The sequence below is a fragment of the Cololabis saira genome, chromosome 21 (assembly GCF_033807715.1).
Source record: "Cololabis saira isolate AMF1-May2022 chromosome 21, fColSai1.1, whole genome shotgun sequence".
Classification (NCBI taxonomy): domain Eukaryota; kingdom Metazoa; phylum Chordata; class Actinopteri; order Beloniformes; family Belonidae; genus Cololabis; species Cololabis saira.
In genome coordinates this window covers 1421567-1565745 of record NC_084607.1, presented here as the reverse complement: position 1 = coordinate 1565745, position 144179 = coordinate 1421567, and the positions used below count along the sequence as shown (strand labels likewise).

Sequence of the window (144179 nt, the reverse complement as noted above, 5' to 3'; positions counted from 1 at the left end):
GAATTATTAATTATCTTTGCATTTTTGCACTTTTTCAGCCGACCAGGTTTCTACGACAAGTATTAGATCCAAACTAAGACAAAAAAAATTGGAAATTACGAGAATAAAGTCGTAATGTTGCGAGAATAAAGTCGTAGTTCCTGACGCTGCTGTTTTCGTCCTCAGTTCCCCCGTCGTTCTCCCACCACTCGGGCCCCATCCATCACCCCCAGCCCTCCAGCACCCCGACGGGGAACCAGCAACCCCTGCAGCACCCGGCTCCCAGTCCGGGTCACGCCCAGGTAGGTTAGCGGCGCGGCGCTAGAGACCCGGAGACCCGGCCGCCGCCGCGCCATGACAATCCAAATGAATGGGGCCATTTGGCCTGGATTTTGACATAAAATGTCTTTAAGTCCCAGCTTCATGAAATTTGAATATGTTGAAGTCCACAGCGTGCCGAGTCTTGGAACATTTGTACGATGTCTCTACAATAACCTGTCGCCTAGCAACAAGCGTCTAAATTTTTTTTAAAAGTGAAAGTTAAATATCGCAAAAACCGTAACAAGTAGCATGATGAGGTTGTACGGTCCTTTAGTGCCAATCGGGCCGAGTCTTTGTAAGTTTGGACAATGTCTCTACGATAAAGTTGGGCCGAGCAATAAGCGTCCGAATTTTTGCCTTTTTTTTTTTTTGCTTTTTGGCATCTAGCGTTGCCACGGTAAAGTAATGCCCATCGAGGCCACGATGGACACGTATCCAACGATGTATGCCATGCATGGGTGCACATTGCGGTCTGGGCAGCATTAACAGATGTTTTATTCACATGCTCCCCCATACAAATGCATAGGTTTTTGTTGCCATGGTAACAAGCTCCATAGGATAGAATGGGACAATTAGGCTTCAATATCTCAAAAGCTGTAAACGACAGCGTAATGAGACCTCAGTATGGTGTAGTCCACAGCAACCCGAGTCTTTTAACGTTGGATCAAAGTCTCTACGATATCGTGTTGCCGAGCAACTAGCGTCCAAATTTCCGTTAGCATCAAAATGAGCAAAGTGGAATATCTCAAAAACCGTAATAGATGAGACTGAAATATGTTGTAGTTCAACGCGTCCCGTGTTTATCAATGTTGTAATGATGTCTGTACGATAAACCGTTGCCTAGTTGCCTAGGTGATGAGGTTGTACGGTCCGTTAGTGTCAATCAGGCCGAGTGTTTGTAAATTTCAACGATGTCTCTACGATAAAGTTCGGCCGAGCAATAAGCCTTTTTTTTTGCTTTTTGGCATCTAGCATTGCCACGGCAACACTTTGACTGAGAAAAGTAATGCCCATCGAGGCACGATAGAGACACATCTAACGATGTCTGACATGCATGGGTGCAACGTTGGGGTTCAGGCCGCATTAACGGACGAAAAAACGTGCGGAATAATAAGAAAATATACTATTATATCGCCTTCATTTTCATGTTTTTTCTCGTTTTTTCGGGCATGTTTTATTTTTTGGGGATTTTCTTTTTCCACATCAGAGCGTGGTCATGCTGTACACCCGCTGGTGCAGTGGGACTTTTGCGACTTTAGCAAAATGCTAGCAACATTGCCCTTTGGGCCGTTGGACGATTATTACGATTATAATATGGTCATTACTACCCGGCCGGGCCTCCGGCCCCCGTGCTGACCCGAGTCTCTCTCCCCCCCAGGTGAACCAGGGGCCCCAGCACCCGTCCCTGCTGGCCCCCACCCCCCCCAGCGGGCCCCAGGTCTCCTACCTGCCCCAGGGCTACAGCCTCCCCCCCCACGGCTTCACCTCCATCAGCCACATGACACAGGTGAGACACACACACACACACACACAGAAACCTCCACCGGGGGCAGCACGCACACACACACACACTAGCACACACACACACACACACACACACACACACCCACACACACCCACACACACACAGAAACCTCCACCGGGGGCAGAACACACATACACACACACTAGCACACACACACACACACACCTTTCTTTATTAAAAACAGCAGATACAAACGTCCATGTTGAGAAAAAAGTCGAAATGTTGAAGAAAAACATTGAAATGTCGAGATTAATGTTGAAGTACAATTTCGAGAAAAAAATTAAAAATGTTGAGGAAAAAAGTCAAAATTTCGTGAATAAAGTTGATACGTTGAGAAAAAAGGCAAAATTTCAACTTTTTTCTCGATATTTCGACTTTTTTCTCAACATTTTGACTTTTTTCTCAACATTTTGACTTTTTTCTCGAAGTGCACCCAGACCTGGTCTCGTCCCGTCACATAAACGTGCACATGAACCGTATTTATGGGACCACCAGTCGTACCGGGTTTTAAGACGCATGATTAAACGTATAAAAAGAAACAAAACTGTCCGGTAACTTTATTCAACTCAGAAAATCGTGCAGTTGTAACTAAAACAGAAAGATACTTTCACATTTTAAATCATTCGTCTTCCACGGATCCACCACTAAAAAGTGAAGGAGGAAAGTGTCGTACGACGTCCTGTTCTCTGATTGGTTCATCGTTTCCAGCGATAGCGGACACTTGAAGTTAGTGTGAGGTTGGAACAACGTTGGATTCCAACTAAAGCTGCTTTCGCCAACGAACCTTTATCATCTGAGGAAAACGACACGAGAGGAAAATGCTGGTCATGTGACGATAACGATAATTAAATATATAATGCAATATTGTAGAGGAATAAAAACCAGACTAAAATGTAGATTACAGAATAAAAACAGGATCGTAATCATGAGAGTTCAACGTAGATCTGAGAATCATCTGCATAAGCTGTGACTCCAATAAGAGTCTCCTGTATCTGGAATGAATGTTTATAATATAACAATTATATAATAATAAGATAAGCTTGTTGGAATTGTAGAATGGGTTTGGATCAATACAATCTTTGACTAAAACTAGACTAAAATGGACAATTCTGACTAAAATAAGACTAAAACGCTCAGACTTTTAGTGACTGAAACTTGACACGACTAAAAGGAGAAAGAACGAGACTAAAACTAATAAAAACTAAAATGATAGCTGGACCCAAAGACTAGACTAGAACTAAAACTGAAACAGGCTGATGAAAACAACATTACTTCCAACATTTGATTATAACTGGATAAACTGGGGTTAATCTAAAAAAAATCTAAATGTTCAGAAAAAAGTCGAAATGTCGAGGAAAAAAATCTAAATGTTCAGAAAAAAGTCGAAATGTCGAGGAAAAAAATCTAAATGTTCAGAAAAAAGTCGAAATGTCGAGAAAAAAAGTCGAAATGTCGAGAAAAAAAGTCGAAATGCCGAGAAAAAAGTCGAAATGTCGAGAAAAAAAGTCGAAATGTCGAGAAAAAAAGTCGAAATGCCGAGAAAAAAAATCTAAATGTTCAGAAAAAAGTTGAAATGTCGAGAAAAAAAGTCGAAATGTCGAGAAAAAAGGTTGAAATGTCAAAAAAATTGTCGAAATGTCGAGGAAAAAGTCGAAATGTCGAGAAAAAAGTCGAAAGGTCGAGATTATTTTGAGAATTTTCTCAACATTTCAACTTCATTCACGAAGTTTTGACTTGATCAGGTCCTGGTCCAGATTCAGATGTTTATATTTAAATGTTCGGGTTAGTTGCATTGTGACTCTAACCTCCGCCCCCTGCAGGTTCCCGGAGCTCTGCCGGGCCCCCCCAGACCCGGGCCCCCCATCTTCCTGCACTACGTCCCCCCCCAGCAGGGCTCGGCCCGCCAGCACGGCCCTCCGGCCCAGCAGGGGGCGCCGCAGCACTTCTACATCGGCCCGCCGCAAGGTAAGCCCTTCACAGTAAAAGCACTGATCTAAGATAGCATCTGGATTTGAAGTAAAGAATATACGGGTGAAACACACCTTGAAAGTCTGGTCGGCAGTCCAAAAGGACATTAGAGGGAATGTGCATGACGTCACAGATGCGACTTCACGGCGGGTTACGCAGAAAGACTGACTGTCAGAAAGACTGAGTGTTCCCATGGACCACTGGTTCTTGGTAACTGTACCAAATATTAATGTCCATGGACCACTGGTTCTTGGGGTAACTGTACCAAATATTAATGTCCATGGACCACTGGTTCTTGGTAACTGTACCAAATATTAATGTCCATGGACCACTGGTTCTTGGTAACTGTACCAAATTTTAATGTCCATGGACCACTGGTTCTTGGTAACTGTACCAAATATTAATGTCCATGGACCACTGGTTCTTGGTAACTGTACCAAATATTAATGTCCATGGACCACTGGTTCTTGGGGTAACTGTACCAAATATTAATGTCCATGGACCACTGGTTCTTGGGGTAACTGTACCAAATATTAATGTCCATGGACCACTGGTTCTTGGGGTAACTGTACCAAATATTAATGTCCATGGACCACTGGTTCTTGGGGTAACTGTACCAAATTTTAATGTCCATGGACTACTGGTTCTTGGTAACTGTACCAAATATTAATGTCCATGGACCACTGGTTCTTGGTAACTGTACCAAATATTAATGTCCATGGACCACTGGTTCTTGGTAACTGTACCAAATATTAATGTCCATGGACCACTGGTTCTTGGTAACTGTACCAAATATTAATGTCCATGGACCACTGGTTCTTGGGGTAACTGTACCAAATATTAATGTCCATGGACCACTGGTTCTTGGGGTAACTGTACCAAATATTAATGTCCATGGACCACTGGTTCTTGGGGTAACTGTACCAAATATTAATGTCCATGGACCACTGGTTCTTGGGGTAACTGTACCAAATTTTAATGTCCATGGACTACTGGTTCTTGGTAACTGTACCAAATATTAATGTCCATGGACCACTGGTTCTTGGTAACTGTACCAAATATTAATGTCCATGGACCACTGGTTCTTGGGGTAACTGTACCAAATATTAATGTCCATGGACCACTGGTTCTTGGGGTAACTGTACCAAATATTAATGTCCATGGACCACTGGTTCTTGGGGTAACTGTACCAAATATTAATGTCCATGGACCACTGGTTCTTGGGGTAACTGTACCAAATTTTAATGTCCATGGACCACTGGTTCTTGGTAACTGTACCAAATATTAATGTCCATGGACCACTGGTTCTTGGTAACTGTACCAAATATTAATGTCCATGGACCACTGGTTCTTGGTAACTGTACCAAATATTAATGTCCATGGACCACTGGTTCTTGGTAACTGTACCAAATATTAATGTCCATGGACCACTGGTTCTTGGTAACTGTACCAAATATTAATGTCCATGGACCACTGGTTCTTGGGGAAACTGTACCAAATATTAATGTCCATGGACCACTGGTTCTTGGTAACTGTACCAAATATTAATGTCCATGGACCACTGGTTCTTGGTAACTGTACCAAATATTAATGTCCATGGACCACTGGTTCTTGGTAACTGTACCAAATATTAATGTCCATGGACCACTGGTTCTTGGTAACTGTACCAAATATTAATGTCCATGGACCACTGGTTCTTGGTAAATGTACCAAATATTAATGTCCATGGACCATTGGTTCTTGGTAACTGTACCAAATATTAATGTCCATGGACCACTGGTTCTTGGTAACTGTACCAAATATTAATGTCCATGGACCACTGGTTCTTGGTAACTGTACCAAATATTAATGTCCATGGACCACTGGTTCTTGGTAAATGTACCAAATATTAATGTCCATGGACCACTGGTTCTTGGTAACTGTACCAAATATTAATGTCCATGGACCACTGGTTCTTGGGGTAACTGTACCAAATATTAATGTCCATGGACCACTGGTTCTTGGTAACTGTACCAAATATTAATGTCCATGGACCACTGGTTCTTGGGGTAACTGTACCAAATATTAATGTCCATGGACCACTGGTTCTTGGTAACTGTACCAAATATTAATGTCCATGGACCACTGGTTCTTGGTAACTGTACCAAATATTAATGTCCATGGACCACTGGTTCTTGGAGTAACTGTACCAAATATTAATGTCCATGGACCACTGGTTCTTGGGGTAACTGTACCAAATATTAATGTCCATGGACCGCTGGTTCTTGGTAACTGTACCAAATATTAATGTCCATGGACCACTGGTTCTTGGGGTAACTGTACCAAATATTAATGTCCATGGACCACTGGTTCTTGGTAACTGTACCAAATATTAATGTCATGGACCACTGGTTCTTGGTAACTGTACCAAATATGAATGTCCATGGACCACTGGTTCTTGGGGTAACTGTACCAAATATTAATGTCCATGGACCACTGGTTCTTGGGGTAACTGTACCAAATATTAATGTCCATGGACCACTGGTTCTTGGTAACTGTACCAAGACTGAGGAGTTCCTGTTCTGACCCGGTGTCTCTCCCAGCTCTGCAGGTCCAGGCGTCCAATCAGCATCAGCAGCTTTCCTTCCACTCGTCTCCCAACTGAGACGCTCCAGCGTTTCCCTCGAACCTTCACAACGATCACCTCCTCCACGCTTTTACCTGGACGGTTCAGAGCTCCAGCTTCAGCTTTTACTACGACAGGAAGTGTCTGAGTTCAGCTTTTACTACGACAGGAAGTGTCTGAGTTCAGCTTTTACTACGACAGGAAGTGTCCGAGTTCAGTTCAGCTTTTACTACGACAGGAAGTGTCCAGTTCAGCTTTTACTACGACAGGAAGTGTCTGAGTCCATCTCCAGCTTTTCCTACATAAGTGCAGACTGTTTTATTTTGAAGCCGGAGACGAAGACGCTGGAACTTCTGGAACTTCTGGACCGACGACGGCGGAGACGCCGGGTTTCCGTCTCCGTGGAAACGAAAACCACGTCTTTAACCACGAAACCACTTGAAGAGACACTCGAACTTTGACTGTTTTTAAACCCGAAACCACAGACGAGCTTCCTGGGAACCTGAACGCACCTGGACGGACGCTCTGCCCCCGTAGGTGTGGCCACGCCCTATCCGGTGTGACCACACCCCCATAGGTGAGGTCACGCCCCCTCAGGTGAGGCCACGCCCCCGTAGGTGAGACCACGCCCCCGCAGGTGAGGCCACGCCCACGGCTTCACCAGGACGTGTTTAGTTAAACAATAAAAGAGTACAGTTGTGCAAGATGTCTTTATGTCTTTATTGTTTCGTACTCTTTTGCATCGTCTTGTAGTTTATTGCAGAAAACAAAAAATAAATGTTCTCAGTCAACAACATGAAGAAAAATGTAAATTAGAAATTTAGTGCAGAAAAGACGGCAGGAAACGCGATCGAACACCTGCAGGAAGTTTTAGAGAAAGTTCTGATCAAACATGACGTCACAAACTCTCTTTTTGTTTATCTTTTTATTGTTGCTCAGAAACATTTGTACATGACACAGCTGGATTCAGGTGTAACCATGGCAACGACACATAAATAGACTGGATTAACTTTCTCAGGAGTTGTCAGTAAAATCAAAGTAAAGCTGAAACGCACCGGCGGATCGTCGCGGAGCAGAGCGCTCGTCTGCGGCTCAAAAGAAAAGAAAATGTATCGGGATATCACGACACGTATCGTGATATCGCAATACATGTATCACGATACGATATATCAGGATACATGTATCATGATACGATACGTTTCCTGATACGTTACATGTATCCCGATACAATACCGTATCACAATACATGTATCGGTATACGATACATGTATCAGGATATCACAATACGTATCGTGATATCGCAATACATGTATCCCGATACGATACCGATGCATGTATCACAATACATGTATTCATGATACAATACATTTCCCGATACGTTACATGTATCACGATACGATACCGTATCACGATACATGTATCGTGATACATGTATGGGGATATCACAATAAGTATCGTGATACGATACGTATCCCGATACGATACCATATCATGATACATGTATCGTGATACATACGATACATGTATCTGGATATCACAATACGTATCGTGATATCCCGATACATGTATCGTATACCGATACACGTATCATGATACGCTACATGAATCCCGATACGATACTGTATCAGGATATATGTATCATTACAATCCCTTTTGTAACATTGTGATATATCCAAGTATTTTACTTTATTAACTTGGTCAAAATGGAAGAAAATAAAAACTTTCCAGATCTGACGCCGGGAGGCGGGAAGAGCCGGAGTCGGAGGGGAAACGGATTCGTCTGGGAACTTAGTGTTCCCAACCGTCCGACTCTGGCGGAGCGTCCTGGACCCGCAGGTTCTACCGGAGAACCGGTCCAGAGCGGGGGGGAGGTCTCAGGTTTGCAGCTCACCTGGACACGGGGATTCCACGGGGACGTCGGAAACATCGGGAACTTTGGGAACGAGCCGCGACGTTTAGGGAACAGAAGAGAGATGTTTCCCGAAGCGAGGCGGCTCTGAGACGCAGAAGCAGCAGCTGGAACCAGGTCCAGGTCCAGGACCAGGTCTAGGATCCTGGCAGAGCGTTCAGGATATCACGATACGTATCACGATACGTTACATGTATCCCGATATGATACCGTATCACGATACATATATCGTATACTATACATGTATCACGATACATGTATCTGGATATCACAATAGGTATCGTGATATCCAGATTCATGTATCACGATACGATACCATATCGTGATACATTACATACATTACATACATACATTCCATGTATCCTGATACGATACCGTAGCATGATACAATACGTAAATGTATCGTATATATGTATATGTATCGTATATGTATCATATATGTATAGAATACTATACATGTATCGGTATATCACAATACGTATCATGATATTCCGATACACGTATCGTATCACGATACGTGTATCGTGATACGATACGTGTATCTTATACCGCTGCAGCGGGTGAGATGATAACAGTTCCTCTAATCCAGGACCTGGTCCAGGATCCAGGACCTGGATGTGGACCTGGACCAGGTCCACATCCAGGTCTGGGATCCAGGTCCAGGTCTGGGACAACATGTCAACGACCTTTACGGAGCGACAAGATGACGATCTGCATTTCCACAGAACTCAAGTTGGATCCCAAACACAGCAGATCCTGGTTCTGGGAGGACCAGGTCCAGACCTGGACCTGGTCCGGGGTCTCTGAGGGGGCGTGGCCAGCTCGCGGGGGGCGGGGCTGGAGGCGGGCGACTCCCATCATGCACCGGGCTAGCTGTGGATCATCTGGAGAGAGGAAGACAACCGGATCAGCGGCGGCACCAACGGGACCAAGTAGTGGCATGACCATATTACAATCGGTCAGAATGGCCCAAAGGGCAATGTTGCTAGCATTTTGCTAACAAGCTAAAGTCACAAAAGTCCCATGTCACACCACTGTATCGTCGGTGTACAGCATGACCCCGCTCTGATGTAGAAAAAAAAATCCCCAAAAAATAAAACACACCTGAGAAAACAAGAAAAAACATGAAAATGAAGGCGATATAATGGTATACAGAAAAGGTTTCCCTTTTCTTCTTCTTATTCTTATACCCAGGGCCGCCGCAAAGGGTGTGCGAACCGTGTGACCGCATGGGGCCTCGCGCTTTGGGCCGTTTTTTTTTTTTTTCCCCCCCGTTTTTTCCCTTATAAATATCAACAGTCACGTTCCATTACAGACCTAAATGTGTACTAGTCTGTGCATATCAATAAATATATGTGCAATGATGCGCGTGTCTGTTGTTCAATACAACTGATCAGACCAAGCGCAGACACAAGCTGCTCTGATCCAGACGGTGGAGTTGGAACAAACTGTCACACAATGTCGAGAGAACGAGACAGATTCAGGAAATTTCCATCAGGGAATGAAAAAAGAAAAAAAACTAAAGAAAATGGAAGAGTTTAATGCCTCTCTGAAAGGCTCGTTTGATAAATTTGTTACAAAAATCACCGATCCGACCGGGTCTCCAGCAGCCGTGGGGCCCCGCGTCGAGGCAAGAGATGATGATGAGGCAGGGGAAGGTATCCAGTATTTTGATAATTGGAGAGTTAAAATTGCGCATATAGACACCCGATCAGACCCCAAAAAACCCCAAAAATTGGCGAGGCCCCTCCCCCCCAACAATTTCGCACAGGGCCTCGCAAATCTCCCAGACGGCTCTGCTTATACCGCACGCTTTTTTCGTCCGTTAATACGGCCCAAACCGCAACGTTGCACCTATACATGTCACCATGTCTCCATCGTGGCCTCGATGGGCATCACTTTTCTCAGTCAAAAGTGTTACCGTGGCAACGCTAGATGCCAAAAAGAAAAAAAAAAAGGCGAAAATTCGGACGCTTAATGCTCGACCGAACTTTATCGTAGAGACATCGTTCAGATTTACAAACACTTGGCCCGATTGGCACTAAAGGACTGGGGTGGCAAAAATTGTTGTTCGTTCAATAGAGTGTTTAAAAAAGAATGTCAGGACACGTCAGCTCTTTCTGGAGTTTTAATAAAAGCATTCATGAATGGAGACCACACAGTGCAGCCGATCAGACGAGCAGTCAGCCATGAGTGAAAATGTTTAGAGACGCCCTATCTCATAGTTCCAGCTAGCTTAAAACAATGAGACGATATATGGCCCCCTGACACTCAACCTGCTCCGCCATATAGTGAGAAATTCCACAGGACTGTGTTAGCATAGCAATGTTCACTTGAAAACAGGATTTGTGCTTTAGTCTTAAAGCAACAAAATGTATGTTATACTAAAATTTCCCATTACAGGACCGTACAACCTCATCATGCTAATTATTACGATTTTTGCGATATTTAACTTTCAATTAAAAAATACATTTCTTTTTATTTTGGACGCTTGTTGCTAGGCAACGGTTTATCGTACAGACATCATTACAACATTGACAAACCCGGGACGCGTTGTACTGCAACATATTTTAGTCTCATCATGCTAGCTAGTACGGTTTTTGAGATATTCAACTATGCTAATTTTGATGCTAACGGAAATTTGGACGCTTGTTGCTCGGCAACACGATATCGTAGAGACTTTGATCCAACGTTAAAAGACTCGGGACGATGTGGACTACGACATACTGAGGTCTCATCACGCTGTCGTTTACAGCTACAGAGAGATTGAAGCCAAATTGTCCCATTCTATCCTGTGGAGCTTGTTACCGTGGCAACAGAAACCCATGCATCTGTATGGGGGACCTACCGGGGGCTGGTTCACGTAGTTGTCGGAGTCGTCGCTGTCGCTGTCGCTGACGTTTGGCGTCGACTCTGCGGGGAGAAAAAGAAGAATCTGACGTGGAACCAGAACCAGGTCCGGGTCATGTGACCAGTAGGGATGGGTGATATTTTACCGTTCACAATAAACCGTCAAAAAAATTCCTCACGGTAAGAATTTGTATCTCACGGTAAAAATGATAAATTCCCGTTGATGATGTTTTTGTGTAAAACTGATTTATGGTTCTGTGTTAAATCCACGCACAACGTACGTGAAGGAAGGAAGGAAGGAAGGAAGGAAGGAAGGAAGGAAGGAAGGAAGGAAGGAAGGAAGGAAGGAAGGAAGGAAGGAAGGAAGGAAGGAAGGAAGGAAGGAAGGAAGGAAGGAAGGAAGGAAGGAAGGAAGGAAGGAAGGAAGGAAGGAAGGAAGGAAGGAAGGAAGGAAGGAAGGAAGGAAGGAAGGAAGGAAGGAAGGAAGGAAGGAAGGAAGGAAGGAAGGAAGGAAGGAAGGAAGGAAGGAAGGAAAATTCCCGTTGATACGTGTTTGTGTAACAAACATGGAGGATCTGAGTCGTTCCAGTTTTGCAGTACAGGTGTAACTCATTTAATTGGTTTTTATTCATTCAATGTAATTGGTGTAGTTTAGTATTTAGTATCTTTTACAGCAGTGTTTTGGCTCCAAAGACTGAATGTGGTGATAGATTTATATTTACAAAGATGGAGTTGAATTGGTATTTTTTTTATCATTATCAGGATAAATGCCAGAAATGATCGTGATAATGTTTTACTCCAAACCGCCCATCCCTAGTGTCAGGAACGTTACTCACCTCGGCAGTCGTCAGGCTTGACGTTGAGGTAGTCCGAACTTCCTGTTGGGGGGACAGGAAGAGAGGATCAGCTGCCATGGCAACGGTGAGAGAACAGGAAGTTACACCTGAGCGAGCTTCTGATTGGCTCTGAGGGCCCCGCCCACTTCTACCTGCTCCACCGATTCACTTACGACCAAGTTACGTCATAACCGCAACTCAGGGGCCCCTGGGGCCACGGGTCGGGAAACAAGTCACATTTCGTGAATAAAGTTGAAATGTTGAAAAAAAGTCGAAATGTCCAGAAAAAAGTCGAAGTGTCGAGCAAAAAGTCAAAACTTCGTGAATAAAGTGGAAATGTTGAGAAAAAAGTCGAAATGTCGAGAAAAAAGTCGAAATGTCGAGATTAATGTTGTAATACAATTTCGAGAAAAAAGTCAAAAGTAAAAATTTCGTGAAAAAAATTGAAATGTTGAGTTAAGTTTTTGACCAAACCGGACCGCTGGTAAGAAACGACTGGGAGGGTGAATGATACGTTTTTGTGGGTCCTGCCGGTTCCGGCTCGGCCCGCATCTCCAGAACAAACTTACCCTGCAGCGACGACGACTCCGACTCCGACTCCGGCTCCGGCTCCGATTCCGGCTCCGGCTCCGGCTCCGGCTCCGGTTTGGCTGAAAAGGGAAAAACAAACGTCACCAAAGACTCAGAACCAGAACCAGTACCAGAACTGAGACGGTGGAAACTGGACTCACGCATGTTCTCGTAGTCGTGCTGTCCTGGAAACAGAAACGGGTCAGAACATAAACGATCAGAACATCAACGATCAGAACATACAGACCAGGGGCCTCATTTATAAAAGAGTGCGTAGGATTCAAACTAAAAGTGCGCGTAAACCCAAAAGCCGAAAATGGCGGGTGCAAAAAAAAATCCGGATTTATAAAACCGCGTGCACGCACACTTGCACGTAATGTTCTCTTTATAAATCACAGTCCAGCTGGAAGGTTGAAGGTGAATTCTCCTCATACCCCGCCCTCTACACGCCCACTTTATACCATAAATGGGTAATGCAAAGTAGTTCATGACTGTATTTGCATATGAATGAGCTGCTGAGCATGCGCAGCGGCTCCTGCAGTCTGTTTGGCGTCAGGATGAATGAGACGTGTCGAGCCACCGTGACACTAAGGCCCCGTTTACACGGAGCAAAAACTGAGGCGTTTTCATGCGTTTTGGCTGTTCGTTCACACGAAAACGGAGCTCAAAGTCTCCAAAAACCATCATTTCTGAAAACTCCGGCCAAAGTGTAGATTTTTAAAACCTCCGTCTTCACGTTTGCTTGTAAACGGAGAGAAACGGACATTTATTCTTCAGAACGTCACATTATGAGACAGAAACGTCACCAGCGTCATGAGTGACACCTGTGGTTACAATTAGTTTGTAACCGTCAATATTTTCTTGTATTTTACCTGTTTTATATTCTAACGTCACACTTAAAAGTAACTCCACTTCTCTGTCACTCCAAACCAAAGACTGAATTATGGTCCCGCGTTAAATCGACGCAGAGCCTACGGCGTAGGCTACGCGGCGATGCGCGCCGTACGGTGTGCGTCGCCGCGTACCCTACGCCGTAGCTCTGCGTTGGTGTAACGCGGAACCATAAATCAGCCTGGAAGTTACACGTGTCATTTGTTGATGTTTTTTCCAGGATTCTGATTGGCTGGCATGACGTTAACAGCGTTTTTATGCGGATTCGTGTAAACAAAGAGATTTTGAAAACTATCTTGTGTAAACGATGGAATTTTTCAAAACGTAGAGGGGGAAATATCCGTTTTTGTAAATACCCGGCTATGTGTAAACGGGGCCTAAATTTCACGGGGCCTGAGATGGAGATGTTGTGGATGAGGTGGAGGCAGGAAAACCACATTATTTGGTGTCACAGTAGTGGCATCACTAACAGAAATAAAGCGAGTGAGTGGCAGCACGTCGTTGCTGCGCTAAACGCCGTGAGTGCCACGGACAGATCTGTGGCAGAAATAAAGAAGAAACAACTTTTCATTAACTGTATTTGACCTTCAATCAATTTTTGGCAGGTGAAAAGACCCATTTTCAGGGAGAAATCAGATTCTGGCAGGAAATCTCTTTTTGGCCCGACAGCCGTGTCCTGACTGACGCTGAGCTTCAAACACGAGGGACACGATCAGCGCTATTATACCGTATTTTCTGGACTACAAGCCGCAGCCGCTCTATTTAAAAAAGAAGATATTTAGCCGCAGATATTTCTGTTGTTAGATTAGGTATTTACTACATGTACAGAAGGATTCTGAACTGTAAATGATGTACATGTTTGTACCTAAATAGATCTTTCCTAACAGTGTCTTTTAACACGGCAGCAACTTTTCTGATTAAAACGGGACAGAACCAAGAGAAAATAACCAGTATTTATTTATCTATTTATCTGTTTGAAATCTGCTTCTACTTCTATCTGCTAAAGAAGAAGTAGCGTATTCTTCTTTGCATTTATTTTGTCTTAGTTTTGATTCTAATTCCAGTTAGCACTCCCGCTAGCAGTGGAAGAAAAATCCACCGAATAGCTGCACCTTTGTATAAACTGCTGGTTCAAAACCTATGAAAAAAGTAGCAGCTTATAGTCCAGAAAATACGGTATTATAAGTGTGATATGTGATGACATTAAGAGTATGACATGAATCTGCTTCATTTCTCCACCTCACCGCCTGCGTCTCCAGTTCCCCAGATCTTCATGTTCCTACGGGAGGGCCAGGGTTGCCGTAAAGATACGCACATATTTCTGTAGTTTTTTTTTTAAATCCCAACCTTTGCGTAAGAGTTTCGTCTCATCTTTCAAGCTGTTTTGTAGCGAGCTAGCTTTAGAAATGAGGCCCCTGATCATCAACGGATCAGAACATCAACATTCTGCTCATGTTGGTTTCATCTCACTCACGCGCACGCACACACACACACACACACACACACACACACACACACACACACACACACACACACACACACACACACACACACACACACACACACACACACACACACACACAGACATATACACACACAAACACACACACACAAACACACACACACACACACACACACACACACACACACACAAAAACACACACACACACACACAAACACACACACACACACACACACACACACACACACACACACACACACACACAGACATATACACACACAAACACACACACACAAACACACACACACACACACACACACACACACAAAAACACACACACACACACACACACACACACACACACACACACACACAAAAACACACACACACACACACAAACACACACACACACACACACACACACACACACACACACACACACACACACACACACACACACACACACACACACACACACACACACACACACATAGCCACACGGACATACACACACACACACACACACACACACACACACACACACACACACACACACACACACACACACACACACACACACACACATATACACACACAAACACACACACACACACACACACACACACACACACACAAAAACACACACACACACACACACACACACACACACACACACACACACACACACACAAAAACACACACACAAACACACACACACACACGGTGTCTCGGTACCAGAACTGGGTGTGGACGTTCGGCTCGGAGTGGTGGGAAAAACGCTGATTTCTGGAAGCACGTCTCTGCAAAAATCAGAGATGAGATCAGAGATCAGAGATCAGAGACGAGATCAGAGACGAGATCAGAGACAAAAGACGAGATCAGAGACGAGATCAGAAATCAGAGATCAGAGACGAGTTCAGAGATCATGGTTCAGACTCTCACACGTATCCGGGGTCGTCAGCGTCGCTCTCCGGGGATTCGGGTCCTGAAACGGAAACACGACTTTGAAAATCGACTGTGAGCAGAACCACAAAGTAGCAGTTCTGGACGGGGAGCGAGGATTGTCAGAACACCGGACCGTTACAGCGGGTCTCCAGGAGCCCCCCCCCCCCGGCTTACCGGTGACCGGGTTCTCGTAGCTCGGGTTGCTCTCTGTGGGACAGAAAACACGGATCAGAGACGGGTCTGGGCTCGGTTCTGGACTAACTCCCGGGTCAGAACCAGGTCTTACCGGTTTCCGTCCGGGTGAAGGACCGGAGTCTCCGATCAGGATCAAAACAATTATTTGGGCTGAATGAAAAAGGAAAAGAACAAAGATGAACATTCCTCTTTCAAAATAATTCAATTCACTCACTCATCTCTCATCTTCTCCCGCATTATCCGTTACCGGGTCGCGGGGGCAGCAGCCTCAGCAGGGATGCCCAGACTTCCCTCACCCCAGACACTTCCTCCAGCTCTTCCGGGGGGAGTCCGAGGCGTTCCCAGGCCAGCCGAGAGACATAGTCTCTCCAGCGTGTCCTGGGTCTTCCCCGGGGTCTCCTCCCGGTGGGACATGCCTGGAACACCTCCCTAGGGAGGAGGGACATGCCTGGAACACCTCCCTAGGGAGGAGGGACATGCCTGGAACACCTCCCTAGGGAGGATCCAGGAGGATCCGGTACAGATGCCCAAGCCACCTCATCTGACTCCTCTCAACGTGAAGGAGCAGCGGCTCGACTCCGAGCTCCTCCCGGGTGACCGAACTCCTCACCCTATCACTAAGGGAGCGTCCAGCCGCCCTGCAGAGGAAACTCATCTCTAAGGGAGCGTCCAGCCGCCCTGCGGAGGAAACTCATCTCTAAGGGAGGAAACTCCTCTCTAAGGGAGGAAACTCATCTCTAAGGGAGGAAACTCATCTCTAAGGGAGCGTCCAGCCACCCTGCGGAGGAAACTCATCTCTAAGGGAGGAAACTCATCTCTAAGGGAGCGTCCAGCCGCCCTGCGGAGGAAACTCATCTCTAAGGGAGGAAACTCATCTCTAAGGGAGGAAACTCATCTCTAAGGGAGCGTCCAGCCACCCTGCGGAGGAAACTCATCTCTAAGGGAGCGTCCAGCCACCCTGCGGAGGAAACTCATCTCTAAGGGAGGAAACTCCTCTCTAAGGGAGGAAACTCCTCTCTAAGGGAGGAAACTCATCTCTAAGGGAGCGTCCAGCCACCCTGCGGAGGAAACTCATCTCTAAGGGAGGAAACTCATCTCTTAGGGAGGAAACTCATCTCTAAGGAGGAAACTCATCTCTAAGGGAGCGTCCAGCCACCCTGCGGAGGAAACTCATCTCTAAGGGAGGAAACTCATCTCTAAGGGAGGAAACTCATCTCTAAGGGAGCGTCCAGCCACCCTGCGGAGGAAACTCATCTCTAAGGGAGGAAACTCATCTCTAAGGGAGCGTCCAGCCGCCCTGGGGAGGAAACTCATCTCTAAGGGAGGAAACTCATCTCTAAGGGAGGAAACTCATCTCTAAGGGAGGAAACTCATCTCTAAGGGAGCGTCCAGCCACCCTGCGGAGGAAACTCATCTCTAAGGGAGCGCCCAGCCACCCTGCGGAGGAAACTCATCTCTAAGGGAGGAAACTCATCTCTAAGGGAGGAAACTCATCTCTAAGGGAGCGTCCAGCCACCCTGCGGAGGAAACTCATCTCTAAGGGAGCGCCCAGCCACCCTGCGGAGGAAACTCATCTCTAAGGGAGGAAACTCATCTCTAAGGGAGGAAACTCATCTCTAAGGGAGCGTCCAGCCGCCCTGCGGAGGAAACTCATCTCTAAGGGAGCGTCCAGCCGCCCTGCGGAGGAAACTCATCTCTAAGGGAGGAAACTCCTCTCTAAGGGAGGAAACTCATCTCTAAGGGAGGAAACTCATCTCTAAGGGAGCGTCCAGCCACCCTGCGGAGGAAACTCATCTCTAAGGGAGCGTCCAGCCGCCCTGGGGAGGAAACTCATCTCTAAGGGAGGAAACTCATCTCTAAGGGAGGAAACTCATCTCTAAGGGAGCGTCCAGCCACCCTGCGGAGGAAACTCATCTCTAAGGGAGCGTCCAGCCACCCTGCGGAGGAAACTCATCTCTAAGGGAGGAAACTCCTCTCTAAGGGAGGAAACTCCTCTCTAAGGGAGGAAACTCATCTCTAAGGGAGCGTCCAGCCACCCTGCGGAGGAAACTCATCTCTAAGGGAGGAAACTCATCTCTTAGGGAGGAAACTCATCTCTAAGGAGGAAACTCATCTCTAAGGGAGCGTCCAGCCACCCTGCGGAGGAAACTCATCTCTAAGGGAGGAAACTCATCTCTAAGGGAGGAAACTCATCTCTAAGGGAGCGTCCAGCCACCCTGCGGAGGAAACTCATCTCTAAGGGAGGAAACTCATCTCTAAGGGAGCGTCCAGCCGCCCTGGGGAGGAAACTCATCTCTAAGGGAGGAAACTCATCTCTAAGGGAGGAAACTCATCTCTAAGGGAGGAAACTCATCTCTAAGGGAGCGTCCAGCCACCCTGCGGAGGAAACTCATCTCTAAGGGAGCGCCCAGCCACCCTGCGGAGGAAACTCATCTCTAAGGGAGGAAACTCATCTCTAAGGGAGGAAACTCATCTCTAAGGGAGCGTCCAGCCACCCTGCGGAGGAAACTCATCTCGGCCGCTTGTATCCGCGATCTTGTCCTTTCGGTCACTACCCAAAGTTCATGACGGTAGGTGAGGGTAGGGGCGTAGATTGACCGGTAAATCGAGAGATTCACCTTTCGACTCAGCTCCCTCTTTACCACGACGGTCCAGTACATCGACCGCATAACTGCGGACGCTGCACCGATCCGTCTGTCAATCTCCCGCTCCATCGTTCCCTCACTCGTGAACAACGAGATACTTGAACTCCTCCACCTGAGGCAGGACTTCTCCACCCACCTGGAGAATTCAATTCAATTCAATTTTATTTATATAGCTTCTATTACAACAAAAGTTTCTCCAGGATCTTTCCAGAACCAGAACATGAACCCCCGAGCAATTATTACATAAACAATGGCAGGTAAAAACTCCCCTAGTGGGAGGGTAGAAACCTGGACCAGGACCAGGCTCATAAGGGGGGGCCCTCCTGCCGAGGGCCAGACTGGTGGGGTCGGGGACGTCAACAGCACAGCAGGCAGGTGGAAGCAGCAGCGGGATGACCGGGGGGGGGGCGGGACCCCAGACCATCACGCAGCTCCCGAAGCTCCGGCCTGCAAACATGCAAAATAAAAGGCCGGCCCGGGAACGTGGAGGTTCAGGTACTCACTACGGAGACAGCGGGCCGGAGAGGAGAGGGGCGGAGCTCTGGTCGGTGGAGGGCTGACCTGGAACAGAGACCTTCATCATCATCACCTTCATCATCATCATTGTCACAAGTTAAAACCTACTACTACTACTACCTCCTGTGCTCCTGGATAGCCACTATTTCTAGCATTACCAAAACTTGTCCTATGCGGCAATTCAAACTCATCTGCCAGTATTGCCGCTTTCTGTAAATGATCCACTTTGTGGTCCTCCAAATGAGTCCTCATCCCTGGGGGCACACTATTTTTAAACTCTTCAGTCAAAATAAGCTGCCTTAGCCTACCATAATCCTCATTCACATTTTGGGCACGGCACCACCTATCAAACGCCATCTCCTTTTGTCTAGCAAACTCCAAATGTGACTCCCCCACTTTCCTCTGCAACCCCCGAAATCTCTGGCGATAGGATTCAGGTACCAACTCATAAGCACCCAACACCACTCTCTTCACCATCTGATAGTCAGCCGACTTCTCCTCATCTAGAGCTGCATACACCTCTTGAGCTCTTCCTGTAAATGCGCTTTGCGCTAGCAGCGACCAATATGCTGAGGGCCACTTTAAACTGTTTGCCTGGACTGGAGGAGCAGGGCCATAAGCTAGATGCGATTCTTGAACAGAATCGCAGGCTAGCAGCGTTGTTCGAGCTCATTGTCAAGATTGATAACACCCTGGAGAAGTTGGAAGCTCGGCTTGGTGGGAAGTGATCACAAATTCACTGAAGCTGCCTGTTTTTCAATATAATTGTTGATCCTATAATCTGCCCTTGACAGAGCGGTCTCAGGCCGATCGCTCCTGGTCACAATCTTCCTGGTGGAATGTAAACAAGATGACTCTGCCCCCACTAATCCCTCTCCCACGAACACCTGTGGATCCCTGTCTCAGAACTGTACGAGCCGCCTGATAGAAGTCTTCTAAAGCCTGGGAAGTATGATTACAGATCAGAAAAAAATACAGTAGTTTTAAGGTACAGAGACTGATATCAAAGATCATTTACAGAAGCATAAGCATAAACTGTTTGCCACCTTTTCAAATGAAAAAAAAAAAAAAAATAAATCCACCTCTTGCTCACAGAATTTAGGCACAAGGCATATATTACGCCTCCTGAGTTCAGGTTCATAAAAGGGTAGGCATAATAAGCCTTGGCTTCAGCCTATATCTTTTCGGTGCCATTTAAAATATTGGACTATTTTTATGTTGTATTATGTTGTATCCAATGGACCGAAATAAAAAATCAAAAAAAAAAGTGTCTGGAATGATCTCCTTCATACTGATTAAAGACATATCTCCAGAACATCGTTAGAATCTGTCCCAAGTGAAGGTAAAATGAGCTTTTAGAGGGTTTAAACTCACATGGGTGGATGACTCTGAACGGGGTCGACCTGGTGGACAGAAACAGAGTTAGTCAGAGTTAGTATGATTAAAAAAAAAAGTATGTGTATAAATGTATTTATATATATGTGTGTGTATATATATATATATATATATATATATATATATATATATATATATATATATATATATATATATATATATATATATGTACACATACATTTTTATGTACATTACGGAAGAGTATTAGGGCCAGGCAGGAGAAAAATAAAAATAATATTTTAGATGGATTCTTTTTTTATTATGCACTTTGAGAAAAAAGTCGAAATATTGAGAAAAAAGTTGAAATGTTGAGAATAATATTCGTCGAGAGCCTTCTTCCGGCTCTCGACGAAGGCGGATGCTTTTTCTGCTCCTCTCCCTCCCTATCTGCCCTGCTACTGCTTGTCTTCAGAGTCTCTTCTTTTCACTCCTCCCAAACTCTACAATCATGGAATTGATTAACTGGTCTCTCAGCACAATTGACCAAATTTTTGCGACGAGAAGTCAGGGGGTAAGGGAGCCCTCCTGCCCCGATGGGACATTTTTTTCTGGATACACAATGGATTCCTTCATAATTGGAATTATGAGAGCAAGATTTCTCCTGATCATCCTCCTGATCGGAGGGGGGGGTATTCCTGGTGTATCGACAAACGCGTAAGTCGCCGACAGCTGTTCTGGCTCTTTGAGAGCTGCCGGACGTGGCTGAAGGATCAAGCAAGGCGACCAATGCTCAGACTCTGACGTTGGAGGAGCAGGGCCATAAGCTAGATGCGATTCTTGAACAGAATCGCAGGCTAGCGGCGTTGTTCGAGCTCATTGTCAAGATTGATAACACCCTGGAGAAGTTGGAAGCTCGGCTTGGTGGGAAGTGATCACAAATTCACTGAAGCTGCCTGTTTTTCAATATAATTGTTGATCCTATAATCTGCCCTTGACAGAGCGGTCTCAGGCCGATCGCTCCTGGTCACAATCTTTCTGGTGGAATGTAAACAAGATGACTCTGCCCCCACTAATCCCTCTCCCACGAACACCTGTGGATCCCTGTCTCAGAACTGTACGAGCCGCCTGATAACATCAAGGACATTGGCTGAGGAGCAGCTCTGGGCGAAGGTTCACGGACTTATCGCGTCACAGACACTTACTGAAAAACACACACACTTCCCTCAACTTCAACGCCTGCCTTGGCTCCTCCCTCTTATCAGCCCCCACCAACAGTCTCCGGGTTTCGAGTGCCAGACGGCGATCACTTGGATGTGCTGTGCAGGGACCCCCCCCACACCCCACACCCCACACCCACATGCAAGTCCTGTGATGTCTGTTGCTCTGTGTGCTGCTGAGGTGTTTTTGCACCTTGATACTGTGTATATAGGTGCAAACCCCCCCCCCCCCCTCTATCCCAGTGTTACCAGGCGCACAACACCATCGTGCCGCCGCGGTGTATCCGAAGTCAAAAACAGTTTTCTAAGCTGACTTAGTAAACCTGATTCTGAAATTTCGACTTTTTTCTCTAAGTGCACAATAAAAAAAAATCTTCCCCTTCCCCTCAAATATTTTTTCTCCTGCATGGCCCTGATACACTTCTGTATATATATGTGTGTATATATATATATATATATATATATATATATATATATATATATATACATATACATATACATATATATAAATAAAATGTGGACTTACGGCACGTAGTCCTCTGAGGCGGCCGACTGCGGGATGGAGACTGGAGGAGGAAACAGAAACGTTAAAACCTCGGCAGCTCGACCCGGGAACCACCGGGGGACGTAGTTTCAGCATAGTTTTAGCATAGTTTTAGCGTAGTTTTAGTGTAGTTTTAGCGTAGTTTCAGCTCACCCAGCGTTCCTTTGTTCCTGCAGTCCAGACACACCAGGACCAGCAGGACGATGGACAAGACGACGGCGGCGGAAACAAGCAGGAGAGACCAGGAGACGTCCATCATCTGGGGAGGACAGGAGGTCGGAGGTTAGACTAAATAAACAGCCTAGTCATAAGACAGGAGTTGACCCTGCAACTAGAGGAAACAGCCTAGTCATAAAACAGGAGTGGAACCTGCGACTAGAGGAAACAGCCTAGTCATAAAACAGGAGTTGACCCTGCAACTATAGGAAACAGCCTAGTCATAAAACAGGAGTTGACCCTGGTAACTAGAGGAAACAGCCTAGTCATAAAACAGGAGTTGACCCTGCAACTAGAGAAAACAGCCTAGTCATAAAACAGGAGTTGACCCTGCAACTAGAGAAAACAGCCTAGTCATAAAACAGGAGTTGACCCTGGTAACTAGAGGAAACAGCCTAGTCATAAAACAGGAGTTGACCTGCAACTAGAGAAAACAGCCTAGTCATAAAACAGGAGTTGACCCTGCAACTAGAGGAAACAGCCTAGTCATAAAACAGGAGTTGACCCTGCAACTAGAGGAAACAGCAAAGTCATAAAACAGGAGTTGACCCTGCAACTAGAGGAAACAGCCTAGTCATAAAACAGGAGTGGACCCTGCAACTAGAGGAAACAGCCTAGTCATAAAACAGGAGTTGACCCTGCAACTAGAGGAAACAGCCTAGTCATAAAACAGGAGTTGACCCTGCAACTAGAGGAAACAGCCTAGTCATAAAACAGGAGTTGACCCTGCAACTAGAGGAAACAGCCTAGTCATAAAACAGGAGTTGACCCTGCAACTAGAGGAAACAGCCTAGTCATAAAACAGGAGTTGACCCCTGCGACTAGAGGAAACAGCCTAGTCATAAAACAGGAGTTGACCCCTGCGACTAGAGATTTTACTGCACAGGTTAGAGCAGTGTTTCTCAATCCTGGTCCTCGTGGGCCACCGTCCTGCATGTTTTAGATGTTTCCCTGCACCAACACACCTGATTCTAATTAAAGGTCCTCATTAAGCTTGTCACCAAGGTCTGCACAACTCTGTTGATGACACAGGTACTTTTATCACGGTGTGCTGAAGCAGGGAAACATCTAAAACATGCAGGACAGGGGCCCACGAGGACCAGGATTGAGAAACACTGGGTTAGAGCATGTTGTTGGGATTAAAGGGACAGCTCTATGTTGGTTTAAATCATATCTATCTGACAGGTTCCAGTTTGTTCATGTACATGAGGTTTCTTCAGAACAGTCAAGGGTCTGTTATGGTGTTCCGCAGGGTTCAGTGCTAGGGCCAATCTTGTTTAGTTTATACATGCAGCCGTTGGGAAGTATAATCCAGAATCACGGCATACACTTTCATTGTTATGCTGATGATACGCAGCTCTACTTGTCTATGAAGCCGGATGAAACAGAACCGTTAGTTAAACTTCAGGCATGTCTGAGGGACATCAAGGACTGGATGTCCAGAAATTTCCTGCTTCTAAATTCAGATAAAACAGAGGTTATCATTCTTGGTCCAGAGCATCTTAGGAAGGGACTAGATGGTGTTCCGATGGCTTCCAGTGCAACTGTGAGAAACCTTGGTGTTATTTTCCATCAGGATTTGTCGTTTAAACCATATGTTAATCAGGTTTGTAAAATAGCGTTTTTCCATCTCCGTAATATTGCAAAAATTAGGAAAATCCTCTCGCAGAGTGATGCAGAAAAACTAGTTCATGCGTTTGTATCTTCTAGACTAGATTACTGTAATGTGTTGTTAGCAGGATGTCCAAGTAATTTGCTGAATAGGCTCCAGCTGATCCAGAATGCAGCAGCACGAGTACTGACAGGAATTAGCAGGAGAGACCACGTCTCTCCAGTGTTAGCGTTAGCTCCATTGGTTACCCGTAAAATTCAGAATTCAATTTAAAATTGTATTACTTGCGTATAAAGCCCAAAACGGCTTAGCTCCACATTATTTGCAAGACCTGATAGAGCCTTATGTTCCTGGCAGAGCTCTCCGCTCTCAGAGTGCAGGTTTACTCGTAGTTCCTAGAGTATCTAAATGTAGATTTGGAGGGCGGGCGTTCTGCTATCAGGCACCATTACTATGGAACCAACTTCCAATCTGGGTTAAGGAGGCTGACACCACCTCCACCTTTAAAACTAAACTTAAAACCTTTCTGTTTAGCAAAGCCTATAGTTAGTGTTTAGTAAACCTCTAGCTGGTGTTGGTAAATCTCTAGGTAGTGTAAACTTTAGTGTGTCAGAGTCGTTCCTGTAGTTTCTTGTGCCGGCCCCCCTTTTTTTCTCTTTTGTGCATGTTTGCAGGCCGGAGCTTCAGGAGCTGCGTTCTGGCCTGCGATCCCGGTGCCCCCCCATCCCCGGTCATCCCGTTGCTGCTTTTCTGCGTTCTTCCTCCTAAAGGGGAGTTTTTCTTGCCACTGTTTGGCTTAAGGTTTTTCTCCCACTAGGGGAGTTTTTACCTGCCATTGTTTATATAATAATTGCTCGGGGGTTTATGTTTATGTTAATGTTCTGGATCTCTGGAAAGCGTCTAGAGACAACATCTGTTGTATTAGACGCTGATGAAGCATTGTGACAGCACGTGGCCCCTGCAGGGACAACGACGCCTTGCAGATTGCTCCAGCCTCATACCCCGCTCAAGACATTGTCATGCAAGTTCCGGCTCCTGAGGACCCCTGCCGGGACGAGGACTTGCAGGCAGCTCCAGTCTCATTCAATGCTCAAGACATTGTCATGCAAGTTCCAGCGTCTTGCATCCCTGCCGAGACAGGCACCGTGGAAGTGGATTTGACTTCCAGCCCCTGCAGAGATGAGGACCATATATGGACTTCCTGACTACTCAGGGGTAGTCCCAAAACTGAAAGATCACACCTGACTGTCTGTCACTTGGCTTGTGTATTCCCTGCCTTTTGCGCCTTGAATTTACGGTATAAAAGTCTTGTCGTCGAGCCACTCTGGGTCGGCATATCAACCAGACACTCGTCTGTGTAGATGTGCTCACCGACGGCTACTGAATAAAAACTCACTATACCACAAAGCGGACTTCTGAACTGGTTTTGATAAATTCCTCAACAACGCTATATAAATAAAATTGAATTGAATTGACCTCCTGGCAGACGCTCAGGTTTAGCTCGTGTCTGGAAACAAACCAGAAAATGGTGTCGAAGTGCTCGGGGAACTTCCTGGAGCTGCAGGAAGTCACGTTTACCGTCACGTTTACCGTCACGGTTCTCCTCCGTTTACCCGCAGACACGACTTCGGTCGGGTTCAGGGAGGTTTGGAGGTGGAGAGACAACTTTACCGCCTCGTCCTCCACCCAGAAACCTTCACGAACACGTGACTCTTCGTCACCAGCTGCTCCTTCGTCTGAACAGGGGAATAAAACTGTCTGATTCCGTAATGAGGTCGTGGTTTCTCAGAGAAAGAGCTGAATGAGAAGCAGGAACGAAACTCCGGTGCAGAAATGAAGGTTGACGAGGGTCTTGCACCTTCAGGGACTAAACTTAACGTTTAGGAGTTTATTTCATGCAGAAAAGCAGTGGCTGCTTAGGGCCCCGTGACCACTAGGGGGAGTTAAAATAAATAAATAAATAAATAAATAAATAAATAAATAAATAAATAAATAAATAAATACAATTATTATTACATAAATACTACCGAAGAGTATCAGGGCCAGGCAGGAGAAAAATAAAAATAATATTTTAGAGGAGGAAGATTTTTTTTTCATTATGCACTTTAACTATGTAGTCGAAATGTCGAGAAAAAAGTAGAAATGTCGACTTTATTCATGAAATTTCGACTTTTTTCTTGAAGTGCACAATAAAAAAAAAATCTTCCCCTCAAATATTTTTTCTCCTGCTTTTTCTCGAAATTGTACATCAACATTAATCTCCACATTTCGACTTTTTCCTCGACATTTCAACTTTTTTCTCGCAATCTAACTACAATAAAAAGTTCCTACATCTAGTTTTACAAGTGTATTTGTAATGACAGGGAAGAACATGAAATACGTTTGTAGTGGTGAATGATCAATAATCAGTATTATTGGCAGTAAAATAAGGATCAATAATCAGTATTATTGGCAGTAAGAGAAGGATCAATAATCAGTATTATTGGCAGTAAAATAAGGATCAATAATCAGTATTATTGGCAGTAAGAGAAGGATCAATAATCAGTATTATTGGCAGTAAAATAAGGATCAATAATCAGTATTATTGGCAGTAAAATAAGGATCAATAATCAGTATTATTGGCAGTAAGAGAAGGATCAATAATCAGTATTATTGGCGGTGGAGGATTAACACAAAAAAGTCGAAATGTCGACTTTATTTACGACATTTCGACTTTTTTCTTGAAGTACATAATGAAAACAAAAATCTCCCTCCTCTAAAATACTATTTTTATTTTTCTCCTGCCCTGATTCTCTTCCGTAACTAACATGGTCTTAATCCCTGTGGATTACAATCTAACTATAACAAAATCACATTTAGCTTCAGGCCCCGTGGAGGTTTGGGCCCTGATTGGGCCCTGATTGGGCCCTGATCTCTTGTGGAGTTTCCTCTGCGAGCCGAAGCGATAAAAAGGTGAAAAGTCCGGGTGTTCAGGCGGAGGATTGATTAGCTCACCTGAGGACGGCGGGAGGACGGCTGGACGGAGTTGGAGGACGGACGAGGTTCGGCGGCCTGGAGACGGTTCTCTACTGCGTTAACGCGACGCCCGCCATCTTCTCAAAGACGTCTCTCCCGTCGCTGTCTCTCTGTCACCCACTCCCCTCCTCCGACATGGAGACGCCCAATCAACCTTCAAGATCAACCTTCAAGATCAACCTTCAAGATCAACCTTCAACGCAAAAAACACAGAGCAAACAGTTCTCAATCACTCCGAGAAAGATCAACCTTCAACACAAACACAGAGCAAAGAGAGTTCTGAAAGGGCGTCTGTAACAACGAGGTTCAATGAGTCCAATTCGTATGAAAACCACAGACACAACTTCAGTTTGAAAATAATAATTTGTATTGCAACGCTTCACACAATGAGTAAACTAAATTAGAGTAAATGCACAAGTCTCAAGTTCTAAGTTTTTGGAAGTTTCTCTTCCTTAAAGAGTTCTTTAAGGAAGAACTTTGTCCATTGAATCGAGGAACAAGAGTCAAGTATCTCCATTCAGTTAACGAGGTTTGATCCTCCAGTTGTGGGGGTTTAATTGTCGCCATCAACGATTGAAGAGAATGGATTCTTTGTCCAAATCCATTCAAAGGTTTCAACTAAAAAAACACCTGACCTGGAAGAGGTCGGAAAAGAGTAATCAATATCTCTTAAATCAAAATCAAAGTTCATTATTAGTTGTACAACATTCCTTATCTTAAGTTCACAAAAATGGTTTCAATATTTACCCAACACAAAACGTAATTGGGAAAACCACTCTATTTAAGTTGCTGTTACAATAGCTTTAAATAAAGCCAAAAGTCAATAAAAACAAAAGTGCCACAAAACACACAATTCACAAACAAAAGAACAAACCTTTAGTCGTTCAGGGCTGGAACTAAAAGCCAAAAAGGAGTCGTACGGTTGAGTTTGTTCTGCCGGAGGTGACTCACTCACCGACCGACCGACCGACCGACCGCGCAGCTAAACTCAAGCGTGGGCCGATCAAACTGAACCTGATCAGCCGCTCATCTGCAAAAACTGCTAGTTTGGAAAGTGGTGGAGAAGGAAGGCCCTGCTGCAAAAACGCTTCATGCAAACATCTCCAGCCAATCAGGAGCTGCAGCTGCGACACCTCGAGCAGCTTCTGTGAGAAACTGCTGCAACCGACATCCTCCACCTACAAACAGGAAACCACACGGCGGGAAAGGAAGTCCTCCTCTACCTCTACCCCTCGCTCGCCCTCCTTTCTGCTGCTGCTGAAGGTGAACAGACAGGCTTGGGGGGTTGGGGGGCTTGGGGGGTCCAGGATCCAGAACCTGGATCAGGGGGAACCTGAGGATTGTGAGGATCCACAACCTCCGTCTAATCTCCTCGTATCAGATAAACCAAATGCAGTCCTGATACCATCACATGTAGTTTCCCGTCGTCACAACTGAAACTTTGTCCCCGTTCAAATGTTACTGAGGCCCCGTTTACACGGAGCAAAAACGAGGCGTTTTCATGCGTTTTGTTCGTTCGTTTACACGAAAACGGAGCTTAAAGTCTCCAAAAACGATAATTTCTGAAAACTCCGGCCAAAGTGTAGATTTTCAAAAACTCCGTTTTCACGTTTGCGTCTAAACAGAGGAAAACTGACATTTATTCTTCAGAACGTCACATCATGCAACAGAAACATCACCAGCGTCATGAGTGACACCTGTGGTTACAATTAGTTTGTAACTGTCAATATTTTCTTGTATTTTACCTGTTTTATATTCTAACGTCACACAGTGCGACGTTAGAATATAAAACAGGTACAGAGAAGTGGAGTTACTTTTAAGTGTGACTCACACTTCTCTGTCACTCCAAACCAAAGACTCTCGTTCAACTTGGAAGTAAAGCCTGAATTATGGTCCCGCGTTAAATCGATGCAGAGCCTACGGCGTAGGGTACGCGGCGATGCGCGCTGTAGGGTGTGCGTCGCCGCGTACCCTACGCCGTAGGCTCTGCGTTGGTGTAACGCGGAACCATAAATCAGACCCCGTCCACACGTAGCCGGGTATCTGCTAAACTGAAGATATTTCCCTACGTTTGGACCTGTCATCCACATGAAAACGCAAATAAATTAATGTTTAAAAAAACTCCGGGCAAAGTGAAGATTTTTGAAAACTCCATTTATGTAGATGCGTGTAGACAGAGACAGAGAGCAGTTCTGCGTTTTCGAACGTGACATTATGCTCCAAAACAACAACAAATCTGCTCTGACGTGCGACCTTTGTTTACTACAGAACTACAGCTGATCCAGCATCTGTTCTCCAAGCTATTTATTAAATAAATGGTCTCTGGTCTTGACCACCACTTACTGCGTTACACCGACGCAGAGCCTACGCCGGACTCTAGACTACGGCGTAGGGCTGCGTCAATAACGCGGCAGCTCCGTGGCGGGACACGGGGGAGACTCGGGTTCGTTAACTGCGGCTTGCCGAGAAGCAGACGCGGACTGCTGGGGAAGCTGAGCCGCGGAGGCGCAGCTTCCCCGGGAGCCGCAGATGATCTACAGGTTAGAATGCTTATGAATGTGGTCGAAAACGCGGATCTTCGGTTATGTGTGGAAGGGTTTTTAAAAACGATGTAATGTGGATACAAATTATTTTATAAACGGAGGGGGGGAAATATTCGGTTTTAAAAATACCCGGCTACGTGTGGCCCGTCCACACGTAGCCGGGACTCTGCCAAAGACTCTGGTTCGTCTTGGAAGTAAAGCCTGAATTATGGTCCCGCGTTAAATCGATGCAGAGCTACGGCGTAGGGTACGCGGCGATGCGCGCCGTACGGTGTGCGTTGCCGCGTAACCTACGCCGTAGCTCTGCGTTGGTGTAACGCGGAACCATAAATCAGCCTTGACTGGAAGTTACACGTGTCATTTGTTGATGTTTTTTCCAGGATTCTGATTTGCTTGCATGATGTTAACAGCTTATTTATGCGGATTTGTGTAAACGAAGAGGTTTTGAAAACGATCTCGTGTAAACGATGGCATTTTTCAAAACGTATAGGGGGAAATATCCGTTTTTGTAAATACCCGGCTATGTGGAAACGGGGCCTGAGAGTTTTTTAACTGCCGTGCTAACAGCTTTACGTGGGGTTCCTCAAGGGTCCGTTCTCGGACCGCTTCTATAAAAACATCTATATGTTACAATTTTCACTTATTTTAAGTGAAAATCTACTTGAAATTGGTGAAAATTGCTGTTTTTTGCAGTGATGAGTCTTGTTTTAAGTGTAATGAGATTTTTTTTTACTAAAAATGAGACTTTTTAACTAGAAACAAGACAAATATTCTTGTTAAGATTTTGAGTTTTTGCAGTGTAGCTCAGATTATGGAACATCACAACATTTCCCACCGTACTTATGCCGATGACACACAACTCTATATTTCAGTGTCACCACGTGACTCCAGTCCCCGACTGTAAACTGCAGTAATAAAACCTTTTCTAAAAAAATCTAATCTGGATGCAACAACACTTAGTAACTTTAGGCCAATATCAAATCTGCCATTTTTGGGCGAAAATCATTGAAAAGGTCGTTTTCCAGCAAATTCATGCTTTTATCCGTCAGATAAACCAAACGCAGTCCTGGTACCATGACATGTAGTTTCCCGTCGTCACAACTGAAACTTTGTGTCGCCATTCAAATGTTACTGAGTTTTTTAGCTGCCGTGCTAACGGCTTTACGTGGAGTTCCTCAAGGGTCCGTTCTCAGACCGCTTCTATAAAAACATCTACACTGCAAAAACCAGGAATATTTGTCTTATTTCTAGTTAAAATGTATCATTTTTAGTCAAAAAATCTCATTACACTTAAAACAAAAGTCATTACCAGGAAAATAACTTGACAATTTTCACCTGTTTCAAGTAAATCTTCACTTGAAATAAGTAGAAAAATCTGCCAGTGGGACAAGATTTATCTTCTCATTACAAGCAAAAAAATCTTGTTCCACTGGCAGATTTTTCTACTTGAAACAGGTGAAAATTGTTGTTTTTTTCCAGTGATGAGTCTTGTTTGTTTTTCGACTAAAAATGAGACATTTTAACTAGAAATAAGACAAATATTCTTGTAAAGATTTTGAGTTTTTGCAGTGTAGCCACTTCCTTGTCTCTTGCCAGGCCGTCATTGTAAATAAGAATGTTCTTAATGTCCAGGGGCCTCATCTATAAAGCTTGCTTGCGCAGAAAAAGCGCCTGAAAGTTGCGGAAAACTCTGAAAATTGACTGTGCAGAACCATAAAGTATAATTTCTGGGCAGGATGGACAGAACAGGGGGAACCTGAGGATTCTGAGGATCCACAACCCTCGTCTAATCTCCTCGTATCAGATAAACCAAACGGAGTCCTGATTCCATCACATGTAGTTTCCCGTCGTCACAACTGAAACTTTGTGTCCCCGTTCAAATGTTACTGAGAGTTTTTTAGCTGCCGTGCTAACGGCTTCATGTGGGGTTCCTCAAGGGTCCGTTCTCGGAATGCTTTTATAAAAACATATATGTGTTACAATTTTCACTTATTTTAAGTGAAAATCTACTTGAAATTGGTGAAAATTGCTGTTTTTTCCTGTTTTTTAGCTGCCGTGCTAAAGGCTTTACGTGGGGTTCCTCAAGGCTCCGTTCTATTCTATATGTTTATGGAACATCACAACATTTCCTACCGTACTTATGCCGATGACACACAGCTCTATATTTCAGTGTCACCACGTGACTCCAGTCCCCGACTGTAAACTGTATTCATAAAACCTCTTCTAAAATAATCTAATCTGGATGCAACAACACTTAGTAACTTTAGGCCAATTGTCAAATTGGTTTGATTCACCGCATGACTTGTTACAGATTACTTTTGTAATCCTGTATTTGACCCGGTCTTTGTACGTTTTGACCGTATAGAAACGTAATTCTTGCCATTGTAAGAATGAGATGAACCTGCTGGATCTACTGCCCTTACTTTTTAACAACCGGTGCTTTTATTATTTTACCTCTTTTCTTATCATTTTATTTGTTATTTACTGTTTAATTGTGTCTTGCCACTTTTAATGTTGATGTAAAACACTTTGAATTACCTTGTGTTGAATTGTGCTATACAAATAAACTTGCCTTATCAGTTAATCGTTAATTGTTAATTGATTGATAAGGTCATCAATTAATGAATTAATCGATCATTAGCATCAATAAGCTCTTGAGAGAACCCAGATCACATGTGGAGTCCCTCAAGGCTCCGTTCTCGGGCCGCTTCTATTCAACATCCATCTGCTTAGAGATGGGAATCCTGAACCGGTTCCCAGTGTTTCAATTCCTTAGAATCGTTTGCAATTTTTATAAAAGATTCCCTTTTCGATCCCGGTGGGAACGAACGACGTCATCAGGCACGTAGCATAGCTGCCGCTAGCGATACTAACGCTCGAAAGTCTTCTTACATTTCAGTTAAAAAAGACAGCAGGGCAACTTGAAATACTTGCTAAGTGAATATTTCATCAAAGGGAGGAAATATCTACCAACATAAAGAACATTTGCACACACAGCAGCAATAACAATCAATAAATGTTGCGTTTTCGATCGGACTAATGTCAGTATTTCTCAACCCAACAGCAGCAGCAACGTTAGCATGTCGTTGGCTAATAATAGTGCAGGTAACTAATTAACTAAGAAACACTGCCTATCATATTAACGCCATTTGCCTTATTTTTATCCTTTTTTCCCCAAATGAGAATTGATAAGGAAATCGATAAATCGTTAAGCAGAATTGAAAATGGAACTGGAATCGTAAAAATCGTATCAATTCACATCCCTATAAATGCTACCGCTAGCTCACATTATGGAACATCACAACATTTCCTACCATACTTATGCCGATGACACACAGCTCTATATTTCAGTGTCACCACATGACTACAGGCCCCTACTCTCATTGGTTAATGATGACTACAGTCCCCTGATCTCATTGGTTAATGATGACTACAGTCCCCTACTCTCATTGGTTAATGATGACTACAGTCCCCTGATCTCATTGGTTAATGATAACAGTCCTCTACTCTCATTGGTTAACCATGACTACAGTCCCCTAATGTCATTGGTTAACCATGACTACAGTCCCCTACTCTCATTGGTTAACCATGACTACAGTCCTCTACTCTCATTGGTTAACCATGACTACAGTCCCCTACTCTCATTGGTTAACCATGACTACAGTCCTCTACTCTCATTGGTTAACCATGACTACAGTCCTCTACTCTCATTGGTTAACCATGACTACAGTCCTTTACTCTCATTGGTTAACCATGACTACAGTCCTCTACTCTCATTGGTTAACCATGACTACAGTCCTCTACTCTCATTGGTTAATGATGACTACAGTCCTCTACTCTCATTGGTTAATGATGACTACAGTCCTCTACTCTCATTGGTTAATGATGACTACAGTCCTCTACTCTCATTGGTTAATGATGACTACAGTCCTCTACTCTCATTGGTTAATGATGACTACAGTCCTCTACTCTCATTGGTTAATGATGACTACAGTCCTTTACTCTCATTGGTTAACCATGACTACAGTCCTCTACTCTCATTGGTTAATGATGACTACAGTCCCCTAATCTCATTGGTTAATGATGACTACAGTCCTTTACTCTCATTGGTTAACCATGACTACAGTCCCCTAATGTCATTGGTTAACCATGACTACAGTCCCCTAATGTCATTGGTTAACCATGACTACAGTCCTCTAATGTCATTGGGTAACCATGACTACAGTCCTTTACTCTCATTGGGTAACCATGACTACAGTCCCCTAATGTCATTGGTTAACCATGACTACAGTCCTCTAATGTCATTGGGTAACCATGACTACAGTCCTTTACTCTCATTGGGTAACTATGACTACAGTCCTCTACTCTCATTGGTTAATGATGACTACAGTCCTCTACTCTCATTGGTTAACCATGACTACAGTCCCCTACTCTCATTGGTTAACCATGACTACAGTCCCCTACTCTCATTGGTTAATGATGACTACAGTCCCCTACTCTCATTGGTTAACCATGACTACAGTCCCCTACTCTCATTGGTTAATGATGACTACAGTCCCCTACTCTCATTGGTTAATGATGACTACAGTCCCCTACTCTCATTGGTTAACCATGACTACAGTCCCCTACTCTCATTGGTTAATGATGACTACAGTCCCCTACTCTCATTGGTTAATGATGACTACAGTCCCCTACTCTCATTGGTTAACCATGACTACAGTCCCCTACTCTCATTGGTTAACCATGACTACAGTCCTCTACTCTCATTGCTTAACCATGACTACAGTCCTCTAATGTCATTGGTTAACCATGACTACAGTCCCCTACTCTCATTGGTTAACCATGACTACAGTCCCCTACTCTCATTGGTTAATGATGACTACAGTCCCCTACTCTCATTGGGTAACCATGACTACAGTCCTCTAATTACATTGGTTAACCATGACTACAGTCCCCTACTCTCATTGGTTAACCATGACTACAGTCCCCTACTCTCATTGGTTAATGATGACTACAGTCCCCTACTCTCATTGGTTAACCATGACTACAGTCCTTTACTCTCATTGGTTAATGATGACTACAGTCCCCTACTCTCATTGGTTAACCATGACTACAGTCCCCTACTCTCATTGGTTAACCATGACTACAGTCCTTTACTCTCATTGGTTAATGATGACTACAGTCCCCTACTCTCATTGGTTAACCATGACTACAGTCCTCTACTCTCATTGGTTAACCATGACTACAGTCCTCTACTCTCATTGGTTAACCATGACTACAGTCCCCTACTCTCATTGGTTAACCATGACTACAGTCCTTTACTCTCATTGGTTAACCATGACTACAGTCCTTTACTCTCATTGGTTAACCATGACTACAGTCCTCTACTCTCATTGCTTAACCATGACTACAGTCCTCTAATGTCATTGGTTAACCATGACTACAGTCCCCTACTCTCATTGGTTAATGATGACTACAGTCCCCTGAACTCATTGGTTAACCATGACTACAGTCCTTTACTCTCATTGGTTAATGATGACTACAGTCCCCTGAACTCATTGGTTAACCATGACTACAGTCCCCTACTCTCATTGGTTAACCATGACTACAGTCCTCTACTCTCATTGGTTAACCATGACTACAGTCCCCTACTCTCATTGGTTAATGATGACTACAGTCCCCTACTCTCATTGGTTAACCATGACTACAGTCCTCTACTCTCATTGGTTAATGATGACTACAGTCCTCTACTCTCATTGGTTAATGATGACTACAGTCCCCTACTCTCATTGGTTAACCATGACTACAGTCCTCTACTCTCATTGGTTAATGATGACTACAGTCCTCTAATGTCATTGGTTAACCATGACTACAGTCCTCTACTCTCATTGGTTAATGATGACTACAGTCCTCTACTCTCATTGGTTAATGATGACTACAGTCCCCTAATCTCATTGGTTAATGATGACTACAGTCCTCTAATGTCATTGGTTAACCATGACTACAGTCCTCTACTCTCATTGGTTAATGATGACTACAGTCCCCTAATGTCATTGGTTAACCATGACTACAGTCCTCTACTCTCATTGGTTAATGATGACTACAGTCCTTTACTCTCATTGGTTAACCATGACTACAGTCCTCTACTCTCATTGGTTAATGATGACTACAGTCCCCTAATCTCATTGGTTAATGATGACTACAGTCCTTTACTCTCATTGGTTAACCATGACTACAGTCCCCTAATGTCATTGGTTAACCATGACTACAGTCCTCTAATGTCATTGGGTAACCATGACTACAGTCCTTTACTCTCATTGGGTAACCATGACTACAGTCCCCTAATGTCATTGGTTAACCATGACTACAGTCCTCTACTCTCATTGGTTAACCATGACTACAGTCCTTTACTCTCATTGGGTAACCATGACTACAGTCCTCTACTCTCATTGGTTAATGATGACTACAGTCCCCTAATCTCATTGGTTAATGATGACTACAGTCCCCTACTCTCATTGGTTAACCATGACTACAGTCCTCTACTCTCATTGGTTAATGAGGACTACAGTCCTTTACTCTCATTGGTTAACCATGACTACAGTCCTCTACTCTCATTGGTTAACCATGACTACAGTCCTTTACTCTCATTGGTTAATGATGACTACAGTCCCCTACTCTCATTGGTTAATGATGACTACAGTCCCCTACTCTCATTGGTTAATGATGACTACAGTCCCCTAATCTCATTGGTTAATGATGACTACAGTCCCCTACTCTCATTGGTTAACCATGACTACAGTCCTCTACTCTCATTGGTTAATGAGGACTACAGTCCTTTACTCTCATTGGTTAACCATGACTACAGTCCCCTACTCTCATTGGTTAACCATGACTACAGTCCTCTACTCTCATTGGTTAACCATGACTACAGTCCCCTACTCTCATTGGTTAACCATGACTACAGTCCTCTACTCTCATTGGTTAATGAGGACTACAGTCCTCTACTCTCATTGGTTAACCATGACTACAGTCCTCTACTCTCATTGGTTAACCATGACTACAGTCCTCTACTCTCATTGGTTAATGATGACTACAGTCCTTTACTCTCATTGGTTAACCATGACTACAGTCCTCTACTCTCATTGGTTAACCATGACTACAGTCCCCTACTCTCATTGGTTAACCATGACTACAGTCCTTTACTCTCATTGGTTAACCATGACTACAGTCTACTCTCATTGGTTAACCATGACTACAGTCCCCTGATCTCATTGGTTAACCATGACTACAGTCCTCTACTCTCATTGGTTAACCATGACTACAGTCCTCTACTCTCATTGGTTAATGATGACTACAGTCCCCTACTCTCATTGGTTAACCATGACTACAGTCCTCTACTCTCATTGGTTAATGATGACTACAGTCCCCTACTCTCATTGGTTAACCATGACTACAGTCCCCTACTCTCATTGGTTAACCATGACTACAGTCCTCTACTCTCATTGGTTAATGATGACTACAGTCCTCTACTCTCATTGGTTAACCATGACTACAGTCCTCTACTCTCATTGGTTAATGATGACTACAGTCCCCTAATCTCATTGGTTAATGATGACTACAGTCCCCTGAACTCATTGGTTAATGATGACTACAGTCCCCTGAACTCATTGGTTAATGATGACTACAGTCCCCTGATCTCATTGGTTAATGATGACTACAGTCCCCTGAACTCATTGGTTAATGATGACTACAGTCCCCTGAACTCATTGGTTAATGATGACTACAGTCCCCTAATCTCATTGGTTAATGATGACTACAGTCCCCTGAACTCATTGGTTAACCTGTAGGGTCCAACCCCAAAACCTGAGGTGAACCCGAGTAGCCAACCACAAACAGGCAGGAGACCAAACAATTGAAATAAAGAGCCAGATGGCTGTTTATTAAAGTAGGGGAAAAAACTGACTCAGGGGTTGATCCGGAGGGGAAGGCAGAGGAAACGGGGGAGCGATGGTTGGGGGTCCAGGAGACCAGGGTCAGTCGTGAGTTGGCAGCTGGGGGGGGGGTCACGGAGATCCACGAGAATGGCTGCGAGGGGAACAGAGGCGTCGAGGAAGGGTCCAGGGAGGCAACGGAGACACAGGAACAAAAAAGCCTTGGGACAAAAAACAAAGAGGGATTAACGTAAGCACGACACAAAGGTTCAAACTCGAGGGCTGAAAAAAGCTAGAGAAAGTTTCTCGAAGGGCCTGATTTAGTTACCGCATGGGTTCAGTACAATCAAGCACTGAGTGAAGGTCCAGGTCTTCTTTTAAGCCTGGACTGGCGATTAGTGGCAGCTGAGGTAGATGGCTGATCAAGAGCACCTGTGCTGCTGGCTCTCCCAGCCAGAGGAGGAGGACTCCTAACATAACCATGACTACAGTCCCCTACTCTCATTGGTTAATGATGACTACAGTCCTCTACTCTCATTGGTTAATTCAATTCAATTCAATTCAATTTTATTTATATAGCGTCTAATACAACAGAGTTGTCTCTAGACGCTTTACAGAGACCCATACCCAGAACATGACCCCCGAGCAGTTATTACACAGTCCTCTACTCTCATTGGTTAACCATGACTACAGTCCTCTACTCTCATTGGTTAATGATGACTACAGTCCTCTACTCTCATTGGTTAACCATGACTACAGTCCTCTACTCTCATTGGTTAATGATGACTACAGTCCTCTACTCTCATTGGTTAATGATGACTACAGTCCTCTACTCTCATTGGTTAACCATGACTACAGTCCTCTACTCTCATTGGTTAATGATGACTACAGTCCTCTACTCTCATTGGTTAACCATGACTACAGTCCTCTACTCTCATTGGTTAACCATGACTACAGTCCTCTACTCTCATTGGTTAACCATGACTACAGTCCTCTACTCTCATTGGTTAACCATGACTACAGTCCTCTACTCTCATTGGTTAACCATGACTACAGTCCTCTCATTGGTTAACCATGACTACAGTCCTCTACTCTCATTGGTTAATGATGACTACAGTCCTTTACTCTCATTGGGTAACCATGACTACAGTCCTCTACTCTCATTGGTTAACCATGACTACAGTCCTCTACTCTCATTGGTTAACCATGACTACAGTCCTCTACTCTCATTGGTTAACCATGACTACAGTCCTCTACTCTCATTGGTTAACCATGACTACAGTCCTTTACTCTCATTGGTTAATGATGACTACAGTCCCCTACTCTCATTGGTTAATGATGACTACAGTCCCCTACTCTCATTGGTTAATGATGACTACAGTCCTTTACTCTCATTGGTTAACCATGACTACAGTCCTCTACTCTCATTGGTTAACCATGACTACAGTCCTCTACTCTCATTGGTTAACCATGACTACAGTCCCCTACTCTCATTGGTTAACCATGACTACAGTCCTCTACTCTCATTGGTTAACCATGACTACAGTCCTCTACTCTCATTGGTTAATGATGACTACAATCCTCTACTCTCATTGGTTAACCATGACTACAGTCCTCTACTCTCATTGGTTAATGATGACTACAGTCCTTTACTCTCATTGGTTAACCATGACTACAGTCCTCTACTCTCATTGGTTAATGATGACTACAGTCCCCTACTCTCATTGGTTAACCATGACTACAGTCCTCTACTCTCATTGGTTAACCATGACTACAGTCCTTTACTCTCATTGGTTAACCATGACTACAGTCCTTTACTCTCATTGGTTAACCATGACTACAGTCCTTTACTCTCATTGGTTAACCATGACTACAGTCCTTTACTCTCATTGGTTAACCATGACTACAGTCCTCTACTCTCATTGGTTAACCATGACTACAGTCCTCTACTCTCATTGGTTAACCATGACTACAGTCCTTTACTCTCATTGGTTAACCATGACTACAGTCCTCTAATCTCATTGGTTAATGATGACTACAGTCCTCTACTCTCATTGGTTAACCATGACTACAGTCCCCTACTCTCATTGGTTAACCATGACTACAGTCCTCTACTCTCATTGGTTAACCATGACTACAGTCCTTTACTCTCATTGGTTAACCATGACTACAGTCCTCTACTCTCATTGGTTAACCATGACTACAGTCCTCTACTCTCATTGGTTAACCATGACTACAGTCCCCTACTCTCATTGGTTAACCATGACTACAGTCCCCTACTCTCATTGGTTAACCATGACTACAGTCCCCTACTCTCATTGGTTAATGATGACTACAGTCCTCTACTCTCATTGGTTAACCATGACTACAGTCCTCTAATCTCATTGGTTAATGATGACTACAGTCCTCTACTCTCATTGGTTAACCATGACTACAGTCCCCTACTCTCATTGGTTAATGATGACTACAGTCCCCTACTCTCATTGGTTAATGATGACTACAGTCCCCTACTCTCATTGGTTAACCATGACTACAGTCCTTTACTCTCATTGGTTAACCATGACTACAGTCCTTTACTCTCATTGGTTAACCATGACTACAGTCCTTTACTCTCATTGGTTAACCATGACTACAGTCCTTTACTCTCATTGGTTAACCATGACTACAGTCCTCTACTCTCATTGGTTAACCATGACTACAGTCCTTTACTCTCATTGGTTAACCATGACTACAGTCCCCTACTCTCATTGGTTAATGATGACTACAGTCCCCTACTCTCATTGGTTAACCATGACTACAGTCCTTTACTCTCATTGGTTAACCATGACTACAGTCCTTTACTCTCATTGGTTAACCATGACTACAGTCCTTTACTCTCATTGGTTAATGATGACTACAGTCCCCTACTCTCATTGGTTAATGATGACTACAGTCCTTTACTCTCATTGGTTAACCATGACTACAGTCCTTTACTCTCATTGGTTAACCATGACTACAGTCCCCTACTCTCATTGGTTAATGATGACTACAGTCCTCTACTCTCATTGGTTAACCACGACTACAGTCCCCTACTCTCATTGGTTAACCATGACTACAGTCCCCTACTCTCATTGGTTAACCATGACTACAGTCCTTTACTCTCATTGGTTAACCATGACTACAGTCCTTTACTCTCATTGGTTAACCATGACTACAGTCCTCTACTCTCATTGGTTAACCATGACTACAGTCCTTTACTCTCATTGGTTAACCATGACTACAGTCCTCTACTCTCATTGGTTAATGATGACTACAGTCCTTTACTCTCATTGGTTAACCATGACTACAGTCCTCTACTCTCATTGGTTAACCATGACTACAGTCCTTTACTCTCATTGGTTAACCATGACTACAGTCCTTTACTCTCATTGGTTAACCATGACTACAGTCCTCTACTCTCATTGGTTAATGATGACTACAGTCCTTTACTCTCATTGGTTAACCATGACTACAGTCCTTTACTCTCATTGGTTAACCATGACTACAGTCCCCTACTCTCATTGGTTAACCATGACTACAGTCCTTTACTCTCATTGGTTAACCATGACTACAGTCCTTTACTCTCATTGGTTAATGATGACTACAGTCCCCTACTCTCATTGGTTAATGATGACTACAGTCCTTTACTCTCATTGGTTAACCATGACTACAGTCCTCTACTCTCATTGGTTAACCATGACTACAGTCCTTTACTCTCATTGGTTAATGATGACTACAGTCCTTTACTCTCATTGGTTAACCATGACTACAGTCCCCTACTCTCATTGGTTAATGATGACTACAGTCCTCTACTCTCATTGGTTAACCATGACTACAGTCCCCTACTCTCATTGGTTAACCATGACTACAGTCCTCTACTCTCATTGGTTAACCATGACTACAGTCCTTTACTCTCATTGGTTAACCATGACTACAGTCCCCTACTCTCATTGGTTAACCATGACTACAGTCCCCTACTCTCATTGGTTAATGATGACTACAGTCCCCTACTCTCATTGGTTAATGATGACTACAGTCCCCTACTCTCATTGGTTAACTGTATTCATCAAATCAATGATGGATGTGCCAGAATTTTCTCCAGCTAAATGCAGAAAAGACAGAGGTTCATTTTTGGCCCTAAAAATGTAATTATTGACTCAGACCTGAACTTCAACAGCATCTAAAGTTTATCACCAAATCTGCATATTACCACCTGAAAAACATTGCTAGAATCAAGGGGATTCTGTCTAAACAAGACATGGAAAAACGTATTAATTTTCCGTAGGTTGGATTATTGCAATCACCTTGTGTTGAATTTTGCTATAATAATAAATTAAACTTGTCTGGTGAAGTATTTTGGTTCTGTGGGGCAGTATCTCCGTCTGTCCGTCCGACCGTATAGAAATGTAATTCTTGCCATTTTCAGAACTTGCTGGATCTACTGCCCTCACTTTTTAACAACTGGTGCTTTTTATTATTTTACCTCTTTTATCATTTTGTTATTTACTGTTTAATTGTTGTCTTGCTGCTTTTAATGTTGATGTAAAGCACTTTGTGTTGGATTGTGCTGCACAGATAAACTACTGGATCAATGACCACCGGTGCATTTCTCTCCTCCGTCGTGGTTTGAGAAAAGGAAAACATTGATCTAATAAAAGCTTGTTTTAACTTTGATTCTGTTTCACTGGTTTTCTTACGGTGCAGCAGAAAAACCAACACGAGGATCTTCCAAAGTCCTGGACATAAACCTGTTGAACCTGCGTGCTAGTAAAACATCTGCAGATGTTGATGGTGAGAGATGTTCCCCTGCTGTTCCTGGATCGTCCAGCAGAGGGAGCTCTCACTCTTTAACACCAAACATCTGCAGCCAGATGTTTGCGGTGTTATTCCTGGATCGTCCAGCAGAGGGAGCTCTCGCTCTTCAACACCAAACCTCTGCAGCCTGGCCTGGGGTTTGTGAGGACGGCCAGATGTTGATGGTGAGAGATGTTCCCCTGCTGTTCCTGGATTGTCCAGCAGAGGGAGCGCTCGCTCTTCAACACCAAACCTCTTCTTTACGGAGATAAGATGCAGTGAAAGGAACTTCTACGTCCAGGTTCGTCTCGGTGGAACAGGTTTATGCCGTTACTAAAGCAACAAGCAGAGACGGGTTTAAAAAACAACTAAAAAGGTTCCTTGTGGGTTCAGACGTACACAATGTTTAATATTTATGTTTAATAGACATTTTGTGATGTACTGTGTAGTAAAGACGGAAGAGTATCAGGGCCAGGCAGGAGAGAAAATATCAGAGGGGAAGATTTTTCTTTATTAGGCACTTCGAGAAGAAAGTCGAAATGTCGAGAAAAAAGTTGAAATTTCGCATTTTTTCTCAACATTTCAACCTTATTTACGAAATTTTGACTTTTATCTCAACATTTTAACTTTTTTAGTAATGAAGTAATGAAAAAAAAATCTTCCTAGTATTTGTATTTTTCTCCGGCCTGGTCCTAATACTCTTCCGTATTTAAGCGTCCTTTAAATTAAATATTATTTTAACTCTTTTCTTATCATTTTATTTAATTGTATTTGTTATTTACTGTTTAATTGTGTCTTTTAATGTTGATGTAAAACACTTTGATTGATCAGTGATCAGGAGACGCAGCTCGTCTCTAACTCGGTCATTGATCAGTGATCAGGATCATTGATCAGTGATCAGGAGACGCAGCTCGTCTCTAACTCGGTCATTGATCAGTGATCAGGATCATTGATCAGTGATCAGGAGACGCAGCTCGTCTCTAACTCGGTCATTGATCAGTGATCAGGAGACGCAGCTCGTCTCTAACTCGGTCATTGATCAGTGATCAGGATCATTGATCAGTGATCAGGAGACGCAGCTCGTCTCTAACTGGGTCAGTGATCAGGTAACCTGATCAGGGACTAATGAATCTAATAAATCCTTCCAGTTTGACTGTAATTCTCTCCAGGATCTTCTTCCTGTCTGGTTCCATCTCCATCTTCTTTAATCCCTCCATCATCTCCCCCAACAGAGTTCTGCTGATGTGGCGAGGCGTAGTGCAGAGGGGGAGGTTGTCCAACAACGCCACCTGGGGAATTGCACCCCAGGAAATAAACTCCACTCGGTACTGGGTCTACTATGAGGTCACACAGATTCGTTACACCAGGTTTAAAAGAGGACATTGGACGGACTTCCAAAAATATATAACTTATTTTTATTTAACAATGGTTTACTAGATTTAAAATGAACATGTTCTCTGCAACCCGAGTGTCTGCTAAAACCACAGTAGGTTAAGGGGGAAATAAATAAAAGAAAAGGGGGAACAGGGCCAAACTCAGGGAGGCGGACAGATTAAAGAAACTTAAAACACAACACTACAAACCAAACCACCACGTGCCACAGCAACTTAAAGGTATTGTGACATCATTTTTAACATGCTTTTAACACTATTAAAAGTCTTGGCCAACATCCCTCAAATGTGTCTAAAAGAGTGTAACAAGAAAAACTTCACTCTAGTACTCTTTTCCTGGCTTTTTATTACAGTGTTTTTTTTGCCCCGTGAAAAATGCTTCCTTTTCCCCCTTTCCTGTCAATCATTGCTCCGCTCCTCCTCCAAACCTCCTCCTCCTCCAGCCATACGCTCACAGCGGCGTCGGAGAGTTAAGCCGGGAGCGACAGGCGAAGCATGCACGGAAAAGCAGCAGGGCGAACCACAGCAAACAATCATAAAAATAAAGGCATGCAAGCAGCAGTGTCCCCTTATCTTAAGTCCAGTCAGTGGCCGCGGGTCTTCTTAGCAGTTTTCCTCCGGTGATTAGAACAAAAGAGGCTCTAAACACTAAACAGCTCCGTGTTAAGCCTGATTTATGGTTCCGCGTTAAATCGACGCAGAGCCTACGCCGTAGGGTTCAGCGTACGGTGCGCGTCGCCGCGTAACCCTACGCCGTAGGCTCTGCGTCGGTGTAACACGGAACCATAAATCAGCCTTTATGGTGCGCTGGAGAGGAGAGGAGGCAGGGAGCTGGGTGGAGGGGTCGGTGATTTAGCGGATCGTTACGTAACGATCCGCCACCAAACCACATGCGCCGTTTTTGCACAGTTATGCGGAAAATCCCAGAAAGCACACAATACACTGAATGTTAAAAGTTCGTTGTTTTTTGGGTCTAATTGATGTCAAGACACCCAACAAAACACAAAAAATCAAGAAAAATGTGTTTTTCATGTCACAATCCCTTTAAGGGATGAGGGATGAGGGATGAGATGGGGAGTCTGCCACGCACTACCCAGCTCCTGTCCAGGGGAAAAGAAACTAAATTAGATTAAGTGACACTCGAGGGTTGGGTTATACAAATATTTAAAATGGCCTATTCTAAAACACTCAAACAACATTCACACCCACATGCACACCAACATAAAGAATACAAATTAATTGCTTTAAAGTAAATACAAATACTTAAATAGTAACTCAGCTATGGGTGGCTACCCATAGCTAAATAACAAAATCAGAAATGTAACCAAAAACTAAACATAACCAGATGCGACTAAACAAAAGAAAATAAATAAACAGAAAGAAAAATGCTTTAAACAGCTGGCCCAAGGAGGAACCGGAAAGCAAATGAATAATTAACCAAAAATAAAACAAAATAAATAAACCAGTAAAACAACACCCAACGAGACAACACAACAATTGCGGTGGGGCTTCAGTCTGATGCTGCGTGGAGAGAAACCAGAATTAAAACAATGGCGCGGAAGACAGAGTGAAAACGGAGCGGCTGCACCAAGGCTGGAGGCCGCGGAGGTTTAACTTGGTTGGCCGTGATGTTCAGCAATAAGCTGTGCATCCTCAGAGCGCAGGAGGAGAGACAAAACTGCTGCAGCTCCTCAGCTACAGCAGGACAGAGCAGAGGGCAACAGCTGTTAGCATAGGGCTACTATAGCCAACAAAGATTAATAAAAAAAACTAATTTTAATTGTTTGGACTGAAGCGTAGAAGCTTCTGATTGATTTAAAACGGCAGGCGGTTTCACGTTTACGCAGGGGCGGAAACCCCGGGGGGGACATTAGTAAAGCTGCCCCCCCCTAGAATAATCAGAGACACAATTAATCATTTTCGAACAATGCAGTAGTTTTTATTGAAAGCGCAATGTAAGCATCATACAATAATGTTCTATAAACATCTTTAAATATTTACCCCCCCATTCCCAGAAATGGTTTAGTCCACACGACTTACAATAACGACTGTTTTATGTTTGACAACACAATAAATATATATTCTAGAAATGGTTCTGTGTTGGATTATTCTTTTTTTGTATAGATTTCTTTATTGAGGGCATTAAAAAAAAAAAGATTTACAATAACAATATAATTATCAATATTTTCCCCCCTTTTTTTTACTTTTCATAACATTAATTAAACCAAAATAAATAATAATAATAATAATAATAATAATAATAATAATAATAATAATAATAATAATAATAATAATTGTGTTGGATTATTCTTTAATGTATTTCCTTTAGTTTTGGGATTGTTTGGAGCTTTTACGAGAGGTAAAAGCTCTAAAATGTAATGGACAGTGGTGGAAGTTAGAACAGTGAACAAAGGTATTAGTGTTTTATTGTTTTATTGTTTCATCTAATACCATTGTTTTTTTATTACTGGGTGAATAAACAGGAATATTATATACAGGTAGTGTAAGGACTCGTACATACGGAAGAGAATCAGGGCAGGAGAAAAATAAAAATTTTATAGATTTTAGAGGATTTGTTTTTCATTATCCACTTTGAGAAAAAAGTCGAAATGTCGAGATTAATGTTGAAATATAATTTCAAGAATAAAGTCAAAATTTTGTGAATAAAGTCAAAATTTTGAGAATAAAGTTGCAATACATTTTAACTTTTTTCTCTAAATTGTATTTCAACATTAATCTCGACATTTCGACTTTTTTCTCGAAGTGGATAATGAAATAAAAATCTTCCTCCTCTAAAATATTATTTCTATTTTTCTCCTTCCTGGCCCTGATATAATAATAATAATAATATAATCCCGTTAGAAAATAAATGACTGAATATTCAGGTTTTAAAAGGAATAACCCAGGGGTCATATTCAGGGTTTTTAAAAACCCGAATATGAGCAAATTCTGGTTATTCAAAGGGGTTATTGGTGTTTACATATCCGTGTAACCGGGTTATTGGTCATATTCCGGTTTTAAAAGGGTTATTGATGCTGGAAACGCAGTCATAGTTGACATTTATTTCATGAAAAAACGCAAGAAAAATCGTACGAAAAATCGTATGAAAAAACGTACGAAAAAACGTACGAAAAAACGTATGAAAAATCGTACGGAAAAACTTACGAAAAATGTACGAAAAAACGTACGAAAAAATGTACGAAAAAACTTACAAAAAACGCCTGAAAAATCGTACGAAAAATCGTACGAAAAAACTTACGAAAAAACGCAAGAAAAAAACGCACGAAAAAACGTACAAAAAAACGTACGAAAAAACGTATGAAAAACGCACGAAAAAACGTACGAAAAAACGTACGAAAAAACACACGAAAAAACGTACGAAAAAACGTACGAAAAAACGCACGAAAAAACGCATGAAAAAGCGTACGAAAAAACGCACGAAAAAAACGCCAGAAAAAAACGCACGAAAAAACGTACGAAAAAACGCACGAAAAAAACGCACGAAAAAAACGCACGAAAAAACGTACGAAAAAACGCACACACGCAAAAAACGCATTTCATTGATGGAAACTGCAGGTGGTTTCACATTTACAGCTTCTTCCAGACGGTTTCTGAGCTTCTCCTCCTCCTCTTCCTCCTCTTCCTCTTCCTCTTTCTCCTCCTCTTTCCGTTCCTCCTCCTTCTTCTCCTCCTCCTCTTCCTCCTCCTCCTCCTCTTCCTCCTCCTCCTCCTCCTCCTCTTCCTCCTCTTCTTCCTCCTCTTCTTCCTCCTCCTCCTCCTCCTCCTCCTCCTCCTCCTCCCCTTCCTCCCAGCTGCATTATGACACCACACCTCCGTCGGTGTTTCCTCGTCTTCCTCCTGCAGGAAAACCTCGTTCTCATCCCCCCCTCCCTCCCTCTTTCTCCTCTCCATCCCTTAATAATTTACAAGAATTTAAAATTCAGATTAATCTTGCTGGGCTGCAGATGGATCTCTCTGATTATCGTTCAGAAACCTCCCACTCATCCCCCCCTCATCTCCACCTCCACCTCATCTCCCCCTCATCTCCACCTCCATCTCCACCTCCATCACCGATTCACATCTCAGCTTCTCTCTCTCCTTCCAACCACGGTTGTCACGGCAACCGGCTCTCGCTCGCCCTAAAAAACCGGTTGGAAGAAGAAGTGAAGCCTGATGTCTTTGTTGCATCTCAGTCGTTTCGTCTCCTTCAGGAATAAAAAAAAAGTAAAAAAGAAGAAGAATTTACCTCCATTTACCACCAAAATGATGGTAAAAATCTCTTCAAACCTTCCCTTCCTCTTGGTTTAAGTCTCTGGATTCATACAATAAAACAAACAAGCACACTGTCACGCTTGGTGGTGGTGAGGACCCAGACGCAGGAGAGCCGGAGGCTAAGACGCTAAAAACGCTGCTGAGCAGGATCAAAAAGGCAGAACAAAAACAGGAATCCAAAAACTAGACGAGGAAAAAATGGAGGAGGAAACAGTCTGGAGCAGCAGGAAAGACAAGACTAGATATAACCGGATAACGAGACACAGGTGACGACAATCAGGACAGATGAAACAGGAGGGAAGAAGTGAAACTCAAACTGGGGGAAATGTCAAACCCAACACATATTTTGGAAGGATTGAAGAGTTCCTGCCTCGACATGCGGAGCTACATCTGGAGAGATGGACGATTGTTTTACAAAGTGGGGCTTTTTTACTGGATAATATGTATTTCTGACTCATTAAAAACTACATAAATAGATTGTGTTTTCCTGTTTCATCACCCACTCACTCACTCATCTTCTTCCGCTTTATCCGTTCCCGGGTCGACAGTTAATCACTAAAAAAGGAGAGTTCATATCAAGTGTTGTGCAACTCAGGTAGCTAAGCTGATCAGTTATCGAAGGCTTATTAATAATTTTATTCAAGAATTATTAATAATTAATAAAGTCGACTATTTATCAAATTGAATGACCAATATGATAAATAAAATCCTTGGGGCACCACCCTGGGGCCTTAGTCCAGGGAAAATGATAACTTAACAGCAGAATATCAGTCTCAAAGTAATTACTATACCCAGTTATTAATTGAAGGAGTGAGATCCGAACACTGGCTCTGCTCAAACAATCAAATGTGACCAAATTGCATGAAACAACAAAAACCACTCATTAAAAATCAATCAGAATTTATTTACACACGGGTATAAAAGCAGATGTAAATAAATACCCAATAAATCCTGATGGCACCCTACGTTATTATAAAACCATTAATTAACTAGAAAAACATCAATCAATAAAAATGAAATGAAAGTTAAATGCATGGAATGAAAAAAAAGAATCAAATGCAATAATAAACATGGTATCAACGAACATGTACGGTTCAACAACGTGGGTGAAAGATGGCTGCGGTATTTAACGACGGCAGGACTCTGTGGTATTTTAAAGATGGACGCGCCCTCGGCACGTGCAAACATTTCGTTTCAAACATGAATAACTGGCCGAAAACGGCTACCAAATAATCAAACACTATAATGATAACAATGATGATGATGCAATCTCAGCTCTGAACACAGATTTAGCTTTGAAACACTGTTAATTAAACTAATACACTCAGGCCTCAAAACTTCACGCCTTCCGGTCGGGATCGGGAAGCTGCGGGTTCTGTCGGGGGTCCAGTCCAATGCGGCCTTGTTTCTCTCGGCTCCACCATGCGGCTCGGCTCGGCTCAGTCCTGTGGGGACATCACGGGCAGGACGATCCTGCAGGGGTTCCCCGAGGCGGGCAGCCGCTCAGCTTGCTCTCCACGTTCCTCCTTTGAAAAGAGATGCAGTCTTGCTGCGTCTCACAGCCGGGCAGGTCTCTCCGATCCCGGAGCCTCTTGACGCGCCTCCAGGCGTGCGAGGACAGTCCACTGGAATCAGGGCCGTCGCCATCTTTCACCAAGGCGCGGGCTCACGGATCTGGAAGAATCTGGCTTCCGGGCTAAGGGAACTCAGGCAGAGAAAAGGTTAGGAGGAGCAGGAGGGCCGGAGCGCTGCCTCGCTCCGAGACCGCAGCGGATCTCCAGGCCAAGCTGGAGCGAGGGCATGCAGAGCATGAGCCGGCCGTGGAGCCACGCTCTGCGGGATCTTCTCTCCCCCCTCCCAGGGGGGGAGGAGGAGATGGGATCTTTGGCCCGCAGCCAAAAGGTCCAGCTGCTCAGGACGGAACGTTGATCGGAAGAGCGAGAAAATGGGAGCAGCTTCAGGGTTTTGATCCTACGCGCGCAGCGGTGACGTCATCGATGCCTCGCTCGGGATTGGGTGCGTGTCGCTCTCAGGCGCCGCCCCATCCCGCAAGGCATGCTGGGATTGTAGTTCATGGCACAGCGGCCATTCTAGGAGGCACATTAAAGCGGGTTTCAGGCAAGGGGGGGTTGCTGGTATTTATAGCTTTTGGGTCTGTTCAAAGAGGCAGTACCCCCCTTTGAGGCCTGGTTTCCTGGGTTTTCGCTGTCCTGCTTTGATCTGGGCCATGCAGCGGGGGTCGTAAACGGACTATCTCGAGCCAGGGCGAGATGACCAGGAGGTTAGCAGCAGGGGGTCATAAAACTGACATCAGGAAGAAGGGCCAAAGTCTGGCTTTACTGGTCTTCATAATCCTGAAATTGTTCATATACATTTATAAGTTCAGAGTTCACATGGGCATATGGGCGCTGCCCAACACAAGCAATAAACTTATTTCTAATATGATTGATTGACAGTCGGCTCAGACAATGGCTAGCTGTTATGCTACCGCGCTTAGCGATAGCTAATTCTCTTATTTTTCCAAGTTGAAAAAAAGCCAGGAAAGAGGTTTAGAGGTTTGTAAAAGTTTATAGCAGCAGTAATTATGACATTGTGAAGGTAGGAAATCTCTCCCAGCGGATACTTTCACTCCTCAAACCGGGTTGGTCCGTCTGGATTTATCAGGAAGTGAAACAGGGATTTATTCCCTGATGTCGACGAACGTGTCGCTGGATTTAAGAGCCTGCAGACTCGGAGCAGCTGGTATTTAAGTGGGATTTATTTCCCTCAGACATGATTAAATACTGGACATCCTCTCATCCTGTTTATGTTGAACAGTCAGTTTAAGGCATGCACAGGCACAGAGATCAATACGATCAATAACAGGAGTGATAATGAAGTGACGGCTCATGCTTTAGCAACAGCAAGCAGGAAGCAGCTACAAACATCAGGTACAAAAGAGAACCAGAATAGAAATGTAAAAATACTGAGATCAGAAGAAGAAGAAGAAGAAGGTGAACGAGCAGCAGCTTTACGTCCGACCGGGAGAAAAAGCTACGAGAGAAAGAGAATCAGCGCCGAAACATTTGAGAGGGGAAGGTTTTATTTTATTGTGCACTTTGAGAAAAGAAGTGAAAATGTTGAGAAAATAGTCGAAATGTTGAGAAAAAAGTCGAAATGTTGAGAAAAAAGTCGAAATTTCGAGATTAATGTTGAAATACTATTTCGAGAATAAAGTCGAAATTTCGAGAATAAAGTCGAAATTTCGACTTTATTCTCGACATTTTGACTTTTTCCTCAACATTTTCAATACTTTTCTCGAAATTGCACTTCAACATTAATCTCGACATTTCAGCCTTCGAAAATAATGTTGAAATACAATTTCGTGAATAAAGTCGAAATTGTATTTCAACATTATTCTCAACATTTCGACTTTTTTCTCGACATTCCGACTTTCGCGTATAAAGGTGAAATAAAATTTTGCGAATAAAGTCGAAATTGTATTTCAACTTTAGTCTCGACATTTCGACTTTCTTTCTCAAAATTGAGAAAAAAAAGTACAATTTCGAGAAAAAAATCGAAATGTCGCCTTTTTTCTCAACATTTCAACATTAATCGTGACATTTTGACTTTTTTTCTCGACATTTCGACTTTTTTCTCGAAGTGCATAATGAAAAGAAAATCTTCCTCCTCTAAAATATTATTTTTATTTTTCTAATACTCTTACGTAAAAAGCCCTCAGAAGATTCTATCATCACAGTTTGATGGAAACAGCTTAAGTGGAGTTTAACGACGCTGATGTTGCAAATGTCTAAATGTAACAGTTGGTGCTACATACCAGACCTAAAAATAAAATCACCACCATCCCAGTCATTTGCTGCACATTCGCTAAAACCAATCGCATCTTTTAAGCAGTTTGTTTATGAGATTAATTTGTTTACGGACGGATTTGCTATTAAAAATGAAGTTGATGGTTCCAATAAACAGATACATGAAGAACAAAACCTCCCTCGGGACTTTTCACTTCTCGGAGGAACTAAAGCTAAGTTGATGCTAAGTTGAAGCTAAGTTGAAGCTAAGTTGCAGCTAAGTTGAAGCTAAGTTTGATGCTAAGTTGAAGCTAAGTTGGAGCTAAGTTGATGCTCTCCTGAAGACGTCGTGTTTAAATGCCACAGCGGTGTTTTGCGCGACACGTTTGGACCCAGTCGAACCGTAGCTAAGTAGCTAAGTAGCTAAGTATCTGCGCGAGTTCGTTCACAGTTCACGAGCGGCGAAGCAGCGAAACCGAAGCGCTAACAGTCGGGTCAGATCCCGGAGGCGGGCGAGGCGAGCGAGATGGGCGAGACGCCGCTAGCAGCTCGGAGAGGTTAGCGCCGAGCCGGCGGGAGCCGAGTTAGCGTCGCGTCGACGAGGCCACAACATTCGTTCATCATTTACTTTCAACATGTGATTAATAGAGAGGCATGCTACATGCTCAGGTGAGCTAGCTACGTCACATCCAGGTGATTACGTCTCTTTTTATTCTCATTCACGATATTTCATGACAAATTTCGTGAATAAAGTCGAAATTTTTGACATTATTCTCAACATTTTGACTTTTTTCTCAACATTTCAACTTTCAAGAATAAAGTTGAAATACAATTTCGTGAATAAAGTCAAAATTGTACTTCAACATTATTCTTGACATTTCGACTTTGTTTCAACATTTCAACTTTTTTATCGAAATTGTACTTCAACATTAATCTTTACATTTCGACTTTTTTCTCGACATTTCGACTTTCGAGAAAAAAGTTGAAATGCAATTTCGCGAATAAAGTCAAAATGTCAAGATTAATGTTGAAATACAATTTCGTGAATAAAGTCGAAATTTCGACAACATTAATCTCGACACTTCGACTTTCGAGAATTACATCTCTTTTTATTCTCATTCACGATATTTTGATATTTCATGACTGATTTTCAACGTGACGTGAATCCAGCGCCGTCATCGACCCTCCAAACCTCCCTGACCTTTGGCCAACGTCTCTCACAAAAAGAAGAAGAAGAAACAATCAGAGAGCAGAAAAGGATAACTAGTTATTTACAACGTTAGCTCCGCCCAGTCTTTTTTTTTATTCTGAACTTCAAGAGAAAAGTCGAAATGACGAGATTAATGTTGAAATACAATTTCAAAGAATAAAGCCAAAATTTCGTGAATAAATTTCTACAACATTATTCTCGACATTTTGACTTTTTTCTCAACATTTCGACTTTCGAGAATAAAGCTGAAATGCAATTTCGCGAATGAAATCGAAATTGTATTTCAACATTATTCTCGACATTTTGACTTTTTTCTCAACATTTCGACTTTTTTCTAGACATTTCGACATTTTTCTCGACATTTCGCCTTTTTTCTCGACATTGCATAATGTGCATAATGAAAAAAGATCTGCTGCTAACGACGCTACAGAGTTTTATAAAAGCATTCTGTGATAAATACTGTAAACATGCACTGTAAACTTGGTTATAGCGGAGCCGCGGCGTTGCTGCAGCTCATCTCCTCGTAGATTCAAAGATTCACCCAGAACAACCAGAACTGGGATGTTTGGCACGTTGAGACGAGGACGTTAGCCGTTAGCAGCTAGCCGTTACCAACGGAGTCGATCAGTTTCACAGTAAAACTTAGCTTTTATGTTGAAAAACAACTAAAATACTGGTCTCGAGTCGTAGGTTTCACATATTCAGGCGTTGCGCCGCCACCGGGGGGCGGCGACGAGTCGCCACCGATATCAACGAGATTGTTTCATTTGTGCTAATCTGGTTCGAGTATGTGCGAATAAATGTCGAGCGATAAAGAGGCATTTCCTTTTCTTTTCTTTATCCATGCATAAATAAGTTGATAAATATACTTCTTAATACTTTAGGATGTCCACTAGTTTTCTCTGAGCTTCAGGTTGTTCAGAAGTTCGTACACGACGCGCAGAAATATACGATGAAATCAACGCAGTCGTGGACAGAAACATCCGTCCGTCTTCGTATCTGCGTCAGACGTTCAGCATAAAAGGCCCTTTTTCTTAACAAAAGAAAAAACTAAAAATCATCTTTTTGTTGAGTTTGGCACCAGTTTCATGACTTAAGTTCAAAATAATAATTACAAAGTTTGTCCGAAGTGTTAGCGTTAAATCACACGCACTCGCAAAAGATACTTTAGAGTATTTGAGAGACTGGAATTTCCCATTTTCACTTCCAGTAAAACACTTTTTTTTAAACAAATTTTTAGCCGCGCTGATGTAGAATGTGGGCGGAGCCAGCTCAGGAAATCTAAAGGCCAATCAAAATCCAGCCCTTTGTAAACACTTTAAAACAGCTAGCAGGCTACACTGGAAAAAATATAACCTTAACTTAAAAAAACGACGGTAATCTGTCACAGCTAATATTTTAGTGTTGACTCAGTATAAATACTTCATTTAGCTTAACTTTTTATTTGATATAAATTATTTTTGAATTACCGCCAGAAAATGATCTGTTGTCAGTTTATAATATAGTAAAGTAAAAAAAAAAATGTCACTGATAGATATAAATTAGAAAACTTAGTTTAAATAAGCAAACTAATATTTTTCAACTATTAGAATGAGAAAAAAATAAATAAAAATGGAGGACAGCGTTGGTTTACTTTTTTCAGTGTAGCTACTGCAAACCTTCCTGGAATAGCTAGCAGGCTAGCAGGCTAGCATGTTCAGCTGATTTACGCTGGATTCAAAACTGCTCAAAACATGCAGAATTCCCCCGACGGCGGATGGATGTGAGCGTTTTACTTGAAATACATTTGTTCCTAATTACAGGCAACAACAAGCGATTCATCAAACGGAAGGTTTTTCTAAACTTCCATCGTTGCGGACGTTTAAACATGGAAGGCTTGATTTTTTTTAAACATTTTAAAACACACCAGACTCCTTTTATGAACCTCGACATGTTTGGATGCGCTATAATGGATTGCTGTAGATAAACACTTTGTAATTGTACTAATGTAACTGGTCTATAGTGCAGCGTCGCTCTCATTAAACCTCGTATTCGTACATTCAACGGAGGCTGCTAGCGCTCAGCGAGCGACTGAACCTGCAGCGTAGCATTCGCCGCTAAAACATTCACCGCTAAAACATTCACCGCTAAAACATCTGAGATCGTCCGCCGCTTTGTTTTCGTGCTCCAGCAACATCAGGAACATGTTTTTGAAAGTCTTGTGGAGGAGGGACTCGGCGGTTCCTCCGTTTGTGCGTTTGTGGGGTGAAACTGATCCTCCGCCGGTTTGAGATCCTTCAGTCTTCACAGGAAAGTTCCTTCAAGTCCAGAAACCAGTTCGCTTCAGCTGAGACGATTTCTCAGCGTTTTGGCATCGAAGCGAGAAAAACGTCCTTCAGAGCTCAGAATAATTCCTTCTCTAGAGACAAGAGTCCATGATTGTGATTGATTGATGGGGGGTCCGGTCTGCGGAGGAGATAAGCTGCTAACGAGGGTGTAGCGATCCAGCCGAGTCCATGCTCTCGTCATCGTGCAGAAAAACAAACAACAGCAAAGAACAAAAACAGAACGTTCGTCTCTTTTTCTCTTCTGGTGCAGACGCTTGAGAAACGACGGAGCTTCAGGGACCAGGCTGGAACGAAGTCGCGGTGGTTCGGACGCCGTCGTGTCGCTGGTCTGTTGCCGTGGCAACTGCTTCCCATCAGGACTTCAAGATTACTGCAGACAAACGGACAGAATTCACAGATTCAGTTGAAACATCAACGTATTATTTCATTTCATTTTTATTTATTCCGTATCATGGAAATAATTCACATTCATGTTCCATTCCATGATGGAAAAGGGGCAAGAAGAAGAAATCCTTATATACCAAGCCCCTTTCTCAAAAAAATAAAACAATTCATATGAAGATGTTTGTCCGTCTTTTCAACAGTCACTGCTTATATAATACCAAAAAAGAGAAATAATGAAAAAACCAAACAAAAAATAAGAAAACATACACACTAACTCACCAACAATACAAAAACATAAAACAACAAAAGATATTTTACCCGTTAAATTCATATTGTCTGATTGTGTTGTCTTTATACAATTTCTTGAACTGGTGAATATTTTTACAATCCTTTAAATCAGTTGTTAAGGAGTTCCATAATTTTACACCAGATACTGAAATACACATTTGTTTTAAAGTAGTCCGTGCAAACGGATGTTTAAAATCTAATTTCCTCCTATGGTCCTTATTTTCTGAACTAAACACAAAAAAACGTATATTTTCAGGCAATATTCTGCCTTTTGCCTTGAACATAACTAATAAAGTCTGTAACTTGTTATGATTGATTATATAAAGAACAGTTTAAAATCAAACTGAATATGTAAAGTGCATGTGCTGATTAACTAAATGTGTCTGTGTTGAAACTAAGGTGCATTCTTCTGTCTTTTCACTGAAAGAACCATTTTCTGTAACAGGCACGAGATAAGAGAGGCCCCCAGCAATAAACTTTGGGCCGCTCCCCCCTTTCTGTTGAACTATAATAAAACTTGTTCTCAGGACAGAGACCGGCAGATATTCAGCAGGACGATTGAACAAGCAGGCTGCAGAGCTCTGCTCTGCTGTATCTCCCTCCCTCATGAGGCCTTCTTTAATACTATCCCAGTCTTCAGTCTTTTGTGTCTTTATTTACCTTTTCCAGCTCAATTAAAGAACCCGGGGTGATTCAATTCGATCACAACAAACTCAACAATATCTTTAAGTTTAATTAATCCTGCATTGATAAAGAGTTTATTGGTGTGTTCTGATCCATACTGCTCTCTTCTGTAAAATAAACTAAGGCTTGATATTTGTTGTGTATGTTTTCCCCCAAACTTCCACACAATAACTAAAATAAGGCAAAATAAGTGAGCAATACAAAATTTGCATTGTCTTATAATCTAAAACATGTTTTACACTATTCAAAACAAAAATATTCTTTGATACCTTAGTTTTAACATAATTTAACTGAGATTTCCATGTGAGGTTTTCATCTATAATTACACCCAAAAATCGAAATAGAAATAAGGGACGCTCCGATTTCAGCAACGCAGACCCCAAAAAAAGGGACATCCCCAAAACTTCTAAACTGCATAGAAATGTATTTATTTTATATGAAAAAACTAAATGCTTTGATTTAAAGTTTAAAGTGCTTTAATAGCATTTAACTTGCATGTCTGTACAGAGAGACAACCATATAGCAACTGAAATATCCTCCCATGATGTGTACGTCCATCAGCCCAGATGTAGAATATAGATACAGGTGAAGGTCGGAACATTAGAATATGGTGTAAAAGTTAATTTATTTCAATAATTCAACTAGAATATGGTGTAAAAGTTAATTTATTTCAATAATTCAACTTAAAAGGCAAAACTAATATATTACATAGTCTCATTACATGCACAGCAAGATATATTAAACCTTTATTTGTTATTATTTTGATGATTGAATTGTTTATTGATTTCATAATATAGAGATTTTTTCATTTGGGGTTTTCATAAACTGAGCCATAATCACCAAAATTATAACAAATAAAGGCTTGAAATATCTCACTTTGAATGTAGTGGGAAATAATATATTTGTTTCACCTTTAGTTGAATTTACTAAGAATGAAGTTTTGCAATATATTCACATTTTCCGACCTTCACCTGTATATTATTACATCAATAAATAAGAGCATAATATGTGTCTGTATTGGTTCAATACGGAATGCAACTTTTAATTCCCAATTACGGAACAATTCCGTATTTTAAGGGACGGGTGGGAAGCCTACTCACGCCCCCAGTTGAAGACGAGCGCGGCGGCGATGATAGCGATTCCTCCCAGGATGGAGACGATGGACAGAACCATAGCGTTGCGGCCGAGCCGGCGAGCTCCGTCCACGTTGCCCTGCGCCAGACTGTTCCGGGACTGAAAAGAAGAAGAAGAGAAGTTTCCTCACGCTTGTGAAACTGTACGTAAGAATATATTTTCTCTAATACATATTATTAGAACTGGACCCCGTCTGGTTTTCCTGGTTCAACAAGGAACTGAGAGAAAAACTAGCGTCCGGATCCAGACCTGCAGTTCCTCCACCGGCTACTAGCGTCTGGTCGAAATGTTGAGATAAATGTTGAAATACAATTTCAAGAAAAAAGTCGAAATGGTAAGAAAAAAAATCAAAATATCGAGATTAATGTAACTAGCAAAGCCAGTTCCTACCATGACGGAGAAGGTGAGGGCCACGATGTTGACGGGCACCAGCGGGCAGAAGCAGGACAGGATGGCTAGCAGCAGGTAGTCCCGGGGCTTGGACCCGTCGCCCTCGGTGATGGCGCTGGGCCGGCGGGTGAGCGAGGGCCGGGGCGAGCCGAGCCCGCCCACCGAGCTGAGCCCGCCCACCGAGCCGGACCGGCTGCCCGGCCGAGCCCGGCCGTTAGCGCTCGGCTTAGCGTGAAGCCTGGGCGACGCCAACGACACCGTGGGGGACGCGTCGGCCATCGTGGGGGCCACGCCGTTACCTGCAAGACAACACACAGGGAAAAATGTGGAGATTAATGTTGAAGTACAATTTTGAGAAAAAAGACGAAATTTCGTGAAGAAAGTTGAAATTTCGCATTTCAACTTTATTCACAAAATTTTGACTTTTTTCTCAACATTTCGACTTTACTATTCATTAATTAATTCCATTCAATTTTATTTATATAGCGTCTAACACAACAGATGTGTCTCTAGACGCTTTCCAGAGATCCAGAACATAAACATAAACTAGCAGCACTAGAGTTTACACTACCTAGAGATTTACCAACACCAGCTAGAGGTTTACTAAACACTAACTATAGGCTTTACTAAACAGAAAGGTTTTAAGTTTAGTTTTAAAGGTGGAGGTGGTGTCAGCCTCCTTAACCCAGATTGGAAGTTGGTTCCATAGTAGTGGTGCCTGATAGCAGAACGCCCGCCCTCCAAATCTACATTTAGATACTCTAGGAACTACGAGTAAACCTGCACCCTGGGAGCGGAGAGCTCTGCCAGGAACATAAGGCACTATCAGGTCTTGTAAATACTGCAGAGCTAAGCCGTTTTGGGCTTTATATGCAAGTAATAACATTTTAAATTGGATTCTGAATTTTACAGGTAGCCAATGGAGCGACGCTAACACTGGAGAGATGTGGTCTCTCCTGCTGATTCCTGTCAGCACTCGTGCTGCTGCATTCTGGATCAGCTGGAGCCTATTCAGCAAATTACTTGGACACCCTGCTAATAACACATTACAGTAATCTAGTCTAGAAGATACAAACGCATGAACTAGTTTTTCTGCATCACTCTGCGAGAGGATTTTCCTAATTTTTGCAATATTACGGAGATGGAAACGACACCAAGGTTTCTCACAGTTGCACTAGAAGCCATCACAACACCATTTAATCCCTTCCTAAGATGCTCTGGACCAAGAATGATAACCTCTGTTTTATCTGAATTCAGAAACAAGACTTTAGAAACTCACTTGTCTCGGTGCACTCGCTGATGACGGTCAGGTGGTCCAGGGCCGGGTCCTCCGGGGGGTCCTGGGGGTCCGTGGTCGGGGTCTGCTGGCCCCCGGCTGGTGCGGTGGTGGTGGTGGCCGGTGGGGCTGCTAGCTCGCTGCCCGCCTCGCCCGCCTTGCCCGCATCGCCGCCCGGCTCAACCCCTGGCTGCGTGGTGATTGGCTGCTCCTCCTGGGGGGCCGTGGAGCCGGACGGGGGGGCGAGCTGCTCCTCCTGGGGGGCCACGGAGCCGGACGGGGGGGCGAGCTGCTCCTCCTGGGGGGCCGTGGAGCCGGACGGGGCGGTGCTGGGACTGGAGGCCATGGTTCCGGTCAGACTGGGGGGTGGGGGGGTGGGGGGGTGGCGGTCGCTCTGGAAGAGAAGGAGAAAGCAGAACCGTGAGTTCATGACGTTATTGATCTACCCAAAAATAAACCCGAAAAAAAACGAAAATAAACCCGAAAAAACCCGAGAATAAACCCGAAAAAACCCGAAACACACTCGTAAATAAACCCAAAAAAACCCGAAACACACCCGAAAATAAACCCGAGAAAAACGAAAATAAACCCGAAAAAAACCTGAAACACACCCGAAAAAACCCCCAAACACACCCGAAAATAAACCCGAAAAAACCCGAAACACACCTGAAAATAAACCCGAAAAAACCCGAAACAAACCCGAAAATAACCCGAAAAAAACCCGAAACACACCCGAGAATAAACCCCAAAAAAAAACGAAAATAAACCCGAAAAAACCCCCAAAAAAACAAAACAAACCCGAAAAAAAAACGAAAATAAACCCGAAAAAAACCCAAAACAAACCCGAAAATAACCAGAAAAAAACCCGAAACACACCCGAAAAAAAACAGAAAATAAACCCGAAAAAACCCAAAACAAACCCGAAAAAAACCCTGAAAAAATCCGAAACACACTTTCTTGCTTTAACATATATAAAGTGGTCTCCCCTCAGCCTGCCAACTCAGAGAAGGAGGAAAGCAACCAAATTCTGCAGAATCAGAATCAGCTTTAATTGACAGTTTAGAAAAACAATGTATTTGACTTCGGATACACCGTCGGCGACACAGATGTTTATAATGCGCCTGTTTTTCAAGGGTAACACTGGGATAGGGCAGGAAAAAAGGATCTTCACACTGTGTATAAATACGCAGTGTAAAGGTGCAAAAAACACCTCAGCACATAAAGCAAACAACATCATCACGAAGACTTGCATGTGGGTGTGGGGGAGGGTTACTGGGGGGGGATCCCGGCACGGTGCATCCAAGTGAGCGCCGCGGCTTCGTGGCGCTCGGACCCGGAGACCATGTTGGGGGGGCTGATAAGAGGGGGGGCCGGGAAAGCGTTGAGAATGAGAGTGTGGTTATCAGTAAGTGTGTATGTGTGAGCGGTAAGTCTGTGAACTTCGCCCAGAGCTGCTCCTTAGCCAATGTCCTTGATGTTATCAGACGGCCGGTACAGTTCTGATACAGACGGCTCGGTACAGTTCTGAAACAGGTCCGCAGGTGTTCCTGGGAGAGGGGAGGGCTAGTGGTATGTATGTTTATGTTTATGTTTATATTTATGTTTATGTTTATGTTTATGTTTATGTTTATGTTTATGTTCATGTTCTGGATCTCTGGAAAGCATCTAGAGACAACATCTGTTGTATTAGACGCTATATAAATAAAATTGAATTGAATTGAATTGAATAGTGGGGGGGAGAGCATCTTGTTTTTATTCCACCAGGGAGATTGTGACTGGAGCAGCCGACCAGGCTGCTCTCTCAAGGTCAGATTGTAGAATCAACAATTGTATTGAAAAAAAAACAGGCGGATTCCAGTAATTTTCCCTCAGCCACGTCGGGCAGCTCAGAAAGGGCCCGAACAGCTGTCGACGACTTACGCATTTGTCGATATACCAGGAAACCGCCAGCTGCAAAAAGCAGAAATCCTGTTATTATTAATCCAATTATGAAGCATCTTCAACGTCCTCGACGGACAGAATCGACAGACACATGATCCTCCAATGTTTCCAGGAATCCATCATGTATCCGGCAAAAAATGTCCCGTGGGGGCAGGAGGGCTCCCTTACCCCCTGACTTCTCGTCGCAAAAATGTGGTCAATTGTGCTGAGAGACCAGTTAATCAATTCCATGATTGTAGAGTGCAGTGTCTGTACAGCCGCCCGGATGATCCATCCAGTGTGATGTGGCTTCTAGGAGCCAATAAGATTCTGATCCCGTTGTTACGGAACGATGGAGCGATGAGTGAAACCACTAACAACTAACTCCCCCGGCCGGAGCTTCCGCCATGTTTTCGTAGCGGTGTAGGGCGTCATTCAGGCAGCCAATCAGCACAGAGCCTCATTATCATAGCCCCGCCCACTCAGAATCCCGCATAGATAATGAGGTTAGAGAATGGGAAGATAAAGACTTGGTTTAGAGGCTGAATTTGTAATTTATTTAGGAAAAACAATCAAAAGCTTGTTGTTAAGACATTCAGAAATTCATGGTCCTGGACGCACCCGTCCCTGTTCCAGTGGTCCCGGACTGGTCCCCCTGAACTTGTGTTTAGTAGTTTTGGATTCTTGTTTCCAGTTTTTGCCATCCTGCAAAGCAGCACCTTTTGTTTTCTTCAATAAATCCTGTTTTTTTGGAACTCCTGCCTCCTGATCACTCCGACATCTGGGTCCTACAATCGTTTCATAACATGGACGGAGGCATGGATGATGGATGGATGGATGATGGATGATGGATGATGGATGGATGGATGGATGGATGGATGGATGGATGGATGGATGGATGGATGGATGGATGATGGATGGATGGATGATGGATGGATGGATGGATGGATGGATGATGGATGGATGGATGATGGATGGATGATGGATGGATGGATGGATGATGGATGGATGATGGATGGATGATGGATGGATGGATGGATGAGGGAAGGATGGAGAGATGGATGGATGGATGGATGAGGGAAGGATGGAGAGATGGATGGAGAGATGGAGAGATGGAGAGATGGCTGCCCTCCCCCCTCGTCTGAAGCGTCTGATCAGCTCCAGTTTCACAAAGACCACAGATCAATATTCATCGATCAGGCAGCTGCTCTGAAAAGCTCCGCTGTTTCCTCGTCTGCGGAGGATCGTAACGAGCTGCCGGGACTCGACTCGTTACCGTTATCGTCCCCCGGGGGGGGACCAACCCGCTCCGCCACAGCCTGGTCTCAGAACCAGCCCTGGAACCAGGTTTGGTGATAAAAGGGCGGTGAGAAAGTTTCAGGTCGTTCACGTTTGCCGCTCCAACTAAGCCAAGACTTAAGAACTTGAAGCGTATAAATGTTTAACGGGACTGAAAGAAGCTGCAGCGTTAAAGTTTAATTATGAAGTTTAATAATTAAGTTTAGTTAAAGTTTAATTATGAAGTTTAATAATTAACTTTAGTTAAAGTTTAATTCTGCAGCGCCAGCTGGAAGAGCTGTGTGAGATCTGGAGCTGATCGACTCTTTCTAGCCCGTTGTGCTGCAGAAACGCTGACTCAGCAGTGAAGGTGTGGGGGCTTTTACTGCAGCGGGAAACGACTGCTAGCGCTTCTTCATCCTCACTTCTTCGATGTATATGTCTATATGTGTGTGTGTGTGTGTGTGTGTGTGTGTGTGTGTGTGTGTGTGTGTGTGTGTGTGTGTGTGTGTGTGTATGTCTGTGTGTGTGTGTGTGTGTGTGTGTGTGTGTATGTATATGTCTGTGTGTGGCTGTGTGTGTGTGTGTGTGTGTGTGTGGCTGTGTGTGTGTGTGTGTGTGTGTGTGTGTGTGTGTGTGCGTGTGTGTGTGTGTGTGTGTGTGTGTACATGTCTGTGTGGCTACGTGTGTGTATATGTGTGCGTGGCTACGTGTGTGTGTGTATATGTCCGTGTGGCTATGTGTGTGTGTGTGTGTGTGTGTGTATGTATGTATATGTCTGTGTGGCTATGTGTGTCTGTGTGTGTGTGTCTGTGTGGCTATGTGTGTGTATATGTCTGTGTGGCTATGCCAACGACCCCCCAAACCAACGACCACCACCCGGGGAGGGGCCAGCCTGCCCGGAGAGACAGAGCCGCCCCGGCCACCGACGCGGCAGATGCACCCGCCCCCTCCAGGACCAGAGGAGCCGCAGCCGGGCCGCATTTTGTAATAACGGTGCATTTTGTAATAAACTGCCCCATTTTGTAACAAATTTTGCCACATTATGTAATAAGTTATTGCATTTTGAGGAGATTATTATAAAATGCACTTTTTTATTTTCTAGGAAATGTAATAACACGGTGCATTATGTAATAAAACTTGTTATTGTTGTTTGTTTAACAATGAATTTATACAAGAGTGACTTTTGTTGTTTTTTATGCAATTTCCCTTAGACCTATGTAACCCAATAAATCTATGTATAAAACTCCAAATATAACTTTAGTTTCCTATTTGAAGTTTGGAATTATACAGACCAATAACAAACAAATAAACTATGTTTAGAATTGTTATTACATAATGCACCATGTTTTTTACATTTTCTAGAGAAAAAAAAAGTTGCAAGTGCATTTTGTAATAATCTTCTCAAAATATAATAACTTAAGCTATGCTAAGCTAAGCTAAGCTACGCTAAGCTACGATGACATTAATTAATCGTTCTGGTCACATCTGGGAGAACATCGTTAGTTCAAGTGTTTCAATACGATATTAGAAATGAAGATCTGAAACCAGGACTATGTCGAGATTAATGTAAAGTAGAATTTCGAGAAAAAAGTCGAAATGTTGAGAAAAAAGGCAAAATTTTGACTTTATTCATGACATTTCGACTATATAATAATAAAATAATAAAATAATAAAAATCTTCCCCTCCCCAATATTATTTTTCTCCTCACGGCCCTGATTCTCTTCCTGCAGGCTTTTCTAGAAAACAGAGCTGGAAGCTCGACAAGAACCACACACACACACACACACACACACACACACACACACACACACACACACACACACACACACACACACACACACACACACACACACACACACACACACACACACACACACACACACACACACACACACACACACACACACACATGGGTATTACAGACAAAGCCAGCAGGATGGAGCTGCAGAGACACACCCACACCCCCCGGTGGTTCCCACCTGGTTCTGGTTCCCGGTTCCCAATACCGGTGTGAGATGAAGCAGGAACCGGTTCCGAGGACCTTCAGATCCTGATCCTGATCCTGATCCTGGTCCTGGTCCTGGTTCTGGTCCTGATCCTGGTCCTGGTTCTGGTTCTGTCCCGGGGAGGTTTCTGTCACAGGGAGGATGAGACGATGCAGAGATGCTGCAGGATCTCCGTCTGCTGCAGAACTGAGAGAGAGGTGTGTGAGTGCGCGTGTGTGTGTGTGTGTGTGTGTGTGTGTGTGTGTGTGTGTGTGTGTGTGTGTGTGTGTGTGTGTGTGTGTGTGTGTGTGTGTGTGTGTGTGTGTGTGTGTGTGTGTGTGTGTGTGTGTGTGCTGGTACCGTCTTCCCTTCAGCATAAAGTCTAGTAAAAGCACAGTCTGACAGAGATTTCAAAATAAAAGCCTCCACATGGAGGTGTCGGCTCTAAACAGAAACTAGCAAAAGGTTCCTCTACTGACCACCAGGGGGCAGACGGGACCTCCTCAGACTGTCATTTATATATATATATATATATATATATATATATATATATATATATACATATATATATATATATATATATATATATATATATATATATATATATATATATATACATATATATATATAGCCAATCAGAGCCGTCTGCAGAGACGGCTCTTCTTTTACGCCCAGGAGACTGTAGGCCGTGCAGAGTGACGTCCCTGCGAAGCCTCTTCCACCTCCATCGGTAGGCATCGTTTACGCCACCCCCGTTAGCGCCACCCCCGTTAGCGCCATTCCTCCACCAGCTCTGCATATTTCTCCCTCTTTCAATTAAATTCAATTCAATTCAAATTGGCTTTATTGGCATGAATGGTAGCCATTGTTGCCGAAAGCAACATGTACATACAATAAATCACGACACAATCAACACACGAAACACCAATACAACTACAACAAATACCCAACACCAAATATCTAACACATGCATACAATAAATATGAAGTGGCAGCACCTGTGCTCAATGAGCCTTTAAAAAGCTCTGGCTGCTACTTCTCCCCTCTCTCTCATCCCTGAGGCAGCATTTTGTTTGTGGTTTGCTTTAGTTTTACACCTTACACACATACACCCACATTGTTTCCCGCATGCACTCACTTACACCACTGATCTACTGACTACACACGCCATACTTAATTAAGGTTCTTCTTTTAGCTTTATTATTTGGTATTATTTAATAAAAACCATTTTTGATTGGCTCTCCTTGTGTTGCGTCTCCCTCTTTGTCATGGCCGTGCGGCCCGGTTCGTGACAAGTGGGGGCTCGTCCAAGGTTTGATTTGTTTCAGGCTGTTTGGTGCCCTAATAGATTTGGGGATTTGTTTGTGAGTGCATGGCATCAGCTATGGTGATGTCCAGTGTACCCTGTTTGGGAGATGCAGTTTTGAATAGGAAAGTTAATTTTGTTCTTTAGTTTGGCTGTTGTTCAGTTGGAGGAGGTTTGTCCTGCGTTCAGAGTGCTGATTGAAAGGGCAGGTGTGGGCTATCAGCAGGGAGGCAGGGTCCTCTGGTGTGTTGAGTGTGGTTTTTGTGGAGTTTCCCTTGATAGGTCTAGCAACGTGGTCCTTTTGGGCTTGTTGGTTTGTTTTTTTAGTTTTTGTTTTTTTTGTGTGGTGTGCGGGCAGAGCAGTTGTCTCGGGGACACTTCCGTAGCTGTTTGGTGAGTAACCGGCTTGACTGGGGGCTTTACCAGGCTACTGGGTTCAGTGTTTAAAGACCCCACCGCTAATCTACATGAAGACTAGGGTTCAGTGAGATTAGTTTAGTTTGGTATAGGCAGTTTAGTTAGAAGAGGAGTTCCACATCACTGGTAGTGTCTTTGTGCACCAGTCGGCCTGTGCAGATCTGGCTGTAGCTCTGTTTTGTGTTCTTTTGCTGAGCTTAAGACAGTGTTTACTGTGAAATGGCAGGGATAGAGGAATTTATTGCTGCCCCACGTGAGGGTTTTCTGGATCGTTGCACTAAGGGGCAGCTGTTGAAAATTGCAGACGAGTATGAAATTGGTTTGGGTGATCTTAGGGATAAACGTAAAGACAGTGTGAAAGCTACACTTAAGCTGCAGTTAGTGGCGAAAGGGGTGATGGAGGCAAAGAAAGAGGGACTTGGTCAGGCGCTAGCAGCGCAGCCACTTTTAGTTCCAGCAGGAAATTTGACTTTCGAGCAGCAAAAAGAGCTGTTGCTGTTGCAGTTATCACATGAGACGGAAAGACATAGGCTGGAGGTAGAAAAGCAAATTGGAATTGAACGGTTGCGGCGTGAGACAGAGCAGGCAAACATAGCACTACAGACTGGCAGGACATCGTAGACGGGCTGGCAGGACATCGTAGACGGGCTGAATGAGCAGTTTAATGCGGAGCGGTTCCGCCCTCCACAGCTCGTTCCTCCAGATCTTTCTGTCCGTTTCTTCCTCCTGTCTGGTCCACGCGCCGTTGCCTCAATCCCACCCACTGGCTCGCACGCTGCTCTTCCATTCCTTCTTCCAAAAAAGTCAAAATGTCGAGAAAAAAGTCGAAATGTCGAGATTAATGTTGAAGAACATATTTGAGAAAAAATTAGAAATGTTGAGAAAAAAGTCCTGTCTGAAAGTGTAAGATTCTGGTCCTCGTTGGGCTGGTGGCGAAACATTTCCCTTATTTTCAAATCCCAAACTCTCCAGGTTTAGGACCAAACCTGAGTTCATTTCTCTTTCTGCTCCATCTGATGACACCAGTTTCTTATAACTCCGAATATTTGACAGGAAGTGTGGATTTGGCGGGTCGGGTTGTTTTATTTTCCAGGTTTTTCCAGGTATTTCCGGTCTTGTTGCTGGTGGTGATGACCGCCCTCCAGTGGCCAAACTGAGGAACTGCAAGGCTGCATTTAAAACTCTACTCTGCCTCATTGTTACGTTCTGAATCTTTGTTTCCTGGATGTGAAAAACAGGCAGTTACGGAACTGCAGAACCATCTCTACTGGTCTGGAATTTGTCTCAATCAATTTCCCTTTGGGGATAAATAAACAGTTTTTTTAGTTGATTTAAATGGGGAAAAATTATTTGAGATAACGAGCTTTTGGTACCTGAGTTTGTTTTGGATCTGATCTGTTTCGTACGGAAGAGAATCAGGGCCAGGCAGGAGAAAACATATTTGATTTATTTTTAAAAAAAGGGAAAAACATTTCAACATTTCAACTTTTTTCTCGAAATTGTATTTCAACATTAATCTCGACATTTCAACTTTACTAATTTTTTTGCAGAGTTATTTGACTTAATATTTTTTAAAGAAACAAAAAACTTTTGAAATCATTAATAAAAAAATGGAAAGAGGGCTTCATTTTTCTCCACTTACAACAGTGTATGTGGTATTTATTTAGCCAGTAAGAGAATGACATTAACCAAGGACACTGATTTGTCAATAGTATCTATATAAAAAATAATGTTAACGATTTCTAAATTTGGAATGTCAGTCATTTTTAAAGATAGCCAATTTCTAATTTCTTGCCAAAATATTTTTGAGACAGGACACAATAAAAACATGTGATCAAGTGATTCTTCCGATTCATTGCAAAAAACACAGGGGTCAACTTCAAATTTAAATCTATGTCTCAAGAATTCAGATAGAAGAATTGGATACATTTTATTAATCAATTTAAAATGAATTTCCTTGACTTTGGGGGGAATGGGCCATTTGATATAATTTGAGTGGTTTTTCTAATGTAGACATAGACAAACTTAAAGACTGTGAAGTGTCAGAATATAAACCTCTGTGATAGTCGTTAAATGATCTCGACTTAAAGACAGCACTTATAAACTTGTTGTTACATTTCTTATCCGATAACCCATAATCCTCAATAACTAACACGGGAAGTGCTGTCCCAAAATCTCCATACATTAGAGCACTTTTAATCAAATGAATAAGTGGCAGGGGAATGGCTTTACAAACATGACCAGGCTGCAGCTGCTCAACGCCTACCTGACGGAGCTTTTATTGTGAAGGTCCCTGAGTCGGTTTCCGGTCGGGGTCTGTCGTTTCCGGTCCTGGTTTGTTGTTTCTATGGTTGTTTCTCCCCGGTAAAACATGACCAAGCTGCAGCTGCTCAACGCCTACCTGACGGAGCGGCTCGCCGCGCTGGTGCAGGAGGTGCTGGACGTGGTGACCGACACCGTGGCCGAGTACCGGGAGGAGGCGGCGCGGAGCCGCCGGGAGAGCGACGGGCTCCGGCGGCAGCTGCGGGACATCCTGCTGCTGGAGGCCGACGGAGACTGGCTGAGTAAGAACTCCCTCCGGAAACACGCGGGTTTAAGGTTCAAACCGGCCGTAAACCCGGAATACCCAGAAAATCCTGGTGTTAAAGGGGTTTTCTGGTTGATAAAGATCAGGTTTAACATTCGGCTCTGGTTAAATTTACATTTGTTTTTTAAATGTTGTTTTTAAAGCATATGTTGCTTTCAGTTTCCTCTTTTCACTGATCAGGGGTCAAGAACCGGTGGTTTGTAAAGGAAACAAACAGCTGCTGTTTTCAGACGCCCTATTCATATTTATTTATATATATATATTATTATTATATTGAAAAAAAATGTATGGTCTTAACCATTAATATATATGCAGACAAAAAATAAATAAATAAATAAAAAACATATTTATTTATATTAATGGTTAATACCATACATAAAAAATAATAAATATATATTAATAAAATAAATATATATGACATATTATATACTAAAAATGCATATATATTTTTTATTTTTAAGTGAAAATCTAATCTTTGTTTTTTATTTTTTTATTTTTTATTTATTTTTTGTCTGCATATATATTAATGGTTAAGACCATATATATATATATATATATATATATATATATATATATATATATATATATATGCAGACAAAAATAAAATAGAAATAGAAAAAAATAAAAAACAAAGATTTTAAGAAATATTACGTTCTGCAAAGAAATATGTTTTTTATTTATTTATTTATTTTTTGTCTGCATATATATTAATGGTTAAGACCATATATATATATATATATATATATATATATATATATATGTGTGTGTATGTATGCCTTAGGTTTTTATTTTTAAGTGCAAATCTAATCATTGTAGTGGGTGTTGATATGAGGCCAAAAGACCCCCCAATTTTAAAAAAATACGTTTTTAAGACGTAAAACGGCCGCACACCCGGAATAGCGCGTAAATCCTGGCATTAAAAGGGTTTTCTTATTGATAAAGATCAGCTTTAACATTCGGCTATGATTAAATTTACATTTGTTTTTTAAATTTCTGTTGCTTTCAGTTTCCTCATTTCACTGATCCGGGGTCGAGAACCGCTGGTTCGTTTTCAGACGCCGTATTAACCTTCGCTTCCTCCTAATATCCACTTTCTTTTTTCTTTTCACGTATAAAATAAAGGTTTTTATTTTTCTGGGGGAAATTAAAAGGGAAGTCTAATCTGAAATATTGCTTTGCAGAAAGTAATATCTCTTAAAATCTTTGTTAATCTTTGTTTTTTTATTTATTTTGTGTCTGCATATATATATATATTAAAAGTTACACCTACCGCAAGAAAAACAAACTTAGCCGCTTAGCCGCTATTACTTTGAAAAGCTCACAATTTTGATGTTTCCTGTTTCCATCTGTTCTTTTAATGATTTCTATTTATTAAATAAATGTCTCTGCTCTTGACCAGCGTTTACTGCTGCTGCATCTGGAAACTTTGTTTGGAAAACCAGCCCAGTGGAATATAAGATCATGGAGACAGACGGGGAGGGAACGAACAGAAAGAAAGACCGGGATTTATTTAAAGAGGAATGAGTGTTTACATGAGGGTTAGCCGACCAGTCAGAGTCAGAGCCACAACCGTGGATCTATTAATAAAAACTGGATGGGACGTCAAAAATGGCCGCCCATTCATTTCAATGCATTTTGCTGACTCAGCGCATACGCCGAAAAATTTCTGACTTCCGGGTTTACTTCCGCGTTAACGGGCCCATAGAGCATGCTCAGTTGAGTCACCTCCCATGATGCTCTGGGGCCTCCCATCATGCCCCGGGGCAATGACGCGAATATTAATATAATATGTATTAATATAATATATTAATTAATGTATATTATTACATGTATAGTATTACATATATTATTAATGTATTAATATAATATAATTACATAATATATATTAATATAAACATCCGTGGAATGCACGGACACGGCTGTGACGTCAGCCGTGACGTCACGCCCAGAAAGAGACTTTTCTTTGACTTTTCTGGCCGTTATAAAACATTTTTGACGGATATAAAGTCCATGACTTAAAAATATAGAATACAAAGATTAGTAATTGCCGGTGATTCCACCTGGAGGTTCCTGTGAACCGTTTTAGAGGACGATCTTTTACTATTGCGGTCTATGGGGAAAAAAGCTTTCTGGGCCCCATGGGATTTTTAGATGCAGTACCGCGGCTGAACACTGGGGGAAACCGGCGCGCCTTCTGAGTGGAGACCGGGGGGCTGGTCACAACCTCTGTGTTTCTGCAAAGAGCCACATCAACTACCCATGATCCCTCACTCCCTGCTCTCTCTGAGACATAAAAATACCATTAGAAAACGGAAAGGTGGAATCCTGCACTCTGATTGGTTGTTAACTGTGGTATAATGATCTGATTGGTTGTTAACTGTGGTATAATGATCTGATTGGTTGTTAACTGTGGTATAATGATCTGATTGGTTGTTAACTGTGGTATAATGATCTGATTGGTTGTTAACTGTGGTATAATGATCTGATTGGTTGTTAACTGTGGTATAATGAGCTTATACCACGGCTTCTATTCTAAAGTCTCATCACAGCAGATCATTCACGTCAGAAAAGCAACAATGAATAGTTTTTTAGACAGTCTGAAAGTCCACGGCTGCACCTTTATCTCTGCACCGTCTCCAGACCTCCCTGCCACCTGGAGTGTTTACCTGGTGTGTTTACCTGGTGTGTTTACCTGTATTAGTCTCTTCTCTCTTCTCCAGTTGGTCGATCTCTCCAGATTTCAGCTCCGCATGTCGTCTGTTGCTCGTCTTTTTGTTCGGAGACAGGAACTCCTTAATCCATTCATCCATCGTTAGCTCCTCCCCGGAGATCAAAGTTTACCCTCAACATGCTAATTAATTGTTAACGAAAAAAAATAAATTAAACTTTAACACGAGCTACAAACCCAGACTAACAGGAGCGGCTGGTGTCCCCACAACCACCGGTGCAACAGTGAACTCAAAAGAAGAAATGCAGACACTCTGGTGGCTTGAAAAAAGTAAAAAAACCTTTATTTAGACTGGGTTACATCTAAAAAACACCAACGCGTGTCGGCTTGCGCCTTCCTCAGGGTGTATGGAGACAAGACAAAACCCAAACATAATTCTAGGGGATTGAGTTGAGCTGTGGCTCCTCAGGTCTGTGCAGTTCTCCTCCAGGCCTGAAGGAGGCGCCGGCAGGAGAACCCACATATTCTGCTTCCTGAACAATCAAACAAAATAAATTGACTGTTAGGGCTGTTCGATTAATCGATTTTAAATCGTAATCGCGATTATGTAATTAGAACGATGTTAAAACGTGAAACTCGTAAAATCGATTTTTCACTTTTTTTTTTTTTACCTTGTCTGCACACATATTAATGATTGATACCATATTAATGATTGATGGAAATACCTCTCAATACCTGCGACCAGTGCCCCATGGGAGAGGCTCTTTAGTGTAGGAGGGGGCGTGGTAACCATGGTGATATACTAACATGGGAGAGGCTCTTTAGTGTAGGAGGGGGCGTGGTAACCATGGTGATATACTAACATGGGAGAGGCTCTTTAGTGTAGGAGGGGGCGTTGGAACCATGGTGATATACTAACATGGGAGAGGCTCTTTAGTGCAGGAGGGGGCGTCGTAACCATGGTGATATACTAACATGCCACCGCTAGACCGGCTCGTGTTCCAGCAAAAAACTTGCAAATGTAATGAGTGACATTACACACACCTACCTCCTTCATGGGTTGATTATTATTTAGCATGCAGAAACCCAGTTTAGTTTAATTAGAAAATGTCTTGTTTTATATAATTGGAAATATAACTTACCGTACGTTTGCAAGTGCTGATTTTTTTTTTCAGAGATAAAACTTTATATTTTATTATATTTTTTAAAACTTTTTTTCAACTTATTTTAAAGAGTTTTGCACTTTATTCATTCATTTTTGGTTTAATAAGAGCAAGGTTTGCACTTAAAGCCCAATGGGGCAAATGTTCAATAAAAAAACAGCATATTTGAAATCATTTCTTTGCCTTTTGTCAATTCACAAAATAATCGTAATCGTAATCGAAAATCCGATTTTGAGAGAAAAAAAATTTGAGATTTTATTTTTGGGCAAAATCGAACAGCCCTACTGACTGTTAATAAGTTACACAGACCATACCATACAAAGAACACAGTTTTCATTTTGGCACTCATGATTTACGTTATACTGCTACACTGTGTAACTTATTAACAGTACATCTATTACAACACTCATCCAATGCGACGCTAAAATACTCGCAGGCTTGAAGGTCGGAGTGCATCTGTGATTGGATAGCCATGTTAATGTCCGATATTCTGTGTTCTACCGTGTGCCGGGACAGTTGGATGTCTGATACCATTCGTTTTAGTTTATCGTTTTCAGGAGACAAGATTTCAACAACGTCACTGAGGCACGTTTTGACCAACTCCCCTTCATTGTGTGCCTTTTTTGCCCGTGCGATGTTCCAAGCAAGTTTATACGATGCAAGCGTTGCAGTCTTTGAGTGCTTCGTACATTTTTGGAACAACTGTGTCTGCTTTTCTGTTTGACCTTTCAAAGCGACCAACTTGTGCTTGCAAAGTTCAGTCCCCTTTGGAAATTCCTGGTCGATGTTAGCATGGAATGAACTGAAGATTTGAAGCCTTGAAATGCTCGAATGATGCCTGACATATAAGGCAGACAAAAACTCTCCCACTCTGTTAAAAAAGTCCTGTGTTCATCTTCATACTTTCGTTTGGCCGTGCATTTTTTCCCTGCCATTTTGAGTTTATTTATTTTCTCTTCAAATTAGCAAAAGCAAAATTCAACCCGAGGTGGATCTGTGTCAAAAGACTGTGTGATCAAAGAAGAACTCCTTGATATTGTGCCATTAAACGAATCCGTGGCGTAGATATGAAAGAAACAATGATGCCAATACTGAAATTAACTGCAATAGCCACAGATGGAGCGCTAGCTATGAGAGCTCAACAGAGCAGGCGACTTTCGTACAGCGACGCGGGTTCAATTCCAGTCGCGGCACACTTTGCCCTCACTTCCTACTAGGGCTGAACGATTTTTGAAAAATTAATTGCGATTTTTTTTTTTTTCCTCAATATTGCGATTGCGATTTAATATGCCATTATTTTTTTAAAGGTCCTGTTCTCATGTATTTTTCAACTACACAAGCAATAAATCAGTCTGTTTTATAATAAACAATGTCAGATTTATTTAAAGCACAGATTACAACAATAAAGAAAACAAATCTGTGTCTTTACCTCTTTAACACGTCTACACACGTCTGTACACACGAGTGTTATGGGTCGTTCTCTCTGAACCCAATCACACGACACCAAACCGGGTTAAACTTTAGCCAAAACGAGGCGTAGTTTAATAGAAAAACTCAGAAAAACTCCCACAGGAAACAAAAAAAAAACTTTCCTCACAGGGAACTCAGAACTTCTTCACAAATAACTTGCATAATAAATAACAGGGAGACAAAAAAACACCAGCAAACTAACTAACTAACAAAGCTCACAGAGTTAACAAAACGAACCAGCAATGAACAACTGGCAGCCCCACTCTTTAACCTTTAACCTTTAACCTCCTCCTGATGAGCTGACGAACTGCAGGTTCAGGCTCACAGCGACTCAAGGCTGATCTATGGTTTCGCGTTAAATCGACGCCTACGGCGTAAGCTCTGCCCATATATTTATAAATCCCCGGCTGGCCGAGCCCTAACACTGAGGCCATGGTAGAGGTTACGCGGCACCGCTCTGCTCACTCGCACATTACGTGACCAGATCACGTGACTGGTCAAATCACAGCCTTTGCGGTTAGAACATTTTGTTTTATCACATCGCGATATTATCGCAAATGCAAATAATCGTCGCAAGAGCCGCGCAACGGCGGGCAAAGAGCCACATGCGGCTCGGACACCCCAGGTATACATGGTTGCGGAATTATTCTATTCGGAAAATCGGAATAAACCAGCCACTTCGGAATTAAGTTTAATTCAGAATGGCCATTTTCATTTATAATTAGTTGTTTACATGGTGATTTTTACTCGTTTTAAATGGGATTTAGCTTTAGCTTCAGCTCACGTTTCTCCTCTCTGTTGTTTCAGGGTCCGGTAGTTCCGGTGTCGGAGCTCTGGCTCCGCCCACCGAGCAGCAGCAGCCGAGGCCTCGGTCCGAGGAGCCGGACTCCACCCTGAACCAGCTAGCGGCTAACGTGGCTAACCGGCCCGGGCCCGAGCATGTGGTTTCCGTGAAGCTGCTAGCGGTGCAGAGGGAGACGCCGCCACCGCCACCGGCTACAGCAGCTCAGCTAGCGGAGGACGAGAAGCCCGGCGAGTCGTGGGAACCGACGCCCAAACGCGACCAGGAGGCCGTCAGCAGGACGACGCCGCCGCCGCTAGCGTCTCCGTCCACCTCGGCGCCCAGAGTCCACGTGGACGAGGAGACTCCGGCCGCCGCAAACCGGATCAAAACCGAAGCCGTTAGCGACGCCGAACGTCAGCCGGAGCCCGCAGCAGTGGCGAGCGCCCACGCGGCGCAACGAGTGGCGGTGCGACAGGACGCTCACGGAAACAGGAAGTCGTCCCAGGAGGAGCAGCCGGCGGCAGCGGCGGCGGAGGCAGCATCCGCAGCCGCGGCGGTCGCTAGCTTCCTCCCTGAGCTGGTGCACCGCTGCCCGCGCTGCGGCGACGCCTTCAGCGGCGCCGACAGCCTGCGCCACCACCTGGAGCAGCGCCGGAAGACGTACGCCTGCGACTGGTGCTGCAAGTCCTTCGCGCAGTCGGCCGACCTGCGGCGCCACCTGCGCACGCACACGGGCGAGCGGCCGCACCGCTGCACCTTCTGCTCCAAGAGCTTCAGCCAGCGCGGGAACCTGCGGCGCCACCTGCGCATCCACACGGGCGAGCGGCCGTACGGCTGCCCGTTCTGCTGCCGCACCTTCAGCGACGGCGACACCATGAAGAAGCACAAACGGACGCACTCGGGCGAGAAGCCGCACCGCTGCGCGCGCTGTGGCAAGAGCTTCGGCAGCGCCGGCGGCCTGCAGCTGCACGCCCGGAAGGACATGTGCTTCGTCTCCGACGCCTGAGTGGACGGTTGGAACGGTTCAGGGACGCTAGCGTCCTCCGCTAGCCGATAATCGGAGCTGACTTTCTCTGTGGTCCGAGACACTGCTAGCTAAACTACGACACCAGTTCAACCCGCGGCTGCAGAGTTTCAATGGGGAAGTTAAACCGAAACGAGAGCTAGCTCAACAGCGCAGTACGAGCTAGTTACCACCGGCGTACGGGCCAGGTACCGGCGTACGAGCTAGGTACCGCCGTACGGGTTAGGTACCGCCGTACGGGTTAGGTACCGCCGTACGGGTTAGGTACTGCCGTACGGGCCGGGTACCGCCGTACGGGTTAGGTACTGCCGTACGGGCCGGGTACCGCCGTACGGGTTAGGTACTGCCGTACGGGCCGGGTACCGCCGTACGGGCCGGGTACCGCCGTACGGGTTAGGTACTGCCGTACGGGCCGGGTACCGCCGTACGGTACACATTAGGGTTGTAATGATTAGGGGTGTAGCAATATATCGTGCCACGAAATATCGCGATACGTGTCGTGGAGGTGACAAACTGTAGTTATTAATATTAATATATTTTGTTTACTAGTAGAACCGTGGTCGCACGGGGCCTCGCGCTATGGGCCGTTTTTTTTTCGTCCTTTTTTCCTTTTTTCCCTTATAAATACCAACAGTCACGTTCCATTACAGACCTAAATGTGTACTAGTCTGTGCATATCAATAAATATATGTGCAATGATGCCCCTGTCTGTTGTTCAATACAACTGATCAGACCAAGCGCAGACACAAGCTGCTCTGATCCAGACGGTGGAGTTGGAACAAACTGTCACACAATGTCGAGAGAACGAGACAGATTCAGGAAATTTCCATCAGGGGATGAAAAAAGAAAAAAACTAAAGAAAATGGAAGAGTTTAATCCCTCTCTGAAAGGCTTGTTTGATAAATTTGTTACAAAAATCACCGATCTGACCGGGTCTCAAGCAGCCGTGGCCCCGCGTCGAGGCAAGAGATGATGATGAGGCAGGGGAGGGTATCCAGTATTTTGATCATTGGAGAGTTAAAATTGCGCATATAGACACCCGATCCGACCCGAAAAACCAAAAATTTTGTCAGGGCCCCCCCTGACCATTTCACACGGGGCCTTGCAAATCTCCCAGACGGCTCTGCTTGGGTACTTTTATCCAGGTTTCCACTCGCTAGTTTTTTTAAACTAAAGTTTCCGCCCACCGAACAGCGGTTTAGTTTCCATTGTTGTTTCTCGTGTTGTTTCTGAGCATCAGTATTACAGGGAACTTACACCGGGAACTCGTGCAACGAGAAACGTTCCACACTGTTTGGAGTGCAAAAATAAATTGCGATTAAATGCGTTTTTTTTTTTTTGTCGCGTTATTTTTCTGTAATTAATTAATTAATCAATCGTAATTAACGCGATAAAGTCCCAAACCCTAGTTAAAACAAAATCACTACATTGGAAAAGAAATCAGCGTCTGCTCGTCTTGACTGGATACATCTGTCCCAACATCGCGCTACAGTTTGTATCGTGATGTTTTTGTATCGTGAAATGTCGTGGCAGATACATTGTTCCAGCCCTAGTAACATGTCGCCCTTTGAGGTGAACGGGTAAGAAGGAGAACCTGCAGTTCCTCTACCGACCACTAGGGGGATTTAACGGGTAAGAAGGAGAACCTGCAGTTCCTCTACCGACCACTAGGGGGATTTAACCTGCAGTTCCTCTACCGACCACTAGGGGGATTTAACGGGTAAGAAGGAGAACCTGCAGTTCCTCTACCGACCACTAGGGGGATTTAATCTCCATCCAGGTTACAATGTCTGACTTTACAGCAGAAATAAACACATTTACTGTCTGTTTGTGTCTCCATCATTACATTTGACATCCATGACGACTTTACTCGGGAATCTTTCATTTGTCCCATCAGGTATAATGTTGTAAAATCAATAAAAAATCAATAAACGTATGTATATTTAGCAGCTTTTTCTTCTGATAAATGACCAGAGGAGACGGGGAGAGTGGGGTAAGTGGTGCCATTTCTTCCTTTATTGCATTTAAAGCAAAGCCTCCAAATAAAACTGGTACATAGAGTTTAGGATGTTGTTTATCTCTGGGAACAATCACTTTTAATATAAAGTAAACTGTATAAGAAATATAGCTTTTGAAAAAAAAAAGTGGTTTTGTGGCACAAATTGCCCCGAGCGCAGGGTAAGTTGTTAGAGAAAATAAAACCGGGGTATAAATATAATATAAAACATATAATTTTAATCTCACAAACAATGATTCTATACAAAAGCAAAACAAATTCAATACAAAATAGCTTATTTATGGTTTATTAAACGTTTTTGTCAAGGAGCGGTTGGAGTAGGACCCAGATGCAGGAGTTCCAAAAGATAGTGATTTATTGTACTTAAATCAAAGAAAAGCGCTTCTTAGCAGGAATGCAAAACAAAAGAGCCTAAACTTGACACGACACATGGAGTTAGAAACAGAACGGACCAGCAGGAGCGAGGGAAAGACTAGACCAGATATACAGAGGGGTTGGTGTAGACCAGGGGTTCCCAACCTTTTTTGTGCCGAGGACCAGCACAAGTACAAACAAAAAGCTCATGGACCGGTTGACAATTTATGTCAGGATTAGGTATTCATTAGGTATTAGGATTCATACAGAACTTGGCAAAGCAGCCTTCTCCTGCGCTGCTCCCTGGTCCTGGAACAACATTCAGAACTGTCTTAAACTTTCTGGACTCATCTCCTTGGGTGAATTCAAGGTTCTTCTCAAACAGAATCTAACAGAAATGTGCACCTGCTATTTTTAATGTAAGGTATTGTAATGTTGTTTGCACTGTTTGTTGTTGTTGTTGTTGTTAAATTGATTTTATTGTTGTTGCACCAGTTAAGCCTCTTGGCCAGGTCTCCCTCGTAAAAGAGATTCAGTCTCAAGGGATTTTCCTGGTAAAATAAAGGTTAGTAGTAATGTCAATTTTAATAAACATTTTAGAAAAAAACAATGCATTTTAAATAGGGCTGCAACTAACGACTATTTTAATAGTCAACTATTATCACCGATATTGAAACGATTAGTCGACTAATCGGATAATTAGTAATTTTTTCTTAAATTTAGTATGAGATTGCTTTTATTATGTGGCAAATGATAATAAACACGAGAAAGGTGGTACTTCAATGAAAAATAGATATTTTATTCAACTTTACTGCTGTTCATACAAAAAGTAAATAAAAAAACCAAGGACAGGCACAGTGATCAGTCAGTATAGACATAAATCAATAAACCTCTGTCCATTATTTTTCATGTTTTAAGGACGGGCAATTGTGTTATATAAAAAATAAATGATAAAATAAAATAAAACGTCTCGTATTTTTTCTCCATCAAGTGGGTAAATGGGTTCTGGATGGCAGGACGTTCTCTGGGTTGAACTGTATCATTTGTTGAAACCGTCACCATCAACCGTGGAGAGCTGCTCATATCACAGATCAGCTGCAGTTATTGATCAGTGAGGGCAGTCGTCTGGTGCAGGAACACGTCTGCTTCTTTTGAAGAAAGGGGTCCATGGTGGCTCTTCATCGGTCTGCATGCATTTAATTTAAATACTTTTGTCAGGCACAGTCAGGCATAACGTTAAAGCTCTTTTAAAGCCAAAATACGCTTAATATGTTACCAAGGAGAGTCCGTTTCGTTCAACTGTCCGAGGTGCTTTTTCTTCAAATGCTTGTGCGTTACCGACGTGCTCCCGTGATAAGCAAGGTCTCCTTTGCAAGTCTTCTTTTTATTCGCCTCATCCAGGCTAAAACGCTCTCGAACTTTTTAAGTTTTGTTACCCGCAGCTGCAGAGACGCTGTCGTGCAGCGCGGCTTTCGGCAGAGATTGTATGTGACGAAGTGAAGTGAGATGCCTCACTCCATTGGAAAAAAAACTTTGGTGACAATTGTCGACAATTTTGATTATCGATTTTTGTCGACAACGTCGGCGAATCGTTGCAGCCCTAATTATGATCGGAACACAAGCCATTTCACGGCCCGGTAGTAACGGCTCTACGGCCCGGGTGTAGATGGTCAGGGAAGTCAAGAAATAACTGAAACACAAAGACACGGGTTTCATCTATCTATCTATCTATCTATCTATCTATCTATCTATCTATCTATCTATCTATCTGTCTGTCTGTCTGTCTGTCTGTCTGTCTGTCTGTCTGTCTGTCTGTCTGTCTGTCTGTCTGTCTGTCTGTCTGTCTGTCTGTCTAGGTGTAGCTAAACTAAAGCACTAAGCACATGTGTGAACTGTTTTTTAAGTTGTCTATAATTGTTCGAACACTGCAATCAAAAAACTTTGTAGAAACTTTACTTTGGAGGGCATAAAATAGTTTTTTTTAACTTAAATGTGTTTACCTCTCAAGCCATGTGTTTCCTTTTTTAAAGGACGATTGAAACAGACGCCCCTCCAAAAATATGTGATCACATGACCAATTTCCTCGATGGTTTTCTAGATAACGGGCTGGAAAAACACACTCTCCCTGTTTGAGTAAAGCAGGATCTGCAGATGCAGTTCTGTGTTTCCCCCAGCAGGGGGCGCTGTGGCGCCGCTAGAGAACACAAACACACTCCAGTTTTGCATTCCAAATTTATTGTTGCATGGTTCCATAAATCACCTGATTAGAAATATAAGAACAACCTGCAGTCACAAGATCAGTGTAAACAACGTCTGGAAAGCCACAGTCGTACATTCAGTCGTGCATAAAAGAGCAACAACAAACTTTAAACACTGTAAACATGAAGAATCCTGAACCTGAACATCTCATCAACAACAAACAAACACTGTAAACAGAAGAATCCTGAACGTTTCATCATCAACAACAGTAGAAAACAGGCAGGAAGTTCAGAGATATAGAAATAGATCAATATATTGCATCATGCAACAACGAGGAAGAACCACTTGGTTTGAAACATCATCATCATCATCATCATCAGGGGTGCAGTAGAGCCGTAATGCTGCAGGAGAACACAGGAGACCCGGATCAAACCCCGATGAAGGAAAAGCTGCTAATCTCCTCCAGCTCTGCTGGATGCTGAAGGTTTAAATCCTCTCTGACGGATGTTACGTAACAACAGTCAGGACTGTCTGTACAAAATACTCAATTAAAAAGAGAGAAACAACCTCAACCACGAATCTGTGGTGGGAATATCTGTGTTTTCAGTTTCAGGGAGCTTTCACCTCTGTCCCGTTTGGAGCAGTTGTTCCGGAACAGGGAGCGTTTCCTCTTAAAGATCGGATCGTTTGGTTTATGTGAACACAGCAATCACGCTCGGATTCGGCGCAAAACAATCGAGCTGAGATCCTAGGGTTTGCTTTCAGACCGGTGGCCCGTTTGTTTTGTTCCGATTCAGGAGCTAAATCCATACAGTTGTCTGGTTTCTCGTTTGTGGGGTTTGTGTTCACAACCGTCTGTAGCGGTTCAAAGCTGTTAACAAATGAACCAACTGTTCTCTCATTGGTCAGAAATGAAGGAAGGAGTTTCCTCTTCCGTACCCGGGAAAAACAACAATGGTCATAACCCCTTTCACAGAGAAGACGCAAAGCGCCGACCGCCGCCGGCTTTCCCGTTCATTTATGTGCTACCAGCGCAAGAGTGGACCGAGAGGGCGCCTGCCTGCCCGAATTGAACATTTTTTAATTCCACCGTGCCGCGCTGTGACGACATCTCGGCACGTCCAATAGGAGAGAAAGGAGAAGAGAGAAAGTTGTGTCCAATAGGAGAGAAGGTTGTGGAGTCTCTGCATCGACTCCTCTCCTTGCGCCGCGGTCGCACAAACACATGAATGGAGTTGTGTCGATTATGTTCTCACTCCAAACGAACCGCTCCAGATCTGTAATGGAAGCGAGCCGAGAACCGAACACTAACCTCTCCTAGGATCTTGGTGTAAGGTTAATTAACCTTTAAACTTGTTTTTGTCCTTCTGAAAACTGTCACATGCTTTGTTAACAGATGTCACAACCGCCACTTCCTAATCTACTCAGGTTTTGGAATGTCCTGATTCAATCACCCTACTGAAATGTCATGATTCAATCACACCCTATCTCTTCCTCCCACTGTCCATAACGGTCAGTTTTTTCAAGTTTCTCAATAAAAGCATCATGCAGAGGAGGGAACTGTGGGAAGAATTTGCTTTCAGGAGTCCTCACTGAGAGTCTTTTTTACTCTGCACTCCACGCTTGCCCCTTCTGCAGAAGTGCGTTAAAGAATCATTCCAGCAGTCTCTAGTGTCTTTCTTTGTTACGAACTGGGTTTAATGTTGATTTAGACCTAACATTTTCTGGTGCCGAAACCCGGGACCCAAGATCTGTCAGGATCAAGCGGCCGCCCTAAAACTGTCAACAGCCGTCCCGACTTCAGGGACGGGGCCAATAGGAATTGGTCCTGGGCCGATCCGAGGACGTTACCCGAGCCAGGAAGGGCACCTGAGACTGGTAAGAGATGCTCCTCTCAATAATACCTGGGGTATTAAATGTGCTAACGTATTTTATGGTAAAATACGAGTGAAATTCCGTGTATACTAGCCTGGGGTTAGTGAATACGGCGTTGGTCCACTGGTCTGAGACCCACTGTGAAAAAGTCAGGGACTTTAAAGATGCTAGCCTGGGGTTAGTGTAATAGGACCAACGCCCACGGGTCTGGGAACCATTGTGATGAAACAAAAGTCAGGGACTTTAAGTAATGTTACGGAATAACGAGAGGAGGTTTCTATTGGAATGGTTTTTGTCCAATGTTTTCTGTCTAATGTTGTTTCTTTTCTAATGTTCATGATTGAAACTGTTTATTGACAATGTTGCGGTTTCCAAAATTATGAAGTAAAGTTTGATTGTTCATTAAAATTAATCAGCGCTAAAACCAAACTGTCAAAATGAAACTTATGAGCTGAAAGAAACTTAAAGTTAAAAAGATCGCTAAAATAACAAATACGTGGTTAAACTAAAACTTATTGTGAACCTAAAATAATTTCCAAAAGACTCTTAGTCGACGGGACATCCCTAAAAATAGGTAAATAAAAGATTGTGACAAATAATATACAAAAGTTAAAAGATCAAAAATAAGTAATTTCAGGCTTAAAGGAGCTTGAGGCTCCTTTTAAGAAATGAGACTCTCTAGCGCCACCCTTCACCACGACGGCCGTTGGGGGTACTGCAGCCAACAGTGAAGCCGGCACGGGAGAACGGGGAGAACGCGCATGCAGCGTCATGTGACGTCACATCCGCTCAGGACTCATTCTTTTTGGTTTGGAACGCTTCATCTGACATTATTACTAGAAAACTTAAAACGTATACGAATTATTTTCATAAATTCTGCCTCAATCCGGCCTCAAGCTCCTTTAAAGCAAAACTGATCAAGGTTCCAGCCAAAAAGTGCCGCCTGATACACGGTACATGATGCAACATTTTCCTGAAAGTTGCGAACCTGTAAAAGAATGGCATGCCTGTCTGGCTGCGGGTTTGTGTGTGTAGCGGCACAGCAGTGTGTGTGTGTGTGTGTGTGTGTGTGTGTGTGTGTAACGGCTGCAGCAGTGTGTGTGAAAGCGCTCCGTTGCCTGTCTGACTGCGCGTTCACGAGAATCTGCGTAAGTGGGAGGCTTGGTGAATCCTGAGAATAGAAATATTCTTTAATTTTAAGACTAGATGTCTATAAGTTAAATGTTAAATTTCCTATGAGCCTCTCTGTTAACATTTTTGTTAAAATAATACAAATAACTGGCTTCTTTAGATGATGTAATCTGTGTCTGACGAGGGAGACTTTTTATCTGCTAAACAACACAAGAGCTTCAGAGGACGTTTAGTGTTTTAAGTGAGAGGCTCCCCTCTTGGAAAAAACAGAAATAGAGTAATAAAGTCTTTTTGAATTATTCTAAGTCCTGAATGCAGGCATAGTGACGTAGAATTGTCAAATTGGTTTAATTCACCGTTCGAATGGTTACAGATTACTTTTGCAATACTGTATTTGACCCGGTCTTTTTACATATTGATCGTTTAGAAATGTAATTTTTGCCATTGTAAGTATGAGATGTGTATGATTGGATTGACTGTTACACGAGCGGTAAAAACATATCAATCATTTTTCTTTATTTTACCTGTCGTAAAGTCATGTACTGATGATTGACAGCTTCAACAGGTTGGGTTTCGTCCCGTAAAATGAGCACAGCTGTATTTTAGATACAGTAGAAGGGCTTGTTCATGAACCTACTGTCAATTGCATGTCAGCGACATTTTACACAGAATCATGGGTACCAAAAAAAGGGATGTATGGAGAAGAAACAAACCCATTGAGCAGTCCTTTTAGTCCTCTCTCTCCTACACAGGAATTGCTGAAACCGGGTGACCATATCCTGATTCGAGTGGTGAAACGAAAGACGTGGTCATCACCCCGCTGGGACGGCCCCTTTGTTGTCCAGGCCGCGACCCATGACAGCAGTAAAGGTTGCTGAACGATCTACGTGGGTTCACCGGTCACAGTGCAAGCTAGTACAAAACTTTCCAGACCCTGAGTAGGCCGGAAGTCGGACGGTATCAAAACCCTTGTCCGCTGAACAACTCACCTGACGCCTACTCACCAGCCACGGGTCATGCCCCCTGGCACTGCCATCATGAGAGTCCCCCTCATCATCATGGCCATTGTGGACCTCCTGACCACAATCTGGTTCCCAGTGGAACAGACTGGAGAGGAGCCCCGAGAGAAGAAATTGTAAACTGTTTAATTTTGTTTACTGTGATGTGTTTTAAGCTTGAATGTATCTTGGCCTTTTTAGAATGGGTGATCGCTCACTGGGAGGGTCGGAGAGGAATTTTGCCCCATATAGACTGGGTTTTCGCCTCACCCTTGACAAATACTTATGCTAATGTTTTAAACTCGTTAACAAGCTTGCATTAAGTGTGTTATAACCTCCCCTTGCTATTTCCTAAATGTTTGACCTTAATATGATGCTACTATCCTAAGCCTAATGGACGGATATTAGTTGAAGTTTCATAAGGACAACAGAAGGGAATTGTAAGGTTAATTAACCTTTAAACTTGTTTTTGTCCTTCTGAAAACTGTCACATGCTTTGTTAACAGATGTCACAACCGCCACTTCCTGATCTACTCAGGTTTTGGAATGTCCTGACTCAATCACCCTACTGAAATGTCATGACTCAATCACACCCTATCTTTTCCTCCCACTGTCCATAACGGTCAGTTTCTGTCAAGTTTCTCAATAAAAGCATCATGCAGAGGAGGGACTGTGGGAAGCATTTGCTTTCAGGAGTCCTCACTGAGAGTCTTGTTTACTCTACACTCCACGCTTCCCCCTTCTGCAGAAGTGCGTTAACAAGATAATTCCGGCAGTCTCTGGTGTCTTCCTTTGTTACGAACTGGGTTTAATGTTGATTTAGCCTAACACCTAACACTCGGCTCGGTTGTTTTGTGCCGCATCCGAGTGCGATTGCTGTGTTCACATAAACCTAAAGAACTGATCTTTAGGGGGAAACGCTCCCTGTTTCCATTTGTGTTTGTGCGACCACGGTGCAAGGAGTTGGCGCATCCTCCACCTCCTTCTCTCCTATTGGACACAACTTTCTCTCTTCTCCCTTCTCACTTATTGGACGTGCCGAGATGTCGTCACAGCGCGGCACAGTGAAATTAAAAAAATGCTCAATTCGGGCAGGCAGGTGCGGCGCAAACGCTGCGGCAGAGCGGTCCGCTCTTGCACCGGTAGCACATACACAATGAATCGGATCACCGGCGGCGGTCTGCGCTTTGTGAAAGGAGTTATAACCATTGTTGTTTCTCCCGGAGGAAACTCCTTCCTTCATTTCTGGCCAATGAGAGAACAGTTGGTTCATTTGTTAACAGCTTTGAACCGCTACAGACGTTTGCCTTGTGAACACAAACACCACAAACGAAACAACTGTATCGATTTAACCCTGAATCGGAACAAAACTAACGGGCCGCAGGTCTGAAAGCTCCCTAAATGTTACTTATCACAAATGTGAGTGTTGTTCTTCAGGGATCACACATGTATCAAAAATAGACTTTCTCGTTTGCGTAGCTGCAACGGTGCGGTTCTAGCTACGCTGTAAAAGACACAGTTCAGACTTTAAAAACGAGTTCAGACCTTATCCATGCTGAAGGAACTGTACAGGTAAACGAACGGCTCACACTCATGCAGAAGTTCAGCTAAAAAAACATCTAGTCGAGACAAGTCTCAGGCAAATACGACCTCAGATGAGCCGAAACATCTTCAAATAAAGCCAAAGAGAAACGGGCAACCCCAAGTATCCCATAATTTACTGTTATGAATCCCAGCTGTGGGAGGTTTTATAACCTATATAAATAATATAAAGTAGTAAGGGGGAACTTAGTATTGCCCATCTCTTTCTTTGTAGCTTCACTTTTTAAAATAAATAAAGGAACTGAAACAAATGAACATCTGAGGTCGACGATGACTCAGCAGTTTAGTTTCCATCAGCTGGTTTTAAATGAATAAAGTGGTGTGTTGTGGTCAGCTGATCAATCACCTGATCAATCACCGATCGGTCCCGGATTAAACCGTCAGCTGCACCAGAACCGATTTGTAAACTTTTCTCGCTAACGTCGGTTTTTGTTTTTTGCTTCGTGATTTCTCTCTTACATCACTTTCTTTTTAAAAATGCAACTTACAACAAATGAAAAGACCGAAGGGTTCACGGCAACGCCAACGGCGTCGCGCCAACGGCGTCGCGCCAACGGCGTCGCGGCAACGGCGTCGCGGCAACGGCGTCGCGGCAACGGCGTCGCGGCAACGGCGTCGCAGCAACGGCGTCGCAGCAACGGCTAGGCTCTGCGTTGGTTTAACGCAGAACCTTAATTCAGGCTTAACTCATGCTATAATAGGATGCTAACTAGCTTTAGCTTGCCTGGACTTGAACCTGGAGCAGTTGTGTCCCCCTTTGTTTTTCTTTTTGAGATGAAACGAGGACCGCGGCGCGCTAACTGACTAGCCAAGTGGATCCTTGGGCCAATGAGCTAGCAGACGAGCTAGAACGAGCTTGCGGACGAGCTAGAACGAGCTAGCGGACGAGCTAGAACAAGCTAGCGGACGAGCTAGAACGAGCTAGCGGACGAGCTAGAACGAGCTAGCGGACGAGCTAGAACGAGCTAGAACGACCTAGCGGACGAGCTAGAACGAGCTAGAGGACGAGCTAGAACGAGCTAGCGGACGAGCTAGAACGAGCTAGCGGACAAGCTAGAACGAGCTAGAACGAGCTAGCGGACGAGCTAGAACGAGCTAGAGGACGAGCTGGAACGAGCTAGCGGACGAGCTGGAACGAGTTAGCGGACGAGCTAGAACGAGCTAGAGGACGAGCTAGAACGAGCTAGCGGACGAGCTAGAACGAGCTAGCGGACGAGCTGGAACGAGCTAGCGGACGAGCTGGAACGAGTTAGCGGACGAGCTAGAACGAGCTAGCGGACGAGCTAGAACGAGCTAGCAGACGAGCTAGAACGAGCTAGCGGACGAGCTGGAATGAGCTAGCGGACGTCCGCCGGTTCGCCCAGGAAGCACCTTTCATCTGTGAACAAAGCTAGCAGCGTAGCTAAGCTTCATCCTTGGATCGTTCCAGGACACGACGAACCACAAAGGTCCGTTAGTTCAATTAACGAAACATGAGTGACGACAGCTAGCCATCAATCATCAGACCCCATATACGTGCATACACGTTTTACCTAGTGTATAAAAACACTTGTAGTGGACGTGAATCTAATTATTGAGACCAAAACGCTTGTTTGTTCCAGGATGTAAATATTTGTATTTCTGATGGAAAGTTTTTAAACTGCCGGTCTGGATCCAAACCCTATTGGTCGGTTGAGGAAGTGCATCATCAATCAGGGCCAAAGAAAACTTCAACTTCAGGGCCAAACAGTTTTTGCTCTCTGGGCTGAGCCGGTAAACTAGGTTTGAGGTAAGACACCGGCCGATTGGACGGTCATGTAAACGATCCGGTGAATCTAAAACCAGTTTGGATTTCCATAATCTCTGTGTGTCGGTTCGTTAACGGCGGTATTTTTTATAATAAATCTAGAAAAGTACTCAGATTGGTTGAGCTCCACCAGCGTCACATCCAGATGAACAGAAATGAAGGCACATTTAAACGTCCTACACCCCCCGGGGACTCCCCCCACCGACCCGGGGACTCCCCACGGTGTCCGGGAAGAGAGCGGAGAATCGGAGCGAGCCGTCGTGATGCTAGTTGATGCTAGTCGTGGCCGAAGGTCCGAGGCAGCTCGTTGGTCAGGATGTGCCAGCGCTCAAACCTCCGGCCCTTGTTCTTCAGGGTGTCCATCCAGTGGCGGAGGGAATCCCCCTGGGAGTGGCAGCTCAGACACACGCCGCCTAAACGCCAACCCAGGAAACACCGCCGTTAGCGTCTGTTAGCGTCTCTGAGAACAAGTAAACACCAGTTTATCTCACCGATGAAGTCGTTGGAGCGTCCGAGATCGTAGTCCCACACCGTCACCTCCAGCGTCTTGTTGACCAGCTCCGACAGCGACATCTCGTAGAAAAACTCCTGCGGTGAACGCAAACAGGAAGTTAGCCATTGTAATGATATTGTTACGTTATTACGATATCAACAACATCGTAACGATGTCAATGACATCGTAACGATATCAATGACATAACGATATCAATGACGTCGTAACGATATCAATGACGTCGTAACGATATCAATGACATCGTAAAAATATCAATGACATCGTAACGATATCAATGACATCGTAACGATATCAATGACATAACGATATCAATGACATCGTAACGATATCAATGACATCGTAACGATATCAATGACATCATAACGATATCAATGACATAACGATATCAATGACATCGTAACGATATCAATGACGTCGTAACGATATCAATGACGTAACGATATCAATGACATTGTAACGATATCAATGACATCGTAACAATATCAATGACATCGTAACGATATCAATGACATCGTAACGATATCAATGACGTCGTAACGATATCAATGACGTAACGATATCAATGACGTAACGATATCAATGACATCGTAACGATATCAATGACATCGTAACAATATCAATGACATTGTAACGATATCAATGACATCGTAACGATATCAACGACATCGTAACGATATCAATGACATAACGATATCAATGACATCGTAACGATATCAATGACATTGTAACGATATCAATGACATCGTAACGATATCAATGACGTAACGATATCAATGACGTAACGATATCAATGACATCGTAACGATATCAATGACGTCGTAACGATATCAATGACGTAACGATATCAATGACATCGTAACGATATCAATGACGTCGTAACGATATCAATGACGTAACGATATCAATGACGTCGTAACGATATCAATGACGTCGTAACGATATCAATGACGTAACGATATCAATGACGTCGTAACAATATCAATGACATCGTAACGATATCAATGACATCGTAACGATATCAATGACGTCGTAACGATATCAATGACATCGTAACGATATCAATGACGTCGTAACGATATCAATGACGTCGTAACGATATCAATGACGTAACGATATCAATGACGTCATAACGATATCAATGACGTAACGATATCAATGACGTAACGATATCAATGACGTCATAACGATATCAATGACGTAACGATATCAATGACATCGTAACGATATCAATGACATCGTAACGATATCAATGACGTCGTAACGATATCAATGACATCGTAACGATATCAATGACGTCGTAACGATATCAATGACGTCGTAACGATATCAATGACGTAACGTTATCAATGATGTCGTAACATTATCAACGACATCGTAACGATATCGTAGCTGAGGGATCTCACCTCGTTGAATTCGGGGTTGAGCGTTTTCTTCATCACCGCCGTTTTGTGCTTGGATTTCTTCTGTAAGTCGGGCTTCAGGTATCTGATAGAAACGGAGGAAGAGAAAGTTCACTTACTTATTTATGTTTAAATATAATTTCGTGATTAAAGTCGAAATTTCGCCTTTTTTCTCAACATTTCAACTTTATTCACGAAATTTTGACTTTTTTCTTAAAGGGATTGTGACATGAAAAACATTTTTCTTGTTTTTTTGTGTTTTGTTGGGTGTCTTGACATCAATTACACCCAAAAAACAACGAACTTTTAACATTCAGTGTATTGTGTGCTTTCTGGGATTTTCCGCATAATTGTGCAAAAACGGCGCATCTGGTTTGGTGGCGGGCCGTGACGTCAGGGCCCGCTAAATCACCGCCCCCTCCACCCAGCTCCCTGCCTCCTCTCCTCTCCTGTTCTAATCACCGGAGGAAAACTGCTAAGAAGACCCGCGGCCACTGACTGGACTTAAGATAAGGGGACAGTGCTGCTAGCATGCCTTTATTTTTATGATTGTTTGCTGTGGTTCGCCCTCCTGCTTTTCCGTGCATGCTTCGCCTGTCGCTCCCAGCTTAACTCTCCGACGCCGCTGTGAGCGTATGGTTGGGTTGGAGGAGGTTTGGAGGAGGAGCGGAGCAATGATTGACAGCAAAGGGGGGAAAGGAAGCGTTTTTCACGGCGCAAAAAAACACTGTCATAAAAAGCCAGGAATGGAGTACTGGAGTGAAGTTTTTCTTGTTAAACTCTTTTAGACACATTTGAGGGATGTTGGCCAAGACTTCTAATAGTGTTATAAGCATGTTAAAAATTATGTCACAATACCTTTAACATTTCGACTTTTTTCTCGAAGTGCATAATGAAAAAAAAATCTTCCTCCTCTGAAATATTATTGTTATTCTTCTCCTGCCTGGTCCCGATACTCTTCCGTTGATATCTGACACCAGGAGCCACGACGGAGGATCATTTTATTATTATTTTATTATAATCTAACGAGTGGAACCGGGAGTAAAAGCCCAGAGACACCTGTGTTTGCGTCCCGAGGAGACGGCTGACTCCAGAACGTCCAGACCCGTAATCACTTGTGACCGGTTATTTCAAAGATGACAGAGGAAGTAATAAAGGTGCACCGCCGGCTGCTCCATCACCACCAGCGGTAATAGGAAGTGGTGACAGGCCCCCCCAGCGATGACAGGCCCCCCCGGCCCCCAGGGCCCCCCTGATCCCCCGGCCCTGTCATGGCTCTGCAGACGCCGCGTAGGTGGGAAGTCGAGCAGACGGAGATTAAGAATCTCCCAGCTGTCAGACGGAATATTGAATCTGTTCAATCCCCCGTTTTCAGCTGGACGGCCGAGCTGCTGCTGCAGGATTTCATCACCCCCCGGTCACGTCAACGCCGTCTACGGAGGAGAATCAACGCCAGGCAGGAGGAAAATAACTATAATATCTTAGAGGAGGAAGATTTTATTTTCATTATGCACTTTGAGAATAAAGTCGAAATGTCGAGAAAAAAGTCAAAATTTCATGAATAGAGTTGAATTGTTGAGATTAATGTTGAAGTACAATTTCAAGAAAAAATTCTAAATGTTGCCGTCCGACTCAGGCGGACTGGTTCCCTACCAGAGTCTCGACGAGGGCTTTGGTAAGTTTCCAAGAATGTTAGTGTAACGTTATAAGCATCAACTCTTAACATTAGCCCTGTTGAGGAATTTATCAAACCAGTTCAGAAGTCCGCTTTGTGATTTATGAGGTTTTAAGCCGGCGGTGAGCACGTCTACACAGACCAGGGGTCTGGTTGAAATGCTGACCCAGATTGATTTGGCTACAGGGTTTTTATACAAAAGTTCAATCAACAATGAGAGGAATAAACCAGCCCAGTGAGAGCCAGTCAAAGGTGCGACCCTTAAGCTTTGGGACCACCCCTGAGGGATCAGGAAGTCCATATATGGTTCTGTCTCAGCAGGGATGCAAGACGCGGGAACTTGTGTGAGACAATAGGCCACAGACGAAAATCACCCCATGGGGTGCTCTAGTGTTCCAAGTCTGTTTGAGGCAACTTCCAAGGTGTGATAGGAAGTTGAAGCTACTTAAAAGGTGTTGAGTCCAGTTCAAAGCCCTGCAGGAGGTAGGACTGGGGCAACCTGCCCCTGCAGGGGGGCCAAGCTATCACAATGCTTCATCAGCCCCTAAAAATATAAACAAAGACGGTGCAGAAATACACAGAAACACACATGGCTGGTTTTTATGTTGCTTCAGCTTTCCTAGTTACTTCTAGTAACGTGTAGTTAGACTTGTAGTTCTCCAGACCACTTTCTTGTGGTCTTGGTCTTGGTCTTGTCTTGGTGTTGTCCTGGTCTTGGTACTCTCTGGTCTTGGTCTTGGTCTTAATACTCTCTGGTCTTGGTCTTGATACTCTCTGGTCTTGGTCTTTTCCTGGTCTTGGTCTTGGTACTCTCTGGTCTTGGTCTTGATACTCTCTGGTCTTGGTCTTGATACTCTCTGGTCTTGGTCTTTTCCTGGTCTTGGTCTTGATTCTCTCTGGTCTTGGTCTTGATACTCTCTGGTCTTGGTCTTGATTCTCTCTGGTCTTGGTCTTGATACTCTCTGGTCTTGGTCTTGATTCTCTCTGGTCTTGGTCTTGATACTCTCTGGTCTTGGTCTTGGTACTCTCTGGTCTTGGACTTGCCCCTGTTCTCGGTTTAGGCGGATTGACTACAAGTCTGCAGTCTGCAAGTCTGTATTAAAGTGCAGTGACGTGCCAAAGTCGGACCAGGTCCCTCTCGTTCCCTCTGGTTCCCTCTCGTTCCCTCTGGTTCCCTCTCGTTCCCTCTCGTTCCCTCTCGTTCCCTCTCGTTCCCTCTCGTTCCCTCTCGTTCCCTCTCGTTCCCTCTCGTTCCCTCTCGTTCCCTCTCGGTCCCTCTCGTTCCCTCTCGTTCCCTCTCGTTCCCTCTCGTCACTGGTTATCGGTCCTGGCAGGAAGCAGATGCTGCGTTTGGTCCTGGCAGGAAGCAGATGCTGCGTTTGGACACATGAGTGCTTCGCTGGACAGCAGATTAATAACGTGGCAGAAACCCAAGTTTCTATTGTCTGTCTGATGTGGAAAACAAGTCAAAACTATTTAAACAGCAGGAAGTTTGTTAGTGTCTCTGTGGTGTTGGGGGAGTTGCTCTTTAATGACACAAACACACAGAGTTCTGCAGGAAAAGTGAGCGAAACCCTGGACTTAACTACAGAAGAATATCAGTGCCAGACAGGAGAAAAATAATATTTTAGAGGAGGACATTTTTTTTTTTTCATTATGCACTTGGAGAAAAAAGTCAAAATGACAAGAAAAAAGGCGAAATGTAGAGAAAAAAGGGGGGGCTAGAGCGACGCAAATACCTGTCTCCGTCCCCATTCACTGTAATGTAATCAAACGTTTTCTTCAAAAGAATCTCACTCTGTCTTTGCACTGACTTTACTCACTTTAAGGAATATCTGAATAAAATTAAGATTGTCAGAATCTGCCGAGTTCTGTGTCGCTCACGATGTTTTCGTTTTTTTGCTACGAGCTACGGTTTGATCACAAATCAGAGTTATTTGAGACCTTGTCAGAAGCCAAAATCTGGGTTTTTCTCACAGCAAAACCAGAAAGGTTCTGAAGTCGAGGTTCTTGTTGCCGGGGCAACCAGAAGTCAGCTGCTGAGTCATTGCCTCAGCCAGAGCTGGTCACATGACTCAGTCAGTACAGTCAAAGATCCTCTACAGAAGATAGCGCATTACCGTTACTGCCAATGGTATGAAATGGTATCCACTTCCTGTCTCCTAAGTGGGCGTGGCCGCCCCCTGACCTCACTTCCTGTCTCCTAAGATTGCGTGGCCGCCCCTCTGACCTCACTTCCTGTCTCCTAAGTGGGCTTGGCCGCCCCTCTGACCTCACTTCCTGTCTCCTAAGTGGGCGTGGCCGCCCCTCTGACCTCACTTCCTGTCTCCTAAGTGGGCGTGGCCACCCCTCTGACCTCACTTCCTGTCTCCTAAGTGGGCGTGGCCGCCCCTCTCCCCACATCGTTTTGGAACATACAACACTAGATACAGTACAACTTTCTTCCAAAAAGACTTAAATAATAAAAATAACAGTATTATTAAGCAAAGAAACAAGTTTTATTTTAGTTTTAAACTTAATTTTATCTGATGGGAAAACCATGAGAGCCAAATCTGGCGAGAGTGTGTTGCTCAGACAGAGACAGGTCTCAAACAAAGTTCATTTTCTCCTAATCTGCCGGTCTGAAAATTTCCATTTTGGTGTCAGAATGTTCAGAAGGTTTGTGGCTTTTGAAAAATGGGTCCCATATTTACTTAGGTTACTATGGGGCGAAGGAATTGGTAATAATCTGTGCTCACGTTCACTTTACCCATAGGACTCAATAGACTCAGGACCTACTTCCTGTCTCATAAAGGGGCGGGGCAAGGAGAGGGGGCGGGGCAGTCACGTGACACAGATACAGGAAACACAACCGTAGCGGGCTGTAGAGTTTATTGAACGTCTCTGGTACAGACTTCGTATACTTTTACCTGAAAACTGGGGACGCCTCAAAGAATTCTGGGAAATCTGACCCCTGACCTTTGACCTTAGCCGACCCCCAGTCCTGCAGCCTCAACTGGGAATATATATTTTATATATATTAAAGACACACACGCACACACGCACGAATGCGCACACACACACACACACACACACACACACACACACACACACACACACACACACACACACACACACACACACACACACACACACACGCACGCACGCACGCACGCACGCATGCGCACACACACACACACACACACACACACACACACACACACACACACACACACACGCACGCACGCACTCGCACACGCACACGCACGCGCACACGCACACACGCGCACACAGTAAATAACCCCCAGTAAATGCTATAACTTTTGAATGGTTTGACATAGAGAGTCGTGGGTGGTGTCATCGGACTTAGTTTTGAGTCCTTCACCTTCATTGCTAAAAAATGCAGCAATGTCCACAGATGGGCAGCAGCCCCCCGTGGCACTCTCCAAATTTCTGCGAGGAAATTTTCTAGTTCTTGAAATTGTACTTCAACATTAATCCCAACGTTTCTCCTGCACGGCCCTGATCCTCGTCCGTACGTAGCATCCCGCGGCGGCTACAGGAAGTGACGCTCACATTTTCACGTAGGGGTCTGAGAAGCCGTTGACGTCCATGGCCGCCAGGTGGGCGCAGCGTTTCACGCCCACGCAGAGACCGCCGCCGCGGCGGCCGTCAGCTCCGCCCCCGTCGGCTCCGCCCCCTTCGGCGTCGGGATGACCGGGACCAACCGGAGCCAGAAACTGCAGCGATAGAAGAAGACGACCTCGTTCCTCCAGGCTGTGGAGCTGCTCGTTCTCCCACTGCGGAGGAGATACAGAGTAATCAGATTACTAATCACATTACTAATCAGATTACTAATCACATTACTAATCACATTACTCATCAGATTACTAATCAGATTACTCATCAGATTACTAATCAGATTAGATCAGATTACTAATCACATTACTAATCACATTAGATCCAACGGATTCCTTTAATCAGATTAGATCCAAAGAATTATTTTAATCAGATTAAATCCAAAGAATGAATTTAATCATTTTAGATCCAACGGAGTCATTTAATCAGATTAGTTCAGAAAGGTGAGTTTATCTTTGCAGCAAAATTCAACAACACAGTGATTCAAAGATCTTCACAAAGACATGAAAACATAAATAAAGAGCTGGATTTAAAATGTGGAAAAGTGCCGAGTCAAAACCAGAGACGCTTCTACACACCGAGGTCATGTGACCTCGCAGACGCCACACCGAGGTCATGTGACCTCGCAGACGCTACCGCCGCTTCGGCCGCCGTTCATTCAGGCCAGGTTTACACAAAAACAGATATTTCCCCCTCTACGTTTATAAAAATCCCATCATTTCCAGGAACCTGCATAAATATCTGTTAAGGTGCTATGAGCAGCCAAACCTACAGGGGGCAGTGTAACGAGAAGATAAAGTCATGCTAGCCAATCACAATCCTGGAAAAAAACATCAACAAATGACACGAGTAACTTCCAGTTACTTCCAAGATGAACCAGAGTCTTTGGTTTGGAGTGACAGAGAAGTGGAGTTACTTCTCGACATTTCGACTTTTTTTTCGACATTTTCGACTTTTTTCTCAAAATTTCGATTTTTTTTCACACATTTTTTCTCAAAATTGTGACTTTTTCTCGTCTTTTTTCACCAAATTTCGACTTGTTCTCAACTTTTTTCTCAAAATTTTGACTTTTTTACCGACATTTCGACTTTTTTCTCAAAATTTTGACTTTTCTAAAAAATTTCAATTTTTTTCTCGTCTTTTTTCACAAAATTTCGACTTGTTCTCAACTTTTTTCTCAAAATTTTGACCTTTTTCGCAAAATTTTGGCTTTTTTCTCAACTTTTTTTCTCAAAATTTTTACTTTTTTCTCAAAATTTCGACTTTTTTCTCAAAATTCCAACTTTTTTCTCAAAATTTCGACTTTCTTCTTGACATTTCATCTTTTTTCTCAAAATTTCTCGAACGGATATTTCCCCCTCTACGTTTATAAAAATCCCATCATTTCCAGGAACCTGCATAAATATCTGTTAAGGTGCTATGAGCAGCCAAACCTGCAGGGGGCAGTGTAACGAGAAGATAAAGTCATGCTAGCCAATCACAATCCTGGAAAAAAACATCAACAAATGACACGAGTAACTTCCAGTTACTTCCAAGATGAACCAGAGTCTTTGGTTTGGAGTGACAGAGAAGTGGAGTTACTTTTAAGTGTGACGTTAGAATATAAAACAGGTAAAATACAAGAAAATATTGACGGTTACAAACTAATTGTAACCACAGGTGTCACTCATGACGCTGGTGACGTTTCTGTCTCATAATGTGACGTTCTGAAGCCTAAATGTCAGTTTCTCTCCGTTTACAAGCAAACGTGAAGATGGAGGTTTTAAAAATCTCCACTTTGCGCCTGCCCACGTTGGCGGCCGGGGCGGCTCTGTCTCTCCGGGCAGGCTGGCCCCCTGCCGGGTGGGGGTCGTTGGCCTGAAGGGTGAGGGCCTCCTGGCCACGTGTCCGGCCCTGACCGGGTGGCCATGGATTGCCTGGGTCGCGGTCCGCCGCCGCGGGATCCCTGGCTGCTTCTTTCCGCGCAGGCGGTGGGTTGCCTCCCTCCTACTTCTCCCCTCTGTGGGGTTGCCGGTGGCCTGGGTTCCGGGTTCTTCCGTGTCGGCCTCTGGTCTCGCGGGTGGCGGGGTTGCTCCCCCCCCTCCCCCACTATAGATACACTTCAGGTGGAGTTTTGTTTGGTTTATTACACACACACACACACACACACACACACACACACACACACACACACACACACACACACACACACACACACACAAACACACACACATGATCATATACACACACACACACACACACACACACACACACGTACGAACACACACACACACACACACACACACACACACAAACACACACACATGATCATACACACACACACACACACACACACACACACACACACGTACGAACACACACACACACACACACACACACACACACACATGATCATATACATACACACACACACACACACACACACATAGACATACACACTGGCTTGTTCACCTGCATGCTGGCTCTCTAGTTTTTGGGGTTAGGTAGCGGTAGCGCTAGCTTAGCTCAGACTGCGATCAGATCTCAAGATTTAGGTCGATTGCTGTTATTGTTTTGGTTGGCTCCGTGCCGGTTTCGTGTTCTGTTTGTGGTTTTTTGTTGCAGATTTCCAGTGCTTGACGTGTGTCTCCGTGTGTTCCTGCTTCCTGGATTGGCAGTGGATGTTGTCAAAACAAAACAAAACGCATGAAAACACCAGCGTTTTTCTTGGAAACGGGGCCTCAAACTCGTCTCACCGCAGGTTTTTCCAACTTCTGTTTGTGGTGGAGTTGCCACGGCAACCCATCGCCCCCCCACCAGTTCTCATTCCAGACCCGACTGCCGTCGGTTCAACCTCGTCTTCCTCCCGTTAATGAGGAAGAGGCGACGCCGCGGATCAGGCTGAACTTTAATGAGAAATAAAGGGGGGGAAATGCAAATGTAGCGTCTGCTCTGAGAGCTTCCTCCGTTTCCAGGTGAGACGAGCATCTGCAGCGGCGGGGGTGAAAGGTCAGGGTGGAGAACGGGTCGATAGCTTTCACAGCGGGGGGTAAAAGCTCCCGGAGAACAAGACGGAAATCAGGTTCAGATTAGTTTCAGACTTTACTCAGATGAGCAGAGACTCCAATCCTGCGTCTCCAAGAGACCATTGAATTTAAATGTTTTTATTTCCAACATGAAACTTATATAGTGAACGGTAGTGAATGCAAAACAAAACAATAATAATCCATGATAAATAAATGTAAAGAAGAAAACAAAATGAACAAAAATATGAATAAAAACATGCATTCATCATAATTAACATGCTGGAAAACGAGTAGGAAGAAATAAAGACGAATTAAATCCTAAACCCCTAAACTCTATTGCATTATAATCAAAATTAATTTAATTTCTATACAAAAAATAAAAGATATTATATATATATATATATATATATATATATATATATATATATATATATATATATATATACATAATATTATACTGAGAGTTCCTGCTGAAGGAACAATCATTGTCAGATGAAACAACTGATTAATAAGAAATGAATAATAAAACTTGACGCTGAAATATTTCCATGCATATTGAGATAAAGTTCTTGTGATAAATAAACACTAATTAACTGCAGACCAAAGTTATTTATACGTGTAATTTAATTGCAGTGTTTCTTGTCCAAAGCTGCTAATTAAACATGTTTTTGTGCTGCCAGTATGTTGGTGTGTGACGGATAATCCTGCTAACGAGCTCTGCAGGAGCAGTTTATCTCATTACTGCTCGGATCAAACGCTGCTCTCGCTTTATCAGCAGAGCAGATCTAATCTCTCCAACACCGAGAAAACGCCGAGCAAACACCGAGCAAACACCGAGCAAACACCGAGAAAACACCGAGCTACGCTTGGTTTCAAGTCCTTAGACGAGACGCACGAACAGAGCGGCTAAACGCTGCCGTTTTAGCCCCGTTTACACATACTTTTTATTTACAAAAACTCATATTTCCCTCTCTACATTTAGAAAAATCCCATCATTTCCAGGAGCATATACTTGCGTATAAAGCCCAAAACGGCTTAGCTCCGCAGTATTTACAAGACCTGATAGTGCCTTATGTTCCTGGCAGAGCTCTCCGTTCTCAGAGTGCAGGTTTACTCGTAGTTCCTAGAGTATCTAAATGTAGATTTGGAGGGCGGGCGTTCTGCTATCAGGCACCATTACTATGGAACCAACTTCCAATCTGGGTTAAGGAGGCTGACACCACCTCCACCTTTAAAACTAAACTTAAAACATTTCTGTTTAGTAAAGCCTATAGTTAGTGTTTAGTAAACCTCTAGCTGGTGTTGGTAAATCTCTAGGTAGTGTAAACTCTAGTGTGTTAGAGTCAGTAGTCATAGTTGCAGCTATAGAACAAGACTATAATAGTTAGTCTCAAATATAGCTTGGTGGTAGATATGCTGCTATAGGCCTATGCTGCAGGGGGGACATGATCCGCTGGGCGGTTCCTCTCACCCTTCTTCTCCTCTCCTCTTCCCTTCCTCTCTTCTCCATTTCCATTTTTATTTATTATAAATATCTCATAGCTATCATTTTTGTCCATCGTTCCTGTAGTTTCTTGTGCCGGCCCCCCTTTTTTCTCTTTTGCATGTTTGTAGGCCGGAGCTTCAGGAGCTGCGTGTCCAGGTTTCTTCCTCCTAAAGGGGAGTTTTTCTTGCCACTGTTTGTCTTAAGGTTTTTCTCCCACTAGGGGAGTTTTTACCTGCCATTGTTTATGTAATAATTGCTTCATGTTCTGGATCTGGAAAGCGTCTAGAGACAACATCTGTTGCATTAGACGCTATACAAATAAAATAGAAATTGAAGTTGAAATTGGAATGTTGCGGAGGCTAATGAGCTCATGGGCGTCTGCACGACGAGGCTCGGCTTCGTTTGAGGCTCCGAGTTAATCTGAGAGGGAGAAGTGAAACCCAGGAGAGTCGGGGGAGATCCTTCAGGCAGACGGATCAAATTAGGAGGTGGGATTTTAAAACAACAGCCAGTTGGAACAGGTCTGAACCACGTTTGAATCAGTCCAAACCAGTTTGGACCAGTTTGAAACAGTTTGAGACAGTCTGGACCAAGTTTGGAGCTGAAACCAGGACGGGTAAATCTGAAACCAGGACTAGTAGAACTGAAACCAGGACTAGTGGAGCTGAAAGGAAGAGAGCGCCGTCTCCCCGGAGACCGTCTGGTTCGTCTCTCTTAAGGCCACGTTTACACGTAGCCGGGTATTTACAAAAGATATTTTCCCCTCTACGTTTTCAAAAATATCCTCGTTTACACGGACCCGCATGAAAACGCTATTAACGTCATGCTAGCTAATCAGAATCCTGGAAAAAACATCAACAAATGACACGTGTAACTTAAGGCTGATTTATGGTTCCGCGTTACACCAACGCAGAGCTACGGCGTAGGGTACGCGGCGACGCACACCGTACGGCATCGCCGCGTAGCCTACGCCGTAGCTCTGCAGCGATTTAACGCGGGACCATAAATCAGGCTTTACTTCCAAGACGAACCAGAGTCTTTGGTTTGGAGTGACAGAGAAGTGGAGTTACTTTTAAGTGTGATGTTAGAATATAAAACAGGTCAAATACAAGAAAATATTGACGGTTACAAACTAATTGTAACCACAGGTGTCACTCATGACGCTGGTGACGTTTCTGTCTCATAATGTGACGTTCTGAAGCCTAAATGTCCGTTTCTCTCCGTTTACAAGCAAACGTGAAGACGGAGGTTTTAAAAATCTACACTATGGCCGGAGTTTTCAGAAATGATGGTTTTTGGAGACTTTGAGCTTCGTTTTCCTGTAAACGAACGGACAAAATGCATGAAAACACCAGCGTTTTTACTACGTGGAAACGGAGCCTTAGTCTCTTTAGTGTCTTTAGTCTCTTTAGTCTCTTTAGTCTCTTTAGTGTTTAGTCTCTTTAGTCTCTTTAGTGTTTAGTCTCTTTAGTCTCTCTAGTCTTTACCAGCAGGAATCTGAGTCTCTCACTCAGACTTGAAAGGAAGCAGCTCGTCTGAGACGCAGCTCGTCTGAGACGCTGCTGCTGCTCCCGTTCCTCGGGTCGGATTCCTCTTCACATGTCTCGTCTCTTCCAGCTCTGATTAGCTCCTACTTCTGATTCTCCTCATTATCTGGACCCAGGCTGACATGAATCAGTGAAGAAACCTCTTCCCCGTCAACCTCACGCTGGAAGCTGAAGAAAAACTCCAGTAAAATATAAACTTAAAGCTGCAAGCAGCAATGAACGGGCCCTCTCACGTGCAATTTCCACCAATAAAGGTCAAGGACTCAAAACCGAGTCCGATGAACCACCATGCCTCTTTATGTAAAACCAACACGCGTCCAAAATAATTGGAATTTTTTTTAAATTGAAAGTTAAATATTGCAAAAACCGTAATAAGTAGCATGATGAGGTTTTACGGCCCTTTAGTTCCAATCGGGCCGAGTGTTTGTACTTTTGAACGATGTCTCTACGATAAAGTTCGGCCGAGCAATAAGCGTCTGAATTTTCGCCTTTTTTTTGCTTTTTGGCATCTAGCGTTGCCACGGTAACACTTTTGACTGAGCAAAGTAATGCCCATCGAGGCACGATGGAGACGCTTCCAATGATTTATGCCATGCATGGGTGTAGCGTATTAACGGACGAAAAAAGCGTGCAGGATAATAATAATAATTCAAAATGGCCGACTTCCTGTTGGGTTTGGGCCATGGCGCCAAGAGACTTTTCTTTAAGTTGTGACATGATACAGGTGTGTACCGATTTTCGTGCATGTACGTCAAACCGTATTGTGGGGCTTGTGGTACAAAGTTTTCTAGGGGGCGCTGTTGAGCTATTAGGCCACGCCCATTAATGCAAACCATTAAACATTTATCACCAGGCCTGGCTTGGTGAAAAATGTGGTGACTTTTGGGGCACGTTTAGGGGGAAAAAAGGTCCTGAAAGCAGGTCTAGTAGATCTGAAACCAGGACTAATCACTAAACTCCTTCAGGACTTCGGCATCGACCACATGATTTTTATACTTTCAGGCACGGCGGCTGACAGTCCTGCTGGGGCCCCGGACAAAATAATCTAAGATTGGCCCCCCTGCGCACGGATCTCTCCTTCTCCCTCTCCTTCTCCTCTTCCTCTCCACTTCCTCTTCCTCTCCCTCTCCTTCTCCTCTTCCTCTCCTCTCCCTCTGCTCTTCAGGTTTTTATACAAGCTAATGGACGTTAGCATTAGAGCTAGCCAGTTAGGTTAAGTTACAAGGTTGGTAAACGTTGTAACTGTTTCTTACCTTGCTCTACGCTGACTCTATTAATTCCAGCTTCACCGTCACCACCTTTTTAAAATATTTGTGTAGAGAATCTCTGAGGCCTCTATTTTCTTCTTCTCTTCTTCTCTTCTTTTCTGAGCACCGGACTTGTGCTGACCGGACATTTTGACCATTCTAATGGTTGGATTAAATGATAACGTCAAATTTTGATCAGCGGCCTATTATGATTATAAAGAATAATTTAAAATGAAACTGAACATATATAAACTGCATATGTTGATTAACTAATGTGCCTATATACTTTAAAACTAATGTCAATGTGATGAACTAGTGTGTGTATTCTGAGTTGTCTCTGGAGAATTCTGTACCAGGCACGAGATAAGGGGGGCCCCAAGCCACCCCTACTTTCAGAGGTAATAAACTTGTTCTCAAGACAGAGGCGGGCAGATCTGTTCGGATGGCTGCGGAGAGCTGTCCTGCAGGTCTCCCTCTGCAGAGGTAATGTCTTTAATTGTATTCCAGTTTTGTGTCTTATTTACCTTTTCCAGCTCAATTTAAGAACCCGGCGTGATGAATTCGATCACAACAATTTGGGGGCGTCGTCCGGGATTGAGATCAGGAGACAGGTAATTATGAAAAAAAAAAACAGCTGGTTGCAAAAAAGGCCGAGGACACGGCCGCGCGCAAATTCAGGGTAAGCAGACCTTTATCTGCATTGGATATACTCAAATCAAGACCGTGTCCAAAGTCTTAAGTAAACACCCAGCTGCTGAATTTAATAACTGCTAAATTTAAGGAATGATAACTGCTGAATTATAAGAATTGCTAAATTTAAGGAATGACAACTGCTAAATTTAATGAAGAAAGGACAAAGCTGGAATAGAAAATAAAGAGGAAATATATATAAGTTAAGAGGAATATTTGTTAAGGGTTTAAGTCCCAGGATGTTATTAGAAAGGGTTTATTAACGGTTAGAGTCCGAGGATGTCGGGGTTAGGCCCTTTAGAGGGACAGGATTATGGGAGAATCCTGTTACCGTAGACATTCTGAAGTCTCGGGCGTGGCGGCCCCCCCGTGACACTGACGAGTGCACGGATTTTGCTGGGTTACAGTCCCGGGATTGAGACCACCCAAATTCTAAGAGCTGCCAAAGAAACTTACAGTAAAAAGTTGATGGTATGCATTGAGGATGGAATAGGATTTTGGAAACTGTAGAGATGTTTTAAAATGCCCAAGAAACTTTAAATGTTGAGGGAATTTGGCTTTGTGAAGATATTATAAGACCTAAGTTGACATGAGCCTGAAAAACAGATATAGAGATGGTAATATTGTGGAATATATGTAAAAAAATTAAGCAGTGGCTGCTCGCCTTGCTATGAGAGAGGAGGGGCTGTGATTATGTGTGTGTGCTGGGGTGTGTATGTGTAGATGTGTGTGTGAGAGACAGAGGGAGAGAGAGAGAGTGTGAGACAGAGACTCCTGGGATGTGTGTGTGTGTGAGAGAGAGGGAGAGATGTGAGAGATAATGTGTGTGTGTGTGTGTGTGCCTTTGTGTATTGTAGCCTATGTTATGTTCATGGAATTTTGTAGATATATTCTGTCATTTTAAGAGAAAGAAAAGTATGATTTAATTGACTTCGTGGTTGGCTTTGGAATCGAAATTGGTTAAAGGTAGAAAAGGTAAAAGAGAGATTTTGGAAGTTGCAGGTTCAGATGCCATGGTCGTTAAAGTCCTCAGTCAGATCATGATCTGCTTTGAGCGATAGCAGATTTTATGGTGCTTGGAGATGCAGAGAAGCAGAGATGCAGACTGTTGCTCCGATGGAAGGAGGAGGGGCTGTTTGGGTCTTTCGGCAGCACAGATAACCAGTAAAGCTTTAAAAAAGCTAGAGATTATGTTGATAATAATCTTATTTAGGGGTTGAATAGGTGACAAATTTTAGAATATATTTGGATATTATAAGATAAAATGTTAAGAAGTAAAAGGTTTAAATTCATATGAGCCTCTCTCTGTTGACTTGGTTAAAATAATATGAACAATGAGCTTCTTTAAATGATACATTCTGTGTCTATAAAGGAGACTTTTTATCTGTTAAAAATACATGAGCTTCAGCTTCTCTGGTGACATTTTTTAAGATAACATTAACAATGAGCTTCCTTAAATGATGCATTCTGTGTCTAATAAAGAAGACTTTTTTATTTGATGAGCTTCGAGAGAGGACTTTTTGGGAGTTTGTTTGTTTAGGTCAAGAACGTTTGTCTGTGTACTGGAGCGCCCCCCCTCAGCGAAATATGGTGAATTGGTTAGGGGCGGCTCACATTCCTTAACTTTCAAGTGATATTAACGTCTTAGTTGATATAAAGTGTTGATGAATACAGATTTTGGAACCTGTGATAGTGGGATGATGTAATTCTGTCTGTAATTTGTATAGTTGAGGTTACTCTCATTTTTTGGGAAGTGGAAGTGCTTTTGCAAGTTTTATTTTATTTAGGAAAAGGACCAGATCGAAATGATAAATTACAGATATGGGTTAGTGGTTTTACAATGTTATTTAGGACTATACTACGGTTATTAATATTAGGACAGTCAGTGGATAATTTACTTTTACATTTTTGAACAGGGTTTGTCACTTTCTGTTTACTGTAACTGTTGTTGAGGGAGGAAAAATAAATATGAGTAGGGCTTGTCTATAATAGTTTGCTTTATGTTTTGATTCACACCATTATCCTTGTTTAATTACCGTAGGTTGTTCAGGATAACTCAAGTTTCCTTTTATATTGTGTTTATTTTCATGTAATAACTTTTTATAAATAACCTGCGGTTAGGTCTTATTATATCTTTTAGTATAGTTTGGTAGATTTTATAAGATTATTTTCTATTGACAAGCATTAGTTAGTCCTCCATTAGTGAATCAAGGACTTTTTAAATAAATTTGGATTAATATGAACGAGAAAGAAGCCTAAGGACGCAAGAGAAATTTAAAGGAGTGAAAACTGAAAAGCCACTAGGATAAGACAAGAGGGTCGGAAAAGATAACGAAGGAATGTAGGGGTACGAACAGACCAGTCTTCACTAAACCATGTCGTAAACATGTGGGGTGAAACAAAAGAAAAAAAAAAAAGAGGGGAAACTTTCGGAGTGCCAGGCGCAGGGTCAGTGGGGTGAGGTCAAGCCAAGAGGTACTGGTAGTAAAATCAGGCATTAAACACACACAAATTTTATGAACCACCTTGAGCACCCAACCCCCACATTACCAATACGCATACAGATGGATGGGTGGACTAAAGGGGAGGGGCCCGGGGGGTTTGGCGAGGGGGTTGCCATAGAGACCCAGGAGAGACACGCCCCACAAAGAGACACCAAGGGACTGGCTGCTTTGGAGAAAAAACAGACTTTACCATTCACACGCCCCCTCAGGATGAAGGTGGGGCGCAAACCCTGAGACATTTTTTCCTCGTGTCACACAAGCTCCCTGTGACCTGATGGGGACAGACCAACTGATCATGTTGGGGGTGATGATTCAGTGTGGTCCCGATGGTTTGACGCTGACCTTTCTGGACGGGGGACACGGAGTCAATCAACCATCTGAGTGGACATTGCATGTTATCTCCTCAGCCAGGTCTGGCTGTAGCAGTACAGTATGTTGGACTTTGTTTGAACCAGAAACATCGGTTACTCCTGGCCCGATATACGGTCTATCAACAGTGGCGCCCCTGAGTCGACACCTGGTGTCCTTACGCTTGTTCCCCCAATCCTTTACATATCACATTATTTTACGATACACCTAATGGTAACATGATGCCTTGCACTCACATTATGACACGACTAAGGTGGTATGAAATTATCAAAAGGCCTGCCCTCATGTATCATTGGCTTCGCGTCTAGGCCATCAGGCTTAATGCCTCCAAAGCAAAATTATTATTACCACCCAATAGTTGTACGACATGGTGAAACAACTAGGCGTTAGGATTTAGAGTTTTTCTGTAACAGGATCATCAACAAGTGATCCTGTTTCAAAAGGGGGAGTAAGGTTGGTAATTATGTGACGTGTAAACACGACCCTACATGTATACAGCATGTAGCAGTTAAAAGAAATTAATAAAAAAGAAATTAAGTTTAAATAATTAAAATATTTTGTACACACACGACGGATAGCACAGGGGAAAACCACACAAGTGCATGCAAAGAATCATTCGTGACGATAAAGTCAGGGAAGACTTAGTGAAAACACCATTTTACAAAGCGATTAATTTGTTTGTAGACGGATACTGTTTTAGATACTGGAACGAAGGGTTACAATTAGCATATGCGATAGTAAACGAGGAAGACGAAACATGGGTAACAGTAGATGCTAGAAGGATTGAAGGAATTAGAATCTGAATCAGAATCAGATTTATTAATCAAGTTTGAATATTGCCCAGGGAATTAGACTCCGGCTATTATGCTTTCCACTCAGATTTAAAAGTAGCAACAGTAAATAACAAATGTACGGTAGATAAAAGTGTGGCACGTATTAAAATATATACGATTAAAAAAGTGAAAGGTGTAACAGTATAGAGGTAGACATGGTAAAGACAGCTCTTAATAAGAAATATAAATAATAGTGGCCTTGAGATGGGAAACGGAGATTGGAATGAGTAGAGTTAAACCTGAGACAACCTGATATATTGTACAAGCATTATGGGAGTAGTTATATTCTTTAAGGTAAAGAATACCAGAATGGGCAAACAAATGGTGATTAGGTGAATTAAATTCAGTCCAGGAATGGCACGAGTAATTTTTCTTTTTTGTAAAAGGTCAAAATTTTTTAGATAGCTGGGATAAGTATTACAGTAAATAATAGTACAGGAATTTAGATGTTGTCCAAACAAAGGTTGATAAAGAATAAGAAGAGCAGAGCGTGGAAGCAGGGGTCTCACTTTGAAAAGCAGACCGCATTTTTTGGATTCTTAGATATTTAGTTTTGCAAAAACGATCTATATGACGATTAGTTTAGACAGTCATCAATGAGGACTCCAAGGAACTTTGTAGAGTTTACTTTCTTGATTTCTTTATATTTTATTTTGATCTGAAAGGCCAGATTTTCCGTATTCTTTTGTTGCTTTATTGAAACTGAATGATATATAATTTGTTTTCTTAATATTAATAGAGGTTTTGTTCATTTTTGATCCAAATATCCACCTTAGAAAGCACATTGTTAAGGAGCTTTTGAATTTCATGGATGTTGTTATGTGATACAAGAAAGGTTGTTTCATTGAGCATTCCAGGAAAACATGTCAGTGTTTAGCCCCTGAGGCAGATCATTTTCAACTTTATTCTGTACGAAGATATGTCTTTATGTAACATTCAACAGTGAACTACGGAGGAGCTTAATAAGAAGGAATATGTTTTTCAGTTATGGTAATAATTCATTTGATCATCAACCAGTATTTTGGGGCAAATATGCCATAGTTTCATGTGAGTGAATGATTTTTACTTTTTGTTACGTAGAAATGTCACTTTTCCATAAAGGAAATGTTAATCGTGTGGACAATCCTGAGTACCCCCTGATCGCGTAAAGGATTTAACAGAGTAATTTGCATGTCTGGATTGTTGAAGTGGGTGTACATACAGTGCCCAAAGGGTAAGAAATCAGTAATGTTCATAAATAAGCAATTATTGCTCCACACCTATCTGTATGAAATTGTAGGATAATGTAATGAATCATCTGGAGTTGAGTATTGTGTAGTGGGTGACATCAGGAAGGCGTTTGGGAAACGCTGGATGGGACATGCGAATATGAAGACTAAATTGGCAAAAATCTGTGCACAGACCAAAATGACTTGGGTGAACGCGGGCCACGGACTGACCCGTACGAACTACAGACTGGACGACTTTTTCTAGGGCCGCAGAATGTGCCCTACTTGAAGGAGACTGACGAATAACAATTTGGTCAGAAAGCTCACTTCTCCGAACTGCAAAGTTTGGTCTCTGCTTACTCCAAACAGGTCGGAGACGGACGGACAGACACGGACCTCACAGACAGAATGGGTTCCCCTGTGAGTCATCAAGAGACAGTGGTCGGAGCCGTGGTGGACAGGACCCAGAACAGACCTCCCACGTCATCCGACTCCACAGGAAAGGTGACACGTGGTGTCAACGATCGCAGTGGGCAACACCGGACCCCCCCATGAAGATTAGGACCCCAGATCCGCTGGATCTGGTGCAGGAGCGGACATCAGACCTTAGCTCTCAAGAGAGGGGCAGAATAATCCCCTGAGCAGGGTCCACCGGGTGTTCAGAATAGTCTACCTCTGACCCTGAAGAGGAACAATAAAGAAGAAAGAAGATACATAGGGTGATCTCTGATTAGAGATCAAAAGGGGGAATATTATGATTATAAAGAATAATTTAAAATGAAACTGAACATATATACACTGCATATGTTGATTAACTAATGTGCCTATATACTTTAAAACTAATGTCAATGTGATGAACTAGTGTGTGTATTCTGAGTTGTCTCTGGAGAATTCTGTACCAGGCACGAGATAAGGGGGGCCCCAAGCCACCCCTACTTTCAGAGGTAATAAACTTGTTCTCAAGACAGAGGCGGGCAGATCTGTTCGGATGGCTGCGGAGAGCTGTCCTGCAGGTCTCCCTCTGCAGAGGTAATGTCTTTAATTGTATTCCAGTTTTGTGTCTTATTTACCTTTTCCAGCTCAATTTAAGAACCCGGCGTGATGAATTCGATCACAACAGGCCAAACCATTTTAGTGTTGGGGGTTCTTGACCACAAGGACAATTAGGAAGAAAACCAATAACAAGCTTTTATGGAACTCAAATACTACATATTTCTTTCCACAAATAGGCATATTTTGAAACATTTTGAAAAATGATTCCATAATTTAATGAGAATTTAAAAAAAAAAAAAAATTCTCTTCAGTTCTGGGCCCCCCCCTACCCTGAGCCCGGGACAACAGACCCGTTTGTCCCCCCCTATCGGCGGCCGTGCTTTCAGCTTCACCTTTTTTTGTCAGAATTGACGTCTCGGTTCTCGGTCTTCCAGCTGCTCTTTTCTTTGTCTCCTCACTTTTAATACTCGTCCTCCTCGGTTCGTCTCTGCTCGGTAAAACATGAACGCTTTATTTTCCAGTAATTTCAGAAATAATTAGGCAATTTATTCTTCAAACGGCGTCTGAGCTGCCGGAGCTCCGGAGGGAGCGAAGCTTCTGGAAACGTCTCCAGCTCCCAGCACTGATTGCTTATTAAACGGGAAATTGGTGTTTTATTTAGTTTTATTTTAGTGACTGAGAGCATGTTTTCACGGGTCTTAAGTGACTGTGAAAACACTCGGACTTGGATAAACTGATCATCAGCATCGCTCTCTTATTAAAGCTGTTTACTGGTTTGGAACCTGCCAAGAAGGAAAGACATCAGCAGTGGACTTAGAGAAACAAATGCTGAGATCAGACCTGGAACTGTCTGAGAGGAAGTGAACAAACCTCCCGTCATGTTGCTCCTTGAATTGAATTGAATTGAATTGAAATTGAAACTATGACTAATGGATCTGAAACCAGCACAAGTGGAGAAATGTTGAGATTAATTAGTGCCACGGCTGCGCCCCGAGGCACGACTCCTCCAGAGCTGGATGCTAGCTCTGGAGGAGGAGTGCCTCGTGCGCAGCACGAGGCACTCATACTATTGCTCAGGCTTATTCCATATTCTTCCGTAAAAACTTTGGCGCGTAACTAGTCCTGCAGCTTTGAGAAACCGCGAAAAGTAAAAACGTAGAAACGTGCGCCTTAAGCGGGAATCGAGTGGTATGACTTTTATTAGCGATTGCCGTGCACGTTTTTGCGCAACGTGCACAAACGTGCGCTTTTTGCCCAATCCGGAACGCATTGCGAGAACTTTGGGGCCTCACCACTCGCACACCGTTACTCGAAAAATTCTGAACTGTCTGTTTTTGCACGAAGTGCAAAAACATTTCCAAATTTCCAAACTAATGGGGAGATTTTCCCATGTAAGTGAATGGGGCAGAATGTAACACTGTGGATGGGAGGAGGTTGGAAAAACTCCAAATTCACCTTTTTTCTGAGTCACGTATCTTTGTCATACTTGCACGTAGAAACGTCATTCAAACTTCAAAACGGAGGAAAACTTCTCTTCTCTCTGCAAACCTGAAACAGTTTTTTCCTAAAATGTACACTTTTCAAGATATGAGCGCTCAAGCGAGGACTGGAAATCACTTTTTGGTCAAATCTAGAGTGGGAGTTCTAATTGATTCGAGTGGAAGAGACTTTCAAAAAATGATCATAATTTTTATTTGTAACTCGACCTCACGACCGAACCGTAAAAGCTAGAAAGATAATTTTTGGTCAAAATGTAGACATAGATGTTGAGATTCATAAAATGTGACTTTGACAGGCGGGGTGTGCACAAAATTTAAACGGCGATGGCTAAAGCGGCGACAATTCCAGCCTGTCTCCATTGACTGCAATGTAAAAATAAAAAATCTCATTTTTGTTTTCAAACTGCCGTTACAAACACATTTTAAGGAATATCTGAATGAAAATAAGATTGACAGAATGTTCTGGGTTCTCCGTCTCTCACGATGTTTTCATTTTTCTGCTAAGAGCTACGGTTTGACCGCAAAGTGGAGTGATTTGAGGTTTGTCACAACCGAAAATCTAGCTGTCATTCCCGCTCCCTCTGTATCAGGTTCTTGTTGCCCCTAACAACCAGAGCACAGCTGTGCTGATTAGACTGACCCAGACCTTGTCACATGACACAGTCATTACAGACTTCATGTAATATAACCTGGAAAGTGGAGGAATCTGAACCCTGACCTTTTGACCTTACATGATCCCCAGTCCTGCTGGGAACAGGTTCATTGGATATATATGTATATTATTATTATTATACATATAAATATTTAAAGTTGTATATTATATATACAAATTAGCCCCGCCCCTTCTTCTGATTGGCCGATACGTTATAGTCCAATATCTTTTGAATGATTTGACATACAGAGTCATGGACGATGTCATATTAATCAGTATCGAGTCCTTGACCCTCATTGGTGCAAATTAGCCCCGCCCCTTCTTCTGATTGGCCGATACGTTATAGTCCAATATCTTTTGAATGATTTGACATACAGAGTCATGGATGATGTCATATTAATCAGTATCGAGTCCTTGACCTTCATGGGTGCAAATAAGCCCCGCGATCATCCGGCAGTAGTCCGTGGCACTTCAAAATTTCCCGGGAATTTTGTCTAGTGTTGAAATACAATTTCAAGAAAATAGTCGAAATTTCGCCTTTTTCTTGACATTTCGACATTTTTCTTGAAATTTCGCCTTTTTTCTTAACATTTCAACTTTATTCACGAAATTTTGACTTTTTTCTCGACATTTTCCTCAAAATTATACTTCAACATTAATCTCGACATTTCGACTTTTCCCTCGACATTTCGACTTTTTTCCCAACTTTTCGACTTTTTTCTCAAAATTGTACTTCACCATTAGAAGAATTAGAAGAATTTCAGAATAATCCAACTAACTAAAACTGACGTCCTTGCTAAATTCTGCGTTCTTTTATTCCTTTTTGAATCCAGCTTCATTGTTTATCATGGTTAAATGTGGTGAAGCTTATTCCAGTGTCACTGCTTTATACATCGTAGCTCAGAAAAGACGCATGAAATCACTCCCCCGTCTGTTCAGGCGTTGAGCGTAAGGAACCGTGCGGAGGCCGGAGCTGCAGAAACCCGGCTGTAACTCCGACCCTCTGATTCTCCGAGAGCGTTTTCCTCTCCTGCTGTAACTGCTTTCCAGCGGTTTGTTGTCGTCTGCTGCTGCTGCTGCCGCTGAGATAAGAGCTCATTTATTCACGAGTGGCTGCCGGCGCCGGCCCACGAGGGAAAACAACAAGTGGTGCACAGAAACCCAGTCCACTCGTCATCAAATACTCTGAAACTGCTCTCGTCTTCTCCGTTTCCCTCTGATGAAACAGAGAGAGGTCAGAGAGTCGGCCTGGAATCTCCCGCCTCAAACGGGTGAATAAGAAGATGCTAACAGAAACCTCCTCGCAGCTTCAGTTCAGTCTCTGGTTAAAGCTCGAGACAAAGACATGGATTCTGTACGGAAGAGAATCAGGGCCACTCCGTGTGCAACGAGCTACTCGGTGTTTGGTCCGGCCTGAAGGGTCAGAATTGGTAAGAACTGGTCAGAACTGGTCAGACCTGGTCAGAACTGCCTTATGTATCGCAAAGAAAACCATTCTAGTAAATTGGAAACAAAAATCCAGTTTATGTATCAACCATTTTAGGAATCTTTTATCAGATCATATTAGTAGTGAGATAATGTCTGCCTCCACTGAACAACATTCGGCTGAATTGCACTCTCTGTGGTCCCCGATTATTGGCTTCGTTACCTAGTGGGGGCGGGGGGGTGGTGATCTCGTAGCCCTTGGGGTTGGGGGTCGGCTTGGGGGGTCTGGGGCGCGGGCCTCTGGTGGCCCCTGGGGGGCGGTGGGGGGGGCCGCGGGGCCCTGTTCCTGGCCGGTGGGGGCCTTGGGGGCCTGTGGGGGGGGGTTGCCTCATGGCGGTGGGGGGGTGGCTGGGGAGGGCTCGGGCGGGGGGCTGTGGCTAGGGCGTCTCCGGGTCTCCCGGGGGGGGGCTGGGCCGTGGACGTGGGGGTCCCACCCGGAAGGCCCGGTCCTGCCTGGGTGGGGGGTGGCTATCTGCGCTGGGGGGGCATTGCTGCCTTGGTCCTCCGTCGCTGGGCGGGGGCCGAGTGCCCATGCGGATGTGGGGACTCCGGGACCCTTGGGGTGTCCGCCGGGGTGCCCTGGGGGGGGGGGGGGGGGTGTGGGGCGGGGTCCGGGGAGCGGGCCTCCCCTGACCGGGGGGTGCATGGGCGGGCGCGACGGCGGGGTGGCACCATTCCCAGGTATCTATGTCTTATGTTGTCAGTATGAATGGGAGGATGTTGGACCGTTTCCCCCTCCGTCTGGGGGCTCCGGCGGCTCCGGGGGCGCCCGTGGAGGTACGGTGGGGCCCTGGCCCGGCTCGGAGGGCCGACCCCGTCTACTGGATGGCCGGTGGGGGAACGCGGGTGTCTTACCAGGGCCGGCTTTGCTGGTCCTGCTTCCTGGCTTCGGCCTCCGCTCCCCCTCCTTCCCCCCCTACACGATTCATACGTACATAGGCGAAGGGCGGGGGGTCCGGGTCGTGGGGGGCACTGTCCCGCGTGGCCCGGCACTCCCCGCCTCACGGTTTTAACAGCAAAGTAGACACTGCACATTCAACACTTAATAAAGACATTTGACAAGGACACGTAGTTCGGGAGGGGGGGGGGTCGGTGTCAATCAATACTTGGCCCTCCCCCTCCCTGTTTTTATGGCATTAATCACATGCACTCAACACCAGGGGCGGGAGGGGGTCCCACATCACCCGCGTTCCCTCACCGGCCTGGGATAGGTGGGTCGGGATACCCGGGCCCGGCGGGGCTCGCCGTGCGGCCTGGGGTGCCTTCTGGCGGTGCTGGACCCCAGCACTGGTCAGAACTGGTCAGAACTGGTCAGAACTGGTCAGAACTGGTCAGAACTGGTCAGAACTGGTCGGACCTGGTCAGAACTGGTCAGAACTGGTCAGAACTGGTCAGAACTGGTCAGAACTGGTCAGAACTGGTCCAGGTGAAGGAGGTGGGTGAGAGACTCTTACCTCCCTCAGGTAGCAGGAAATCCCTCGCAGGGCTTCACCCATGGTGGTGGGGGAGGGGAGCTGCAGGGGGGGGGTAGGGGTACAAGTGTGTGTTACAGGTGTGTGTTACAGGTGTGTGTTACAGGTGTGTGTTACAGGTGTGTGTTACAGGTGTGTGTTACTGGTACAGGTGTGTGTTACAGGTGTGTGTTACAGGTGTGTGTTACAGGTGCGTGTTACAGGTACAGGTGTGTGTTACAGGTGTGTGTTACAGGTGTGTGTTACAGGTGCGTGTTACAGGTACAGGTGTGTGTTACAGGTGTGTGTTACAGGTACAGGTGTGTGTTACAGGTGTGTGTTACTGGTACAGGTGTGTGTTACAGGTGTGTGTTACTGGTACAGGTGTGTGTTACAGGTGTGTGTTACAGGTGTGTGTTACAGGTACAGGTGTGTGTTACTGGTGTGTGTTACAGGTACAGGTGTGTGTTACAGGTGTGTGTTACAGGTGTGTGTTACAGGTGCAGGTGTGTGTTACAGGTGTGTGTTACAGGTGTGTGTTACCGGAGGCGGGTGGTCCAGGCAGGTCCGGAAGTGTTTGGTCTGGTTTGGTTTCAGACGTTTCAGAGGAACCCGGGATTCTCCGATCAGCTCGTTGTGCGTCAGTTTGTCCTCGTCGCAGACGGTCAACCTGAGCAGAGAAGACGAGCAGACGGGAAACGATAGAGGACAAGAACTTTTATTTGTTTAGCGCTTTTCATACAAAATAAAAAATGCTACGCAAAGCTCTTTATATAAAACATAAACCTAATGAGAGTCAAAAATAACACCCAGGTTCGTTACACAATGTGATGGTTTAAAATCTTGTAGTTTTGGTAAAAGTTTCTCTCTCTTGCTTCAGGACCAATAATTAAACCTTCTGTTTTGTCCTGGTTGAGCTGTAGAAAGTTCTCCATCCATGACTTTATATCTAAAATACAGTTAAAGGGATTGTGACATGAAAAACACATTTTTCTTGCTTTTTGTGTTTTGTTGGGTGTCTTGACATCAATTACACCCAAAAAAAACGAACTTTTAACATTCAGTGTATTGTGTGCTTTCTGGGATTTTCCGCATAATTATGCAAAAACGGCGCATCTGGTTTGGTGGCGGATCGTTACGTAACGACCCGCTAAATCACCGCCCCCTCCACCCAGCTCCCTGCCCATCAGCACTGAGCCGCGGGCTGGAGGGAGAGAGACTTCTCTCCTCTCCCCCGCGCTCTCCTTTTTTTTTTGCCTACGACCTCAGATCAGACGAGACAACCCGCTGAATTTAAGCATATTACTAAGCGGAGGAAAAGAAACTAACAAGGATTCCCTCAGTAGCGGCGAGCGAAGAGGGAAGAGCTCAGCGCCGAATCCCCGTCCGAGCGGCGGGCGTGGGAAATGTGGCGTACGGAAGACCGCTCGCCCGGTGTCGGTCGGGGGCCTGAGTCCTTCTGATCGAGGCTCAGCCCGTGGACGGTGTGCAAGACAAAATCACATACCATTGATCCACTGTCTGCTGTGTGCGTCGTGGACGAACTTGTTGTGGACTATCTTGAAGTAAAAGATCTACTTCGGGATCTGATTCGGGGTCGAATAAATGCGCATTAGCCGCCATTGTATATATAAAAAAAAGTTTTGGAATAAATAAAAACTATTGCCGTGTCCTTCGGTGTTGCTATGGCAGCGTGAGATGCTGGGCAATGATTGACAGGAAAGGGGGAAAAGGACGCGTTTTTCACTGCGCAAAAAACACCGTCATTAAAAAGCCAGGCATGGAGTACTAGAGTGAAGTTTTTCTTGTTACACCCTTTTAGACACATTTGAGGGATGTTGGCCAAGACTTTTAATAGTGTTAAAAGCATGTTAAAAATTATGTCACAATACCTTTAAGAAGGGTATCAAATGGTTTTGTGTCTTCAGGAGACAGAGATATACAGTTGTGTATCGTCAGCATAACTATGAACATTGATGCCTCCTGATGACGTCCCCAAGCAGAAGCATATACGAGTTAAAAAGTAGAGTTCATTTTCCCACATGACTTCATCTGTGTTTTTAAAGAAAATCAAAGTAATACAAACTATTTACATATCTTTTCCAGTTTAAAAATGACATTTCAGTGTCAATAATGTCCTTTGCTGACGATGTTCTCGCCCCAAACTAAAGTAAACGTCGGTGTTCTTTGCAGCGTTTTATTTCTATTGCTACTGTATTATCTGTGTAAATATCGTCTTCTTCCAACAGCATTTCCTTGTTATTTTCAACTCTGCATCTCTATTCTGCCCCCAAGTGGAGACCTCTGGTATCACGCGTACTTCCTGTGGTAAAGCAGCGGGTTGGGAGACGAGCACAATCCAAATACTTCCAAGTGAAAAAGGAGGCAAGTCTTGAGAGTTTAGGAGCGAAGAACGTTTTCAGAGAGAAAAGTCGAGTTTGAAGAGTCAAAGAAAACAGAAGAAAACTTTTTCAGGGAGCGTGAATGTCAAAGCGTCGCCCTAGCGGAGTTAGCGGAGCGAAGATTCCCACAAACACAACGCCCCTGGGAGAGGAGCAGGGAAACCCCAGAGGATCTGAGAGATCTGCCTCACACGCACGCACGCACGCACGCACGCACGCACGCACGCACGCACGCACGCACGCACGCACGCACGCACGCACGCACGCACGCACGCACGCACGCACGCACGCACGCACGCACGCACGCACGCACGCACGCACACACGCACACACACACACACACCTGAGTGTTTTCCGGTGCATGTCTTCCTCTGTGATCCCGACATACGTGAGAGTTTCGTTCCACACTGGATTCAAAGAGTTTCGGATTGTCTTCGTTTTCAGCTTATTGGCCTGTAGAACACACGCACGCACGCACGCACGCACGCACACGCGCACGCGCACGCACGCACGCACGCACGCACGCACGCACGCACGCACACACACGCACACACACACACACAGTTATAGTCATAAACTAGTTATGATCAAGAGCAAGAACAAACGTGTAGAGTCTCGTCTCACCTTACAGGCTCCGGGCAGCAGGTGCAGCTTCACGTACGGGTCCGATAAACCGTTGAAGTCCATCGACTTCAGACCCTGCAGACGAAAACAAACACAGGTCAGAGAAAAGAACCTGTCGTCAATCTCTGACTCTTCGTTTTCTGTCCAAATGTCCCAAAAAATGTCTCATCACGAGTGAAAACATCCCTGTCTTCCTTCCAACTAGCACCAACTAGCTCCAACTAGCTCCAACTAGCACCAACTAGCACCAACTAGCACCAACTAGCTCCAACTAGCTCCAACTAGCACCAACTAGCTCCAACTATCTCCAACTAGCTCCAACTAGCACCAACTAGCTCCAACTAGCTCCAACTAGCTCCAACTAGCACCAACTAGCCCATCAGAGTTGGTTAGAAATGTGGATCTAAGCTTCTCCAGCTCCGTAGCGGGAAAGTAGATCCACGGGTGAAAGTCTGATTTGCTACGGAAAAGTATCAGGGCCAAGCAGAAGAAAAATACAAATATTTTAGAGGAGGAAATTTTTTCATTAGCCTATGCTCTTTGAGAAAAAAGTCGAAATGTTGAGAAAAAAAGTCGAAATGTTGAGATTAATGTTGAAATACAATTTCGAGAAAAAAGTCGAAATGTCAAATTTATTAACTTTTTTCTTGAAGTGCACAATAAAAAACAATCTCAGATATTTTTTCTCCTGCATGGCCCTGATTCTCTTCTGCAGATTTGCATAAATGTGATAAAAATAAATTGTAATTCCCTGATTTGCCAGTCGATCTCTGGAAGACGCAGATCATCATCTCCTTCTCTTGACCTCATCAGCTCACTGTCATAAGGAATTGCAGCTAAATCTATTTCAACAGCTTTGACATTTAAAGTGACGGCTGCCGGATAGATTGGTTCTTTTTGCCCCCCCAACGTTTTTAAATGAGAACGAGAAGCTCTGACCTTCTGGAGACGCCTGGAGTAAAACCCCGTCCTACATGAGGAGATATGATCTCATGGGGCTTAACGGGGGACGTTTGATAGTAACAATACAAATTAAAGCTGCAAGCAGCGATGAACGGATGAACGGGCCTCCACCCTGGTGCACGTTCAGGCTGCAGTGGAAGCTTGTACGACTAATGTAGATTCTTCAGGCTGGACATTTAGCGGATGAAACCACCCACGACTCTCTATACCAAACCATTCAAAGGTTATGGCAGAAAGTAGGAACTATCAGATATCGACCAATCAGAAGAAGGGGAGGGGCTTATTTGCACCAATTATATTCAAGGACTCAAAACTAAGTCCGATGACACCACCCACGAGTCTTTATGTCAAACCATTCAAAAGTTTTGGCAGAAAGTAGGAACTATCAAATATGGACCAATCCGATGAAGGGTGGGTGCGCTTTTTGGCGTCTAGCGTCGCCACGGTAACGCTTTTCATTGAGAAAAGTAATGTGCATTGCTGCAAGATGGAGACGCACATTTTGATGTATAACACACCTGGGTGCACGTTACGGTTCGGGCCGTATTAACGGCCGAAGGAATGGCATAAATTGCGCCAAAATGACATGATTAATTCAAAATGTTCAAAATGTCTGACTTCCTGTTGGGTTTGGGCCATGGCTCCAAGAGACTTTTCTTTAAGTTGTGACATGATACAGGTGTGTAGCGATTTTCGTGCATGTACGTCAAACCGTATTTTGGGGCTTGAGGCACAAAGTTTTCTAGGGGGCGCTGTTGAGCCGTTAGGCCACGCCCATTAATGCAAACCATTAAATATCACATTTATCACCAGGCCTGGCTTGGTGCAAAATTTGGTGACTTTTGGGCACGTTTAGGGGGAAAAAAGGCCCTCATTTCATCGGAAGAAAAATTAGGAAAATTAGGAAAATAATACAAAAAGTTCCTACAGATACAATAGGGCCTTCGCACTGTCAGTGCTCTAAATATATAATTACCAAATATAAACAGTATACTGTATACATTGGAATATAAAATAATGTGCTCATTATACCACAGTGAGACAAAGAAATTGATACGACTGAGCATTAAAAAATATGAAGGGCTTTTGAATGCTGTTTTCAATCTTAAATCACTGAACGTTTGACAATTCTATCTCAGAATTCAATGATGAGACTCAAAAACAAGAGTATTGATTTTGGCCCCAGGTGATACTGCAATAAAAATAGACAGGGAGGTGGAAACGACTTCATGAGCTCAGAAACACCACGACAAGTTCAAATGAGTTAAAATAACATGTGCTTTATCTTCACTTTTGATAAACGGCATGTGAAAAAAGGTATACGTTTAAGTTTAATTTAAGTATTTGAGGTTGTTTGTGTCTGATGCTAAGCTAGCCTGCTAGCAGATGGTTTTATCTACCGCTATAAAACATTAAAAGGGGGGACTCTCATCCCTCCATCCCTCCATCCCTCCATCTCTCCATTTCGGCACAGTTTCTCTCCAACACTCGTTTTCTTTTATTATTCCAGTTTGCAGGGTGAACCAGGATCCGTCCCCGGCGGTCGCCATGGAAACCACCGTACCAGAGGAGTTCTGCTGAAGAGGTGAAGCCGATATGAAAGAGATAAATAATCAAATCCTCCAAATGTGATTCGAACCACAAAAAAATAAAAAAAAAAGGACATTAAACACACTGCCTTCAAACTATCCGGCCCCGCTCCTCTCGTCACCGCCGTCGTTTATGACCCCCCCCCCCAAAGCCAAACCCCTCATTTCTCTCAGATTTCTCTGATTTTCTGACCCAGCTCTGCTCCATCTCTCCCTCTGTTCTCCTCCCGGGTGATTTCAACTTCCACGTCAAATGACTCAAACTGTAAACCTGCTACTAAGTTCTGGACCTGCTACACACACTCAACATATCCCTGGTCCCACCCACACCTGCGGCCACACCCTGGATCTCGTCTGCTCCTCTGATCCCACCCACACCCGTGGCCACACCCTGGATCTCGTCTGCTCCTCTGGTCCCACCCACACCCACGGCCACACCCTGGATCTCGTCTGCTCCTCTGGTCCCACCCACACCCGCGGCCACACCCTGGATCTCGTCTGCTCCTCTGGTCCCACCCACACCCGCGGCCACACCCTGGATCTGGTCTGCTCCTCTGGCCTCACCCACACCCTGGATCTCGTCTGCTCCTCTGGTCTCACCCACACCCGCGGCCACACCCTGGATCTCGTCTGCTCCTCTGGTCCCACCCACACCCGCGGCCACACCCTGGATCTCGTCTGCTCCTCTGGTCCCACCCACACCCGCGGCCACACCCTGGATCTCGTCTGCTCCTCTGGTCCCACCCACACCCGCGGGCACACCCTGGATCTCGTCTGCCCCTCTGGTCCCACCCACACCCTGGATCTCGTCTGCTCCTCTGGTCCCACCCACACCCGCGGCCACACCCTGAATCTCGTCTGCTCCTCTGGTCCCACCCACACCCGCGGCCACACCCTGGATCTCGTCTGCTCCTCTGGTCCCACCCACACCCGCGGCCACACCCTGGATCTGGTCTGCTCCTCTGGTCCCACCCACACCCGCGGCCACACCCTGGATCTCGTCTGCTCCTCCGGTCCCACCCACACCCGCGGCCACACCCTGGATCTCGTCTGCTCCTCTGGTCTCACACCGCGTCCTAACTGCACGCGAGCGTCCAACTATCGCGTCGCACTGCGTGACATCGGACGCTCTCTGTCCACACTGAAAGCGTTAATATGCAGTTCTGTTTCGTCACGTATCGATCAGCTGTGCACTCGACAACATCAGACTGGACGACAGTTAAAGAGTAAAGAGACAAGTAAAAGATGGCTGAGGATAACAGGACTTGTTATATTCCTACGTTTGTACTTTTAAACAGAAAACACGCTTGATATTGTGATATTTAGATGTTTCTTTACCGGAAATTACATAGAATGTAGCCAACAGCAAGTCGGTTACTAGCGATGTCAGAAACGCTACACTGTAACCATGGTAACACTGTAACCATGGTAACTAGGGGTGCAGCTAGAGTAGGCTCGCCGTCCACCAATCAAATGCTAAACTTCACCCAAAAAGACGATTTACAGTAGACTTTGTCTTTCTTTTCAAACATCTTTTCCCTCCAGCAGCTGCCACTTTATTGAGGTTTTTGTAGTGAAATGAGGAGGAATCATAAAGATAACTTCTCATTTCAACTAACTGGATCAGCCGTTCCTCATCCATGACTGTTTCCTACAGCGCTTTCAACCGTCTTTCAACGCGAGCGACAGGAAGAAAATAGAAGCAGGGCGTCAAATGTTCAGCTCAAAACGGCGCTGCGTCGCTGCAGCCAGTTAGGACAGTCCTATAGAAAATAAAGCAATGGAATTGATTTTGTCGCTGACGCTCGCTCGCATCGCATGCAGTTAGGACACGGTGTCACAATAAATCAGCTCTCCAGCCTCAACCTCCACGTGTCTGATAACCTGGAAATCACTAAGCACATCGACATCCCCATCCCCACTCCCAAAGAAGCACGCAAAATATCCTTCCGCAACATCAAATCCATCTCCCCCTCTGCCCTCTCAGCCTCCCCTCCCCTGTCACCCGATAACCCTTCAGACCTTGTGAACTACTACAACCACACACTCTCCTCCTGTCTTGATCAAATGGCTCCCATCAAAACCAAAACAGTCACTTTCACTCGCTCAGCACCCTGGTTCACCCCTGAACTCACCCTGGTTCACCCCTGAACTCACCCTGATACACCCCTTCCCCACTTCTCTTCATCCTCTACATGCTCCCCCTTGGCAACATCATCCACCGCCACCGCCTCCACTTCCACTGCTACGCCGACGACGTCCAACTGTACATCTCCACCAAATCCCTCACCTCTGCAACCCACTCTACCCTGACCAACTGCCTCGCCGAAATCAAGTCATGGATGCACTCGAACTTCCTCCAACTCAACTGCAACAAATCAGACATGCTCATCATCGGCCCCAAATCCCTCACCAAAACCGCTCACAACTTCACCCTCACTGTTGACGACTCCATTCTGTCTCCCTCCACTCACATCCGCAACCTCAGAGTTATCCTGGACAGTAACCTCTCCTTCCAACACCATGTCAACCACATCACAAGGACTGCTTTCTTCCACCTCCGCCCATCACTCTCCTCTTTTTCTCTGCTTTTATAGAAACAGTTTTATCTTTCTGTCTTGCTTCATGGTTTGGAAATGTGTGCATTAAAAACAAAAACCTCTTTTTCTGTTTGTTAATTCAGAGGTTTTTTTCTCCTCATTCTGTTTATAAAGCTCTCATCAAGGTTTCGTTTATATTTGTTGATATGAACAAGGTTAAATCTCAGCTTTTATGGGCAGAAAGAAAAGCTTTTGTGCTCAGCAGGCGGTGGAGAGTCTGAGAGAAACCAGCAGCTTCTCGGAGCCGGAGGGAGAAACAGAAACCACTGACATTCAAGTAGCTGCTCAAACTCCTAAAAACACACCCGAGGAAACGAGGCAGCAAAGCTGTGACAGCAGGAGCTCAAACTATCCTCATATTATCCTCATCCCTGAGAAAATGGAGCGTCTCCACTCCGTCCTGGAGAAGGAGAAGAAGAAGAGCTTGTTCGTGACTGTAAAGGTGAAGCCAGGGAAGGAAATGCCACTCTGCACTATTTCTGTTTGGACCTGAGGACATTAGAGCAGGATGGATCCTGCAGATCTGCTGGTGTGATGATGGAAAAAAACACTAAATACTAGAGACAGACGTAACCACGACACCAGAAATACCTGAAACCTCCAACTCTAGAACTAATCTACTCAAACACTCAGTTATCTATCCATACTGTCCTGGAACTCTTCACCTCCTCACATATCTGGCTCACAAAACAAATTCACTTTTAAAGAAACGACTTTAGGCTCAGTTAATGCTGAAGACCATATGACTGGGGATTTATTATTGATATTGAAATTATTAGAAATATAAGAATGATAGCAGTGACTGAAAATATATTACTAATATTTTACTAATGTATGGTATTATTAGTGCTATTATAGTTTATTAGTATAAGTTATTAATACATTATGATAATATGCATATATAACTGAGTGTGTGTGTGTGTGTGTGTGTGTGTGTGTGTGTGTGTGCGTGCGTGCGTGCGTGCGTGCGTGCGTGCGTGCGTGCGTGCGTGCGTGTGTGTGTGTAAGTGTGTGTGTGTGTGTGTGTGTGTGTGTGTTACTGGTGTGTGTTACAGGTACACACACAAACACACACTGCAAACGTCAGTTACGTCTCTGCTAACGTCAGTTACGTCTCTGCTAACGTCAGTTACGTCTCTGCTAACGTCAGTTACGTCTCTGCTAACGTCAGTTACGTCTCTGCTAACGTCAGTTACGTCTCTGCTAACAGTTACGTCTCTGCAAACGTCAGTTACGTCTCTGCTAACGTCAGTTACGTCTCTAACGTCAGTTACGTCTCTGCAAACGTCAGTTACGTTTCTGCTAACGTCAGTTACGTCTCTGCTAAAGTCAGTTACGTCTCTGCTAACGTCAGTTACGTCTCTGCTAACGTCAGTTACGTCTCTGCTAACGTCAGTTACGTCTCTGCTAACAGTTACGTCTCTGCTAACGTCAGTTACGTATCTGCTAACGTCAGTTACGTCTCTGCTAACGTCAGTTACGTCTCTGCTAATGTCAGTTACGTCTCTGCTAACGTCAGTTACGTCTCTGCTAACAGTTACGTCTCTGCAAACGTCAGTTACGTCTCTGCTAACGTCAGTTACGTCTCTAACGTCAGTTACGTCTCTGCTAATGTCAGTTACGTCTCTGCAAACGTCAGTTACGTCTCTGCTAACATCAGTTGCGTCTCTGCTAACGTCAGTTACGTCTCTGCTAACGTCAGTTACGTCTCTGCTAACGTCAGTTACGTCTCTGCTAACGTCAGTTACGTCTCTGCTAACGTCAGTTACGTCTCTGCAAACGTCAGTTACGTCTCTGCTAACGTCAGTTACGTCTCTGCTAACGTCAGTTACGTCTCTGCAAACGTCAGTTACGTATCTGCTAACGTCAGTTACGTCTCTGCTAACGTCAGTTACGTCTCTGCTAACGTCAGTTACGTCTCTCTGCTAACGTCAGTTACGTCTCTGCAAACGTCAGTTACGTCTCTGCTAACGTCAGTTACGTCTCTGCTAACGTCAGTTACGTCTCTGCTAACGTCAGTTACGTCTCTGCTAACGTCAGTTACGTCTCTCTGCTAACGTCAGTTACGTCTCTGCAAACGTCAGTTACGTCTCTGCTAACGTCAGTTACGTCTCTGCTAACGTCAGTTACGTCTCTGCTAACGTCAGTTATGTCTCTGCAAATGTCAGTTACGTCTCTGCTAACGTCAGTTACGTCTCTGCTAACGTCAGTTATGTCTCTGCTAACGTCAGTTACGTCTCTGCTAACATCAGTTACGTCTCTGCTAACATCAGTTGCGTCTCTGCTAACGTCAGTTACGTCTCTGCTAACGTCAGTTACGTCTCTGCTAACATCAGTTACGTCTCTGCTAACGTCAGTTACGTCTCTGCAAACATCAGTTGCGTCTCTGCAAACGTCAGTTACGTCTCTGCAAACGTCAGTTACGTCTCTGCTAACGTCAGTTACGTCTCTGCTAACGTCAGTTACGTCTCTAACGTCAGGTACGTCTCTGCTAACGTCAGTTACGTCTCTGTAAACGTCAGTTACGTCTCTGTAAACGTCAGTTACGTCTCTGTAAACGTCAGTTACGTCTCTGCTAACGTCAGTTACGTCTCTGCAAACGTCAGTTACGTCTCTGCTAACGTCAGTTACGTCTATGTAAACGTCAGTTACGTCTCTGCTAACGTCAGTTACGTCTCTGCAAACGTCAGTTACGTCTCTGCTAACGTCAGTTACGTCTCTGCAAACGTCAGTTACGTCTCTGCAAACGTCAGTTACGTCTCTGCTAACGTCAGTTACGTCTCTGCAAACGTCGGTTACGTCTCTAACGTCAGTTACGTCTCTGTAAACGTCAGTTACGTCTCTGCTAACGTCAGTTACGTCTCTGCTAACGTCAGTTACGTCTCTGCAAACGTCAGTTACGTCTCTGCTAACGTCAGTTACGTCTCTGCTAACGTCAGTTACGTCTCTGCTAACGTCGGTTACGTCTCTGCAAACGTCGGTTACGTCTTTGCAAACGTCAGTTACGTCTCTGCTAACGTCAGTTACGTCTCTGCTAACGTCAGTTACGTCTCTGCTAACGTCAGTTACGTCTCTGCTAACGTCAGTTACGCCTCTGCAGACGTCAGTTACATCTCTGCTAACGTCAGTTACGTCTCTGCTAACGTCAGTTACGTCGTTACTAACGTCAGTTACGTCTCTGCTAACGTCAGTTACGTCTCTGCTAACGTCAGTTACGTCTCTGCTAACGTCAATTACGTCTCTGCTAACGTCAGTTACGTCTCTGCAAACTTCAGTTACGTCTCTGCTAACGTCAGTTACGTCTCTGCTAACGTCAGTTACGTCTCTGCTAACGTCAATTACGTCTCTGCAAACGTCAGTTACGTCTCTGCTAACGCCAGTTACGTCTCTGCTAACGTCAGTTACGTCTCTGCTAACGTCAGTTACGTCTCTGCTAACGTCAGTTACGTCTCTGCTAACGTCAGTTACGTCTCTGCAAACGTCAGTTACGTCTCTGCTAACGTCAGTTACGTCTCTGCTAACGTCAGTTACGTCTCTGCTAACGTCAGTTACGTCTCTGCAAACTTCAGTTACGTCTCTGCTAACGTCAGTTACGTCTCTGCTAACGTCAGTTACGTCTCTGCTAACGTCAGTTACGTCTCTGCTAACGTCAGTTACGTCTCTGCTAACGTCAGTTACGTCTCTGCTAACGTCAGTTACGTCTCTGCTAACGTCAGTTACGTCTCTAACGTCAGTTACGTCTCTGCTAACGTCAGTTACGTCTCTGCTAACGTCAGTTACGTCTCTAACGTCAGTTACGTCTCTGCAAACGTCAGTTACATCTCTGCTAACGTCAGTTACGTCTCTGCTAACGTCAGTTACGTCTCTGCTAACATCCCTTTAGCACCAAAGCTGTGGAAAAACAAACCTTTTCGTTCTCAGCTGGTTCCTAGTTGAAGGAGTTGTGAATCAGAACCAGCTCTGGAACCGGTTTGGTGGGAAAGGTTTATCTGTGATTCCTCTGGGAGTAAATAACTCACCTTGGCCCGGAGGACGGTGCAGTGCAGCTCGCTGGAGCTCGGCTCGTACCGCAGCTCGAACTCCAGCGTTCCCAGAGCAGCTGGAGGGGAAGCAGAGAGAGAGGAAGAGTCGTTATCATGAAAACAGAGAGAAGAGCATCGTTATCATGAAAACAGAGAGAGGAGCATCGTTATCACTCAGGAAAACAGAAGAGCGTCGTTATCACTCAGGAAAACAGAAGGACTTATGGCGGCGGGATCCGCTAGGAAGGAACATCTAAGGCAGGGCAAGTTTATTTATATAGCACAATTAAAAAGTAAGGGCAGTAGATCCAGCAGGTTCATCTCATTCTTACAATGGCAAGAATTACATTACTATACGGTCAAAACGTACAAACACCGGGTCAAATACAGGATTACAAAAGTAATCTGTAACAATTCGTACGGTGAATTAAACCAATTTGACAATTCTACGTCACAATGCCTGCATTCAGGGCTAATCCATAACTTTGTGCGGTTTTCAAAAAGTATTTCATTTAAGAGTACGCTTAAATAACAAATAAAATTAAAGCTGCAAGCAGCGATGAACGGATGAACGGATGAACAGTCCTCCACCCTGGTGCACGTTCAGGCTGCAGTGGAAGCTTGTACGACTAATGTAGATTCTTCAGGCTGGACATGTAGCGGATGAAACACCCACGACTATCTGTATCAAACCATTCAAAAGTTATGGCAGAAAGTAGGAACTGTCAGATATCGACCAATCAGGTGAAGGGGGGGGGCTAATTTGCACCAATTATATTCAAGGACTTAAAACCGAGTCCGATGACACCACCCACGAGTCTTTATCACAACCCGTTCAAAAGTTACGACAGAGAATAGGGACTATCAAATATGGACCAATCAGATGAAGGGGGGTGCGCTTTTTGGCGTCTAGCGTCGCCACGGTAACGCTTTTGAAAGAGAAAAGTAATGCACATTGTCGCAGGAAGAGACGAACATATTGATGTATAACACATTATATATAACACGTTACGGTTCGGGCCGTATTAACTGCCGAAGGAATGGCATAAATTGCGCCAAAAGTACACGATTAATTCAAAATGGCCGACTTCCTGTTCGGTTTCAGCCATGGCGCCAAGAGACTTTTCTTTAAGTTGCGACATGATACAGGTGTGTAGCGATTTTCCTGCATGTACGTCAAACCGTATTGTGGGGCTTGAGGAACAAAGTTTTCTAGGGGGCGCTGTTGAGCCGTTAGGCCACGCCCATTAATGCAAACCATTAAATATCACATTTATCACCAGGCCTGGCTTGGTGATAAATTGGGTGACTTTTGGGGAACGTTTAGGGGGAAAAAAGGCCCTCATTTCGAGAGAAAAAAAATAAAAGTAAAAACATTTCCTACAGATACAATAGCTCTGTTAGTCTGTTAGTGCTGTTAGTGCTCGGGCCCTAATGATGAGAAAAGAGGTAAAATAATAGAAAGCACAAGTCTACATCCCAACACGACACATCCCTCCTCCGGACGCCTCTCAGAGCCGGATATACGAGGATTCTGGCTGCAGGTGAACACAGAACCCGGTGCCTACACACTCCGTTACATAACACCAGACATTCATGTGATTCACTGGAATTACACGATTATTTCAAGCATGGGCTACAAATACCAACACTATCATGGCTGATGGTGAAAGACGGACTGACATGCAGTCTTATTCTGTTTATAAAGAATATATAAGAAAAAAGTCAAAATGTCAAGAAAAAAGGCGAAAGTTCGACTTTATTCTTACTTTACTTAATCTGACTTATTATTTCTGAGGGGAAACAGCTCCGGCCTCCGCACGGTTCCTTTACGCTCAACGCCTGAAAAGACGGGTGGATTGATTTCATGCGTGTTTTCTGCGCTACGATGTTTAGAGCAGTGAAACTGGAATAAGCTTCACCACATTTAACCAGGATAAACAATAAAGCTAGATTCAAAAATGAATAAAAGAACGCAGAATTTAGCAAGGAAGTCAGTTTTAGTTAGTTGGATTATTCTGAAATTATTCTAATTCTTCTGATGTTGAAGCACAATTTTGAGAAAAAAATCGAAACGTTGGGAAAAAAGTGGAAATGTCGAGAATAATGTCAAAATTTGGTGAATAAAGTCGAAATGTCGTGAATAAATCGAAATGTCGAGATTAATGTTGAAGTACAATTTTGAGAAAAATGTCGAGAAAAAAGTCAAAATTTCGTGAATAAAGTTGAAATGTTGAGAAAAAAGGCGAAATTTCGACTATTTTCTTGAAATTGTACTTCAACATTAATCTTGACATTTCAACTTTTTTCTGGAAGTGCACAATAAGAAGAAATCTTCCCCTCTCAGATATTTGGCCCTGGTCCTCCTGCCTCCTCTCTCTGCTGCTCTGCCGTCCTGAGCAGGAAATAAAGAGCTCCCTCGTCGTCGGCTGATGTTTTTGTGAAGGTTTTCCAGCAGCAGCTCCACCAGGTCGTCGTAATGCTCGTTTTCCACTGAGACGCTCCAGAAATCCATGCTGACGCTACGTTCTCTCTTGTGTTTAATGTTTGATCAAAGCCTTTAGGTTTCCAGGAGTCGGGATCAGGAGCAGCACCACATTGGCCACGATTACATGATGTTTTAATTCAGAATTAATTATTCCCAATTAAATAATTCCCAATTAAACTATTTTCCTTGGAGTTTACATGGAAATAGTAATTCTGAATTGAGGTTTCCATGGAAACACGTTTGATGGTCTTTCTCCAATTCCTCTCCAGGTCTGGGGGTTGGGAAGGTTCTGATTGGATAGGGGGGGGACCGGAAGTTAAACTAGCGGAAGAAAAACAAACTTAGCCGCTACAACTTTGAAAAGCTCACCATTTTGATGTTTCCTGTTTCCATCTGTTCTTTTAATGATTTCCATTTATTAAATAAATGTCTCTGCTCTTGACCAGCGTTTACTGCTGCTGCATCTTTAAACTTTGTTTGGAAAACCAGCCCAGCGCAGAACACCGAGTGCGTTTACATGGGAAGTTTAATTGCTCTTTAATTGATAATTAAAATGAAATCCGATTTAAAATGATTAAAATTACCATGTAAACCCCTAATTCCCAATGAAAATGACCATTCTGAATTAAACTTAAGTCCATCAATCCACACTAATACATTTCTCCAGAATGAGTATGGATAGTACATACTACTGAGTACGTACTAATGTTTCAGACGCACTAAAAAATCTCACATACTGTTTTTGCTGCTCATTAGGAGGAAGGATGGGATTTCAGACGCAGCTTAGCTAAGCAGAATGATCACATTATTGTGTGTGTACTGCAAAATTTACGAATGAGCTAGCTACAGGCAGCCAAGAGAAAGGTCATCTTGTTTGGGCCAGGATAAACGGAGAGAGCGGAGCTGTGCTGCTACTGCTGCTGTTACCATGGTAACAGCTGCTACTGCTGCTGTGACAGGAGCTGTTACCATGGTAACAACTCCCCCTCCCAACGGCAGGAAGTGCCGTGTGGCTCTGTACGTCCCAATTACTGCATACTACTGATATTTACTCAAAAGTGTTGAAATGCTGCGCCTGTAAATCACTTGGCGAGCCAGCTAGGAGCGCGTTTACATGGGAAGTTTAATTCCTCTTTATTTCAGAATTAAAATTAAATCCGATTTAAAATGAGTAAAAATTACCATGTAAACACCTAATTCGGAATTAAACTTAATTCCGAAGTAAGTGGCTGGTTTATTAAATCCGAATAGAATATCATGAATACACTCATTCAAAGAAAATAAAAAAATAAAAAAATAAAGATAAATAAATAAATAAATACATAAATACATAAATAAATAAATGAATAAATAAATAGATAAATAAATTAATTAATTAATTAATTAGTAAGTTAAAAAAAAATAAAAAAGAAAAGAAAAAAACGACTAAACTAAACTAAAAGTAGATAATAATAAAAAAAAATTTAAATAATAAAAAATGAATACGTAAATACATAAATAGAATAAATAAAAATAAATAAATTAAACAATTTAAATAAAAGAAGTAAGTAAAAAAAATAAATAAATAAATCTAAAAAAAGATAAACAAAATAAACAAATGTATACACGCCCGTGTGTCGCCATGACGCTTAAGCCCGATCAAGCCCATCAAGCCCGATCAGCCATGTTTTTTGCCTCCACCAACTTCCTGCCTGCTGTCTGTTCGTACATCTCCCTGGACTGTGATCCGGCTTCAGCAGACGTGAGGCGAAAGTCGCATGAGCTGCATTATTGATGTTATTCCAACCTGAAGACATGAATTATTCACCAGCTGCTCTGATCTGGACCCCGGAGCCATCGTTTGTGTTGCTGATGCTCAGATAAACGATGCTCGTGTGGCTCTGATTAGAAGCTGCTGCGGAAACTTCACACCCTGGAACAGATCCAGACATCCCCATCGCCTGGAAACGCTGCAGACAAACGTTTGAATGCTCTGTGGTGCAGAAGGAAGAACCAACCGGTCCAACCCGTCGTTCCAGGAGGATCTGACTAACTTTAACACGGTTTTAAATACTTGAGTACGTTCTATAGAAGTCTGAAAGATCCTGTAGAGCAGCGGTTCCCAACCTTTTTTCCTTGTTTCCCCCCTACTTGTGTCTAAGACCAGCCGGCCCCCCGACCCGTACGTACTAGCACCAAAAGAGTAAAGTTATTCGATACAAACCTTTAATTGAAAAGATGAACATTATGTTTTTTTGATACATTTCTCTTTGGTTTACCCTGTACTTTGTTTTTCTCACCTTCCTTTTGTGTCACCAATGTATAAAATACACACCAAAAATAATTGAAAGGACATAAAAATATTTCTGAAAAATGTCTCTTTTAATATGAGAGCAACATTTTTTTTTAACATTTTTCCCTTAACAACCTATCAGAGTAGTAGTATGATTAGATGTTGAATAATGATATAATAATACGTTTTTAAGTTTTTATCCTAAGTTTTTATCCTGATAAATAGAACGTTGTGTTTCTGTGAAAGGAATCAGTTTATGGAACAATCTGAATAAAGAAAACTAAGAATCCAAATCAAACATTACATTCAAAAGAACAATTAAAGCCTGTATGTTAAGGAAATATAACGAAAAATGTTGAGTTTGATTGACATCCTCCTAGGCGGTGGTAATTTTATTTTAATGTTATTTTATTTTAGTTGTTTTTATTCACTTAGTTGTTGTTTTTTTATTATTATTTTTAATTTATGTTATTTGTGAAAGGGGCTTAGTATTTTAAAAAGACCAAAATAAAGACCAAAATATATTTCTAAGTGGGTTTATACAGACTTGGATTACTGTATTCCATTAGGTGTGTTATTATTATTTTTTATTTATTTAACATGTGTAAATATAACTTTTACAACTGCATATCCTCAAAGCAGACAAAGTTTGGCGCCCCCCCAGAGATCTCTGCCCGGACCCCAGGGCAGGCCCGGACCCCAGGTTGGGAGACACTGCTGTAGAGGTCTGAAAGATCCCGTAGAAGTCTGCAGGTCCTGTAGGTCTGAAGGATCTCCCGTAAAGGATGCTGCTCCCCAACAGACGACTGCAGACGTGACTGAACTCCCACAACAGACTTACGTATATAAGATGTAAAACATCTTTCTGCAAACGCTGAAGGAACTGAACTTCCTCAGGAAGTAAAGTCTGCTCTTCCTTCCTCATAAACAGTATCAGGGCTGTATTTGGGTGGGTGGTGGTTGTTTTTATTTTTATTTTTAGTATGTACAAAATTAATTTGCAAGTAAAGTCAACTTCATTTTTTCCCCCCCTTTTTTTTTCTTTTTAAAGTCACCCTAATTTTGATAAATAAAGTAAACTTAACACAATTAAGTTGACTGTACTTGCGAAATGTATTATTTACGTACATAAAATGAAGTAGTTTCTACAAAGACTAGTCTTTCTTGATCTACATAATAATCTTGTGCAAAAAGTTGACTTATTTTTTTAAGTAGATCAAGCACAATATTTGTATCGGTGTTGACGACCATTAAGCTAATTAGTTGCAGAAATTCCTCCAGGTGTTTAGTTTTAGTTTCTCCTACTTTTCCATCCGTCTGATCTGCACGTCCCAACTTTTGTGGACTTTTTACTTTTAAATAAGTGATCTGATGCCTGTGTGGGAGGAAGACGCTTCCAGCTGGTGCATCAAAACACATTTATCCTTAAAGCCTTCATTAAATGATACGATTCATCAAACCGATCAACAAATCCCACAACAGACTTGTTGGTGAGATAAAGATTTAAGAGAATTAAGAGACGGCTTTGTGAGAGCATGTAAACACGGAAAGATTAGAGTTTTGAATTAACTTTGGGAAGATTAATCGCTGCAACTTCAGATCAGTTTCAAACTTTGTCTTAAAGTTAAATCAATCAATGAAAACAGCTCAATAAAGCAGGAACAGCTTTAGGAAGAGAGGGAGGTTTGGTTTACCCAGAACTTTCTGTCGTCACTGAAAAACCAAGATTGAACTGTGAAGCACGGCGGCGGAGCCATCATGGTGTGGGATCGTGTTGCATTCAGGGGCGTCAGAACGACGTAGGAACATTCAGTTAAACAGAAAAATGGGGAAAAAATGACCTGTAGCTGCACCTGCACCTGCACCTGCACCTGGACCTGGACCTGAACCGGTAACCAGGCGCGTCATTTCAGCCGGGGACGGTGGGGACGCGTCCCTACCACTTTGTCTGACGAGCAGATTTGTCCCCACCACCGCGGTGCTACTGGAACTGGAATGTGCGCGAATGTCTTGAAGAGTGATGCCGACGCTTTATGACACGACAGGAGCCTTAACAGGTAGGTGGGTTGTTTAATTTTGGAAACAATATTTGTGATTTGTGAAAATCGTAACGGTTAAACATGGGTGAAGCCTGTAGACGTTACAATTATCTGTTAAAAAGGTGCAGGTGGTTAGTTTCCAAGCTAGCAAAGTGCGCTAGGTAGCAAGGTTAACACGCTAACTATTTACGGTTTGCTTGCGATCAGCCCCCATTGCTGTTAGCAACTATGTTGAATCCGCTCCGCTCCCACACACTGCGCTTGCAGTCTGCAGTCTGTTACAGTGTAACGGTCTGCAGTCTGTTACAGTGTAACGAGCGATGAAAGAAGTCGCTGGTGTTGCAGGTGAAGATTCGTCAGTGTTCATGATGCATATCAGGCGAGATAGACAAAAAAGACAATTAATGAAAACTTATTTCACAGAGGGGTTGCTGCTCGTTCACTCTTGCCCAACGTTTCATAGCCCGGCAATGTTTGAAAACTTTGTGAGGGCGAGGGCTGTTTGCTAGGCTACGTCTCCTGATGCGCTCTTGCTTGGTCGAGGTTTGTCTGAGATTTGTTGGTGTGTCAAGGGCTGTGCAATTACCCAAATCGTGTCTTGTACTGAAATGCGGATTTTGAAATACGAATAGGGCCTACCCATGACGAATTGTCCCAACCCAAGATGTTTCCGACGACCTAAATAAGACCGTGCAGATGGCTTTTAATGTGGGGATAATATCATGTCAATAGGCATCATCTAATGTAATGCCTATTATTTATCATGAAACCTCAATTCGGAAGTAACGGGCGTAGCTCGTACCCAGCACTTTTCAAACCTTACTCAGGTTTATGGTAAATGTCCCCAGCACTTCTGAAATCAAACTGACGCCCATGCCGGTAACTACTCACTGCAGTCGTCGCTGTCGTCGCTGTTCAGGTCCACCGACGTGTCGATGCTGCTGTTCTGGGACAGGGAGCCGGCTCCGCCCCACCTGTGGGCCCTCTGGGGGGACAGCAGGTGGGCCCCGCCCACGGCCCCGCCCCCGGGGGGGCTGAGGGCCAGCGCCGAGGGCGAGGCCGTCGGGGACGTGGGCGACAGCCGGGGGAAGTAGGCGGAGATCTGGCGGATGGGCCTGACGGCCGGGCACACGTCGATGGCCATGTGTTCCTGGATGGAGATGCTCAGCTTCTTTCCTCCTCTCTGCACCGTCATAGAGTCTGGGGACAGACGTCCACCCTGATGACGAGCAAAAACACTACGTGAGATTTGTTAGTGCGTCTGAAACATTAATAATGAATTTAACTTGTAATGCACTTTACATTCAATGAATCTCAAAGTGCTACACTCAGGGCCTGATTTACTAAAGGTTTGCGTGTGTAAAAACGTGTGCAAACTTGACAGCACCCGCAAACCAAAGTGCCAGCTGATCTACTAACAGCGTGCAAAGACGACTGCGCCTCTCAAATGAGCAAAATAACACACGCTGTTCATTTAGTTCTTTTGCCCTGATGAATAATCAATATGGGGCGTACGCGCCAGAAATCCTAAATACTGGGAGGGAAAATGCAAATAGGTTCATTTACCACACGCAATGAGATTTACCAAGCCTGAAAGTTTTTGCGCGTATTGTGATTGCGTCTGTATTTAATACGTTCGAAAGGAAGGTGCTAATCTGCTGCTGCTGTTATTGTGGCAAGGAGGCGACATCCAAAATCAAAGAATACGCAGAGAGAGAGTATTTATTCTGCTGCATGCTATTTTAAAAATGGTTGCACAAGTTTTATTAAAGGCCACCTTTTCTTTAGTTCTTCACCTTATATCTTGCCACCTTCTTTTAACCTCATCTGCCGTTCTTTTTGTCTTACCAACTGCATTTATTCTATCGCAGATTTTGTCCCATATTGCGTTTCTTTTGGTAATGTTTACATTTCTTTGCTGTAGTTCATGAATGTGTTTATTTGCCTCTTCCACTAATATCTCTAACTCCAACTCGTCAAATTTCATTTTGCGCTTGCGACTATCCTGCTTTCCATCCAGACTCTCCATGGCGCAAACCCTAAGACACGCAACACCTCATTTAAATACTGCGGTTTGCACCTGTTATCAATTGGGCAAGCATTCTTAGTTGATCACCCGCAAAACACACAACAACAGCACGTGCAAACTTTTTCAGTGCACACGCAATTTAGTACTCTTTATTTAGGATCTTAGTAAATCAGGCCCTAAGACCATTATTCTTTCACACACATCCTCTCTGGTGGTGGTAGCTACGTTTGTAGCCACAGCTGCCCTGCAGACTGACAGAAGCGTGGCTGCCATTCCGCGCCAAACGGCCCCTCCGACCACCACCAACATTCATACACATTCACACACATTCACACGGGGCAGGTGGGTAAGGTGTCTTGCCCAAGGACACTACGACAGCAACTGGGACATTAGTACGTACACAATAGTATGTACTATCCATACTCATTCTGGAGAAATGTATTAGTGTGGATTGATGGACACTAGCTGTGCGTCCGAAATGCCGTACTAAACAGTATATACTCAAAAAGTATACTTAAGTTTAGCACACTTTTGAGTAAATATCAGTAGTGTGCATTAATTCGGACGTACTACTTCCTGCTGTTGGGAGGGGGAGTTGTTACCATGGTAACAGCAGCAGTAGCAGCACCACTCCGCTCTTTCCCATTTATCCTAGCCCAAAAAAAGATGACATTTCTCCTGTGCTTCGTAGTTTTATTCTATTATTTATTCTATTATTATTTTATTATATTATTTACCACCTATTATTTTATTATATTATTATTATTGTATTATTTTATTATAGGGTGATGATGGTGGCGCTGCTGCTTATACTTATACACGTATAAGTGTTGAAATGCTGCGCCTGTAATTCACTTGGCGAGCCAGCCAGGAGCGCGTTTACATGGGAAGTTTAATTCCTCTTTAACTCAGAATTCAAATTAAATCTGATTTAAAATGAGTAAAAATTACCATGTAAACACGTAATTCCGAATGGAAATGGCCATTCCGAATTAAACTTAATTCCCAAGTAAGTGACTGGTTTATTCCGATTTTAAATCCGAATAGAATAATTCAGCGATCATGAATATTATAGCTGATCTGAAACTCCATCCCTCCTCCTAATGAGTATTAAAAACAGTATGGGAGATTTTTTAGTGTGTCCAAAACATTAGTACGTACTCAATAGTATGTACTATCCATACTCATTAGTATGTACTATCCATACTCAGTAGTATGTACTATCCATACTCAATAGTATGTACTATCCATACTCATTCTGGAGAACTTTATTAGTGTGGATTGATGGACACCAGATGAGCAGAAACTTCCCACAATGCAATGCAGCGGCGTTTGGTTTCTAAGTGATACGTATATGTCATAAGTATAATATTAAGTATGATTATATTATAATATAATATTAATAATTAGGGGTGGGTATTGGGAAGGACCTCACGATACGATACGCATCATGATACTTGAGCCACGATACGATACAAATTGCGATATCCGGATTATGCGATATCCCGATATATCGCGATATTCTACATAGTTCACCCAGAAATTTAAAAATGCATTACACATCTTAAAATCCAAGTTGTACATATGTACATCAGATGATAGTGATAATTCATTGGAGTCAAAACAATGTAATTCAAACTTTCCATTTTAATTATGCAACATATTTGCATGAAAAAACACACTGAAACACAATGAAAAGTGCAGTGTGTGCATTATTCTTAGATACAAAATACTCTAAATAAAATGCAGTGTCTCACCCACACTGAAATCACAAAATACAGTACAGCTAGTGGTGGGCAAAAATATTGATACGGCAATATATCGCGATACATACATTGAATATCGGGAGACTATGTATCGCGATATATTGCCGTATCAATATTTTTGCCCACCCATATTAATAGTATAATAATCGTATATAATAATATTATATGATGTCATCTTGTTTGGGCCAGGATAAACGGGTAAAGCGGAGCTGCTGCGAGATCCTCCAGAGAAACATGTTCACTTCTGTCCTCCACTACGGCTCCTGACTCTCCCCCCGGCGAGATCTACGGTGTAATTACAGTGTAATTACAGTGTAATTACAGTGTAATTACTGTGTAATTACTGTGTAATTACACATTTCTACTGGACATGTTTTGATCAGAACCACTTTCACGAGCAGGAACTCTCTCCAGCTGCAGCGGCGCAGCGCCCCGTCATTAACGCTGGAGATACAACAGCAGTTATCAACGCTGATTTCAAAACAAATATTCATTCAAACTGTACTTTTTGCTCTGCAAATTCAGAAACGATGACTCACTTATTCTGGCTGTGCCCCATTGTTCAAACCTTTTGGAGTGATATGTGTAATTTTGTGTCGGAAAGAATTGATATTGATTCAATTCTTTGAATTAATATTATTATTATTATTTTGGCAGGATGTGTTTGGTGTTTTTGACCATGTAACAATTAGAACAAAGCCAAAGGAAACGTTTATTATTAATTTGTTAATTATCCTCGCAAAATTCCACATCCACAAATCTAAATTCTTACGCAAAAAACCATATTTTTTTACTTTTCATTGTAAACTAAAACAGTATCTGGACTCTATTAAGTTTTCTAATAATTCAAAAGCATCAAAACCATAAATGTATGTAAATGTTTTGGCTTTCTGTTATAATTTAATCCCCCTGGCTGGTTATAATGGGTTGTGCTTTTTGTTTTGTTTTTTATTCGTGTTGTACTCTTTATATGTTATAATTCGACGTGAATTTGCATAATGTGAAGTTTTTTTAATCATTGTTATGTTGCTGTTATGTATGCTGATCTGCGGCGACGGAGGCCCCGCCCACCAGGGAGGCCCCCCCCACCGGGGAGGCCCCCCCCACCGGGGAGGCCCCGCCCACCGGGGAGGCCCCGCCCACCGGGGAGGCCCCGCCCACCAGGTGCAGTTCCTCTACCGGACTCCAGGTTAAAATCAGCCCCCGGGTCTGGCAGTCAGAAGGCGCGCCGATTTCCCCCAGTGTCCAGTCGCGGTACTGCAACCAAAAATCCCATGCGGCCCAGAAAGCTTTTTTCCCATAAACCGCAATAGTAAAAGAGAAGCCTCTAAAACTGTTCACAGGACACCTCCAGCTGTAATCACCGGCTATTACTAATCTTTGTATTCTATATTTTTAAGTCATGGACTTTATATCCGTCAAAAATGTTTTATAACGGCCAGAAAAGTCAAAGAAAAGTCTCTTTCTGGGCGTGACGTCACGGCTGACGTCACAGCCGTGTCCGTGCATTCATGGATGTTTATATTAATATATATTATGTAATTATATTATATTAATACATTAATAATATATGTAATGCTATACATGTAATAATATACATTAATTAAGATATTATATTAATACATATTATATAATTATATTAATACATGTAATAATATACATTAATTTATATATTATATTAATACATATTATATTAATATTCGCGTCATTGCCCCGGGGCATGATGGGAGGCCCCAGAGCATCATGGGAGGAGACTCAACTGAGCATGCTCTATGGGCCGCTATATGCGGAAGTAAACCCGGAAGTCAGGAACTTTTTCAGCGTATGCGCTGAGTCAGCAAAATGCATTGAAATAAATGGGCGGCCATTATCGATGTACCATCCAGTTAATATTATAGATCCATGGCTGAGATGAATAGAAAGATTCGATAAGAGAGAAAGGTGCAGTTCCTCCACTGGACACCGGGTTAAAATGTGCAACTTTACAGTAGAAATCAACACATTTACAGTTCTGGTCTCCATGGTTACGTGTCACATCCATGACGACTGCTCGGGGGATTTTAGATCCTCCAGACCTTTATCTCTTTGTTTTTATTTTAATTCACGTTAAATGGATTCTGACTTCATGAGATCAAAGTTCATGTTTTAACTAGTTTGAGGTTTTATCATCACCTGAACCTCCATCACCTGAACCTCCATCACCTGAACCTCCATCATCACCTGAACCTCCATCACCTGAACCTCCATCACCTGAACCTCCATCACCTGAACCTCCATCACCACCTGAACCTCCATCACCTGAACCTCCATCATCACCTGAACCTCCATCATCACCTGAACCTCCATCACCTGAACCTCCATCACCTGAACCTCCATCACCTGAACCTCCATCACCTGAACCTCCATCATCACCTGAACCTCCATCACCTGAACCTCCATCATCACCTGAACCTCCATCACCTGAACCTCCATCACCTGAACCTCCATCACCTGAACCTCCATCACCTGAACCTCCATCATCACCTGAACCTCCATCATCACCTGAACCTCCATCACCTGAACCTCCATCACCTGAACCTCCATCATCACCTGAACCTCCATCACCTGAACCTCCATCATCACCTGAACCTCCATCACCTGAACCTCCATCACCTGAACCTCCATCACCTGAACCTCCATCACCTGAACCTCCATCACCTGAACCTCCATCACCTGAACCTCCATCATCACCTGAACCTCCATCACCTGAACCTCCATCATCACCTGAACCTCCATCACCTGAACCTCCATCATCACCTGAACCTCCATCACCTGAACCTCCATCACCTGAACCTCCATCACCTGAACCTCCATCACCTGAACCTCCATCACCTGAACCTCCATCACCTGAACCTCCATCACCTGAACCTCCATCACCTGAACCTCCATCACCTGAACCTCCATCACCTGAACCTCCATCACCTGAACCTCCATCATCACCTGAACCTCCATCACCTGAACCTCCATCATCACCTGAACCTCCATCACCTGAACCTCCATCACCTGAACCTCCATCACCTGAACCTCCATCACCTAAACCTCCATCACCTAAACCTCCATCACCTGAACCTCCATCACCACCTGAACCTCCATCACCTGAACCTCCATCACCTGAACCTCCATCACCTGAACCTCCATCATCACCTGAACCTCCATCACCTGAACCTCCATCACCTGAACCTCCATCATCACCTGAACCTCCATCATCACCTGAACCTCCATCACCTAAACCTCCATCACCTTTTTGCGTGCGTGCGAGCGTTTTTTCGTGCGTTTGTGCGTTTTTCGTGCGTTTGTGCGTTTTTTCGTGCGTTTTGTCGTGCGTTTTTTCATTTTTTCGTACGTTTTTTCGTACGTTTTTTCGTACGTTTTTTCGTGCGTTTTTTCGTTTTTTTCGTGCGTTTTTGCGTTTTTTCGTGCGTTTTTTCGTGCGTTTTTTCGTACGTTTTTTCGTGCGTTTTTTCGTGCGTTTTTGCGTTTTTTCGTGCGTTTTTTCGTAAGGTTTTTTCGTACGTTTTTTCGTGCGTTTTTTCGTGTGTTTTTTCATGCGTTTTTTCGTGCGTTTTTGCGTTTTTTGTGCGTTTGTGCGTGCGTTCGTGGGTTTTTTCGTACGTTTTTTTGTGCGTTTGTGCGTGCGTTCGTGGGTTTTTTCGTACGTTTTTTCGTGCGTTTTTTTCGTGTGTTTTTTTCGTGCGTTTTTTCGTGCGTTTTTGCGTTTTTTATGCGTTTGTGCGTGCGTTCGTGGGTTTTTTCGTACGTTTTTTTGTGCGTTTGTGCGTGCGTTCGTGGGTTTTTTCGTACGTTTTTTCGTGCGTTTTTGCGTGCGTTTCGCGTGCGTTTTTTCGTGCGTTTTTTCGTACGATTTTTCGTGCGTTTTTTCGTGCGTTTTTGCATTTTTGCGTTTTTTCGTACGTTTTTTCGTACGTTTTTTCGTACGTTTTTTCGTACGTTTTTGCATTTTTTCGTGCGTTTTTTCACCATGACTCCTCCATCACCTGAACCTCCATCACCTGAACCTCCATCACCACCTGAACCTCCATCACCTGAACCTCCATCACCTGAACCTCCATCACCTGAACCTCCATCACCTGAACCTCCATCACCTGAACCTCCATCACCTGAACCTCCATCATCACCTGAACCTCCATCATCACCTGAACCTCCATCATCACCTGAACCTCCATCATCACCTGAACCTCCATCACCTGAACCTCCATCATCACCTGAACCTCCATCACCTGAACCTCCATCACCTGAACCTCCACCACCTGAACCTCCATCATCACCTGAACCTCCATCATCACCTGAACCTCCATCATCACCTGAACCTCCATCATCACCTGAACCTCCATCATCACCTGAACCTCCATCACCACCTGAACCTCCATCACCTGAACCTCCATCATCACCTGAACCTCCATCACCTGAACCTCCATCATCACCTGAACCTCCATCATCACCTGAACCTCCATCACCTGAACCTCCATCACCTGAACCTCCATCACCTGAACCTCCATCATCACCTGAACCTCCATCATCACCTGAACCTCCATCATCACCTGAACCTCCATCATCACCTGAACCTCCATCATCACCTGAACCTCCATCATCACCTGAACCTCCATCACCTGAACCTCCATCATCACCTGAACCTCCATCATCACCTGAACCTCCATCACCTGAACCTCCATCACCTGAACCTCCATCATCACCTGAACCTCCATCACCTGAACCTCCATCATCACCTGAACCTCCATCACCTGAACCTCCATCACCTGAACCTCCATCATCACCTGAACCTCCATCACCTGAACCTCCATCATCACCTGAACCTCCATCACCTGAACCTCCATCATCACCTGAACCTCCATCATCACCTGAACCTCCATCACCTGAACCTCCATCATCACCTGAACCTCCATCATCACCTGAACCTCCATCACCTGAACCTCCATCACCTGAACCTCCATCATCACCTGAACCTCCATCATCACCTGAACCTCCATCACCTGAACCTCCATCACCTGAACCTCCATCACCTGAACCTCCATCACCTGAACCTCCATCATCTGAACCTCCATCACCTGAACCTCCATCACCTGAACCTCCATCATCACCTGAACCTCCATCACCTGAACCTCCATCATCACCTGAACCTCCATCACCTGAACCTCCATCACCTGAACCTCCATCACCTGAACCTCCATCACCACCTGAACCTCCATCACCTGAACCTCCATCACCTGAACCTCCATCACCTGAACCTCCATCACCTGAACCTCCATCACCTGAACCTCCATCATCACCTGAACCTCCATCATCACCTGAACCTCCATCATCACCTGAACCTCCATCATCACCTGAACCTCCATCATCACCTGAACCTCCATCATCACCTGAACCTCCATCATCACCTGAACCTCCATCACCTGAACCTCCATCATCACCTGAACCTCCATCATCACCTGAACCTCCATCACCTGAACCTCCATCACCTGAACCTCCATCACCTGAACCTCCATCATCACCTGAACCTCCATCACCTGAACCTCCATCACCTGAACCTCCATCACCACCTGAACCTCCATCACCTGAACCTCCATCACCACCTGAACCTCCATCACCTGAACCTCCATCACCACCTGAACCTCCATCACCTGAACCTCCATCACCTGAACCTCCATCACCTGAACCTCCATCACCTGAACCTCCATCACCTGAACCTCCATCACCTGAACCTCCATCACCTGAACCTCCATCATCACCTGAACCTCCATCATCACCTGAACCTCCATCACCTGAACCTCCATCACCTGAACCTCCATCACCTGAACCTCCATCACCTGAACCTCCATCACCTGAACCTCCATCACCTGAACCTCCATCACCTGAACCTCCATCATCACCTGAACCTCCATCACCTGAACCTCCATCACCTGAACCTCCATCACCTGAACCTCCATCACCTGAACCTCCATCACCTGAACCTTTATCACCTGAACCTCCATATATATATATATATATATATATATATATATATATATATATATATATATATATATATATATATATATATATATATATATATGTAATATTATAATATAATTATACTTAATATTATACTTATGACATATACGTATCACTTAGCAACCAAACACTGCTGCATTGCATTGTGGGAAGTTTCTGCTCGGCTAGTTTCCATCAATCCACACTAATAAAGTTCTCCAGAATGAGTATGGATAGTACATACTATTGAGTACGTACTAATGTTTCGGACGCACTAAAAAATCTCACATACTGTTTTTAATACTCAGTAGGAGGAAGGATGGAGTTTCAGATCAGCTATAGTATTCATGGTCGTGGAATTATTCTATTCGGATTTAAAGGTATTTTGACATCATTTTTAACATGCTTTTAATACTATTAAAAGTCTTGGCCAACATCCCTCAAATGTGTCTAAAAGAGTGTAACAAGAAAAACTTCACTCTAGTACTCTTTTCCTGGCTTTTTATTACAGTGTTTTTTTGCACCGTGAAAAACGTCCTTTTCCCCCTTTCCTGTCAATCATTGCTCCGCTCCTCCTCCAAACCTCCTCCTCCTCCAGCCATACGCTCACAGCGGCGTCGGAGAGTGTCGAAGCATGCACGGAAAAGCAGCAGGGCGAAGCAGACAGTCCACAGCAAACAATCCTAAAAATAAAGGCATGCAAGCAGCAGTGTCCCCTTATCTTAAGTCCAGTCAGTGGCCGCGGGTCTTCTTAGCAGTTTTCCTCCGGTGATAAGAGAAGAGGCTCTAAACAGCTCCGTGTTAAGCCTCATTTATGGTTCCGCGTTAAATCGACGCAGAGCCTACGCCGTAGGGTTCAGCGTACGGTGCGCGTCGCTGCGTAACCCTACGCCGTAGGCTCTGCGTCGATTTAACGCGGAACCATAAATCAGCCTTTATGGCGCGCTGGAGAGGAGAGGAGGCAGGGAGCTGGGTGGAGGGGGCGGTGATTTAGCGGATCGTTACGTAACG

General features: G+C 43.8%; 5 protein-coding genes across 6 annotated transcripts in view; 2 read left to right on the top strand and 3 right to left on the bottom strand.

The window, feature by feature from the left end:
* atxn2l (ataxin 2-like) overlaps nucleotides 1-6578 on the top strand; it is a 35171-nt gene extending 28593 nt beyond the window's left edge. The window contains exons 19-22 of the mRNA XM_061712549.1: nucleotides 166-281; nucleotides 1679-1807; nucleotides 3646-3790; nucleotides 6376-6578. Coding sequence (XP_061568533.1) covers nucleotides 166-281; nucleotides 1679-1807; nucleotides 3646-3790; nucleotides 6376-6437 — 452 coding nt within the window. The 3' untranslated portion in view covers nucleotides 6438-6578. The remainder of the gene's footprint in view (nucleotides 1-165; nucleotides 282-1678; nucleotides 1808-3645; nucleotides 3791-6375) is intronic.
* A 710-nt stretch (nucleotides 6579-7288) lies between these two features.
* Nucleotides 7289-28190, bottom strand: LOC133422419 (protein TsetseEP-like). Of its 2 annotated transcripts, none has more exons than XM_061712400.1 (15): nucleotides 28031-28190; nucleotides 27136-27349; nucleotides 22467-22572; nucleotides 22296-22335; nucleotides 20592-20620; nucleotides 19205-19262; nucleotides 16148-16206; nucleotides 16036-16068; nucleotides 15859-15901; nucleotides 15652-15716; nucleotides 12725-12748; nucleotides 12563-12643; nucleotides 11994-12035; nucleotides 11156-11220; nucleotides 7289-9191 (listed from the first exon to the last, which is right to left on the bottom strand). In XM_061712400.1, exons 3-15 carry the CDS (start codon nucleotides 22570-22572, stop codon nucleotides 9177-9179), a joined length of 660 nt encoding a protein of 219 aa, XP_061568384.1. In that variant the 5' UTR covers nucleotides 27136-27349; nucleotides 28031-28190; the 3' UTR covers nucleotides 7289-9176. The 2 variants fall into 2 exon arrangements, with proteins under 2 accessions (XP_061568384.1, XP_061568385.1); XM_061712401.1 differs by having other exon boundaries at nucleotides 27136-27310.
* Nucleotides 28191-52969: 24779 nt separating this feature from the next.
* LOC133422527 (proline-rich transmembrane protein 2) lies at nucleotides 52970-67757 on the bottom strand. The gene is made up of 6 exons (XM_061712552.1): nucleotides 67699-67757; nucleotides 64768-64921; nucleotides 59590-59980; nucleotides 58311-58609; nucleotides 57887-58019; nucleotides 52970-55800 (listed from the first exon to the last, which is right to left on the bottom strand). Exons 1-6 carry the CDS (start codon nucleotides 67755-67757, stop codon nucleotides 55784-55786), a joined length of 1053 nt encoding a protein of 350 aa, XP_061568536.1. The 3' UTR covers nucleotides 52970-55783.
* Nucleotides 67758-68815: 1058 nt separating this feature from the next.
* Nucleotides 68816-78118, top strand: LOC133421819 (zinc finger protein 835-like). The gene is made up of 2 exons (XM_061711596.1): nucleotides 68816-69059; nucleotides 75191-78118. The coding sequence occupies exons 1-2, from the start codon at nucleotides 68867-68869 to the stop codon at nucleotides 76171-76173; spliced, it is 1176 nt and encodes a 391-aa protein (XP_061567580.1). The 5' UTR covers nucleotides 68816-68866; the 3' UTR covers nucleotides 76174-78118.
* A 10311-nt stretch (nucleotides 78119-88429) lies between these two features.
* On the bottom strand, nucleotides 88430-134526 carry doc2a (double C2-like domains, alpha). Its single transcript, XM_061711504.1, has 10 exons — nucleotides 134220-134526; nucleotides 126527-126606; nucleotides 117356-117430; nucleotides 117075-117184; nucleotides 114873-114999; nucleotides 114333-114392; nucleotides 95298-95521; nucleotides 90071-90152; nucleotides 88645-88741; nucleotides 88430-88566 (listed from the first exon to the last, which is right to left on the bottom strand). Exons 1-10 carry the CDS (start codon nucleotides 134521-134523, stop codon nucleotides 88430-88432), a joined length of 1296 nt encoding a protein of 431 aa, XP_061567488.1. The 5' UTR covers nucleotides 134524-134526.
* Between the last annotated feature and the right edge of the window lie 9653 nt (nucleotides 134527-144179).

Bases quoted from the DNA above. Each gene is read 5' to 3' on its own strand.
- LOC133422419 (XM_061712400.1), bottom strand. From the start codon at position 22,572: ATGATGGACGTCTCCTGGTCTCTCCTGCTTGTTTCCGCCGCCGTCGTC. The intron at 12,749-15,651 runs GTACCGAGACAC...TTCTGTTTCCAG, and splicing joins AACGTCCACACCCAGTTCTG to GACAGCACGACTACGAGAAC. The intron at 12,644-12,724 runs GTGAGTCCAGTT...TTCCCTTTTCAG, and splicing joins GCACGACTACGAGAACATGC to CCAAACCGGAGCCGGAGCCG.
- LOC133422527 (XM_061712552.1), bottom strand. From the start codon at position 67,757: ATGGTTCTGCAGTTCCGTAACTGCCTGTTTTTCACATCCAGGAAACAA. The intron at 64,922-67,698 runs GTAACAATGAGG...TCCCTGTGACAG, and splicing joins AGGAAACAAAGATTCAGAAC to AAACCTCCCCGGGACAGAAC. The intron at 59,981-64,767 runs GTGGGAACCACC...CTTCTCTTCCAG, and splicing joins GAACCGGGAACCAGAACCAG to AGCGACCGCCACCCCCCCAC.
- LOC133421819 (XM_061711596.1), top strand. From the start codon at position 68,867: ATGACCAAGCTGCAGCTGCTCAACGCCTACCTGACGGAGCGGCTCGCC. The intron at 69,060-75,190 runs GTAAGAACTCCC...CTGTTGTTTCAG, and splicing joins GGCCGACGGAGACTGGCTGA to GGTCCGGTAGTTCCGGTGTC.
- doc2a (XM_061711504.1), bottom strand. From the start codon at position 134,523: ATGACGGTGCAGAGAGGAGGAAAGAAGCTGAGCATCTCCATCCAGGAA. The intron at 90,153-95,297 runs GTGAGCGTCACT...CGTTTCTATCAG, and splicing joins TCAGACCCCTACGTGAAAAT to ATACCTGAAGCCCGACTTAC. The intron at 88,567-88,644 runs GTGAGATAAACT...GTTGGCGTTTAG, and splicing joins ACGCTCCAACGACTTCATCG to GCGGCGTGTGTCTGAGCTGC.